We start from the raw sequence: 144179 nt of genomic DNA, 5'->3' as shown, positions 1-144179 counted from the left end.
TTACAGCAATAAGCACAGTTTTTTCTGAGACCCAGCCAGGGTAAGTGCTGGTTTTATTTATTTTATTATTACTTTTGAGACAAGATCTCTCTACACAGCCATGGCTGTCCTGAAACTCACCATGCAGACCAGGCTGTCCTTGAACTCACAGATGTGCCTACCTCTACCTCCTGAGTACTGGGATTAACAGTGTGTTCCACCATACTCAGTGGGTGCTGGGTTTAAATGATTATCCTCCACGCTCTACTGTCTACTGTGGTATAAAATAAAGTCTGGGAAAGTATACCCTGCTGGAATGAATGGCTGTTTTGTTCTTTCAGTTTCCCTCAAATGTTAACAAAGTTGTCTCTTTCTTTCTTTTTTAAAATTAATTAATTAATTTTACATCCTAGCCATATTTTTCCCCTTCCTCCTCTTCTACCATCCCTCCCTCACCTCTCCTGGCCCACCATTCACTTCTCCTTCATTTTTATTTTGAAAAGGTTAAGCCTCCCACTGATATCAACAAAACATGGCATACCAAGTTGCAGTAAGACTAAGTATCTTCCCTTGTATTAAGGTTAGGCAAGGCAACCCATTATGAGGAATAGAGTCCCAAAAGCCAGTAAAGGAGTCAGAGACAGTCCCTGTTCCTACTTCTAGGTCTCTCACAAGAGGACCAAGCTACACACCTGTAACATATGTGACAAAGTTCTAGGTCAGTTCCATGCAGGTTCCCATTAGTCCAGGTTATCTGATTCTGTGAGTTTTCTGTGGTGTCCTTGACTCCTCTGGCTCCTACAATCCTTTCTTCCTTTCTTCTGCAGGATTCTCTGACCTCCACCTAATGTTTGACTGTAGGTCAGTCTGCATCTGTTTTCATCAGTTGCTGGATGAAGCCTCTCTAATAACAATTGATCTAGGCACCAGTTTGGTCACAGCAGATGGTTATTTCAGGCTATTATTAGCAGTCTTAGCCAAAGTCAACCTTGGAGATTCGTAGGATTCCTTTGGCACTGACCCTGAAAGGCCCTTCCCCCCTTTCCAGTAACCTTTCAGTGCTCTCACCCTCTATTCCCATACTCCCAACCTGATCCCTCATGATCCCATCCCCACACTCCCTCAGTTCCCTCAAGAAATCCCTTGTAGGTACACTCATCCATTGCTGGTGGGAATGCACACTTGTGCAACCACTTTGGAAAGCAGTGTGGCGGTTTCTCAGGAAATTCGGGATCAACCTACACCAGGACCCAGCAATTCCACTATTGGGAATCTACCCAAGAGATGCCCAATCATACTACAAAAGCATTTGCTCATCTATGTTCATAGCAGCATTATTTGTAATAGCCAGATCCTGGAAACAACCTAGATGCCCTTCAGTGGAAGAATGGATGAAGAAACTGTGGAATATATACATGCTAGAATACTACTCAGCAGTAAAAAACAATGACATCTTGAATTTTGCAAGCAAATGGATGGAAATAGAAAACACTATTCTGAATGAGGTAACCCAGACCCAAAAAGATGAACATGGGATGTACTCACTCATAATCGGTTTCTAGCCATAATTAAAGGACATCGAGCCTATAAATTTGGGATCCTTGAGAAGATAATAAGAAGGTGAACTCCCAAAAAAAGATATAGTAATCCTCCTGGATATTGGAAGTAGACACGATCGCCAGGCAAAATTGGGAACTTGAGGGTTGGGCGAGACGCGGCCAAGGGACGATGGGGAGAGAAAAGCGTGAAGGGGAGAATGGGGGGAGCTCGGAGGAATGGGATGCTTGGGATACAGGAAGGGTGGATATGGGAGCAGGGAAGCATATATCTTAATTTAGGGAGCCACCTGAGGGTTGTCAAGAGACTTGACCCTAGAGGGGTTCCCAGGTTTCCAGGGAGACGCCCCCAGTTAGTTCCTTGGGCAGCTGAGGAGAGGGAGCCTGAAAAGGCCAGTTCCTATAGCCATACTGATGAATTTTTTGCATATCACCATAGAACCTCCACCTGACGATAGATGAAGAAAATGACAGAGCCCCACATTGGAGCACCGGACTGAGCTCCCAAGGTCCTGATGAGGAGCAGAAGGAGAGAGAACATGAGGGAGAAAGTCAGGAACGTGAGGGGTGCGTTCACTCATGGAGACGGTGGGACAGAACTAAAGGGAGATCACCAACTCCAGTTGGAATGGGACTGATGGATCATGCGACCAAACCCGTCTCTCTGAATGTGGCCAACAGCAGGGGCTGACTGAGAAGCAAAGGACAATGGCGCTGGGCTCTGATTCTTCTGCATGGACGGGCTCTGTGGGAGCCTTCTCAGCTTGGTCGATCACCTTCCTGGACCTGGGGGAGTTGGGAGGACCTTGGTCTTAGCATAGAGTAGGGAACCCTGATGGCTCCTTGGCCTTCAGAGGGAGGGAGGGGAGGTATGGCTGGAGGGGAGGGGAGGGAAGGGGGAGAAGAAGAGGAGGGAAGGGGGAGGAGGAGGGGAGGGAGGGGGGAGGAGGAGGGAGGGAGGGGGAGGAGGAGGGGAGGAGATGGAAATTTTTAAATATAAAAAAATAAAACATGAGAAAAAAGAAAAATCTATCAATGTAATCCATCATATAAATAAACTGAAAGAAAAACATGATCATTTCATTAGATGCTGAAAAAGCATTTGACAAAATTCAACACCCCTTTATGATAACGGTCTTGGAGAGATTAGGGATACAAAGTTCATACCTAAATATAATGAAAGCAATATACAGCAAGCCGACAGATAACACCAAATTAAATAAATGGAGAGAAACTCAAGGCGATTCCTCTAAAATCAGCAACAAGACAAGGCTGTCCACTCTTTCCATACCTCTTCAATATAGTGCTGGAAGTTCTAACAATAGCAATATAACAACATAAGGAGATAAAGGGGATTTGAATTGGAAATGTAGATTTGTGATACTTTTATATTTTTAAAATAAGATTACATTTTGAGGTAAATAATAAAATGATAGCTCCCTTCTTTGTAGCTGCAAAATTCAGTCTGCAAGTAAAAGAACTGGCTGAGAAGAAAACCTTGCTTGCTTACAATTTCTTAATGTAATAAGCTGCTTGGACATGAATGTATATTGTTTCTTTGGGATAATTTGTTTTTTACCTGTAACACATAAATGTATAATCATGTAAGAGAAATAAGGAGCATGATGTTTTGACTTGTCCTCATTGCAACAATTCACTTATAAATAGAATGTAACCACATTGTAGTTTTTAGATTGCTCAAAAGATTTTTCTGGGGTATGTAAACTGTAAGGGAAAAAATAAAGAAGTTAGAAGGAAGTCAATAGGAAAGAGGAAGAAGGGAGTCATCAGGGTAGAAGAACAGAACAGAAAAAACAGAGTAGAACAAGCAACAGAAAGAATACTAAAATGAAGACGCAGGTTTTATTCTTCGGAGGAGAAGTCTGTGTGTTTTTCTCGTCAACTCTGCATCTCGTTCCCAGTCTCTCTGACATGCAGAAGGCTGAACTGTCTGCAGGAATACATTTTAATGATGTCACTCATCTCTCTCTGCACCTCCTGCTCTTATGCTTTTATAGCCCAGTATGAGGAATTCTAAATTACATCACAAGCAAGATTCTTTTGCGAATTCATTTATTTATTTTACCTTCAATCTAGAACATCTGATAGATCTTTCTCCATGTTCACCTGTTGCTTCTCCATAGCTTACCAAAAGAGCATATTCATAGAAGAATGTGACATCTTCTGTCTCCTGGAATATCAAAACAGATGTTTTCTTTGTATCAGTAACTGTGCTGTCAACCCTTCTTCAATACGTTTCATCCATAAAGTTGCACCCTGAAATAGTAATCTGATGTTTTCTTCTGATGATTGCTTCATGGGGATTATCATTGCACTTTAGAAAGAGGCATAATCTTTAACATACACAAAGCCTTAAATTTTTATCCTGTTCTTCAGTAAAGGCTTTGTTGGAAGTTGTAGTATGTTGTATCCAGTTTTCGAAATCTGCTATTCATCATTACTTTGTTATCTGCGATTTCTTTACCTGGCATATCCTTCATGCATATTAGGACATAGCTTCTTAATCAAACCTTGGACACCCGGTGAGACTGGGAGAGGCCTGGTGCCATGTTTCTAAGCAGCCCATACTTTCCCTACTGCATCTGATGCCTCCAGTCACTGGTTTATAGCTGATTTCACTCCAGAATTGCAAACTCTGCAGAAAAAACTGTATCTGTCTTCATCTTGTAGCAGGGCCAATAGCTGGCATAAGGCTTGATTGAAACCAATGCTTTCTGAATATATCTTGGCTGTGCTTCAGCCTGAAACTATTGCATTTAATGTTAAAGGCATAAAGTTTTCATTTTAATTAAAATGTTTTAAATAATATTTTCAGGATATAAACCTCCTGTATAACAATTTTGCATAAAATTTGACGTCCTGTGATGAATTTCAGACAGGAAATTTTGTGTTTCTAAAATATTGAGCATAGGATGGGTGTATAATTTATTTCTGTAATGTTGGTGACTGAAAGTAAATTTTTACGCTTCTGTTCTGAGAGTGTCATGGAAGTTGGTGCAGAAATACTAAATTATGATTATTTTTATAAATTAATGAAAATTTAAAAGAAGGATGTACTTGTTTCAAAATTTTGGGGCATATCATCCCAAATCTATCCAATTATATCTGGTTTATTAGATGCATCAACTTTGTTCCTGATACTAGGTATTGAGAAATATCTGTTTTAAGGTTTCTCTGAAGTTTCATTTCAACCTTGTTAATATTTTAGTCAGCACACTTGAATAAAGATTGCCATTTATACGGCAATGAGACTTATACAACAAACTGAAGGTTATCAGAAGAAAGTGTACTCTCCTGAAGAATTTTGCTTCTAGACTGTTCTGGACTTACAACTTCAATTTCTGATATTTCAGAGACTCTGTTCTGTCAGTTGTCCCTGAACATACTGGATATAAACAACTAAGAATATTCTTGTTATAGTTTTTCTGGACAACCTTCTTTAATAATGCTCAATCTCTCTCAATTCTGACAAAGGAAGCAGAGGACGATTCTTCAGAGATGTGGGAGGGCTGGGAATGTAATTCAATGGCACAACTCTAGCCAGCATATGTCTAAAGTACTGCATTTGAAGTCTAATATCAAACAATCAAAGAAAGAAAACATCGCCAAGCACAAAAATGAAAGTGAGGATGGAGGCTGAGAGAGACAGAGACACAGACAGAGACAGAAAACAGACTAAATGAGTCAAAATCAAATGCTGGGATCTTTATCCTGTTGGTGATGTTCATGACATTCAATGTTTGCATATTTGTCACAAAAGGAAGAGACATTTAGGAAAGATCACACTGATTCTGAAATTCTGCTTGTTTTGTGAGTTATTGGAACCTGTGTCTTATGTAAGAGCATGTGGTGTAATCAGAAACCAAAGATCTCACCTGGAGTTTTTGCTGCTGCTGACCTAATGACTGTATCTTCTTCAGCTGTGAAGCTTACAATTTTAGATCTGGACAGCATATGAAAGTTTTAATGGAAGTGTTTCTAACATTAAATATGCAAGTAATTCTTCACTTAATAGCATAGACAAGGAAGGAATACCCAAGAGATTCTGAAACAAGTATATACTTCTTTTAATATTTATAATAATGTATAAAATAAATTATTCATCACATTTATTTTCCTGTATAAACTTTAATGATACTCACAGAACAGAGGCATGAGGAAATTATTTTTAGTCTCCAATATCACAGGATACTGTACACCTGATCTACTCGCATATTTTTCATAAATTCAAAATTTCCTATCTGAAATTAATCACAAACACCTATTATACCTCTGACGTGTAAAATGTTACAGAGCCAATGAGCCCACAGGTGATGTTAGTAGTACTGTAAGTGGACTGTACTTAGGAACAATTGCATCTATGACTATTAAACATGTAGATTTTTGAGCTCTGTCAGATAAGTTTAATTATGGTCTTGGATATTTCAACTTGTTCATAGTTTATTAAAGCTCCGTAGGTGAAGGTGTGTTAAAGAAGATTTAAGAACCACAGAAAGAACACTAAAATTGGTGTAAGAACCAGCAGGCTGGGTATAGCGACTTATAACTAATTACAGCAATTGAGAGGCTGAGGACATATGATCACCTTGAGTTTAAAGCACACTTAGTCTACAAAGTGAGTCCTTTTCTCAAAAACCCAAACAAATAGTTGTGCTGCAATGATATGACCTTCGAGAACTTTGCATAAGGAGTAATTGTAAAGAAGTACCCCATTACTAAATAGACTATGAATGATGTCCACAAGACAAAAATACTTCAACAATAGCAAAGTCTTCAGAGTAAAGAGATAGCAAATAATTTTAGCATACCTAAAACTTGTGCTGCATCACATCATACAGCGAATATCCTCATGCTAGAAGAACTGTAAGGAAGTAACTCATCCTTACCCAGGTTCCACAGGATGATGCCCAAGTCCTGATAAAAGATACTGCTCTCCTTTATTCACTGTAGACACAGGTTGTAACAAGTCCCATAGTCATCCCCTGTCTGCACCTACGCCTTTCTCATATCCTCTTCCAGTTATCCCTGGGCCTAAGAGGCTCTGTATCTCAGAGGAGTCCAGTAACTCATTAAAGACAGTACTTACCCAGGACCTCGGTAGGACAAGTTTTCCCAGAGACCTTCAGTGGTGACTGATTATCACCACCAATCATATATTACTATACTTAAGGGATGGTGAACTTGGAGAAATAGCCTGAATAGATGCTTTTTTGTTTACTTGTTTAAATGGCTAAAGCCTATTCTTTGTGGAGTGGAGAGGGGTCCGGAAGAAGAGAGTTTACAAAATCCCTAGAAGTAATAAGAGACCACTCTGATTGATAGAATGTACATTAGCAATCATAATTTACTAAAGAAGCCATGGTGGCTTTTAAAGACACACATCCCAGGTAGCATGTAGTTTGTCAGTATAACTTGGCCTCCTGTAAAGCTGGCTGGCTATATGAGGAATAGTCATGTTGCTAGGGTGGATCAGACTTCTGCAACCAATTTCCTCTATCTGCCAATATGTTAAAGACAGGAATAAGGCAAAAGCTGCTCTGGCCTACACCATGCTGAATTTATTCTCTAATTAAGATATAAGAGAAAAACCCAGTTACCCACTCCATTTGGTTACTTACCTTTTATCCTTCCCTCTTTAGAAAAATGTTGATAAAACTGTATCACCATTCTCCCAACCATTCTCTGTAGGCTTTGCTTTATGCCCTAATGCCATGTCTTAATATCTGTTAATGATTCTGAAGCCACAGATAACCTGCAGTTTCTTACTCCCGGACCAGCTCTGTGTACATGGCAATTATCAGCTAGATGAGGTTTTGTACATAGTGATACACTGTAGACGTTCCTCTGGGGGAATCTGAGTTCTTTCTCTCTGGTCTTGTATTTATTGGTTATTAGAGACGATAGTTATGGCTAATTTGGGTCATGCAAATCTACTTTCATGTAAAGAATCACACAGAACTTAAATTGACCTTAAGACTCTACCCCAAACTTTTTAGCTTTCAAAAACACTTCCCAAAATGTAGAAGAATGGAAAAAAATTCAAGGCACAAAACCAAATGGTTTTCCTGCTCCTGAACAATAAATTTATGGATCAGAAAAAAAAGAAATCCCTTGTATTCCCCCTTCCCAGGGATATTTGTGCATCTTCCCACGAACTCTCTTTATCACTTAGTCTCTCTGAGTCTGTGGATTGTAGCATAGTTATCTCTTTTTTTACGGCTAATAACCAATTATGAGTGAGTACATACTATGTTTATCTTTCTGGATCTTAGTTACCTGACTCAGAAAGATTTTTTTTTTCTAGTTCCATCCATTTACCTTATAATTTACTGATGTCCTTGTTTTTAATAGTCAAATGATAATTTATTTTGCAAATGTACCACATTTTCTACATCCATTCTTTATTTGAGGTACATCTAGTCTTTCCCCAGGTTCCAGCTATTACAAATAAAACTGCTATGATGAACATAGTTGTGCAAGTGTCCTTGTGACAGAATTGAGCATCCTTTGGGTGTATGTCCAAGAGAGGTATAGCTGAATCTTTTGGTAGATAGATTCCTAGTTTTCTGAGAAACTGCCATGCTGACTTCAAAAGTATTTCTACAAGTTTGTTCTCTCACCAGCAATGGAGGAGTGCTTCCTTCACTCAGCAACCTCTCCAGCATGAATTGTTGCTTGTGTTTTCGTTTTTAGCCATTCTGACAGGTGTAAGATGAAATTTCAGAGTTGTTTTGTATTTCATTTCCCTGATGGCTAAGGATATTGAACATTTTCTTAAGTGTTTCTTGGCCATTTGAGATTCTTCTGTTGAGAATTCTGTTTAGATTTGTACCTTATTTCTTAATTGGATTATTTGGCTTATTGATGTCTTGTTTCTTGAACTCTTTATATATTTTGGAAATCAGTCCTCTGTTAAATGTAGGGTTGGTGAATGCTATAGGTTGCCATTTTCTCTTATTGACAATATCCTTTGCCTTTAAAAAACATTTTGTTTCATGAAGTCCCATTTATGAATTATTGACCTTTGTAGTTGTGCTATTGGTATTCTATTCAGAAAGCTGTCTTCTGTACCAATGTGTATGAGATTATTCCCACTTTCTCTTCTAATAGGTTCAGTGTATCTGGATTTATGTTGAGGTCTTTTATCTGCTTGGACTTGAGTATTATGTAGGGTGATAGATACAGTTCTATTTGCATTATTCTACTTGCAAACATACAGTTAGACTAGCAACATTTGTTGAAGATGCTTTCTTTTTTCCATTGTATAATTTTGGCTTCTTTGTCAAAAATCAAGTCTTCATAGGTGTGTGGATTTATGTCTGGGTCTTCAACTCAACCCCATTAGTCAATGTGCCTACTTTTATGCCACACACTTTTTTTGTGTTATCCAAATCAACTTACTTACTTACTTACTTTATTTATTTATTTATTTATTTATTTATTTATTTAGTTTTTTAGGTGTTAATCTAGCTTTTTTTTGCTTTTTTATTTTTTTTCCCATTTTTTATTAAAAATTTCCATCTCCTCCCCTCCTCCTCCCCCTTCCCTCCCCTCCCTTCCACCCATACCCCTACTCCCTTCCTCTCCAGGCCAAAGAGCCATCAGGGTTCCCTTCACTATCTTCACTATGTTAAGTTCAAGGTCCTCCCAACTCCCCCTAAGTCCAGGAAGGTGAGCAACCAAACTGACAAGGCTCACAGTGAGCCCGTCCATGCTGTAGAGTTCAAGCTCATCGCCGTTGTCCTTGGTTTCTCAGTCCTCCTCCACCATTAGCCACATTAAGAGAGTCCGGTTTGGTCCCTTGTTCCATCAGTCCCATTCCAACTGGACTTGGTGGTCTCCCGTTAGATCTGTCCCACTGTCTCAATGGGTAAACGCACCCCTCATGGTCCTGACTTCCTTGCTCATGATCTCCCTCCTTTTGCTCCTCATCAGGACCTTGGGAGCTCAGTCCGGTGCTCCTATGTGGGGCTCTGTCATTTTCTCCATCAAACGCCAGGTTAAGGTTCTATGGTGATATGCAAGATATTCATGAGTATGGCAATAGAATCTGCACATTTCTGGCACCCTCTCCTCAGCTGCCCAAGGAACCTAGATGCCCTTTAGTGGAAGAATGGATGAAGAAAGTGTGGAATATATACATATTAGAGTACTACTCGGCGGTAAAAAACAATGACATTTTGAATTTTGCATGCAAATGGATGGAAATAGAAAACACCATCCTGAGTGAGGTAACCCAGGCCCAAAAAGATGAACATGGGATGTACTCATTCATAATTGGTTTCTAGCCTTAAATAAAGGACATCGAGCCTATAATTCGCAAAAAATCCTAGAGAAGCTAAATAAGAAGGTGAATCCAAAGAAAAACATATAGTTATCCTCCTGGATATTGGAAGTAGACAAGATTGCTGGACAAAAAATGGGAACTTGGGGGTGGGGTGGGATGGGGGATGGGGGGATGGGGAGAGAAAAGTGTGAAGTGGAGGATGGGAAGAGCTTGGGGGAATAGGATGGTTGGGATATAGGAAGGGTGGATATGGGAACAAGGAATTATATATCTTAATTAAGGGAGCCATTCTAGGGTTGACAGAGACTTGAATCTAGAGGGGTTCCCAGGTGTCCAGGAAGATGCCCCCAGCTAGTTCCTTGGGCAGCTAAGGTCACACTTTTTAATTAGTATAGTGCCGCAGTAGAGCTTGAGATCAAGGATGGCGATATCTATAGCAGTTCTTTTATTGTACAGGATTGTTCTAGATATCCTAGTGTTTTGTTTCTCCATATGAAGTTGAGTATTGTTCTTTCAAGGTCTATAAATAATTGTGTTGAAATTTTAATGGGGATTGCATGAATTTTCAGATTGCTTTTGGTAAAATGGCCATTTTTACCCTTAATCCTATCTATCTATGAACATTGGAGATCTTTCTGTCTTCTGAGATCTTCTCCAATTTCTTTCTTCAAAGACTTGAAGTTCTTGTCATACAAGTCTTTCATTTACTTGGTTAGAGTTACCCCAACATGTTTTTATAGTACTTGAGGATATTGTAAAGGGTGTTGATTCTCTGATTTCTTTCTCAGCCCATTTATCATTTGTATATAGGAGGGCTACTGATTTTTTTTTTTAGTTAATCTTATATTCAGTCACTTGACTAAAGCTGTTTGTCAGCTGTAGGAGTTCTCTGGTAAAATTTTTTGTTCATTTGTCATATAATCTGTGACTAATGATACTTTGATATCTTCCTTTCTAATTTGTATCCCTTTGATTTCTTTTAGTTGTCTTATTGCTTCTGCTAGAACTTCAAGTTCTATATTGAATAGGTATGGAAAGAGTGGACAAATTTGTCTTGTTTTTGATTTTAGAGGACTTGCCTTGGATAAAGTGGAATTCTTCTTCTGAAGTTGTAGACCAAGTTATGAAGGTGGGGTAGAATTGTTGGGCAGGCTTAGTGAGATTTTCTAGGCAGTAGGCAGCATCTTACCTGGGGTTGCTAGGACCAACCTTGCTTTTCATAAGGCTGTCATATCTGTTGGCCCTAGTATGGAGACCAGGGGGAGGGTATGAGCAGTCTTGCAAAGCTGTTTCTTGAATGAATAATTTCACATGGCATCCTGCTCCAGACACCGAATGGAGAGTGTACTCTTGTGAAACTGGAGGAGAAATCCTGGTATTCCAGGAAGTGGTGAGAGACCTTTTTCTAGGTGGCTTCACGGCAGAGTTGCTTTAGTCCTGTGTTCTGCGTTAGTTACTCAGGAGTGTGGAGGTCCCTTTCCTGTTGATTAGTCTTCTTAAATTAGCATGTAAAGTAATTGAGTTTTTGATGGAATTTCCATCCTCTTTTCATCTTTATCTTCCTTTTCTAGTCCTCTCTCCTCTTTCCCCTGTTGACTGCTTCCCTTTCTGTAATAGTCCTACTTAGATGGCACAGCCATCTAAGAGGTAAGTTGGAAGATCCTCCCTCTCTTACAAACACACCTTAGAGTTCCCCCATTTTCCTTAGCTGACTTCATTCATAGTGGAAGTATCTACTTATTTATTCCCATTTGTTTATTTCAAATAAATAGTACTGTATTTATTTTAAAGGAAATTTAAAGAAATAATATATCCTTGAGCTGTTTCATATGATAGAATATAAGAAGAGCCACCTAGTGGCAAAACTTAGTAAGCTTTTCTTTTCCTAAGTAAAAAATATAAGCTGCTCTAAAAGAAATCAACTGGGCAAGTATCCACAGCCAAGCACCAGGCCAAGCTCTAGTAGCCCTGTCAAAGAGAGGGAGGAGATATTATACAAGTGTGGGGGATGAGGGGGTCAAGATCATGTGGAGAAACCCACAGAGACAGCTGACCTGAGCGCCTGGAGCTCATGGACTCTAGATCGACAACTAAGGAACCTGCATGGGACTGACCTAGGCCCTCTGCATGTGGGTGACAGTTATGCAGGTTGGTCTGTTTGTGGGGCTCTAGCAGTGGGACCAGGATCTGTCCCTGGTGCATGAGCTGACTTTTGGAATCTATTCCCTATGGTGGAATGCCTAGCTCAGTCTTGATGCAGTGGGGAGGAACTTGATCCTGCCTCAACTTCATATGCCATGCTTTCACTCCTATGGGAGGCCTTACCCTCCCTGTGGAGTGGATGAGGGGAGGATAGAAAGGAGATGGGGGAAGGAACCAGAAAAGATTATGGAGAGGGAAACTGTGGTTGGTATGCAAAATAAAAAAAAAAAGAAACATAATTTTAATTTCAGAAAACAAAGATTTTCTGTATTTTCCTACATTTTCCAGCATGGAGTATCAAACTGGTATAAACTGTTCTCTTTTGATAATGGTACCTTAAATGTTTGACTTTTAAAATTGCTGTATAAGTTGTTGATTTGAATTTCTTCTAAAAATTTTGCTAAATTAATTTTGGTTTAAGAGTGAAAAAATCAACTGGACAATAAAGTAAAACGTATTAATATTGTAAAACAACCACACAGTATGATCACTGAACTCTATGATATTTATACATATATATACACATATATAAAAACATTATATTATTGTTGCTGTTGTTTCAATCTATACTTCTTAACAGTCTTCCAGTCTACAATTGCCCTGTCTTAGAGAGCACAGCCTGGGACTGAGGGAGGAGTGGCCACATGATTGGGTAATGCCTGCTTCCTTCTCCACCAGCATCTGGAATCAGCCAGAAGCGCTCACCGAGCACTCTGTGTCTGCCCTTTCCCTTGTACTTCTCGTTGTTTCATCTTGGCTCTCAAGTTGCACCTGTGGCAGCTGTTGCTGTTCCTGGGCTACCAGCTCCACTGATTCCAGATCTTGGCCTGCTAAACAAGGGCGTTAAGAAAAACTAAGCGTAGCTAGAATGATTCGAACACTCGCGAGAGTCTGGATCCTGTCAGTTGATGAGGTAGATTTCGTCCTGGGATCAGTTGTGGAGTAGAGCGGCGGTTACAGCTGGGCTGCATAGAGTAGCACAGCTGTGGTCCCAGTGAGGTGAGTTTAGGTGTCTCCAGTGAACGAATTGACAACGGCACCACATGTGCTCTGTGACTGCTATGGCCGTGGAAGCTTCCATACTGGAGCTCTTATGGACCCAGGAGAGAGTCACAGAAATAGTAAATCTTGTCCATTCGTCTGTAACATAGTCTCGTATTCTATGAGTTAATACAAAAGCCATGCTTACAAAAATCAAAATAAAACTAGCACTGTAAGATAGGAGAATCCCTTCCCTCCTTCCCTCCCTCCCTCGCGTCTTCTCTCCCTTCTTGCCTTCCTCTTCTCTTCTCTTCTTTCCCACTTCCTTGTTTCCCACCTTGTCTTTTTGTTGGGCCTATTTACAATACCAATGGAAGCACAGGAGGGTGTCCCTGGGCTCGCTCCCGTCTATCATTCTTTCCTTATTTATCATCTATTTGTATTTTAATAAAGCCACAGAAAAGAGATCGTGTCATTTTCAACATTCTGTTTTTTTTTTTTTTTTTTTGGTACTCTTACAGACACATCTTAGGGACCTTTCTATGAAACTGCACCGTGCTTTTTAATATGATGTGATGTGACACACTTTATTGTATTAGAACAGCTGCAGGTAGTTCTCATGTATTTTGATACAATCTTGAATAATATCCTATTGGGTCTATATGGGCCAATTTATGTCAGATGACAGTGCTGACATGGATATCCAGCATGGGCCCCATGAATAACAACATGACGATATGGATATCCATCATGAGCCCGATGAATAACAACATGACGATATGGATATCCATCATGGGCCCGATGAGTAATGCTGGACATCTGATAAAGGTGGAGGCTCTCAAAAAGCACAAAATGGCTGACACCAGATATCCAGGTAGTGATGAAATCTGTTACATAACTATTTCTGGTGGAATGTCACTTTTGTGTAGGTTCTGTATAGACATGACCTTGAGGTCAGAGGCCAGAGTCTTTGCCTGTATTATTGCTACTTTGTCTGTGTGTGTCTTTCTGTAGGCCTGTGTGATTAATTCCATGTGGTCTGTGTGCTAGTCTATATATGTGCCTTAGGTTATTTATGTGTGACCTCTGTGTGCCTGACAGTAACTGCCTGCCTAGCTGTCTGATTGGCATCCTTCATCTAGAATGATCTAAGTATGTCTTATCTGCCCGTGACTCCTTGCATCTTCTTTAGAATCATATGATCCACTTCCTTTCCCAGCTTTGGAGCTTACATGATCCAATGAAATAATTAAGCACAGTAAGAATTTTTTTAACATTCAAGCAAAACATAGGGAAAACACTTCAAAATATAGGTGTAGGCAAGAAGTACAATATAATGTATTGATTAGGACTCCTAATACAAAAACTAATCCCAAGAACCAACAAATGAAATTATATGAAATTAAAAAGTCACTGCACAGCAAAACAAACAATTGCCAGACTAAAGAGATACCCATATAATGAAAAAGAAAATCACTGTCAACCACATATCAGACAGGCAATTCATATGGAAGATATATAAAGAAATACAAAAGTTAAGCACCAAAAATTAAATCAACAAATTGGATAAATGGACAAGTCTTCAAAGAAAAAATTACAAATGGCCATAAATACTTGAAAAATAGTTCTGCACTTCAAGCCATGAGAGAAATGCAAAATAGAGCTGTTTTAAAATTCCATTTTACCCAATTAGAATGACTGCAGGCCCACACTTCCAGCAGAAATCCCTTGGTCCACCATGGGCCACCCAGGTACCCAGATCCCTAGCTTCTGATCCATAACAGGCCATACAAGCACCCAGAACTCCAGAGAACCCCCAGCTAGACCAGAGGCAATGTCAGCTGCATAACTCCAGCCTCCAACTCTGACAGAAAACCCCTGATTGACCAGAGGCCACCCCTGCCATCAGAAGTCCAACCATCAACACAGGCAAAGATGCTGTACTCAAGCACAGTGAACTCTGGCCAGAAGACCAGTGTGGAAACAGAAGCTGAGGAAGAAAACACCCATCCAATGAAGACAAACTCAGAAATGGACACCTAGACCTGTAATCATCCCAATCCAGAAGCCTAGGCAACAGCATAAGAACACAATCAACAACAGCCAGGGCAATATGTCACAACTAGAACCCAGCTAGCTATCCTACTGCAGCAAGCCATGAATATTCCAACACAGCTCAAGCACAAGAAAATGTAACTTAAAAACAACTTTATAAAGATGATAGAGTTCCTTAAGGAGGAAATGAATAAATCCCTTAAAGAAATTGAGGAAACAGCAAAGAAGTAATTGGAGAAAATGAGTAAATCTCTTGAGGAAAACCAAGAAAAACAAAAACAAAAACAAACAACAACAACAAAACAGAGGAAACAAATAAAACTCTTCAAGACCCCAAAATGAAAATAGAAGCAATAAAGAAAATACAAATGAAGGGAATTCTGGAAATGGAAAACCTGGGTAAGAGAACAGGAATTAAAGATGCAAATATCAACAAGAACACAAGAAATATAAGAGAGAAACTCAGATGTTGAAGATACCATAGAAGAAATAGGTACATGAGTCAAAGAAAATATTAAATCTAAAAAATTCTTGACATAAAACATCCAGAAAATGTGGGACACCATAAACAGACCAAACCTAATAATAATAGGTGTAGAAGGAAAAGAATCCCATTTGAAAGTTGTAGAAAATATTTTGAACAAAATCATAGAAGAAAAATTTTCTAACTTAAAGAAAAATATGCCTATACTGGTAGAAGAAGCTTACAGAACAAATAGATTGGACTCAAAAAGAAAGTCATCTCCCCCACATAATAATCAAAACATTAAACAGAAAACAAAGAAAGAATAGCAAAAAAAGAGAAATGCAAAAAAAAAAAACAACCAAAACAAAAAATACACTTAAAACCAAAGTTAATCAAAAGAGATGGAGACTCTTCATACCCACCAAAGGAAAAATCTGCCAATAAGATATGTCATTTATGCCCCAAATGCAAAGACACCCGTGTTTGTAAAGCTTAAATCACACATCAACCCTCTCATATTGATAGTGCAGGACTACAGGTCATCCAAATAAAAAGTAAAGAGAGAAATACTGGAGCTAACAGATGTTATGACTCAAATGGACCTAGCAGATATCTGCAGAACATTTTACCCAAACACAGAGGAATATAACTTCTTTTTAGCCCCTCACAGAATTTCCTCCAATATTGGCCATTTACTCTGTCACAAAGCAAGTCTCACCAGATACAAGAAAATTGAGATAAATCCCTGCATCCTATCAGACCACCATGGATTAAAGCTGGATATGATCAACAACAAAAAAACCTACAAATCCATGGAAACTGAACAACTCTCTATTGAATAAAAACTGTGTCAAGAAAGAAATACAGAAAGAAATTAAAGATTTCTCAGGATTCATTGAACATAAATGCACAACATACCCAATCTTATGGGACAGAATGAAGATAGTACTGGCAGGAAAGTTCATAGCACTAAGTGTTTTTATAAAACATTGGAGAAACCTTATACTATTAACAGAATACCTGAGAGCTCTAGAACATAAAAAAGCAAGCTCAGCTAAGAGGAATGGGTGGCAGGAAGAAATCAAACTGAGAGCTAAAATCAATAAAATAGAAACAAAGAGAACAATACAATGAAACAAGGAATTGTTTCTTTGAGAAATCAATAAAATAGGCAAACCCTATCCAAACTAAGTAAACACACAGAGAGAATATCCAAATTATCAAAATCAGAAATGAAAAGGGGGACATAACAACAGACACTGAGGAAATCCAAAAAATCATTAAGTTGTACTTAAAAACACCTGTACTCCACTGTGGTAGTTTGAATGCAATTGGTCCCCATAATCTCATAAGGAGTGGCACTATTAGGAGGTGTGGCCTTATTGAAGTAGGTATGGCCTTGTTAGAGAAAATGTGTCACTGTAGGGGAGGGTCTTATGCTCAAGATACCTTCTAGTGTTTCAGTTTACTTCCTGTTGCCTGCATATCAACATGTAACAGCTACCTCTCTAGCACCATGTCTGCCTCAATGATAATGGACTGAACCTTTGAATTGTAAGCGAGCCACCACAATGAAATGTTTTCCTTTGTAACAGTTGCATTGGTCATGGTGTCTCTTCACAGCAATAGAAACCCTAACTAAGACTTCCACAAAACTGGAAAATTATAAGAAACAGATGATTTTCTTGATGAAAACAACTTTCCAAAGTTAAATCAAGATCAGATAAACAACTTAAATAGACTATAATCCATACTGAAATTGAAGCAGTCATTAAAAATCTCCCAACCCGAGAAAGCCCAGGGCCCGACAGGTTTAGCACAGAATTCTACCAGACTTACAAAGAAGAATGAGTATCAGTACTCCTCAAATTACTCCACAAAATAGAAACAAAAAGAACATTGCCAAATTCTTTCTATGAGGCCATAGTCACACTGATATCCAAACTACATGAAGATTCAACAAAGACAAAGTATTACAGACCAATTTCTTTTATGAACATTGATGCAAAAAATGAACTCAATAAAATAGCCACAAACTGAATTCTAGAACACATCAAAAGATTATCTACCATGATCAAGTAGGCTTCATCGCAGAGCTGCAGAAATGGCTTAATGTAAGAGGGAATCACTTGTTTGTCCCAGCCTCCCAGCTAGCTTAGACCGAAAATAATGACACAGAAACTGTATTAGTGAAATCACTGCTTGTCCCATTAGCTCTAACTTCTTATTGGCTAACTTTTACATCTGAATAAAACCCATTTCTAGTAATCTGTGCATCACCACAAAGTCATGGCCTACCACCAAAGCTTCAGCACATTTATCTCCAGCAGTGGCTCCATGGCATGCCCTCGACTCCACCCTTCTTCCTCCCAGCATTCAGCCTAGCTTTCCTCACCTAAGTTTTGCCTTGCTATAGGTCCAAAGCAGTTTCTTTATTCATTAATTGTAATCACAGCACAGAGGTGACTCCCACATCAGTTTAATGTATAAAAATCTGTCAGTGTAATCTACCATATTGTAGAAGGAGTGGCAGGTCACCTCCCCCAACCTGGCTAGCTTTACCCAAAATAATTACACGGAAACTGTATTCTTTTAAACACTGCCTGGCCCATTTGTTTCAGCCTCTTATCTAATTCTCACATCTTGCTTTAACCCATATTTAGTAATCCGTGTAGCACCACGAGGTGATTGCTTACCAGGAGAGATCTTAACCTGCATCCATCTCGGAGAGGAGAGGCATGGCGACTGCTTATGGCAACTGCCTGAAGCGTCTCCCCAACTCTGCTTCCTTTCTCCCACAATTCTGTTCTGTCTACTCCGCCTAGCTAATTTTCTGTCCTCTTAAAGGACCAAGGCAGTTTCTTTATTAATCAATGAAAGTAACACATAGACACTCCTCCATCACCATATGAACAAACTGAGAGAAAAAAAACCAGATGATAGTCCCATTAAATGTTGAAAAAGCCTTTGGTAAAATCCAATATCCTTTCAGGATACACATCTTGGAGAGATGAGGGATACAAGGCACATACTTCAACATAATAAAGGCAATTTACAACATGCCTATAGCCAATATAAAATTTAATGGAGAAAACCCCAAAACAATTCCATTAAAATCAGGAACAAGACAAGGCTTTCCACTCTCTTCACATTGATTTTATATAGCACTTGAAGCTCCATCTAGGGATCAAGGTGATACAAGTTGGAAAGGAAGAAGTTCTCTCTATTTCCTTTTAAACACAGCAGAGCAGTTGCCCATATGAACTCACAGTGGCTGTGACTGCATGTGCAAGATTTACACAAGATCCAGGAAAATAAAATCCCAGAATACAAGGGTGAGGAAACCATAAAGTCCCATCCCTATCTGAGAGCTACTGGCAGTTGATGACTGTTGAGGGAGGGAGAGTCAGTCTTCTTCAGGAGTACTGAAAGGCTACCCATGCATGTACTAAGTGAACTCCTTGGCTTTGAAAAACCAACACACACAACTGAGAGGGAATAGTGGTTCTGGTGGACAAGGACAGGAGAGAATTTGGTAGGAGGCAATGGGGCTATTTGATCAACACACTTACATGAATAAAATTCTCAAAGCAATAAAAGAAAACAAGACGACAAAAGCTGACAAGGATGTAGAGAAAAAGAAACCTTTATTCATTGCTGGGAGGCATGTAAAATTGCCTAACTATTACAGAAAGAAGTATGGAGGTCTCTCAGAAATCTGAAGATAGAGTGACTAAAATGACTCATTCAGACCAATCTTGCTATACACACAGAATGGAGGTACTTGCACATCTGTGTTTGCTGCTGTGCTGATCACAACAATCAGGAACAGGAACTAGTCTAGACGTCTACCACAGATAAATGGACAGAGAACAGAGTACTTACATAATGAGATTTTATACAGGGACAAAGAAAAATGAAATCATGACATTTTCAGGAAAATGGGTGTAAATAGAAATTATGTTCAGTAAAGCTGGACTCAGAAAGACCATGTGTTTTTTGTTATATACAGAATATTGATTTTTAAAAGTATGTGTGTCTGTGTGTTATACAACCAGGAAGAGACTTACTACAAGGTAAGAAGAGATCTTAAGAGAGTAGAAAATCGGGTAATAAAAATTGTGTAATGAGAACACGGAAGATAGGGGTGATTGTAGGAGACAAGAAAAGGAGCTGGACTTGGGAGGGAGCTGAAGGGAGAGCTGTGGGAGAGGGAAAACATAGGAATAAGTACAATAACACAGGTGTTTGAAGATGCAATGGTAAAACCCATTACCTTGGATGAGAACCTAATACAATTAAGCAATCCTTTTTATAGCATTCCTAAAAGGGAAGATAATTTTTAACTAAGACAGGTTTCGGAGATATGCTCTCTAAAGCATTTAAGTCTATAATCCTTCTAGATTATAGCATTTATTGATATATTTGAGTCTTTTTTCCTACATCCTTGAGAAAGCTGACATTAATGTGATTGAGCAGAGGAAATTGTAGCACAGAAGGTAAAGAATTTCCATTTCAATGAAAGAAGGTTTGTTTATTGACATCTGGTTAAGCATTCTTATGCTTCCCATGACCTGTGGTATAATCTTGGGCAAATACTTGCCGTTTTCTGCCTCTGAGCCTTCATCTATAAAACACAGGCAGTGGTAACTTTTTGGATTGTTGAAAAGTTTAAAGAGTAAAAGAAGTAACTATATATATAAAATGTTGGATGAAATTCATAGAATTGAAAATTATTGTTGATTCAACTTTTGCTTTTCTTCATCAAATCTGTTTTTAAACAAATTATTTTAGAATATAAACTTTATTACAAAATTATTGACTAGTAAATTTCAAAATAAAAATATTTCAAATTTCTTCTGAAATTATAGTTTCAAATAGAAAAATATACCTGGAAGGATGAGCTTTGATTTAGGAGCCCTAACAAGCTATTTATTGGCAAGTAGTCATTTTAAGTGTCATTTTGCTTTTTTTATCCAGCTGTGGTGGTTTGAATAGGAATGGTTCCCATAGAATAATGTATTTGAATGCTTGGCGGCATTGTTAGGAATCTTGTTAGAATAGGCATGGCCTTGTTGGAGGCAGGTTTTGAAGTATCCTATATTCAAGCTATGCCCAGTGTGGCACACAGTCTCATTCCGTTACCTGTGTATCAAGATGTAGAAGTCTTAGTTCCTTCTCCAGCACCATTTCTACCTGCTGCTACCATGTTTCCTGACATGACAATCATGGACTAAACTTCTGAACTGTAAGCCAGACCCAATGAAATGTTTGCTTTATAAGAGTTGCTGTGGTCATAGTGTCTCTTCACAGCAATATAACGCTGACTAAGACATCAGCCATATGACAAAAACCATAGCATTTATTTATATGATTGAGTCTTATAAAAATATTTTGGCATGCTATATCATGTGAATGAAGATATTCTCTAAGAAAATATTTAGAAAAGCTGAGTATGTATCTGCTCATACAAACATTTCCCCAAACTTAGAAAACATTGCTGCATCACAATGACAGGGTAACTCTTAATGGCTTTTTTATAAAAGTTTCTTGTGCTAACTGATATTGTTCAGTTTGTAATGAGTTTGAGAAAACAATGAACAGAATGAAGGTGTTGGAAATGAAATATGTTTTTTAATTGAAAAGATACCATGATTGTTTTTTTCCCCCAATCTAAATCAAATTGTATGGTAGTGTTTTCAGGCAATTGGAAAGAGGAATTATTCTCTGGAAATAATGATCTCATTATACAGTCTAAAAATAATAAGTTAAAAACTCTTTAGTTGTCTTTATGCTGCAACAAATGATTTAAAAGTGAAAATATTTTTGGAACACATATGCAGAATTAACTTCTGTATAGGCAGTAGAAAAAACTTTTTACTGAGATTTCCATTCATGCTACAACAAAATATAAATTATAAACAAGACATGTGAGGTTCTTTTTATTGAATATATAAATACATGCTTATATTTTGATATATTTTCATAGAAATTTCAATAGATTATTTTTTAAAATATATAATTTAGTGTGTTTTATTTTCAATAACTAGAATGCCAATTTCTATATGATATGTCTGTAAATGGAGACAGTGATTTCTTTTGCTGGCCACCCAGACATGGATAATCACACAAAGCTATATTAATTACATCACTGGCCAATTCCTAGCTAGGTGTATTCCTAGCTAGCTCTTACATCTTAGACTAGCCCATTTCTATTATTTTGTGTTTTATCATGAGACTTGTGGTTTGCTACTTCACCTCTTGCTTTTTGGTGGCTACATCGTGTTTTCCTGACTCTTTTTCTTTTTCCATGCATTCAGTTTAGTTTTCCTGACTAGTGATATTCTGCCCTACCATAGGCCAAATTGGCTTCTTTATTAACCAATGGTAATAAAACATATTCATAGCATACACAGGGGAATCTCACATCAATTTGTCTTAGTTAGGTTTACTATTGCTATGATTAAAATACCACAATCAAAGCAATTTGGGGAGAAAAGAATTTATATGGCTTACACTTCTACATCACTGTTCATCATCAAAGCCAGTCAGGACAGGAACTTGAAAAGGACAGGAACCTGGAGACAGGAGCTAATGCAGAGGCTATGAGGGGGTGCTGCTTATGGGGTTGCTCTCCATGGCTTGCTCAACCTACTTCCTTCCTTCCTTCTTTCCTTCCTTCCTTCCTTCCTTCCTTCCTTCCTTCCTTCCTTCCTTCCTTCCTTCCTTCTTTCCTTCCTTCCTTCTTTCTTTCCTTCCTTCCTTTTCTCCCTCCATAACAATTTTATTGACTTTTTTTGGGAGTTTCATATCATGTACCCTGATCACAATCCCTACGCATTCCTTTAATGTCTGCCTCATCTGGTGACTGCTGCACTAAAAGATGTAAAAGATAAAATAGAGTATACTTTGCGTTATCTATGTACTTTCTGGAGTGTGGTCAAATTCTAAGTGGTCTGCCCCTTGAGAAAGAACTGAGTACTTCCTCTCCCACACCTCCACCTTCAGTCATGGAGAGCTACTCTTCAGCATCCCTGCCAAACTTGTCCTCTCCCACACCTCCACCAGAAGCCTTCACTCATAGAGAGCTGCTCCTCAGCATCCTGGCCACACTTTTTAAGGGTTTTCTTTGGTGGTTTCCTGTGTAGGCTGATACATTTTTTATGGGACTTGGTTGGAGTGGAGTTAGGGATTGTCTCATGGACCTTCCATGTCTCTCCTCAACTGTGTGTCTGCAGTCATTGGCATCATCATGGCAAAAGTCTCCTTGGCTTTTACAGTCAATGGGAGCTCTGATCATGGTTCTCCACTTGGTTTCTGGGGATAGCACAGACCACGAACATGAGCCTCTACTGAAGAAAGCTTGCAGACCCAGACAAGGTCCTTGAAGTCTGCATGGACTACAGATATCATCACGGCCTCAGTTGACAGCACAGGCCACCCACAGCAGCACAGCCTGCAGATATCAACATGACTTCAGGCTGCAGCACAGGCCACAGGCATCTGAATGTCCTGTGGTGTTGACAGAGGTTTCTGTCCTGCCTGGTTTCACAGCTGTTCAGTTTCAAAGAAACACATAAAGCTCTACATTAATTATAAACTGGTTGGCCTATTAGCTCAGGTATCTTACTAATTAACTCTTACATTTTACAATAATCCATAATTCTTGTTTGTGTTAACCATGTGGCTTGGTATCTTTTATCAGTGAGGCATTCTTATCTTGCATCCTCTGCATCTGGATGATGACTGCAGAGTGAGTCTTTCCTCTTCCCAGAATTGTCCTATTCTGGTCACCATGCCTATACTTTCTGCCTGGCTACTGGCCAATCAGTATTTTATTAAACCAATACAAGTGACAAATCTTTACAGGATACAAGACCATTGTCCCACAGCACTTCCCCCCTTTCTTTCTCTTCAAAACTAGAAGTCTGGATCAAATCTCTTTTAGAGATTAGCAATATTTTTTCCTGACCATTATCCATAACAACTTGTAACCAACACTCTAAACAAAGACAAACATCCATAATCCATCTTTTGAGAATATGAGTGTAGTTTTCTAGGCTACTTCCTGCTGATTGGGGAGTTGATAATCTTATGGGAACCTAAAGAAAATTTAGGATTATGGCCAAGTCCTGACTGGAATATTCTGTGAGACTTGATTATCTCAACCAGCCATCTTGAGGTTGTTCTGCATGTAGAACTCAGAGAAAACCTCAACAGAGGTCTTCTGAAATGTTGGATCATCTGGGCCATCTGATCCTATCAGGCAATTTTAAGGGGATCTGGTTCTATAAAACCACATTATTCTGGAAGGAATCCACAGGTTTTCATCATCTGTGGAAACAAAAGAATAACCTCTTTTTGAAAACAACATATCCTTAGGCCCAAATTTTGAAGATACCTTTAAAATATATATCTTGGTTTAGCTTAGTAGCCCACATAATGAAATATCTCTCTGAACTTAGCTCCTTCACAGTCAAAAAATTGAAAGAAAACACTATTATGTATGAATTATATATAATTCAGACACTCTGTTTATTTTCCATCTTTATGTGGCTTATTTTTCTGTACTCCTTTAATCCATGGTTTTCTTTATATATTCTTCAAAGACTGTTTTTTATAACCATTTACTTCCTTTTATAACTGTCTATATTCTTTTTCTTCTTTTTCCTAAACCCATGTACGTTTATCCAACACTGTGACCTATTTATAGGTCTTTTCCATCTGGATTAGTCTTTATTGCTTATGTATCTGTAATTATTTTTTGACCAGGAGTGCTTTTTTAATGCTAAGTGAGCAAGACTAGGACCAATTCCATGGTCTTGCTTGCTTGCTTCACTCAGTCCAAAATGGCAGAGGCATTTTTGTTGCCTCTGAGAGACATTCTCTTTACCCTGGATGCAGGGTTACAGTGGGTCTGTGTCACCATTAAGCAATTTGTAACATGCTGCTCAGAAACCCCATTTAAATGCTCCATAGCCAGACCTCCCGAAAGAGTCAGAGCCATTTATGCTGGTGAACTAAGAAGCTGCCATTTGTAAAGAAGCTGTGCAGTTTTAACTGCACCTCTTCTAGAGGAGCCCTGGTGTCCCCACTCACTGCCAACCTATCGGACAAAAAATTGTGTCTACTAAGAAACTGTGCTTTGCTCTCCTGTTTTTGTAGGTCTAGTAGCCCTCTTTTTAAAATGCTTTTTTAGGTCTTATGTGGATCTATAACCCAAACGGTGGGCATCATTCATTCCCTAATGATTGTTTATAAATGTCTGTTTACATTTAAAGGGTGATATGCTATAGAGATGGATATTTTGCCTTGGTATGGATCTTGCTTTATTGATATAAATTTTAGATCAATTTTGTCATATGTATATTTTTGCTCTTGATTAAGGTATTGTATTTGTGTAACTCATTTAAAAATGTAATGTATAATTAAGAAATACAGGTTAATAGATAATCATCTATAATAGTCAAGTTTATAGTCATGTTAGTTAGGTTTTCCAGATATACTCTGATATACTTCAGTTAGATAGATAATCTTCAAACATTTAAAAGACCTACAGAATAAAACATTTAAAATGTTTTAAGAACTTAGGACTTTTTATGATAGTGAGATGTATTTGTTCTTGGCAGCACCAATCTACTTCAAGAGGATGATGGGCATTGAAGAGGTTCCTTATGGAGTTTGTTAGCCATTTGGGCAAGAAACTGCTCTTGCCTGAACTGCTTGATGTTATACTATATATATTGGACGTGTACAACCCACAGAGAAATGAGTGCTGAACTTGCCTAAAGATGAGATGGTCCTTTGGGGTTCCTGCTTCATAAAAGAGTCTGCCAGACATTCTTCAGGATACAGAAAAAAATGACTGACAAACTGCCAATATAGGCGGAACTCTCTTTGAAATTTCTTGCATCATGGAAAAGTCTGCCAGATACTATGGGCCTGTAGGCTGAAGACGGATGCTCCAATGATACAGAAGAACTTTGGGTGACTGTCTCTGTCTCTCTCCTTTACAGAGTTTTGGAAGTTGCTTATAATGCACTTCCTGCTAACTTAGGTAATAGTATATCCTTCTGTGATCTTTGATGGAGTTGAAGAATAGATAGTTATAGGTTTTCTTAGTTAGGATAAAAGATAAAGTAGATATAAATATTATAACTGTAATTTTTGCTTGATTCCTGTCTTGTTGTATGTAATTTTACTATGTTAAAGTTAAAATCTTCCTTTTTATTTGAACAGAAAAGGGGAAATGGTGTGGGATGTCCTTTATATATTTGTCTTTTATTGGTTAATGGTTAAGAATTTGTTTTGGCCTGTGTTAGGGCAGAATAGAGCTAGGTGGGAAAATTAAACTGAATGCTGGCAGAAAGAACGTAGAGTCAGTGGGACACCACATAGATGCTGCAGGAGACAGATGTGCCAGAACCTTGTTGGTAAACAAGCCTCATGGCAAAATATAAAATAATAGAAATGGGTTAATTTAAAATATAAGAGTTAGCCAGAAATACACTCAAGCTATTGCCAAACAGTATTGCAATTAATATAGTTTCTGTGTGATTATTTCAAGTCTGGGTTGCTGGAAATGAACAAGAAGACTCTGCCAACACTTTGGTGGTAACTGTGGACCCTGGATATCAACACAGATGCTGGCAGCAGTAGGACCATGGACCCAGACATGGCCATGGAGATGGCTTGGGCTCAGATATAACAATGACCCTTGATAGTAGTGCTGACCACTCAGATCAATATGGCTTCCAGAAGCATCATCATCCTGCTTTCTTATAGAACCCAGGATCTCCTGTCTGAAGATGGCCACACATACAATGGACTGGGTCTCTTTTATCAATCACGAATTAACAAAATGCTTTACATGTTTGCTTACAACTCAAATGAGACATTTTCTTAATTGATTCTCTCTTACTATTGCTGTGTCAATTAAAGCTAACCAGTACACCATACCAGCACAAACATAACCCAAGTACATAAAACAAAAAGCAAAGGAAAATTCAATATATAGGATGGAGGCTGTTATAAATATCATTGCGAGTAAAGGAAGCACAGCTCAACAGTACTACCAGGAGAATGAACATGTCTGAATATTTACTTTCATCATTTAGGGATGCTGTGCCCCAAACTCCAGGTCTCACTAGACTTCTTTTTTTTTTCTCATGGTTTATTTTTTTTATATTTAAAAATTTCCATCTCCTTCCCTCCTCCTCCCCCCTCCCTCCCCTCCTCCTCCCCCTTCCCTCCCCTCCTTCTCCCCCTTCCCTCCCCTCCCCTCCACCCATACCTCCCCTCCCTCCCTCTCAAGGCCAAGGAGCCATCAGGGTTCCCCACTCTATGCTAAGACCAAGGTCCTCCCAACTCCCCCCAGGTCCAGGAAGGTGATCGACCAAGCTGAGAAGGCTCCCACAGAGCCCATCCATGCAGAAGAATCAGAGCCCAGAGCCATTGTCCTTTGATTCTCAGTCAGCCCCTGCTGTTGGCCACATTCAGAGAGACGGGTTTGGTCGCATGATCCATCAGTCCCATTCCAACTGGAGTTGGTGATCTCCCTTTAGTTCTGTCCCACCGTCTCCATGAGTGAACACACCCCTCACGTTCCTGACTTTCTCCCTCATGTTCTCGCTCCTTCTGCTCCTCATCAGGACCTTGGGAGCTCAGTCCAGTGCTCCAATGTGGGGCTCAGTCACCTTCCATATCTGTCGCCAGCTGGAGGTTCCCTCACGGTCCTGACTTTCTTTCTCATGTTCTCTCTCCTTCTGCTCCTCATCAGGACCTTGGGAGCTCAGTCCGGTGCTCCAATGTGGGGCTCTGTCATTTTCTTTATCTATCGTCAGGTGGAGGTTCTATGGTGATATGCAAGAAATTCATCAGTATGGCTATAGGAACTGGCCTTTTCAGGCTCCCTCTCCTCAGCTGTCCAAGGAACTAACTGGGGCGTCTCCCTGGAAACCTGGGAACCCCTCTAGGGTCAAGTCTCTTGACAACCCTCAGGTAGCTCCTTAAATTAAGATATATGCTTCCCTGCTCCCATATCCACCCTTCCTATATCCCAAGCACCCCATTCCTCCGAGCTCCCCCCGTTCTCCCCTTCACACTTTTCTCTCCCCATCTTCCCTTGGCCCAGTCTTGCCCAACCCTCAAGTTCCCAATTTTGCCTGGCGATCGTGTCTACTTCCAATATCCAGGAGGATTACTATATCTTTTTTTGGGAGTTCACTTTCTTATTATCTTCTCAAGGATCCCAAATTTATAGGCTCGATGTTCTTTAATTATGGCTAGAAACCGATTATGAGTGAGTACATCCCATGTTCATCTTTTTGGGTCTGGGTTACCTCACTCAGAATAGTGTTTTCTATTTCCATCCATTTGCCTGCAAAATTCAAGATGTCATTGTTTTTTACCACTGAGTAGTATTCTAGCATGTATATATTCCACAGTTTCTTCATCCATTCTTCCACTGAAGGGCATCTAGGTTGTTTCCAGGATCTGGCTATTACAAATAATGCTGCTATGAACATAGATGAGCAAATGCCTTTGTAGTATGATTGGGCATCTCTTGGGTAGATTCCCAATAGTGGAATTGCTGGGTCCTGGGGTAGGTTGATCCCGAATTTCCTGAGAAACCGCCACACTGCTTTCCAAAGTGGTTGCACAAGTGTGCATTCCCACCAGCAATGGATGAGTGTACCCCTTACCCCACAACCTCTCCAGCAAAGGTTATCATTGGTGTTTTGGATTTTAGCCAATCTGACAGGTGTAAGATGGTATCTCAAATTTGTTTTGATTTGCATTTCCCTGATAGCTAAGGAGGTTGAACATGACCTTAAGTGTCTTTTGGCCATTTGAACTTCTTCTGTTGAGAATTCTCTGTTCAGTTCAGCGCCCCATTTTTTAATTGGGTTAATTGGCATTTTACCATCTAGTCTCTTGAGTTCCTTATATATTTTAGAGATCAGACCTTTGTCAGTTGCAGGGTTGGTGAAGATCTTTTCCCAGTCAGTAGGCTGCCTTTGTGTCTTAGTGACAATGTCCTTTGCTTTACAGAAGCTGCTCAACTTCAGGAGGTCCCATTTATTCAATGTTGCCCTTAATGTCTGTGCAGCTGGGGTTATGCGTAGGAAACAGTTCCCTGTGCCCATTTGTTGTAGAGTATTTCCCACTTTCTCCTCTATCAAGCTCAATGTGTTCAAATTAATATTGAGGTCTTTAATCCATTTGGACTTGAGTTTTGTGCATGGTGATAGATATGGATCTACTTTCATTCTTCTACAGGTTGACATCCAGTTATGCCAGCACCATTTGTTGAAGATGCCCTCTTTCTTCCATTGTGTACTTTTGGCTCCTTTATCAAAAATCAGGTGTTCATAGGTTTGTGGTTTAAGATCCGGGTCTTCTATACGATTCCATTGGTCAACTTCTCTGTTTTTATGCCAATACCAAGCTGTTTTCAATACTGTAGTTTTGTAATAGAGTTTGAAGTCAGGGATGGTAATGCCTCCAGAAGAACCTTTATTGTATAAGATTTTTTTGGCTATCCTGGGTTTCTTGTTTTTCCATATAAAGTTGATTATTGTCCTCTCAATCTCTGTGAAGAATTTTAGTGGGACCTTGATTGGGATTGCATTGACTCTATAGATTGCTTTTGGTAGAATTGCCATTTTTACTATGTTGATCCTCCCAATCCACGAGCAGGGGAGATCCTTCCATTTTCTGGTATCCTCTTCAATTTCTTTCTTCAAAGACTTAAAGTTCTTGTCAAATAAATCCTTCACTTCCTTGGTTAGAGATACTCCCAGATATCTTATGCTATTTGTGGCTATTGTGAAAGGTGATACTTCTCTGATTTCCTTCTCTGCTTCCTTATCCAGTGTATAAAAGGGCGACTGATTTTTTGGAGTTGATCTTGTAACCTGCCACGTTACTGAAGGAGTTTATCAGCTGTAGGAGTTCTTTGGTGGAGTTTTTGGGGTCGCTTATGTATACTATCATATCATCTGCAAATAATGAATGTTTAACTTCTTCCTTTCCAAATTGAATCCCCTTGATTCCCTTATGTTGTCTTATTGCTATTGCTAGAACTTCAAGCACTATATTGAAGAGATAAGGAGAGAGTGGACAGCCTTGTTGTGTTCCTGAATTTAGTGAGATAGCCTTTTGAGTTTCTCTCCGTTTAATTTGATGTTAGCTGTCGGCTTGCTGTAAATAGCTTTTATTATATTTAGGAATGACCCTTGTATCCCTAATCTCTCCAAGACCTTTATCATAAAAGGGTGCTGAATTTTGTCAAATGCTTTTTCAGCATCTAATGAGATGACCATATGGTTTTTTTCCTTCAGTTTATTTATATGATGGATTACATTGATAGATTTTCGTATGTTGAACCAGCCCTGCATCTCTGGGATGAAGCCTACTTGATCATAATGGATAATTTTTCTAATGTGTTCTTGGATTCGGTTTGCCAGTATTTTATTGAGAATTTTTGCGTCAATGTTCATGAGTGAGATTGGCCTGTAATTCTCTTTCTTGGTTGAGTCTTTGTGTGGTTTAGGTATCAGGGTAACTGTAGCTTCATAGAAGGAATTTGGCAGTGACTCTTGTGTTTCTATATTATGAAATACCTTAAGGAGTATAGGTAATAGGTCTTCTTGGAAGTTCTGGTAGAATTCCTCATTGAAACCATCTGGTCCTGGGCTCTTTTTGGTAGGGAGGTTTCTGATAACAGTTTCTAATTCTTCGCGACTAACAGGACGATTTAGAGCATTTACCTGGTCCTGGTTTAACTTTGGTATATGGTATTTATCTAAAAAACTGTCCATTTCTTTTACATTTTCCAATTTTGTGGCATACAGGCTTTTGTAGTAAGATCTAATGATTCTCTGAATTTCCTCTGTGTCTGTGGTTATGTCCCCCTTTTCATTTCTGATCTTATTAATTTGCGTGTTCTCCCTCTGCCGTTTGATTAGTTTGGCTAAGGGTTTGTCAATCTTGTTGATTTTCTCCAAGAACCAGCTTCTTGTTTCATTGATTCTTTGGATTGTTTTCTGTGTTTCTATTTTGTTGATTTCTGCCCTCAATTTGATTATTTCCAGTCTTCTACTTCTCCTAGGTGAGTCTGCTTCTTTTTTTTCCAGAGCTTTCAGGTGTGCTCTTAAGTCACCAATGAGCGCTTTCTCCGTTTTCTTTAAGTGGGCACTTAGTGCTATGAACTTTCCTCTTAGCACTGCTTTCATAGTGTCCCATAGGTTTGAGTATGTTGTGTCTTTGTTTTCATTAAATTCAAGAAAGACTTTAATTTCTTTCTTTATTTCTTCCTTGACCCCCGTGTGGGTCAGTAGTTGGCTGTTCAGTTTCCATGAGTTTGTGGGCTTTCTGGGGGTAGCATTGTTGTTGAAATTTAATTTTAATCCTTGGTGATCCGATAAGACACAGGTGGTTACTAATATTTTTTTGTAACTGTGGAAGTTTGCTTTGTTACCAAGTATATGGTCAATTTTCGAAAAGGTTCCATGAGCCGCAGAGAAGAAGGTATATTCTTTCCTATTTGGGTGGAATGTTCTATAGATGTCTGTTAAGTCCATTTGGTTCATTACCTCCATTAAGTCTTTCAATTCTCTGTTAGGTTTCTGTCTGATTGACCTGTCCATTGGTGAGAGAGGAGTGTTGAAGTCTCCAACTATTAGCGTGTGTGGTTTGATGGCTGCCTTGAGTTCTAGAAGTGTTTCTTTTACATAAGTGGGAGCTTTTATATTAGGGGCATAGATATTCAGGATTGAGACTTCATTCTGAAAGATTTTTCCTGTTATGAGTATAAAGTGTCCCTTTCTATCTCTTCTGATTGATTTTAGTTTGAAGTCAACTTTGTTAGAAATTAGTATGGCCACACTGGCTTGTTTCTTAGGTCTATTTGCTTGATAAACCTTTTCCCAACCGTTTACTCTGAGTAGGTGTCTGTCTTTGTGGTTGAGGTGTGTTTCTTGTAAACAGCAGAATGTTGGATCCTGTTTTCGTATCCAATCTCTTAGCCTGTGCCTTTTTATAGGTGAATTGAGTCCATTGATATTAAATGATATTAATGACCAGTGGTTGTTAACTCCGGTCAATTTTTTTGTAGTAGAGTTTGTGTGTTTCCCTTCTTCTAGTTGTGCTGTTGAAGGGTCGCTAGATGCCTGAGTTATTGTGGGCGTTGTTGGACTCCTTGGTTTGTGATTTTCCTTCTATTACTTTCTGCAAGGCTGGATTTGTGGCTATGTATTGTTTAAATCTGTTTTTGTCCTGGAATATCTTGTTTTCTCCATCGATGGTGAATGCAAGCTTTGCTGGTTATAGTAGTCTAGGCTTGCATCCATGTTCCCTTAGTGTCTGTAGCACATCTATCCAAGCTCTTCTGGCTTTCATGGTTTCCATTGAGAAATCAGGTGTAATTCTGATAGGTTTCCCTTTATATGTTACTTGACCTTTTTCCTTTGCAGCTCTTAATATCTGTTCTTTATTCTGTATGTTTTGTGTTTTGATTATTATATGGCGTGGGGATGCTTTCTTTTGATCCAGTCTATTTGGTGTTCTGTAGGCTTCTTGTACCTTCATAGGAACATCCTTCTTTAGGTTGGGGAAGTTTTCTTCTATAATTTTGTTGAATATGTTTTCTGGGCCTTTGAGTTGTAATTCTTCTCCTTCTTCTACCCCAATTATTCTTAGGTTTGGTCTTTTCATGGTGTCCCAGATTTCCTGAATGTTTTGTGTTAAGAATTTGTTAGATTTGTTTAGTTCTTTAATCAGTGAGTTTATTTCCTCTATAGTATCTTCAGAGTCCGAGATTCTTTCTTCCATCTCTTGTATTCGGTTGGAAATACTTGTCTCTGAAGTTTCTGTTCGTTTACTCAGAGTTTCCATTTCCAGTCTTCCCTCAGATTGTGTTTTCTTCAATACCTCCATTTCATTTATCAGGTCTTGTACTGTTTCCCTTACCTGTTTGATTGCTTTTTCTTGTTTTTCTTGGGTATCTTTGAGAGATTTATTTATTTCGTCTACCTTTTTGTTTGTCATCTCCATTTCTTTATGGCAGTTTTTTACCTCCTGTTTAAGGTCCTCTATTATTTTCATAAAGTACTGTTTAAGGTCGGATTCTTCTATATCTTCTGGGGTAGGGTGTTCAATTCTTGTTGTTTCGGGATGTCTGGCTTGTGGTGATGTCATGTTGCCTTTCATGTTGTTGGAGGAGCTCCTGCATTGGCGCCTGCCCATCTCTTCCTTCAAAAGGAGCCCGGAAGCGTTTGGTGTCCTAGACCAATCTTTGCTGTGACTGAAACTGGTTGGATCTCCCCAGTGCCAGAGGAGGACCTATTCCTTGCGTCACAATCTGAAGAAGCCCGCACTCCCTTGCAGGAATCCTCAGACCTGCCTGGAGGCCAGAGTCTGACCCCTTTGGGTGGATGGCCTTAGAACAGGAGCAGGACACCTGAGAACACTAGGGAAAGCTTGGGAGACACAGGGTCGCCGAGAAACCGACACAAGCCTGCAGAGGGAAGTGGGGGTAGGGGGTCTGTGCTCTCTTCCAGGGCAGGTTGCCCCAGAGTCCGCATTCACTCACCAGTTCAGATGGAATGTCAGGGCACAGGATCAGGGTTTTCAGGCAGCCTAGGGTCGCAGCCCAATCAAAAGGGCCAAGGTGGGGGCAGGGCTGGATGGAATACCACACAGCGAACCTGGCAGCACCCTCACTAGACTTTTAATAATGTAAACATACCCCCAGTTTAAACCTCAAGAACCACTATTAATCATCCACACCCATATGTTAGAAACAATTACCAAGGCCTTCAGTCATTTTTCTTTTCCCATTTGCTGGTACATGGACCGTGTAAATTATACTGCGGAAGTAAGTTTTAACTCTTGGAATCTGATCACAACAGCAATTTCCACATTTTAGAAACTGGGAAATTGACTAGACATGCAATAAGATTTACTTGTCTGGCTATATGTTGATTATATCCAGTTACAACCAGTCAATCCATTCTGCCCATAGACACACTTATTTCTCACCAATCTACACAGAGTACTTACACTCCTCTTTTTGCTAAACTTTCATCACCACAGCCAAATATTTGAGAGAACAGCTTAAAGCAGGAAGGGTTTTCTTTGGTCCATGATTCCCAGGGTTTCTGTCCATGGACATCTGTCTCTATTGCTTTCAGGCAGGTAAACACATAGGAGGTAAAGAAATGATGGCATGGTGGAGGGAAGCTTTTCTTCTCTTGGCAGCCAAGAAACAAAGAGGAAAGACAAAAGTGGTCAGGGCATGATGTCATCCCTAACAAGTCCTGGGTCACATGTTCCCCCATTTATGTTACCACAAACTTTCAAGATGGCACCCCAGCTAGGGAATACCCTGCATCAGTACATGCTGGACTCAAGCCCCAACATACTTTTGCTTTCTGTATACATATGATATCAACTGTGCTTCTTTTTCAGTTTTTTTTAGAAAAAACTAGGTAGACTGAAATTTTTGAAGAAGGCAGCGCTAGGATTAAATACTCAAAATCAAACTATCAATTGCTTTTTGACTGTTTCAATTTTGAAATATTTGTGGCTGTTTTGAGCCCAAACTACATATTCTAGGCATGGGGGTGTGCATTTTCCTAATGAATATCAGACTTGTGTTTCCTGTAACGCTGAGCTCATTTCAGAGTCCACCATTTCCTCTACCTTCATCTTAGCAGTTTTCTCACACCCGATGTGGGATTTAAATATCAGTCTTTAAACAAACAGTCTTTGTGAGCATCTGGTGCACAGCTGCCCACCTTTCTGCCTCCTCCCTGCTCTGCATTCCTACTGTTAGCTTTATCTTTCACAGGTCTTAGTTACAAGCAGTGTCTAGAGCTGTCATTTACATGCGTGTTCTCATACATGCAGGGGCTATAAAATAAATTCGAGGTAATGACACAGTACTGGTAAATCAACCTCATCAGTTTAATTCAGATTCCTTCTGTATTCTTATGAAGAGAAGCCTAGTTCTAACCCATTTCTCAATCTCCACACTAATGAGTAAAGGGCAAATGCTGATGTAGGGCCAATACAGATCCTTTAATCCATCTTGTCCTTTTTATCTCCAACTCCTCTCTCCTCCAACACGTTATCCAAATAAGTTTGTTTATTATTCTCTGACAGTCAAGGGCATGGTACAAGGGAGAGGCTGCCTGTTTTATTTTTGCCCTGTCACATCTTGATGTGTTCCTCAGGTAAGTTAATTAATTTACTCAATCTCATCAATTGTTGCTACTGAAAAACAGCCAGTAATAGTCTCCTTCACAGTGCTCTTTTTTTTTTTTTTTTTTTTTTTTTTTTTTTTTTTTTTTTTTTTTTTTTGGTTTTTCGAGACAGGGTTTCTCTGCAGCTCTTTTAGAGCCTGTCCTGGACCTAGTTCTTGTAGACCAGGCTGGCCTCGAACTCACAGAGATCTGCCTGCCTCTGCCTCCCGAGTGCTGGGATTAAAGGCGTGCGCCACCACCGCCCGGCCTTCACAGTGCTCTTTGAGGAAATAATAGTGTTAGTCCATTTAAACTGTAGAGAGTTGTGTTGCCAAGTGGCCGAAAATTTAGTATACATGTATATATTTATACATATGTACATATTTATGATTATTTGCTTGTGCAAGTATGTATTTATATTTGTGTGTACATGCATAAATTTATGTGTTTAAATGCATTTATGTGAGTGCAAGTATAAAGTATATGTGCATACATGTGAACATTTATGCTTGTGTGTACATATCTGTATGTGTTTACATGTGTACTGCATGTTTGTGTGTGTGCATATTTATCTATGTTTATGTTGATAGGTACATGTGTATAGTTAGGTTTATGTGGTATGTGCTGTGTGGTGTGTGGTGTGGGTTGTGAGGCTTGTGGTCTGAGTGTGTTCTGTTGTGTGAGGTTTACTGTGAGTATAGAGTATGTCTTGATTGCTGTGTGCAATGTGTGAGGTGTGTGGTGTTTAGTGTGTACTGTGCAATGTACAGTATGCTTGTGTACTGTTGGTGTACATGCACATCTACCTCCCAGTGTTAACTGCAAATCACACATTGTACACCACACACACACTGCTTACAGCAAACACTATATACACTGCACAAGTATATAATACAGACATAATCACACAAAAATGCACATACACAATATATTAATGTATAAAGTTACATGCAAAACATGAACATACACATGTACACATAAATATACATTTACATAAATAAAGATACATAAATACACAACATAAACATTCACATGTATACAGACATAAATAGAAACATGCACAGACATAAATATGCTTATGTACACACATCAATATACATATGGAAATACATAACTATACACATAAACATATGCATGTACATACATAGATATACACATGTATACACATACATGTACACATGCACATACACAAATATAAACATCATATAAATACACACACATAAATATACATGTTTATGTACACATAAAAATGCACATGTATAAGAGCACAAATATACACATTAGAAACATAAATATATCCATGTACACACATAAATAAACATATGTTAATATATGAATATAAACATACTCATGTACACAGAAACATTTTTGTGTACTTGCACAGATAAACATACACAGGTAAACACACATAAACATCACATGTACATACACAAAAATAAATGTACACATGTATACACATATTTGTTAAAAAGTTATGATAGGTTAGCAGATAGAGTATTTCTTCAGGATGGTAATCTGCATGCTATCCAAATAATGTCCAAGGATGAGGTGTTATTTTTAAAGGAGAAACTTCAGACCTTGGAATCACATGTGCAGAATGAGGACCAGAGGTTAGGTGCCTCAATAAAATCACTAGAAATACATATTGGCCAGGAGATTCGGGATTTACAAATGATAATAGTAAAAAGATTTGAAATGATTAAGGAAATTATTCAAGCTGATGAACAGAGAAAGAAGGCACAAGGACAGGATTCAACATTGCCAGTAGCTGCCAGTGATGACTTACCCAGGGTTTTAGATTCCTACCCTGAAAATCTACTCTGACAAAGCATCAAGTTCTAAAGGCCCAAAATGATCCAAAGAAGGTAGATGGATACCTGTAGGAATGAATGAAAATAAGCAAGCTTATGGCTTGCATTTCACATTTGTTAAGAAGATGATCTTCTTCTAGCATCAAAGCAACACCAAATGACCAGCTTCAATTAGTTCCAATAGTTCTGGATGATGGACCCCAGTTGATGTTTAGATGTTATTTCAGAGAAGAAGCAAAAATTTTAAACAACAGGGAAAATCAAAAGGACTTGAGACTTCCCAAGATCAAATACTTGGTGAGGGCACTTATGCTGACTCACAGGTTCAAGCTCTTTACAATGAACAAATCTTGTCCATGTGCCACAAAGCAGCCTTAAATGCTTGGGACAGGATTCAAGAACTAGGAAAACTAACTGAATCATATACTAGGGTTAAATAGGGCCAGAGAGAACCCTTTATTGACTTTTTTACAAAATTAACTAAGGCTATACAAATAGGAGTAACAGACCCAGATGCTAGAAGAGTAGTTATCTGGCTTTTGAAAATGCCAACTTATAATGCAAAAAGATACTTGGGCCTTTAAAGGTTAGATCAGCACCTATGGATAAATGGATCTTGCATGCAATGAACATTGAGGCATTTGACTATAATACTGAATCTTAGGTAGGAGAAGCAATTTCCAAAGGAATGAGGAGACATCAAAATGCCAAATGTTTTAATTGTGGTATAATAGGACATCTGAGAAGGGATTGTTGGCAAGGAATTTCTAGGAATAATATCTCCTCTAGGAATGGCAAGAATAGGAGGACTTCAGGTATATGTAGAAGATATGACAAATGCTGACATTGGATGCAGATCAACAAAAGACAGACAATGCAACCTGATACCACTGTGAAACTTTTTGAAGGGCCTCTCACAGGCCCCCAAGCCAAAAGTTGTCCAGTCATTCCCAGTCACTGTGAAGGACATGTCTTACCAGGAAAATTAAAAAAATCTAGAGCCTTCTTTAAAAGACCAAACTGTTCTGGATGATGGAATAAACATGGAGGATAAATTAAAAATTCAAATAGAAAATAGGACATGTATATTCTGGCAGACTTCTATAAATGATCAAAGACCAAAACTAAGAGTGCATGTACATGGCATTGTAATTGTTGGTTTGATAGACACAGGTGTGAACATGAGTATCATTACTCCTGAATCTTGGCATCCAAATTGGCCTTTTCTTTTTATTATTATTTTTTTAAATTAAAATTTTCTGCCTCCTCCCCACCTCCCATTTCCCTACCCCTCCCCTCTTCCCCTTCCTCTCCAGTCTGAAGAGCAGTTAGGGTTCCCTGCCGTGTGGGAAGTTCAAGGTCTTCCCCCCTCCATCCTGGTCTAGGAAGGTGAGCATCCAAACAGGCTACCCCCCACCCAAAAGCCAGTATGTGCAGTAGGATCAAAATTCTTGGCTTCTCAGCAGCCCTCATTGTCTGCCATGTTCAGGGAGTCTGGTTTTATCCCATGATTTTCAGTCCCAGTCCAGCTGGCCTTGGTGAGCTCCCATTAGATCAGCCCCACCATCTCAGTGGGTGGGTACACCTATCATGGTCCTGACTTCCATGCTCATGTTCTCCCTCCTTCTGCTCCTCATTTGGACCTTGGGAGCTCAGTCCGGTGCTCCAATGTGGGGCTCTGTCTCTATCTCCATCCATCACCAGATGAAGGTTTTATGGTGATATGCAAGATATTCATCAGTGTGACTATAGGACAAGGCCAGTTCAGGCACCCTCTCCTCTACTGCCCAAGGAACAAGCTGGGGATATCTCCTTGGACACCTGGGAAGCCCTCTAGAGTCAAGTCTCTTGCCACCCCTAAAATGGCTTCCTTAATTAAGATATATACTTACCTGCTCCCATATCCACCCTTCCTCCATCCCAACTGTCCCATTCCCCCAAGCTCTCCCCATCCACCCCTTCACACTTTTCTCTCCTCATCTCCCATTACCCCCATCCCACCCCACCGCCATGTTCCAATTTTTGCCCAGCAATCTTGTCTACTTCCAATATCCAGGAGGATAACTATATGTTTTTCTTTGGGTTCACCTTCTTATTTAGCTTCTCTAGGATCACAAATTATAGGCTCAATGTCCTTTAATTATGGCTAGAAACAAATTATGAGTGAGTACATCCCATGTTCATCTTTTTGCATCTGAGCTACCTCACTCAGATAGTGTTTTCTATTTCCATCCATTTGCATGCAAAATTCAAGATGTCATTGTTTTTTACCACTGAGTAGTACTCTAATATGTATATATTCCACACTTTCTTCATCCATTCTTACAATGAAGGGCATCTAGGTTGTTTCCAGGTTCTGGCTATTACAAATAATGTTGCTATGAACATAGTTGAGCAAATGCTTTTGTAATATGATAGGGCATCTCTTGGGTAGATTCCCAAGAGTGGTATTGCTGGGTCCTGGGGTAGGTTGATTCCGAATTTCCTGAGAAACCACCACACTGCTTTCCAAAGTGGTTGCACAAGTGTGCATTCCCACCAGCAATGGATGAGTGTACCCCTTACCCCACAACCTCTCCAGCAAAGGCTATCATTGGTGTTTTGGAATTTAGCCATTCTGACAGGTGTAAGATGGTATCTCAAAGTTGTTTTGATTTGCATTTCCCTCATCGCTAACGAGGTTGAGCATGACCTTAAGTGTCTTTTGGCCATTTGAACTTCTTCTGTTGAGAATTCTCTGTTCAGTTCAGAGCCCCATTTTTTAACCGGGTTAAAACACTGGATAGCCAAAACAATCTTATACAATAAAGGAACTTCTGGAGGCATTACCATCCCTGACTTCAAACTCTATTACAGAGCTACCATATTGAAAACAGCTTAGCATTGGCATAAAAACAGAGAAGTCGACCAATGGAATCAAATAGAAAACCCAGATTTTAACCCACAAACCTATGAACACCTGATTTTTTAATAAAGGAGCTAAAATTACACAATGGAAGAAAGAAAGCATCTTCAACAAATGGAGCTGGCATAACTGGATGTCAACCTGTAGAAGAATGAAAATAGATCCATATCTATCACCATGCACAAAACTCAAGTCCAAATGGATTAAAGACCTCAATATCAATCTGAACACACTGAACCTGATAGAATAGAAAGTGGTAAGTACTCTACAACATATGGGCATAGGAGACTGCTTCCTATGTATAACCCCAGCAGCACAGACCTTAAGGGCAACATTGAATAAATGGGACCTCCTGAAACTGAGAAGCTTCTGTAAAGCAAAGGACACAGTCACTAAGACAAAAAGGCAACCTACTGACTGGCAAATTGACCTTTTCAAAAGGCAGATGTTCAATTACTCGGAATTGGAACCATATCTCAAGTTAAACAAAGCACTAGATGGGTTGACTGCATAGGGCCAGAAGGTCAGAGAGGGAAGCTGAGTCCATATGTGGCTAATATTGCAGTAAATTTTTGGTGTCATGACCTGTTGCAGCAATGGAATACCCAGATTAACATTCCTGCAGTCCCAGAAGCTTATAGTTCTGGCAAGCATTTTATAAGCTACTATATGCAAAGATCACCAACCATTCAGACTGTACAAGAACATAAAGCAATGGAAAAACCTTTAGAGGTACCAACAGCCCTACCTTTAAATGGTTAACCAAGAAACCAATATGGGTTAAACAATGGCCTCTAACTGAAGAAAATATGAAGGCTTTAGAACAGCTTGTATAAGAGCAACTACGAAATGCTCACCATATTGAAGAACCAACCAGCCCTTGGTTTTCCCCTGTATTTGTTGTTAAAAAGAAATCTGGTAAATGAAGAATGGTGATAGATCTAAGAACTGTCAATAAGGTAATTCTATTATGGGATCTCTACAATCTGGAATATTCTGCCTTCTTTATTATCAAAAGGATGGCCTATTATAGTTGTTGATTTGAAAGATTGTTTCTTCACCTGTAAAGACAAGAACAGGATAGAGAAATGTTTGCCCTCACAGTGCCTACTTATAATAATTCTCAGCCTACTAGGAGGTATCAATGGACTGTCTTCCCACAGGGAATGCTCAGTAGCCCCACTTTGTGCCATACTTTGTTAAGTCAGCCATTGGAAATAATACATAAGCAATTTCCTAAGTCTATAATTTACCATTATGTGGATGACATTTTTGCTTTCTGATTCACACATAGATACTTTAGAAGGAATGTTTGAAGAAGTAAAGAAAGTTTTGCCAATATAGGGATTACAAATTTTTCCTGAGAAAATACAGAGAGGAGATTCTCTCAGTTACCTAGGTTATAAAATAGATTTGCAGAAAATTAGAACACAAAAGGCTGAAATTAGGAGAGACCTGTTGCAGACTCTTAATGACTTTAAAAGATTGTTAGGAGCCGGGCGGTGGTGGCGCACGCCTTTAATCCCAGCACTCGGGAGGCAGAGGCAGGTGGATCTCTGTGAGTTCGAGGCCAGCCTGTTCTACAAGAGCTAGTTCCAGGACAGGCTCCAAAGCCACAGAGAAACCCTGTCTCGAAAAATCAAAAAAATATAAGATTGTTAGGAGACATTTCCAGTCTATGACTGGCTGTTAGGATAATACCTGTTCTAATAATTCATTTAAATGAAACCTTAGATGGTGATAAAGACTTGAATAGTCTCAGAGAGTTAACAGCTGAAGCAGAAAAGGAATTGACAATTGTTGAGAAGAAATTACAGTAGTCATTTATGAATGGGGTAAATCCAAATCTTAATTGTATTCTAGTCATATTACCTTCCAGAGTTTCTTCTACAGGAATTTTAATGAAGAAGGATGATATTATCTTAGAATGTACTTTTTATCGCATAAACAAACTAAAACATTAGAAACTTATGTAGAAAAAGTCTCCGAATTTATTATAAAAGGTAAATTGAGACTTCATCAATTAGCCAGTATAGACCCAGCAGAGATTATAGTGCCTTTTACTACTAATAAATTAAAAAACTTATGGGAAGACAATGAACCATGGCAAAGAGTTTGTGCTAATTTTTTGGGAGAAATTAATAGCAATTATCCCAAAAGTGATAGACTTAACTTCATAAAAAAAACTTCTTGGATTTTTCCCAGAATTGTATGTGATGCTCCGATAACTGGAGCCTGTACATTTTCTACTGATGCAAATAAATCAAGGAAGGTAGGTTACAAATCAGAAGAATTGAGTAAGGTGGAACAAAGCCCTTATAATTCTGTCCAGAAAGCAGAATTACATGCTATTTTTATGGTACTATGGGATAGTTACTGATTCACAATATGTAGAAAAAGTTGTCTTGCATATTAAAACAACTGAATTTATACCAGATGATACAGAATTGACTTTATTATTTATCCTAATCAGTCTTTGTCCTATATACATAACACACATCTGATCCCATATGGGTCTGCCGGGTCCTTTAGCACAAAATGATGTAGAAATTGATCAATTATTGATTAGAAACATGTTTCAGGCCTCATAATTTCATAAAAAATCATGTCAATAGAAAAGGTTTAAAGAAAGTTTTCTATTACATGGCAACAAGGTATGGAGATTATAAAGTGATGTCCTACTTTTTCTTTCTATAACCAAACACTACTACTTGCAGAGATTAACCCAAAGGATATGCCAAGGTATGAAGTCTGTCAGATAGATGCGTCCCACTTTGCAAAATTTGGAAAATTAAAATATGTACACCACATCATTGACACTTATTCAGGTTTTTAGAGGGCAATTGTTTTAAGCTCAGAAAAGGGTGATTCAGCAATCACTCATTTATTAGAAGTTATGGTCATCATGGGTATATCTTCACAAATAAAGACAGATAATGGTCCAGCATATGTCTCTAAGAAAATGAAATAGTTTTTTTGCTTATTATAATATTAAACATATTACAGGTGTATCATACAGTTCTATAGGTCAGGCAGTTATAGAAAGATCATATTGAACTATAAAGAATATATTAAACAAACAGAAAGGGATGGAAAATACCCCCAGAAATAGATCACATAATGCTTTATTAATCTTAAATTTTCCTAACAATATTTAGAATAGGACAACAGCATCAGAGACATTGGATAATAGAAAAGTCTTCTGAATTAAATTAGCTGGTGTATTTTAGGATGTGTTGATGTCACAATGGAAGCCAAGAGATGTGCTATGTTGGGGAAGGGGTTTTGCTCTTGTTTCCACAGGGGAAGAAAAACTATAGATACCATCAAAATTAATAAAGATTCGCTTTGAAATAAAGAAACCTCTTGAAAAAGAGAAATGCTAGCTCATCCACAATGGTGACAACTGTACAGGTGGTAAGGAAACCCCATAAGGGTTGGGGCAGGGTTCTGTTCTTGTCTTTGCAGGAAAATACTCACCTTCAAAAGGTCAAGAGACCCTGAACATTTAGATGGCTAAAGAAGAAAAGATAATTATACATAAAGAGAATTATGACTTATGAGGATATGTCATTTGAAGATAAGAATCTCAAAAAACATAAACTGAAATATTAATCATGATTCACTTAAAAATCAAAGCTGGCTTTGGAGTTGGACACTGGCTCTGACCTCTAAATCCAAAGATGTTGTTAAAATAAAAATTCAGAGTTTCTGTCTCATGTCAGGAGCCATGATATGGGACAGAAAGAAAAAAAGCATTTAGAAAAATATTTACTTTTCTTCATACTTCTTTTTGTCTCTATCGTATCTTTTATTGATTGTATATGTCTGCATATGTCTGTAGAAAAAATGTTTAAATTTTCCACAGTGAAAAATGAATTTTTCTGCAGTATTCTTTGAAGTTTCCAGGAAGAAGATGGGGCCCCACAACAACAACTCCACCTGGTTGATATGATGTTATGATGCTAATAGTGCTACTATAAGACCGGTTTTGGGTACCAGCTGCTCAAGATGGTTTCAACTTGGTTAGCTGAAATGGTGCACTTTGTTTTTAGAACGTTCTGGCCAGAAGTCCAAATAGGAACCTCTGACAACCATACTGAATACTCAGAGACTATTTGCAATTATACCAGACAGTAATCTTGGACCTTAACCATAATTTACTTTCACAGGATCCCATAGAAAGAATATCGCCTCCATGACAGCTGGAAGTAATTCTAGAAGACAATGTCCCCTCTCCCAACAAAGTTGGTCCTCAGGGTTAGGGACATCATTTAGAGGTTGATTATAATTGGTATAAGGTTGCGGGTTGGGGGAAATTATGTAGGTTCAAGGATCTCTTAAAAAAGGGGGGGAATTGGATGGGATAATAGATTAGTGTGAGCTTAGTCACACTAACAATAATAGTGAGTAATAGAGTTAATACTTGTGAGCTATTATTTATAGTCAGTTTACATTGGTATAGATTCTTGTATATTGATACAAACTTAAATTATATTGAATATGTTTTTATTTTCATCTATAATATTTTTATATCTAGGCAAAGTTATTTTATCATATTGTATGCATGCATGCTTCTACCTCTGTGTCAGACATTTTGTATATAGATACAATTTTAGGATATAGTTATCATATTGCATTATACATTTCTACCTGTGATCAAGATACTCATACATTGCTTACATTTTGAGGCATTGTCCACATTTGCTGTATTTTTGTTTAAAGATTATTTAATAGTCTAATATGAAGTCTTTGTCTTTATATATAGGTATTAAGAATTATTGATCCATAGTAATCTATGTTTGCCATACTTATATTAGACTAATCAAGTTCTTTAGATACACAGAGATTGTAGTCTGCATAGCTAGGTAGTCTTCAACTGCTTCAAGGAGCTGTAGAATATGGCATTTAAATAACATCAGATTCTTTTGACATGAGACACAATTGCTCATGGCTGCACCGATCTATTTCTAAAAGAATACTGTGTACTGAAGCCATTCCATTTGAAGCTTTTTTTCTTCTTGGAAAAACTGATCTTTGAGCAAGGAACTGCCCATGCATTGACCACTGACAAAATGCATGATGCCAGGACAGGACAAGCAGGATACATGAAAAAAATATTGTCAAATCTTGCCAAGACAGGGTAAGACGGTTTTGAAAAATTTTTTGCCTCTGAAAATGGTCTGTCAGTTACTCTAGGCCTTAGTCAAATTTAGTTGCTCCTACATTGCAAATAAGACTTTGGGTGATTACCCAGGTAGCCAGTTGTCTCTGTCATTTGTTTTACATTTTGGAAGTTGCTTGATTGCGCTTCCTGCTTATTCAACTAATATTATTTTCCCTTCTCAGATCTTCAATGGGTTTGAAGACTAGTTAGCTGTAACTACTTTTCTCTCTTGACTTGTCCAAGTTATTTATTATACAAGACTTAAACTCATTAGGATAGGATAATTATTGAAACATTTATCACGTTTCTTGCTTGATATATTTGCTCTTATTGTATATAATTTTGTATTAGGCTTAGAACTCTTTTATTTAGACAAAAGGGAGAGGTGCTGTAGGAATTCCTACCACCAGTAGCCTTTCAGTTACCCACTCACTTGGGCATGACCTCTTATAGTATTTATGCCAATGTAAAGTGCACATCAAACCTCTTTTCCGGCTATGGAATTCAATTGCTGTTCTCTGTTCCAGCAGAGGATTGTGATCTGTGAGTCTACACCTAAATAAATAAATAACCCTCTATTATTCTCAATTCTGAGCTAGTTTGGGATTTCTTTTGAGTGTCCTTCTTCATCTCCCCATTAGCACACACATCCTTCTTTTTTTTTCTCTAGGAAAAGAAATATCTTTGTACTATGCTGCTCCTTCCTAAAATGCATGCACCATTGGCTTTAAAATTATCTTTAATGCAGTTCAGACCAGGCATCATGGAAAGAGGTAGGATTTATATTAGAGGCTTCTTAAAAATTGTATTCCTAAACTATGGTGCTATCTGTGGTCACTTACTAGTTTATTCTTTATATTGATTTTTACTTGTCTATAACTAGAGTTTGTTCAAACGCCATTGTTTGAGAGACTCATACATCCCAGATAGCTTCAATTTAGAATGCTATTCCCTCAGAAAGATGCATTAGTCCTTTGTACCTAAGTTCTTCAATATCTTCTTGTGTAACCTTTCTCAGGATGATGGGAAATAAGAAATGACCCCTGTCTGGAGAAACCCTTCCATTTTTGCAAGGAAGTGGCACTTAAGTGCACTCCAATTGCAGCATCTCTTACCATGTTCTCTCTCTCCACCCCTCCCCATGGACCCTGATCTCTTCTCCTACCACATCTTCACCTGCCCCGAGTCCACACACAAAAACTATTCTATTTCTCTTTCACAGGCAGATCCATGGTTTTCCTCTTCCCCCACCCCAGACTCCTCTTTACCTAACCTCTCTGGGCCTTTGGATTGTAGCTTGATTATCATTTACTTTATAGTTAATATCCATTTATAAGTGAATACATGCTATATTTGTCTTCCTGGGTCTGCGTTACCTCACTCAGGATAACTTTTTCTAGTTTTATCCATTTGTCTGCAAATTTTATGATGTCACTTTTCAAACTGCTGAATAATATTAATTATGTAAATCTACCACATTTTCTTCATCCTTTCTAAAGTTGAGGGACATCTTGGTTGTTTCCAGTTTCTGATTATTATGAATAACCATAAACTGTAATAAACATAACTGATCAAGCATCCTGTGGTAGAATAGAGTTTATTTTGGGTATGTGCCCAAGAGGAGTATTACTGTTCCTTGAGGTAGATCAATTCCCAATTTCCTGGGAACCATCATAGTGATTTCCATAGTGACTGTACAAATTTGTACTCCCACCAGCAATGGAGGAGTGTTCTACTTGCTCCACATCCTCTCCCGCATGAGCTGTCATTTGTGTTTTTGGTAGGTGTAAGATGGAACCTCAGAGTTGGTTTCATTTACATTTCCCTGATGGCTAAGGATGTTGAACATTTCTTTATTTCTTATCCATTTGAGATTCATCTATTGAGAATTCTCTGTTTACATCTGCATTCAATTTTTAAATTGGATTATTTGGTCTGTTGATATCTAAATTCTTTTTTTTTTTTTTCGAGACAGGGTTTCTCTGTGGCTTTGGAGCCTGTCCTGGAACTAGCTCTTGTAGACCAGGCTGGTCTCGAACTCACAGAGATCCGCCTGCCTCTGCCTCCCGAGTGCTGGGATTAAAGGCGTGCGCCACCACCGCCCGGCTGATATCTAAATTCTTGAGTTCTTTGTATATTTTGGATATTAGCCTTCTGTCAGATGTGTGGTTGGTGTGACAGGCTGTCTCTTTGTTGAATTGATGGTGTCCTTTGCCTTACAGAAGTTTTTCAGTTTCATGAGGTCCCATTTACTAATTGTTGACTTAACTGCCTGTACTATTGATGTTCTGTTCATAAAGTTGTCTCCTGTGCCAATGCATTCATGGATGTTCCCTAATTTCTCTTTTATCAGGTTCAGTGTGCCAGGTTTTATGTTGAGGTTTTTTTTTTTTCATTTTTAATGCAACGTTTATTTCATGCTATGCCCTTGTGTTTTCATACAATCATTTTAAGAATTACAGTACAGATTTAATAAAGATAGCAAATCACTCTCACCAAATTTTAAAATAAAGCTATATATTAAGTATTTTTTTTTCCCATCATCAATATTTATTGAGCATTTACAGTGTACTAGGCACAACAGAACATACAGAAAACATTGTCCCTGCTCGAGGAGCTTACATTCTAAAAGAAAAAAAAAATACACCTCTTTTAAAATGGCATTTTTGTTTGGTGTTTTCTGTAAAGTAGTGAGGAAATACTCGGTAGGTGTGAGCTTTGGGTGTGACTTAGCCCCATCGTTACTGGAGGAGAGGAGGAGGGAGGGCTTTATGGGAGCCGGGACAGACCATTCAGGGTGGCGTTTCCAGGGAGATAAACACAAGCTCAACCAAGGAGAGCTGGGCTGTGGGAAAGAGGATGAGGGGAGGCTGTGGATGCAAGCAGAGGAAGCGGGGTATCTTAGACACTGAGTGGAGCCAGAGAGATCATGCGGCCTTTCCCCAAATACACGGCCAACAAGTCGGAATGGTGGGTGCCAAGACAGCCAACAGAAGTGATCCTGTGCACCTGACAGTAGAAATGAAGGGCTGGACACCAGAGGCAGCTGCAAGAGCATCAAGAAATTCTTAAAAACCAACAGCGATTTGGAAGCACAGAACTTAACAGTTAATGCTGCCCAGTGTCACAATGGGCCAAGAGCATTGTGGCTTCTTAAATTAGAAAACGCTGTAGACCAAAGTTTCAAATGGAACACATTACCTTTGCCAATCAATCTCCCCTCCCACCCCGCACCCAGAAAAATAAAAGGTCCACTTCAATTTTGAAAGGGAGTAAGAAGGGGGAAAGAGTACGGGAACATGGTCAAGAAAGGAAGTTACAGTAGCGTTTCTGTGGTTGTTGATAAATTTTGCATTCAAAATTGGTTAAAGCCCATTAGCTGCCAAGAGGGAACAAGGAGACAATTTCCTTTAGAGAAGTCTCAAAACCAAGACTAATTTACATGAAAAGCTGTAGAGAAAAGTAGTTGAAAAATCCATTCATAAAACTTTTATTCCACTTACATGAACTTTAATACATGTGTTCTTAACAATTATGCTTGGATTGTTCATGAGAATCTCAGACATGGAACAAAGCTGGCCGTCATCGAGTCTTCCCTGCTAGCTATCTTTACAGCACATGCATGTTAGGCAAGTATCAAAAAAAGAAAAAAATCACAAAAGCAAAAAACAAAACAAAAAACTAAAAAAAAGTTAAATACATGGGATCTGTCTACCGCTGTGCTTCTTAGCACGGAGCAGCCAACACGAGCAATTCATTACCACAGCTTCACTGTTACCTTTGTTCCTAGATTGCCTAAAACATTTAAATACAGAGGAAATGGGTAGCGAAAATGGAAGCAAACAGCAGGTAACTTTACAAATAATGGAATGTGAACCGTTTCTGCCCTTATCAGAGTAAGCTGGGTCACACCTCTGCCTGAGAGCCACTTCTGGAGCTGTGGTCAGAGTGCGCGCAGAGACACACGATTCCAAGGTGTATCCAAGGGATGTTTGTTTGTACCACAGCCTCACAAGGGCTCCAAACCTTAAAGTACCCACAACAACTACACTCATGACTGGAACCCATTATCCCTTTTATTCCCCACCAGTACAAACCAGTATGTAGGCAGTTTTCTTTGCTTAGACATGGAAGCAGTTTTAACACTGGCCCTTCTGAAGCCACAATGTACCAAAAGTACTATGCCAAACACGTATAACTCGTGTAAAAATTCCACATCCCCACATTGGCCACCTCAGGATGAAAACGAGTAACTCCCTAAAGCTAACTGGCTCTACTCCCCTAATATTAAAACATAAAAACCACATGGGAAATATAGAAATTCAAATAGAAGTAACATAAACCTGTCGTAAATCGTAAACAAAAAACTATTTGTGGGACAGCATGGATGACAAACGGTCTACTGTGTAAATTTCAGAACGAGGCAGACAAAGGGTGGAAGGCCGGTTAATTTTCCCCTCCTTCTCCTGCTTCTGCTTCGTCTCCTTGGGTGTCCGATGTCCACAATGTCAAGTTGTCTCTCAGTAACTGCATGATTAGCGTGCTGTCTTTGTAGGACTCTTCACTTAATGTATCAAGTTCAGCAATGGCTTCATCGAAAGCTGTTTTTGCAAGTGAGCAGGCTTTCTCTGGGGAGTTCAGGATCTCATAATAGAAGACAGAGAAGTTAAGGGCCAGACCCAGTCTGATAGGGTGTGTTGGCTGCATTTCCTTTTTGCTGATTTCAAACGCTTCTTGATACGCTTGCTGTGACTGGTCCACAATTCCTTTCTTGTCATCGCCAGCAGCCACCTCAGCCAGGTAACGGTAGTAGTCACCCTTCATCTTCAAATAGAAGACTTTGCTTTCTGCTTGTGAAGCATTGGGGATCAAGAACTTTTCCAAAAGAGACAGCACATCATTGCAGATGTCCCTCAGCTCCGTCTCGATCTTCTCTCTGTACTCCCGGGCCATCTGCTGCTTTTTCTCAGCACCTTCCGTCTTCTGCTCAATACTCGAGACGACCCTCCAAGATGACCTGCGGGCTCCTACAACATTTTTGTAGGCGACAGAGAGAAGATTCCTCTCCTCGTTGGACAGCTCGGCCCCCTGCTCAGTCACAGACTTCATGCAGGCTGCCATGTCATCGTACCGCTCGGCCTGCTCGGCCAGCTTGGCCTTCTGCACCAGCTCATTCTTATCCATAACTGGATAGTCTGTGTCCGGAGTGGGTGGCGGCACACGGACCCGGCTCGGCAGTCTCTGGGCGGCGGCGGTGGCGGTGGTGGCGGCGACGAGACTCTATATTAAGTATTTTTAAACTCATTTAACAATCCTATATGCAATCTTTGACAGTGAACTTCATTTTGGCACACAGCTCTTTTGTCCTTTGGGGACTGCAATTGAAGAAATCTACATTCCACCTGAAGCTCAGGTGACAGAAAAAAATCACGATTGATGGCAACAACCAATTTCACCCAGTCAGCCACATCAGAGTGCCCTGGGATTATTCTGCTCATTTATAGGCAAAGAAAAACAGACTTCTCAGCAGCCTGCAGAGAAGAGCCAGTACCGACAGTTTAAAGCAAGGCCTCGGGAGTGGATCATCTCCACTGGACCTTTGAAAGGAAAGTTTGGAAATTCAAGACTCCTGTTTGAATGGAAAGCAGAGATATTCTTAACCTTGGTGTCTGTCCTAAAAGAAGCCAGCTGTCACCAATGGTGTAAAAGTCCCTCACAGCACATTTAGGCGAAGATGGCTTGTCTTCCTCATCTCAACTACCATCTCTCGGTCTTAGCCTTAGTTATTATGTCTTTTGGGTATCACATGTAGTCCAGGCTGGCATTGGATATGGGGATCCTTATGTTGAGGTTTTTGATCCACTTGGATTTGAGTTTTGTGCAGCATGATAGATATGGGTCTATTTGCATTTCTCTGCATGCAGATATCGAGTTTGACCAGCACTGTTAGTTATAGTTACTATCTTTTTTTCAGTGTGTATTTCTTCTTACTTTATCAAAAAGAATTTGTCCATAGGTATGTGGATTTATGTTTCGGTAATCAAACTGTCTGTTTTCATACTATATCATGTATATTATAATACTCGAGCTCTGCAGTACAACTTGAATCAGGGATGGTGATGCTACCAGCAGTTCTTTTATTGTATAGGGTTGGTTTATCTGTCTTTTTATGTGTGTGTTTCCATTTGAGGTTGAGAATTGTCATTTTAAGATCTTTAAAAAATGCAATGGAATTATGATGAAGATTGCATTGAATCTATAGATTGCTCTTGGTAATTGTCCATTTTTCTGTGTTAATCACATTGATGCATGAACATTGGAGATCATTCCATCTTCTGATATCTTCTTCAATTTCTTTCTTCAAATCTTTGAAATTTTTATCATGCAAATATTTTATTTGCTTGGTTAGAGTTACTTCAAGTTATTTTAGATTGTTTGTGGTTATTGTGAAAATGGTTGTTTCTCTAATTTTTTCCCTTAATCTGCTTTCCATTTGTCATATAGGAGGGCTACTATTTACTTTTTGGGTTAATCTTGTATATAGCTACTTTGTTGAAAGTATTTATCAGCTGTAGGAGTTCCCTGAGAGAAAATTTAACACCACTTATGTATAATATATTATCTTCAAAATCAATATTTTAACTTCTTCCTTTCCAATTTGTATCCTTTTGATCTCCTTCAGTTGTCTCATTGTTCTAGCCAGAACTTCAAGTACTATATTGAATAGATATGGAGAATGTGGACAGCCTTGTCTTGTTACTGATTTCAGTGGAATTGCTTTGAACTTTTCTCCATTTAGTTTGATGTTTGTAATTGGCTTGTTGTAAATTTCCTTTATCATGTTTAGTTATGTGCTTTAAGCCCCTAATCTCCCCAAGACTTTTATCATAAAGGAGTATTGAATTTTATCAAAGGTTTTTTCAGTATCTAATGAGATGATCTTGTAGTTTTTTTCTTTATGTTTGTGAAGTTTTATATATTGAACTATAGCTACATCTCTGGGATGAAACCTACTTAATCATGGTGGATGATCTTTTTCATGTGTTATTGGATTTGGTTTCTGAGCATTTTTGCATCTTTGTATATAAGGGAAATTGGTTTGTAATTCTCTTTTCTGAGTTTTTGTGTGGTCTGGGTATTAGGGTAACTATGGTCTCATAAATGAATTTGGCAATGTTATTTGTGTTTCTGTTTTATGGAATAATTTGAGGAATAAGAAATATTAGTATTAATTTTTCTTTAAAAGTCTGGTATAATTTCTGTGCTAAAACTGACTGTCCCTAGACTTTACTTTTTTTTGGTAGACTTTTAGCGAGTGTGTCTGTTTCACTAGGGGATATTTGTCTGTTTGAATTGTTTTTCTTGCCTTTATTTAACTTTGGTAAGTGGTTTCTAATGATAAGATTATCTATTTCTTTTAGATTTTTCAATTTGGTGGAATACATGTTTTTAAAGTATGTCCTTATGTTATAGGGAACCGCTTGTGTACCCCGGCCACCCAGAAATGAAATAATCACACAGAAACTATATTATTTAAATCACAGGCCCAAGAGCTTTAGCTTCTTATTGGCTAACTCTTATATTAATTTAACCCATTTCTATTAATTTGTGTATCGTCACGTGGTAGTGGTTTATTGGCAAAGATTCTATCCAGTGTCTGTCTCAGGTGGAGGATCCACGGCATCTTCTTGACTCTTTCCTTCTCCCAGCATTCAGCTCTGTCTTCCCTGCCTACCTAAGTTTTGCCCTAGCAACAGGCCAAGGCAGTTTCTTTATTCATTAACCAATGAAAGCAACACATAGACAGAAGGACCTCCCACACCATTTCTTCTTTTCTGCTTAAACAAAAAGGCTTTAACATAGTAAAATTCTAGCAAGAATTACAGTTACAATGTTTATCTACTTTATCTCTTATTATAAGTAAAGAAAACTATAAATTCTTCAACTCCATCAATGCCTCCAGAAGGATATAATATTACCTAAGTAAGTAGGAACTGCATTGTAAGCAACTTCCAAAATTATAGAATTGACAGAGATATTTTGTTACCTGGACAGATACCCAAAGTTCTTCTATATCATTGGGGCATCCACCTTCAGTCTACAGACTCATAATATCCAGCAGCCCTTTCCATGAAGCTGGAAATTTTAAAGACAGTTCTGTCTATATTGGCAGTTTGCTAGTTACTTTCTTTGTATTCTACAGAATGTCTAGTAGAGTCTTTCATGAAGCAGGAACCCCAAAGGACCATTTCACCGTTAGGCAAGTTCAGCAGTCATTTCTCTGTGGGTTCTGCATGTCCAGTCAAGCAGTTCAGGCAAGAGCAGTTTCTTGTCCAAATGGCTAAGGAGCCTCTTCGGTGTTCTTCTTTCTCTTGAAATAATTGGTGTTGCCAGAAGCAGTCATGTCTCAATGTCATGAAAAGTCCTAAGTTATTAAAACATTTAAATGCCATATTCTGAATGTGTCTGAAAGATCTGAAGAATACCTAACTAATTGAAATATATCTCTCTATATAGAAAACCTAACTAATATTACTACAAGATTGACTATTATAGATGATTATCTATTAACTTACATTTCTTAATTATACATTTTTAAATGAACTACACAATCACAATACCTTAATCAAGAGCAGAAATATACATATAACAAGATTGACCTTAATTTTGTATCAATAAACAAAGATCCATACCAATTCAAATTATTCATATCTATATCATATCCCCCTTTAAATGTAAAAAAAACGACTTATAGACAATATTTGAAAATATGGGCATAGTTTTGTTCACACTGCTTCCTGCTGTTTGGGAGCACTGTTAATCAGGTCTTTCATGGTGTATCCTGTTCATCTCAGTCAGCAGTTAGACAAAGTAATTTTTTTATGGTTTATTTTTTATATTTAAAAATTTCCATCTCCTCCCATTCTCTTCCTCCTTCCCTCCCCTCCTCTCCACCCAAAACCAGCCTCCCTCCCTCTCCAGGCCAAGGAGCTATCGGGGATCCCTAATCTATGTTAAGGCCAAGGTCCTCCCAACTCCCCCCAGGTCCAGGAAGGTGATCAACCAAGCTGAGAAGGCTCCCACAGAGCCCGTCCATGCAGAAGAATCAAAGCCCAGCGCCTTTGTCCTTGGCTTCTCAGTCAGCCTCCACCATCGGCCACATTCAGAGAGTCCGGTTTGGTCTCATGTTCCATCAGTCCCATTCCAACTGGAGTTGGTGATCTCCCGTTAGTTCTGTCCCACCGTCTACATGGGTGAATGCACCCCTCACGGTCCTGACTTTCTTTCTCAGGTTCTCTCTCCTTCTGCTCCTCATCAGGACCTTGGGAGCTCAGTCCGGTACTCCAATGTGGGGCTCAGTTATTTTCTTCATCTATCGTCAGGTGGAGGTTCTATGGTGTTATGCAAGAAATTCATCAGTACGGCTATAGCAACTGGCGTTTTCAGGCTCCCTCTCCTCAGCTGCCCAAGGAACTAACTGGGGGCGTCTCCCTGGAAACCCGGGAACCCCTCTAGAGTCAAGTCTCTTGACAACCCTCAGATGGTTCCCTAAATTAAGATATATGCTTCCCTGCTCCCATATCCACCCTTCCTGAATCCCAAGTATCCCATTCCTCCGAGCTCCCCCCATTCTCCCCTTCACACTTTTCTCTCCCCATCTTCTCTTGGCCCCATCTCGCCCCACCTTCAAGTTCCCAATTTTTGTCCAGCTATCGTGTCTACTTCCAATATATAGGAGGAATACTACATGTTTTTCTTTGAGTTCACCTTCTTATTATCTTCTCAAGGATCCCGAATTATAGGCTTGATGTCCTTTAATTATGGCTAGAAACCGATTATGAGTGAGTACATCCCATGTTCATCTTTTTGGGTCTGGGTTACCTCACTCAGAATAGTGTTTTCTATTTCCATCCATTTGCCTGCAAAATTCAAGATGTAATTGTTTTTTACGCTGAGTAGTATTCTAACATGTATATATTCCACATTTTCTTCATCCATTCTTCCACTGAAGGGCATCTAGGTTGTTTCTAGGATCTGGCTATTACAAATAATGCTGCTATGAACATAGTTGAGCAAATGCTTTTGTAGTATGATTGGGCATCTCTTGGGTAGATTCCCAAGAGTGGAATTGCTGGGTCCTGGGGTAGGTTGATTCCGAATTTCGTGAGAAACCGCCACACTGCTTTCCAAAGTGGTTGCACAAGTGTGCATTCCCACCAGCAATGGATGAGTGTACCCCTTACCCCACAACCTCTCCAGCAAAGGTTATCATTGGTGTTTTGGATTTTAGCCAATCTGACAGGTGTAAGATGGTATCTCAAAGTTGTTTTGATTTGCATTTCCCTGATAGCTAAGGAGGTTGAGCATTACATTAAGTGTCTTTTGGCCATTTGAATTTCTTCTGTTGAGAATTCTCTGTTCAATTCAGCGCCCCATTTTTTAATTGGGTTAATTGGCTTTTTAAAGTCTAGTCTCTTGAGTTCCTTATATATTTTAGAGATCAGACCTTTGTCAGTTGCAGGGTTGGTGAAGATCTTTTCCCAATCAGTAGGCTGCCTTTGTGTCTTAGTGACAGTGTCCTTTGCTTTACAGAAGCTTCTAAGGTTCAGGAGGTCCATTTATTCAATGTTTCCCTTAATGTCTGTGCAGCTGGGGTTATATGTATGAAACAGTCTCCTGTGCTCATGTGTTGTAGAGTACTTACCACTTTCTCCTCTATCAAGCTCAGTGTGTTCAGATTAATGTTGAGGTCTTTAATGAATTTGGATTTGAGCTTTGTGCATGGTGATAGATATGGATTCTTCTACAGGTTAACATCCAGTTATGCCAGCACCATTTGTTGAAGATGCCCTCTTTCTTCCATTGTGTACTTTTGGCTCCTTTATCAAAAATCAGGTGTTCATAGGTTTGTGGTTTAAGATCCGGGTCTTCTATACGATTCCATTGGTCAACTTCTCTGTTTTTATGCCAATACCAAGCTGTTTTCAATACTGTAGCTCTGTAATAGAGTTTGAAGTCAGGGATGGTAATGCCTCCAGAAGTCCCTTTATTGTATAAGATTGTTTTGGCTATCCTGGGTTTCTTGTTCTTCCATATAAAGTTGATTATTGTCCTCTCAAGATCTGTGAAGAATTTTGATGGGACCTTGATGGGTATTGCACTGAATCTATAGATTGTTTTTGGTAGAATTGCCATTTTTACTATGTTGATCCTCCCAATCCATGAGCAATGGAGGTCCTTCCATTTTCTGGTATCCTCTTCAATTTCTTCTTCAAAGACTTAAAGTTCTTGTCAAATAAATCCTTCACTTCCTTGGTTAGAGTTACTCCCAGATATCTTATGCTATTTGTGGCTATAGTGAAAGGTGGTACTTCTCTGATTTCCCTCTCTGCTTCCTTATCCTTTGTGTATTAAAGGGCACCTGATTTTTTGGAGTTGATATTGTATCTTTCCACATTACTGAAGGAGTTTATCAGCTGTAGGAGTTCTTTGGTGGAGTTTTTGGGGTCGCTATGTACACTATCATATCATCTGCAACTAAAAAAAGTTTAACTTCTTCCTTTCCAAATCGAATCCCCTTGATTCCCTTATGTTGTCTATTTGCTGTTGCTAGAACTTCAAGCACTATATTGAAGAGATAAGGAGAGATTGGACAGCCTTGTCGTGTTCCTGAATTTGGTGGGATGGCCTTGAGTTTCTCTCCCTTTAATTTGATGTTAGCTGTCGGCTTGCTGTAAATAGCCTTTATTATATTTAGGAATGACCCTTGTATCCCTAATCTCTCCAAGACCTTTATCATAAAAGGGTGCTGAATTTTGCCAAATGCTTTTTCTGCATCTAATGAGATGACCATATGGTTTTTTTCCTTCAGTTTATTTATATGATGGATTACATTGATAGATTTTCGTATGTTGAACCAGCCCTGCATCTCTGGGATGAAGCCTACTTGATCGTAGTGGATAATTTTTCTAATGTGTTCTTGGATTCTGTTTGCCAGTATTTTATTGAGAATTTTTTGCGCCAAATGTTCATGAGTGAGATTGGCCTGTAATTCTCTTTCTTGGTTGAGTCTTTGTGTGGTTTTGGTATCAGGGTAACTGTAGCTTCATAGAAGGAATTTGGCAGTGACTCTTGTGTTTCTATATTATGAAATACCTTAAGGAGTATAGGTAATAGGTCTTCTTGGAAGTTCTGGTAGAATTCCTCATTGAAACCATCTGGTCCTGAGCTCTTTTTGGTAGGGAGGTTTCTGATAACAGTTTCTAATTCTTCACGACTAACAGGACGATTTAGAGCATTTACCTGGTCCAGGTTTAACTTTGGTATATGGTATTTATCTAAAAAAGTGTCCATTTCTTTTACATTTTCCAATTTTGTGGCATACAGGCTTTTGTAGTAAGATCTAATGATTCTCTGAATTTCCTCTGTGTCTGTGGTTATGTCCCCCTTTTCATTTCTGATCTTAATAATTTGCGTGTTCTCCCTCTGCCGTTTGATTAGTTTGGCTAAGGGTTTGTCAATCTTGTTGATTTTCTCCAAGAACCAGCTTTTTGTTTCATTGATTCTTTGGATTGTTTTCTGTGTTTCTATTTTGTTGATTTCTGCCTTCAGTTTGATAATTTCCAGTCTTCTACTTCTCCTAGGTGAGTCTCCTTCTTTTTTTTTTCCAGATCTTTCAGGTGTGCTGTTAAGTCACCAATGAGTGCTTTCTCCATTTTCTTTAAGTTGGCACTTAGTGCTATGAACTTTGCTCTTAGCACTGCTTTCTTTGTGTCCCATAGGTTTGAGTATGTTGTGTCTTTATTTTCATTAAATTCAAGAAAGACTTTAATTTCTTTCTTTATTTCTTCCTTGACCCAGGTGTGGGTCAGTAGTTGACAATTCAGTTTCCATGAGTTTGTGGGCTTTCTGAGCATAGCATTCTTGTTGATTTATAATTTTAATCCATGCTGATCCGATAAGACACAGGTGGTTACTAATATTTTTTTGTAACTGTGGATGTTTGCTTTTTCCCAAGTATATGGTCAATTTTCGAAAAGGTTCCATGAGCCGCAGAGAAGAAGGTATATACTTTACTATTTGGTTTGAATGTTCTATAGTTGTCTGTTAAGTCCATTTGGTTCATTACTTCCATTAAGTCTTTCAATTCTCTGTTAGGTTTCTGTCTGATTGATCTGTCCATTGGTGAGAGAGGAGTTTTGAAGTCTCCAAATATTAGTGTGTGGTTTGATGGTTGCCTTGAGTTCTAGAAGTGTTTCTTTTACATAAGTGGGAGCTTTTAAATTAGGGGCATAGATATTCAGGATTGAGACTTCATTCTGATAGATTTTTTCTGTAATGAGTATAAAGTATCCCTTTCCATCTCTTTTGATTGATTTTAGTTTGAAGTCAACCTTGTTAGAAATTAGTATGGCCACACCCGCTTGTTTCTTAGGTCCATTTGTTTGATAAACCTTTTCCCAACCGTTTACTCTGAATAGGTGTGTGTCTTTGTGGTTGAGGTGTGTTTCTTGTAAACAGCAGAATGTTGGATCCTGTTTTCATATCCAATCTCTTAGCCTATGCCTTTTTTCATCATTTTTTTTATTAAAGATTTCCATTTCCTTCCCTCCTCCTCCGCCTTCCCTCCCCTCCCATCCACACATACCCCCACTCCACCCCTCTCCAAGACAAAGAGCCATCAGGGTTCCCTTCACTATGTTAAGTCCAAGGTCCTCCCAGCTCCCCCTAAGTCCAGGAAGGTGAGCAACCAAACTGACAAGGATCACAGTGAGTCTGTCCATGTTGTAGAGTTCAAGATCATCACCGTTGTCCTTGGTTTCTCAGTCCTCCTCCACCGTCAGCCACATTCAGAGAGTCCAGTTTGGTCCCCTATTCCATCAGTCCCATTCCAACTGGACTTGGTGGTCTCCCGTTAGATCTGTCCCACCGTCTCAATGGGTAAACGCACTCCTCACGGTCCTGACTTCCTTGCTCATGATCTCCCTCCTTTTGCTCCTCATCGGGACCTTGGGAGCTCAGTCCGGTGCTCCTATGTGGGGCTCTGTCATTTTCTCCATCCAATGCCAGGTGAAGTTTCTATGGTGATATGCAAGATATTCATGAGTATGGCAATAGGATCTGTACATTTCTGTCACCCTCTCCTCAGCTGCCCAAGGACCTAGCTGGGGGTGTCTTCCTGGACACCTGGGAACCCCTCTAGAGTCAAGTCTCTGCCAACCCTAGAATGGCTCACTTAAGTAAGATATCTAATTCTTTGTTCCCATATCCACCCTTCCTATATCCTAACCGTCCGATTCCCCCAAGCTCTTCCCATCTTCCACTTCACACTTTTCTCTCCCCATCCCCCCTCCCCCCATCCCACTCCACCCCCATGTTCCAATTTTCTGTCCGGCAATCTTGTCTATTTCCAGTATCCAGGAGGATAACTATATGTTTTTCTTTGGGTTTACCTTCTTATACAGCTTCTCTAGGATATTTTACGAATTATATTCTTGATGTCCTTTATTTATGGCTAGAACCCAATTATGAATGAGTACATCCCATGTTCATCTTTTTGGGCCTGGGTTACCTCACTCAGGATGGTGTTTTCTATTTGCATCCATTTGCATGCAAAATTTAAGATGTCATTGTTTTTTACCGCCAAGTATTACTCTAATATGTATATATTCCACACTTTCTTCATCCATTCTTACAATGAAGGGCATCTAGGTTGTTTCCAGGTTCTGGCTATTACAAATAATGCTGCTATAAACATAGTTGAACAGATGCTTTTGTAATATGATTGGGCATCTCTTGGGTAAATTCCCAAGAGTAGGATTGCTGGGTCCTGGGGTAGGTTGATCCCAAATTTCCTGAGAAACCTCCACACTGCTTTCCAAAGCGGTTGCACAAGTTTGCATTCCCATCAGCAATAATGAGTGTACCCCTTACTCCACATCCTCTCCAGCAAAGGTTATCATTGGTGTCTTAGATTTTAGCCATTCTGACAGGTGTAAGATGGGATCTCAACATTGTTTTGATTTGCATTTCCCTGATTGCTAAGAAGGTTGAGCATGCCCTTAAGTGTCTTTCGGCCATTTGAACTTCTTCTGTTGAGAATTCTCTGTTCAGTTCAGTGCCCCATTTTTTAATTGGGTTCATTAGCATTTTAAGGTCTAGTCTCTTGAGTTCCTTAAATATTTTGGAGATCAGACCTTTGTCTGTTGCGGGGTTGGTGAAGATCTTTTCCCAGTCAGTAGGCTGCCTTTTTGTCTTAGTGACAGTGTCCTTTGCTTTACAGAAGCTGCTCAGCTTCAGAAGGTCCCATTTATTCAATGATGCCCTTAATGTCTGTTCTGCTAGGGCTATACGTAGGAAATGGTCTCCTGTGCCCAAATGTTGTAGAGTACTTCCCACTTTTTCTTCTAACAGGTTCAGTGTGTTCAGATTGATATTGAGGTCTTTAATCCATTTGGACTTGAGTTTTGTGCATGGTGATAAATATGGATCTACTTTCATTCTTGTACAGGTTGACATCCAGTTATGCCAGCACCATTTGTTGAAGATGCTTTCTTTCTTCCATTGTGTGCTTTTAGCTCCTTTATCAAAAATCAGGTGTTCATAGGTTTGTGGGTTAAGATCTGGGTCTTCTATTCGATTCCATTCTTCGACTTCTCTATTTTTATGCCAATACCAAGCTGTTTTCAATACTGTAGCTCTGTAATAGAGTTTGAAGTCAGGGATGGTAATGCCTCCAGAAGTACCTTTATTGTATAAGATTGTTTTGGCTATCCTGGGTTTCTTGTTCTTCCATATAAAGTTGATTGTCCTCTCAAGATCTGTGAAGAATTTTGATGGGATTTTTAAGGCGATTGCATTAAATCTATAGATTGTCTTTGGTAGTATTGCCATTTTTAGCCTGTGCCTTTTTTAGGTGAATTGAGTCCATTAATATTAATATTAATTATATTAATTATAATATTAAGTGATATTAATGACCAGTGGATTTTAACTCCAGTTGTCATTTTTTATTTGGTAGTAGAGATTGTGTGTTTCCTTTCTTTGAGATGTGCTGGTGAAGGGTCACTAGATGTCTGAGTTATTTTGGGCAATGCTGGACTCCTTTGTTTGTGAATTTCCTTCTATTACTTTCTGTAAGGCTGGATTTGGGGATATGTATTGTTTAAATTTGTTTTTATCCTGGAATATTTTGTTTTCTCCATTCATAGTGAATGAAAGCTTGGCTGGGTATAGTAATCTGGGCTTACATCCATGGTCTCTTAGTTTCTGCAAAACAACTATCCAGGACCTTCTGGCTTTCATGGTTTCCATAGAGAAGTCAGGTGTTAGTCTGATAGGTTTACCTTTATATGTTACTTGACCTTTTTCCTTTGCAGTTCTTAATATTCTTTCTTTATTCTGTATATTTTGTATTTTGATTATAATATGGCGAGGGGATTTTTTTTTTGATCCAGTCTATTTGGTGTTCTGTAAGCTTTTTGAACCTTAATAGGAATATCTTTTTTTAGGTTTGGGAAGTTTTCTTCTATAATTTTATTAAATATATTTTCTGGACCATTGTGCTGTATTTCTTCTCCTTCTTTTACGCCTATTATTCTTAGGTTTGGTTTTTTTATTGTGTCCCAGATTTCCTGAATGTTTTGTGATGAGAATTTGTTGGATTTGCTGTTGTCTTTGATTAGTGCATTTATTTTGTCTATGGTATCTTCAGAATCTGAGATTCTTTCTTCTATCTCTTGTATTCTGTTGGTTATGCTTGTTTCTGTAGTCTCTGTTCGTTTACATAGATTTTCCATATCCAGCTGGCCCTCGGGTTGTGTTTTCTTCCTTGCCTCCATTTCAGTTTTCAAGTCTTGCACTGTTTCCATTATCTGTTTGATTGTTTTTTCTTGGTTTCCTAGGATATCATACGGATTTACTCAATTCTTCAAACTTTTTGTTATTCTTCTCGTCCATTTCCTTAAGGGAGTTTTTCACCTCCTGTTTAAGGGATTCCATTACTTTCATAAAGTCAATTTTTTCTACTTCTTCTTGATTAGTGTGTTCAAGTCCTCCTGTTATAAGTTCGCTGGGTCCTGGTGCTTTCATGTTGTTTTTCAAATTGTTGGAGGAATTCTTGCATTGGCGCCTGCCCATTTGTTCCTCTGAATAATCCCCTTTGGGTCTTCTTTTAGAAGTTCAATTCACCCCAATGAATTCAATTCACTCACCCCAATGAATGACGGATCCTCTGTCAGACTGTCAGGTCTCCTTGCAGGCCAAGCAGCTCACTGACAAAGGGCCTACCTTGCTGCAGGCAGGCTAATGAAAGAGGGGACGTCCCACTGGCCTGGGTACACTCAATTCCAGGTCCCTGGAGCCCAAACAGGCTTAGCTGTGGGATTTTATGGCCCCAAAGATGGGAGGATGAGGCGGGGGGGGGGGGCGGTTCTGGTTGCCAGCTGGGAAGGGACAGGAAGAGAGAGGAACCTTTGCCTTTTTATAGGTGAATTGAGTCCATTGATATTAAGTGATATTAATGACCAATGGTTGTTAACTCCGGACTTTTTTTTTTTTTTGGTGTAGAGTTTGTGTGTTTCCCTTCTTCTAGTTGTGCTGTTGAAGGTCGCTAGATGCCTGAGTTATTGTGGGCTTTGTTCGACTCCTTGGTTTGTGATTTTCCTCTATTACTTTCTGCAAGGCTGGATTTGTGGCTACGTATTTTTTAAATCTGTTTTTGTCCTGGAATATCTTGTTTTCTCCATCGATGGTGAATGCAAGCTTTGCTGGGTATAGTAGTCTAGGCTTGCATCCATGTTCCCTTACTGTCTGTAGCACATCTATCCAAGCTCTTCTGGCTTTCATGGTTTCCATTGAGAAATCAGGTGTAATTCTGATAGGTTTCCCTTTATATGTTTCTTGACCTTTTTCCTTTGCAGCTCTTAATATCTGTTCTTTGTTCTGTATGTTTTGTGTTTTGATTATTATATGGCGTGGGGATGCTTTCTTTTGATCCAGTCTATTTGGTGTTCTGTAGGCTTCTTGTACGTTCATAGGAACACCCTTCTTTTGGTTGGGGAAGATTCCTTTTATAATTTTGTTGAATATGTTTTCTGGGCCTTTGAGTTGTAATTCTTCTCCTTCTTCTACCCCAATTATTCTTAGGTTTGGTCTTTTCATGGTGTCCCAGATTTCCTGGAAGTTTTGTGTTAAGAATTTGTTGGATTTGTTTTGTTCTTTAATCTGTGAATTTGTTTCCTCTATAGTATCTTCAGAGCCCGAGATTCTTTCTTCCATCTCTTGTATTCGGTTGGAAATACTTCTCTCTGAAGTTTCTGTTCGTTTACTCAGAGTTTCCTTTTCTAGTCTTCCCTCAGATTGCGTTTTCTTCATTACCTCCATTTCATTTATCAGGTCTTGTACTGTTTCCCTTACCTGTTTGATCGCTTTTTCTTGTTTTTTCTTGGGTATCTTTGAGAGATATATTTATTTCTTCTACCTTTTTGTTTGTCATCTCCATTTCTTTATGGCAGTTTTTTACCTCCTGTTTCAGGTCTCTATTATTTTCTCAAAGTACTGTTTAAGGTCGGTTTCTTCTATATCTTCTGGAGTAAGTTGTTCAATTCTTGTTGTTTCAGGTTGTCTGGATTCTGGTGACGTCATGTTGCCTTTTATGTTGTTGGAGGAGTTCTTGCATTGGCGCCTGCCCATCTCTTCCTTCAAATGGATCCGGGAGGTGCTTGGTGTCTTAGACCAATCTTTGCTGTGACTGAATCTGGTTGGATCTCCTCAGTGCCAGAGCAGGAGCTATTCCTTGAGGCACAATCTGAAGATGCCCACACTCCCTTGCAGGAATCTCAGACCTGCCTGGAGGCCAGAGTCTGACCCCTTTGGGTGGATGGCCTTAGTACAGGAGCAGGACACCTGAAAATACTAGGGAAGGCTTGGGAGAGGCAGGGACATGAGAAACAAAGACCAGCCTCCAGAGGGAGCTGGGGGAGGGCCTCTGTGCTCTCTTCCAGGGCAGGTTGCCCCAGGGTCGCACTCACTCACCAGTCAAGATGGAACTCCACTGCACAGGATCAGGGATTCCAGGCAGCCCAGGGAAGCCACCCAGACAAAAGGGCCAAGTTGGGGGCAGGGCGGGATGGAATATCACACAGCAAACCTGGCAGCACAATCTGAAGAAACCCGCACTCCCTTGCAGGAATCCTCAGACCTGCCTGGAGGCCAGAGACTGACCCCTTTGGGTGGATGGCCTTAGTACGGGAGCAGGACACTTGAAAACACTAGGGAAGGCTAGTTTTGAGGGTTTTCACAGTAACCTTTCAGGATGCTAGCCAAGACTACTATACTCAGCAAAACTCTCAATCACCATAGACAGAGACAGCAAGACATTCCATGCAAAACCAGATTTAAACAAACCTATCCACAAATTTACCACTACAGAAAGTACTAGAAGAAAAACTCCAACCTAAGGAAGTTGGTTGAACCTATGAAAATACAGGCAATAGACAACCTCACATGGGTAAACCCCAAACAAGAGAAACATACAAACACTACCACCACCTCTAACAACAAAAACAAATATAACAGGAATTAACCATTACTGGTCATTAATGTCTCTTAATACCAATGGTCTCAATTCACCTATAAAAAGACAAAGGATATCAGAGTAAATATGAAAACAGGACCCATCTCTCTGCTGCATAATTTAAACATACCTTAATCTCAAAGACAGACATTACCTCAGAGTAAAGGGTAGGGAAAGGATTTTTCAAGTAGATGGACAAAATATTGGAATAATCCTGTGTCTTATCAGATCACTATGGCTTAAAGTTAGAATTCTACAACAACACTAATTGAAGAAAGCCTACAAACTCATGGAAATTGAACAATGTTCAAATGAATCATTACTGGCTGAAGGAAAAAATAAAGAAAGAAATTAAGAACTTCTGAGAACTCAACAAAATGAAAATACAACATACCCAACTTATTGGACACTATGAAAATGGTGCTAAAAATAGTGCCTAGCACTGAATGCCTACATAAAGAATGTGGAGAAGTCTCACACTGGTGACTTAATGACATACCTCAAAGCTCTAGAACAAAAAGCAACAAACTTACCCAAGAGTAGTAGATGACAGAAAAGAATTAAATTGAGGTCTGAAATCAATAAAATAGAAACAAGGAGAACAATACAAAGAATCAATGAAATAAAGAGTTGATTCTTCAAGAAAATCAATAAGATAGACAAATGCTTATCCAAACAAACCAAAATGCAGTGCAGAGAGAGAATATCCAAATTAACAGAATCAGAAGTGAAAAGGGTGACATAATGATGGACACCAAAGAAATTCAAAGAAGCATTGGGTCATACTTCAAAAACTTATATTCCACAAAACTGGAAAATTTAAAAGAAATAGACAATTTTTTGGTAGGTCCCATATACCAAGATAAAATCAAGACCAGATAAATGATTTAAATAAACCTATAAACCCCAAGGAAATAGAAGCTGTCATCAAAAATCTCCTAAACAAACAAACAAACAAACAAACAAACAAGGCCAGGATCAGATTGTTTCAGTGAAGAATTCTACCAGAATTTCTAAGAAAATCTAATACTGATACTTCTCAAATTGTTCCAAATAATAGAATCAGGAGCAACATTGTCAAACTTCTTTTAATAGGTTACAGTTATCCAAACTACACAAAGGTACCACAAAGAAAAATTACAGACCAATCTCCCTCATGAACATTGATGCAAAAATACTCAACACAATACCGGCAAACCAAATTCAAGAATACACCAGAAAAATCATCCACACAATTAAGTAGGTTTCTTCCCAGAGATGGAGGGATGGTTCATGATACAAATATTTGTCAATGTAATCCAGCATATAAATAAACTGAAAAAAAAACCAACATGATCATCTCATTAGATGCTGCAAAAGTCTTTAACACAATTCAACACCCCTTCATGATAAAGGTCTCAGAGAGATCAAGGATATAAGGCACACAACCAAGCATAATAAAAGCAATATACAGCAAGCCAACAGTTAACATCAAACTAAATGGAGAGAAAATCAAAGTAGTCCTGCTAAAATGTGGATCAAGACAAGTTTATCTACTCTTTCCATATCTATTCAACATGGTTTTAAAGTTCTAGCTAGAGCAATAAAAAAACCAAAGGATATCAAGGAAATAGAAATTGGAAGGGAAAAGTCAAACTTTCACTATTTGCAGATGATAGGATAGTATACATAAGTGACCCCCAAATAATACTAGGAAACTACTACAGTTAATAAACACCTTCAGTAATGTGGTAGGATATAAGATTAACTAAAAAAAATCAGTAGCCGTCCTATATACAAATGATAAATGGGCTTAGAAAGAAATCAGAGAAACATCACTCTTTACAATAGCCACAAATAACAGAAAATATCTTGAGGTAACTCTAACCAAACAAGTGAAAGACCTGTATTGCAAGAACTTTAAGTACATTAAAAAATTGAAGAAGATATCAAAAAATGGGAAGTTCTTACATGATATTGGGTAGTTAGGATTAACACAGAAAAAATGGCAATCTTATCAAAAGCAATCTACAGATTCAATCCATTAAAATCCTAACACAATTCTTCACAGATATTGAAAGAACAATATTCAACTTCCATTTTTTCTAAAATGAAACAAGCAAACAAACAAACAAACAAAAAACCCCCAGGATAGCTAAATCAAACTCTGTACAATAAAGAAACTTTCAGAGGTATCACCATCCCTGACTTGAAGCTCTACTATAGAGCTGCAATAATAAAAATAGCTTGATATTGGCATAGAAACAGACTCGTTGATCAATGAAATCAAACTGAAGATACGGATACTAATCCATACATTCATGAACACCTGATTTTTGAAAAAGAAGCCAGAATTGTACAATGGAAAAAAGAAAGCATTTTCAACAAATGGTGTGTATATATCTAGATGTCGACATGTAGAAGAATGCAAATCGATCCATATCTATTCTCATGTCCAAAACTCAAATTCAAGTGGATCAAAGACCTCAACATAAATCCAGTTACACTGAACCTGATCAAGAGAAAGTAGGAAGTAGCCTTGAATGAATTTTCACAGGAGACCACTTCCTAATTATAACTCCAGTAACACAGACTCTGACTTCCTGAAACTGAGAAGCCTTTGTAAGTCAAAGGATATGATCAATAAGAAAAAATGACAGCCTACAGAATGGGAAAATATCTTCACCAACCCCACATCTGACAGGTCTGATCTCCAATATATATACAGAACTCAAGAAACTATATACCAAAATATCAAACAATACAATTAAAATAGTGTACAAATATAAATAGAAAATTCTCAATACTATCCTGTTTGGATGCTCACCTTCCTAGACCTGGATGGAGGGGGAAGGACCTTGGACTTCCCACAGGGCAGGGAACCCTGACTGCTCTTTGAACTGGAGAGGGAAGGGAAGGGGGTGGGGGGAGGGGGAGGGAAATGGGAGGAGGTGAAATTTGTAATAATAATAATAACAATAATAATAATAAAGGAAAAACACAAACAGTGACAAACGTTGGCAAAAATGTAGGGAAATAAGACTTATTAACTGTTTGTAGGAATATAAATTAGTGCAACTACTATGGAAATCAGTATGGAGGTTCCTCAAAAAGTCAGAAATAGACTTATTACAAGATCCAGATATACTACTCCCAGTTATATTCCCAAGAGGCTCTCTATCCTACTACAGAGATACTTGCTCATCCATGTTCATGACTATTCCCAGGGAATGGACACAGCGTAGATGTCCACTAACTGATGAGTATATAATAAAAATGCAGTACAAATACACAACATAATATTATTCAGCCTTAAAAAATAACATTCAAAGGTAAATGGTTGGAACTGGAAATAACTGTTCTGAGTGAGATAACCCAAACCCCCAACGAGAAATGCTACATGTTCTCTCTTATATATGGATTCTGGTTTTGAATCTTTAAATGAGTGTTTAAATTGTAAAAGCCATAGAATGCAGGAAGATTTCAGTGGAAGGAAACTAAAACACAGGTGTGATGAAGGGGGAGAGGGAATAATGGATCTGAAAAGGTCAAAATGGGTGATAAATGGGAGGGCTAAGTAGAGGAGGGAGTGAGAACTAAGACTAAAGAGCTTTGGGGAAGCCATATGGAAACCTATTACTGTAGAAGCTTGCTAACACACACACACACACACACCCACACACACCCCACACCCACACACCCACACACACACACACACACACACACACACACACACGGAGTTTAAAAGGAATTACCCTATGATGGAGAGACCCCCTCACCCAGACACCACAGGCTATCAAATAAAAACCCAGTGCCAGGTAATGGTTACCTCTTTTCAAGTTGCTAGTCAGTGGGGGGGGGGGGGGGGTTGGTGTGGTATCCCATAGACCTCACCTCAAGCACTACCAATGCTCTTGATTGTACTCCAGAAATTAATGGTTGGGTCCTGTTGTTAAAGATACCACTTGAGTCTTAGAGTATGAAGAAATCAAGTTGGTATGAAACTGGAAGTTTCATCTCTACTAGCTAGGTTTTATAGTGCTGAAGGGTTCTGTGTATGCTGCCAGAGGGATAAAAGTAAGCAACAGCCTTACCCACTTGTGCCCGGTGAGCTGCAGTAATAACTGCCTTGGTAAATATGTCCAAACTGGTGCAATAGTGGCAAAGAGTGGTATGGGAGTAAGTAACTACTTTCTGATTGGATTTAAAGCCTGCTGCACAAGGCAGAACTTATCATACCTATTATTGTTGACTGGGCCAACATGCCTGGCTAGGACATGGGCCCGGCAAGAGAGTTTAATGTTATTATTCTGCTAAATGAATAAAGAAATAAACTGTCCCTTAAAAAAATTCTCAATAGAAGAAACTCAAATGGCTGAAAAACATTTAAGGAATTGCTCAACATTCTTAGCCATCAGGGAAATGCAAATCAAAATGATTCTGCGATACCATCTTATACCTATCAGAATGGCTAAGTTCAAAAACACTGATGACAACTTATGCTGGAGAGGATGTGGAGTAAGGGGAATACTCCTTTATTTTTGATGGTAGTTCAAATCTGTACAGCTACTTTGGAAATCAGTGTAGTGGTTTCTCAGAAAATGACTTGATATATCTCAAGACATGGCATATGACCAAAGAAAGCACAATCATACCATAAGGACTTTTGTTCAACTATGTCTATAGAAGCATTATTTGTAATAGCCAGAACCTTAAAACAATCTAGGTGTCCATCAACTGAAGAATGGAAAAAGATAATATGGTGCATTTACATAATGTAGTATTACTAAGTGGTAAAGAAACAAAGACATCTTGAAATTTGCCAGTAAGTGGATGAAACAAAAAAAATCCCACCCTGAGTGAGGTAAGCCAGGCCCAGAAAGTCAAACATGGAAAGTATTAACTCATTAGTGGAAATTACTTGTAAAGTAAAGGATAAACAAGCTACAATCCACAATCCCAGAGAAGCTAGCTAAAAAGTGGGACCCTAAGAGGGACACACATGGAGGACTCCAGGAAGGAAAATAGTTAAGACTGCCTGGGTAAACTGGGAGGGTGGTAGAATGTAGGGGATGGGGAATTGGAGCATGAGGGATCAAGTAGACAGAGTTGGAGAAGGAAGGATGGAGGGGAACAATGAAGGAGACATTTTTTTTGTTGTTGTTTTTTGAGACAAGGTTTCCCTTTAGTTTCTAGAGCCTGTCCTGGAACTAGCTCTTGTAGACCAGGCTGGCCTCAAACTCAGAGATCCGCCTGCCTCTGCCTCCTGAGTGCTGGGATTAAAGGTGTGCATCACGCCCGGCTGAAGGAGACATCTTGGTAGAAGCAACCATTATGGGGCCATGGAGAAACTTAGTGCTAGAGAAACTCTTAAGAATCCACAAAGATGACCCCAGGAAATACTCCTGGTAACATTGGAGCAGGTGCCTGAACTGGCCTTCCCCTATAATCAGATTATTGACTACCTTAATTGTCACCTAGAGCCTACAGTGAAGCAGATATAGTGACCCACAGCCAATCACTGTACTAAGCTCCTGGAGTTCAGTTGAAGAGAGGGAGGAGGGATCACATGAGCAAGGGGGTGGCCAAGATCTTGATGGGAAAGACCACAGAGACAGCTCATGGACTCTAGACTGACAGCTGGGGAACTTACATGGCACTGAACTAGACTGTGTGAATGTGGATGACAGGTATGTGTTCTGATTTGTTGGTGGGGGGGCTGACAGTCATACCAGGACCTATCCCAGGTGTGTGAACTGACTTGGTAGAGCCAATTTCCTATAGTGGGATACCTTTCCTCCACTTCTTTGAGATGGTTCCATGAGCTGCAGAGAAGAAGGTATATTCTTTCTTATTTGGGTGGAATGTTCTATAGATATCCGTTAAGTCCATTTGATTCATTACCTCCATTAATTCTCCTATTTCTCTGTTAGGTTTCCATCTGATTGACCTGTCCATTGGTGAGAGAGGAGTGTTGAGATCTCCTACTATTAATGTGTGTGGTTTGATGTCTGTCTTGAGTTCTAGTAATGTTTCTTTCACATAAGTGGGAGCTTTTATATTAGGGGCATAGATATTCAGGACTGAGACTTCATTCTGATGAATTGTTCCTGTTATGTGTATAAAATGTCCCTTTCCATCTCTTCTGATTGATTTTAGTTTGAAGTCAACTTGTTTCTTAGGTCCATTTGCTTGATAAATCTTTTCCTAACGCTTTACTCCAAGTAGATGTCTGTCTTTGTGGTTGAGGTGTGTGTTGTAAACAGCAGAATGTTGGATCCTGTTTTCATATTCAGTCTCTTAGCTTTTGCATTTTTATAGGTGAATTGAGTCCATTGATATTAAGTGATATTAATGACCAATGGTTGTTAACTCCGGTCATTTTTTTGTGTAGTAGAGTTTGTGTGTTTCCTTTCTTCGAGTTGTGCTGGTGAAGGGTTGCTAAATGTCTGAGTTATTGTGGCCATTGTTGGACTCCTTGGTTTGTGATTTTCCTTCTAGCATTTTTTGTAAGGCTAGTTTTGTGGCTAGGTATTGTTTAAATCTGGTTTTGTCCTGGAATATCTTGTTTTCTCCATCGATGGTGAATGCAAGATTTGCTGGGTATAGTAGTCTGGGCTTGCATCCATGCTCTCTTAGTGTCTGTAGCACATCTATCTAAGACCTTCTGGCTTTCATGGTTTCAATTGAGAAATCAGGTGTAATTCTGATAGGAAACCTTTATATGTTACTTGACCTTTTTCCTTTGCAGCTCTTAGTATCTGTTCTTTATTCTGTATGTTTCATGTTTTGATTATTATATGGCGCAGAGATGCTTTCTATTGATCCAGTCTATTTGGTGTTCTGTAGGCTTCTTGTACCTTCATAGGAATATCCTACTTCAGGTTCGGAAAGTTTTCTTCTATAATTTTGTTGAATACATTTTCTGGGCCTTTGAGCTGTAATTCTTCTCCTTCTTCTACCCCTGCTATTCTTAGGTTTTGTCTTTTCATGGTGTCCCAGATTTCCTGGATGATTTGTGTTAAGAATTTGTTGGATTTGTTTTGTTCTTTAATCAGTGAGTTTATTTCCTCTATAGTATCTTCAGAGTCTGAGATTCTTTCTTCTATCTCTTGTATTCTGTTGGTAATACTTGTCTCTGTAGTTCCTGTTCATTTACCCAGAATTTCCATTTCCAGACTTTCCTTGGATTGTGTTTTCTTCATTACCTCCATTTCATTTTTCAAGTCTTGAACTGTTTCCCTTACCTGTTTGATTGCTTTTTCTTGGGTATCTTTGAGAGGTTTATTTATTTTGTCTACCTTTTTGTTTGTCATCTCCATTCCTTTATGGCAGTTTTTCACCTCCTGTTTAAGGTCTTCTATTATTTTCATAAAGTAAAAAAAAGTATATTATTTTTATAGTCGATTTCTTCTATTTCTTCTGGAGTAGGGTATTCAATTCTTGTTGTTCTGTGATCCCTGGATTCTGGTGATGTCATGTTGCCTTCCAGGTTGTTGGAGGAATTCTTGCATTGGAGCCTGCCCATCTCTTCCTTCAGATGGAGCCAGGAGAGACTTAGTGTCTTGGTCCAATCTTTGCTGTGACTGACTCTGGGTGGATCTCCTCTGTGCAGGAGCAGGAACTGTTCCTGACTGGATGGAACTCCTCAGCACTGAAACAGGGATGCCCAGTAGAGCAAGGATACCACGGACAAAAGGGCAAACCTGGGGGCAGGATGAGGTTGAGTAGAACACAGCAGACCCTGCAGCACAAGCTGAAGGCGCCTGCACACCCTTGCGGTGATCTTCAGGCCTGCCTGGTAGGCAGACTTTCACACCTCTGGGTTGATGGCCTTGGTGCAGGAGATGGAAACTGTTCCTGAGCCAACGTCCTTGCAGACAATAGGGCAGGCTTGGCAGAGGCAGGGACGTGTGTAACAAAGACACCCCTGCAGCAGGAGCTGGGGGAGGAGGGCTGTGCTCTCTTCTGGGACAGGCCACCCTGGGATAGCACACACTCACCCTTCTGGATGGAACTCCTCAGCAGTGAATCAGGGATGCCTGATAGCCCAAGGACACTGGGAACAAAAAGGCACCTCATCACTTTTCTACAGTGATCAAGCATACACTTCAAACTTCAGCATATAAATTAAGTACTTTTATATATTTTAGGCAACTGAAGCCAGTTTTTATATTACTACTCACTGGGGGCAAAAGTAATATGTTGAAACAGAATGTCTAAATATTTTTGATAAAAGAATCTACATTTTATAAAACAATATACCAACACTAAAGCTGTACCTCAAATGTCTCAAAAATAATTTGATCAAATATTCTTCATATATTCAGGGGTTCCATTAGTGGTTCTTTATCATTTTAATGGTGTGCCCTTTTGCAAATCTTGACCTTCACTTGGCTGGAAAAACTTTTACTAATGGACTCCTGAGTTCAGTTAGTGTTGTGCATACATGAGTGGGGTGTGTTCATCTGCCGGGGCATGAACAATTTACCAACAACCATGTTCCCAGAGGACAGGGATACTTTCAATAGAGAAACGTCACTGACATTTTGAAAGAAAAGTTCACCTGACCTACTTTTCCTTCTATTTTTATTGCCTCTGTGGATGAATCCAGAGGGACCAGGGAAAGGCATCACGCAGTATCTTGGCAGGCTGAGAGCTGGTCTGGTGGAAGAAGCAGGGAGGAACTGGCTTACACACAGGCTTAATGAGAGGTGGGAAGAAAGAAAAGTCCACAGTCAAATCCTCTTGCTCTTGTGGTAGAACATGCTAAAAAAATGGAAATCAATTTTTAAACTTAATATTCTGTTCAGTGACAACTAGAGGGGTTCTGAGTGCTTGGTAGGATTGGTTTGGAAGTTGTAGCATGGCTGTTCTCTTCCCGAATGGGTGTAGATCCTTAGGTGTATTAATCTAATGCCAAATAATTTGTGTGCTATAATTTTTTTTTAAAGAGTTCCAGTGATGAACTGGGCATATCAGCTGACTGTAGCTCTGGTTCTAACTCATTTTGAAATCAGTCTGTTCTAGGAGTTCTAGAAGAGAAAAAATCTGGAGGCCAGAACCAGGATCAAGTCAAATCAAATATTGCTTCCAAAGAGTACAATGTGGACTCAGTGGTCCAAATGAGGTCTAAATGATCTACTGAATGTGTACTCTTGGCTTAGCTCTTTTTCTTTGTTTTGTTTTGCTTTGTTTTGTTTTTCAAGACAGGGTTTCTCTGTGTTAAAGCTTTTGCTGTCCTGGAACTAGCTCTCCTAGACCAAGCTGGCCTCAAACACACAGAGATTCTCATGCTTCTGCCTCCCGAGTGCTGGGATTAAAGCTGTTTGCCACTACTGCCTGGTTAGCTTTTAAAATGCTCAGCTTATGCCAGTTGTCCTGAACTCATAAACTCAGTGGGAGCAAACAGTAAAAGGTTAATTTTAACAATGAGCACTGTGAGGGAGATGGCCTCTTTTCCAGCTTTGTGGCATTTGAAACACTGCTGGAAAGTTCAGAAGCTGTTTGTGGTTGGTGGAAGCTTCAGGAAGCAGACTTCATTTAAGAAGGCCCTTTGGCACGCCATATTCAAAGTCATTTGCTTTTGCTTCTCTCCCTTGTACCATTTGTCAATGCCTGATACTGTCAGGTAAGACCAAAGCTTGAAAGAGCAGTGTTGCAGACAGAAATGGCTGCAAGGTCCTTAACACAGTAACAGCACAATGCCTGATAGGCCTCCATGTTAAAGCATTGCTAACTACCCTTGGGCCTTTGTCTCAGCCACATCTGATTAGGGAACTGTGCCTGATGAGCTCAAGTTCAGAAGCAAAGGCCTGCACCCCAGGCCTGCTCTAGCAAGCTTTAGACCAAGACTTTGGTGACTCTCACAACCTTGTATTTCTTATGGCTGGCATAAGAATTTGAACATAGTCCAAAGAATTCTCATAGTCCCAGTGTATGTACATGACGCTGTCTACAGTGAAAGCTGCTGTCATTTATGGCCACCACCATGAAAGAAAAATACCAGGAAGTTTTCAAAGTAGATCAGTGGAACCAAACAAAAGCAACACTGTTGCAAATTTCTTGAGAGCAAGATGAAAATTTCTATGCATGGATAAAATAAAAAAAACAAACTGAATCTGTGTATCATACATGCCCAGAAAGCCTCAGTTTCTACATATGTATGCCAGTGTCTTAATTTGTACTTCTAGTCTCTGCTTGAAGGTCTTTACTGCTATGTACATTATTAGACATGCTGTGTATTTTCTCTTTTAAAAATAATATTGACTCAATCCCAGCTCATCCCTGGCTCTGCTACTGCTGGACCTTCAGTGGCAGTGGACATCCATCATTGAGGCACAGAGCCACAACTGGTGAAAGACCATTCTATCCTGTAGCCTATTCCTCTTCCATCTCAGTACCAGGACCACTGTTGGACCTTTCCCCCTTCATATGAATGCCACTGCTCTACTACAGCTCTTTCCAGGTGACAAGCAGATGAGTGACCTGTCTGCCTTTGGAATGCTGCTAGCCCCTGCATTCTACTTCACCAAGACCTATGCCACCATGCATTCCACCTCATCATCCTCCCTGTGGTCAACCCTTACTTAGAATTCCAGCAGACTCCATAGGCCCAGACATAGTTCATACCAGTTGTAAGAACATATGTCATAGGTACCATACAGTACAAATCAATTGGAAGAATAGCCCTAGCAGTTCCACCAGAGGCCAGGTAGTCTTAGGTACCCCCAAAAGAAAACTCAGGCTTTGCTGGAAGCAAGATTGACTCAAGGGACCCAAGGCTTTAAAAACCTCAGCAGAGACACCCTTCTGTACCTAAAGACTCACCAGCTGTATGAGTTCTTTGGTGGAGTTTTTGGGGTTGCTTATGTACACTATCATATCATCTGCAAATAACGAAAGTTTAACTTCTTCTTTTCTAATTCAAATTTCCTTGATCCCCTTATGTTGTCTTATTGCTATTGCTAGAACTTCAAGCACTATATTGAAGCGATAAGGAGAGAGTGGACAGCCGTGTCGTGTTCCTGAATTTAGTGGGAAGGCCTTGAGTTTCTTTCCATTTAATTTGATGTTAGCTGTCAGCTTGCTGTAAATAGCCTTTATTACATGGGATGTACTCACTCATAATTGATTTCTAGCCATAAATAAAGGACATCAAGCCTATAATTCATGATCCTAGAGAAGATAATAAGAAGGTGAACCCAAAGAAAAACATATAGTTATCCTCCTGGATATTGGAAGTAGACAAGATTGCCAGGCAAAAATTGGGAACTTGGGGGTGGGGTGGGATGGGGGTAAGGGGAGATGGGGAGAGAAAAGTGAGAAGGGGAGGATGGGGAGAGCTTGGAGGAATGGGATGGTTGGGGTAAAGGAAGGGTGGATATGGGAGCAGGGAAGTATATATCTTAATTAAGGGAGCCATTTTAGGGTTGACAAGAGACTTGACTCTAGAGGTGTTCCCAGGTATCCAGGGAGATGCTCCCAGCTACTTTCTTGGGCAGCTGAGGAGAGGGAGCCTGAAATGGTCCTTTCCTATAGCCATACTGATGAATATCTTGCATATCACCATAGAACCTTCATCTGGTGATGGATGGAGATAGAGGCAGAGCCCCACATTGGAGCACTGGACTGAGCTCCCAAGGTCCAAATGAGGAGCAGAAGGAGGCAGAACATGAGCAACAAAGTCAGGACCATGATGGGTGCACCCACCCACTGAAATGGTGGGGCTGATCTAATGGGAGCTCACCAAGGCCAGATGGACTGGGACTGAAAAAGCACGGGATAAAACTGGACTCCCTGAACATGGCGGACAACGAGGGCTCCTGAGAAGCCAAGGACAATGGCACTGGATTTTGATCCTACTACACATACTGGCTTTGGGGGGGGGGGTAAGCCTGTTTGGATGCTCACCTTTCTAAACCTGGATGGAAAGGGGAGGAAATTAGACTTTCCCACAGGGCAGGGAACCCTTACCGCTCTTCGGGTACAAGAGGGAGGGGGAGTGGAGGGGGAAGGGGGAGGTAAATGGGAGGCGGGGAGGAGGCAGAAATTTTTAATAACAATATAAAAATAAATAAATAAAAAGGAAAACATAACTTTATCTCTAACCATCTAAATTATCTCAAAGACTCACTTCCCAGATTTCCAAGCAACTATAAAATAAATTTCTTATCCCATAATACTAAAAAAGAGACTCACCAGTCACCAGAAACCTTGGTCACTTAGACCAGAAGACCAGAGAAGAAACAGAAACCAAGAAACAAACCACTCATCCAACAAAGACCAACACAGGAATCAACACCTAGACTTATCCGTTAATATTTATGTTATGACTGAATATATGGTCATAACGTAAATATTAACAGATAAAAATTATAATAAACCCCTGTATCTTATCAAATTACCATGGAATAAAGTTGGAGCTCAACAACAACACAAACTGCAGAAAGTCTACAAACAGGGAAACTGAACAACTCTCAACCGAATTACCACTGATTCAAGGAAGAAATAAAGAAATAAATTAAAGATTTTCTAGAATTCAATGAAGTTGAATGGGCAGCATACACAAACTTCAGGGACACAATGAAAGTGGTGCTAAGAAAAAAATTCACAGTAATAAGTGTCTTCATAAAGAATTTGGAGAAATATCATATTAGCTGCTTAGCAGAACACCTAAGTCTTTAGAGCAAAAAGAAGCAACTATGACTGAGAGGAGTAAGTGCCAGAATATAATCAAACTGAGGGATGAAGTCAATAAAATAGAAACAAAAAACAATGCAAGGAATCAATGAAACAAAGAATTGTTTTTTTGAGAAAAGTAAATAAAATAGGCAAGCAGAATATTCAAATTAACAAAATCAGAAATGAAAAGGAGGGCAAAACAATAGACACTGAAGAAATCTACAGAATAAACAGGTCATACTTCAGAAGACTGTATACCATAAAATTGGAAAATCTAAAAGAACCATGCAAATTTCTTGATAGATACCACATACCAAAATTAAACCCAGATCAGATGTATAATTTAAACAGACCTGTAAGAAAATAGAAGTAGTCATTAAAAGTCTCCCAAACAAGAAAAGCCTAGTGTCAGATGGTTTATTTGAGGAATTCTAAGACACTTTCAAAGAAGAGCTAATCCAGTACTCTTCAAGTTTTTACAAACAAAAAGAGAAGGAACTTCTACCAAATTCTTTTTACGAGTCCAAAGTTACTCTGATACCCAGACCACACAAAAATTTAACAAAGAAATAAAATTTCCATCATGAACATTAATGCAAATAGTGGCAAACCAAATTCAGGAACACATAAAAAAGATCATCAACAATTTTCAAAAAAATCAGTAGTCCTCTTGTACACAGATAATAAAAGGCCTGGGAAAGAAATCAGAGAAACATCACCCTTTACAATAGCCACAAGTAGCATAAAATATCTCAGAGTAACTCTAACCAAACAAGTGGAAGACTTGTATGACAAGAACTTTAAATCTTTGAAGAAAAAAATTGAAGAAGACACCAGAAAGTGGAAAGATCTCCCATGCTCTTGGGTAGGCAGATTTAATATAGTAAAAATGGCAATCTTACCAAAAGCAATCTAGATTCAACACAATGCCCATCAAAATCCCAGCAAAAATCTTCACAGATCTTGAAAGAATAGTACTCAACTTCATATGGAAAAGCAAAAAACCCAAGATAGCCAAAACAATTCTGTACAATAAAAGAACTTCTGAAGGCATCACAATCCCTGACTTCAAACTCTACTACAGAGCTACAGTAATGAAAACAGCCTAGTATTGACATAAGAACAGACAGGAGGACCAATGGAACCAAATTGAAGACCCGGATATTAATCCACACATCTTTGAACACCTGATTTTTGACAATGAAGCAAAAAATATCAAATGGAAAAAGAAAGCATATCTAACAAGTGGTGCTGGCATAACTGGATATCAACATGTAGAAGAATGAAAATAGACCAATATCTATCACCATGCACAAAACTCAAGTCCAAATGGATCAAAGGCCTCAACATAGAGCCAGCCACACTGAACCTTATAGAACAGGAAATGGAAAATACACTTGAATGCATTGGCACAGGAGACCACTTCCTAAATATAACCCCAGCAGCCCAGACCCTGAGAGAAACAATTAATAAATAGGAACTCCTGAAATTGAAAAGCTTCTGTAAAGCAAAGGACATGGTCAACAAGATAAAATGACAACCTGCAGAATGGAAAAAGATCTTCACTAGCCCCACATCAGACAGAGTTCTGATCTCCAAAATATACAAAGAACTCAAGAAATTGGTTGCCAAAAGAACAAATAATCCAATAGAAAAATGAAGTACAGACCTAAACAGAGGAATCTAAAATGGCTGAAAGACATTTAAGGAAATGTTCAACATTCCTAATCATCAGAGAAATGCAAATCAAAACAACTCTGAGATTTCATCTTATACCTGTAAGAATGGCCAAGACCAAAAACATTGATGACAACTTATACTGGAGAGGTTGTGGGGTAAAGGGAGCACTTCTGCATTGCTGGTGGAAATGCAAGCTGGTACAGCCCCTTTGGATGTCAGTGACATGAGACTGTCAGAGTAGGAAGCTCAGTGTGGCTCCATTTCTGTGTGTTTAGAACTTTTTAAAAAACACCTTCTCAGGACCTATGGAAATTCAAGAGCCCCACATTGGGTGTCATTTATAACTGGAGGGTTCTCTATATCTGCCAGTTCCTGAAAAACCACTCTGAAATTTAATATTAATTATAAACTGTTTGGCCGTTTAGCTAAAGCTTATTATTAACTAGCTCACACTTAAATTAACAAATATCTATTATTCCATATTTTATCACTAGGCTCCTTGTTTGTTACTGCATATCTTGCTTCTCTTGCAGTTGCTGGTTTCTCTTCAACTCTGTCTTCTTTCTCCCTGTCCTTCAGCTTGGATTTCCTACCTATCAATATTCTGTCCTTACATATACCAAAGCAGCTTCTTTATTAACCAAAGGTAATAAAACATATTCATTACATACAGAGGGGCATCCCATAACATGATGGTTCTTCAGAAAACTGAGAATTGATTTACCTCAGGACTCAGCTATACCACTCTTGGACATATATCCAAAGGATGCTCAGTCATATAATAACGACACTATGTTCATAGCAGCTTGATGCCCCTCAGCCAGAAGACTGGATACAGAATATATAGTATATTTATGAAATGTAATATTGCACAACTATTAAAAATAAGGGCACCTGGAAATTTGAAGTGGATGGAACTAGACAAAGCCATCCTGGATGAGATAAACCAAGATCCAGAAAGACAAGCATAGTATTTACTCACTCATAGGTGGGATATGTTTTATTACCTTTGATTAATAAAGAAGCTGCTTTGACCTATGTTAGAACAGAATATGCCTCTGAAAATGGTCTGTCAGTCACTCTAGGCCTTAGACAAAGTTGGTGGCTCCAACATTGCAAATGAGTCTTTGGGTGATTGCCTATAGGTAGCCTGTTCTTTCTGCCATCTATAGCACATTTTGGAAGTTGTTGGTTGTACTTCCTGCCTACTCATGTAATATTGTCTCCCTTCTCAGGTGTTTGATTGGGTTGGAGACTAGATAGTAGTAGTTACTTTCCTTTCCTCTCATGAGTTAGCCAAACAATTTCCAATACAAGACTTAGACTTCTTAGGATAGAATGATTATCAAAACATTTGGCATATGTTTCTTGCTTAATATTGTGTATGCTGGTTGTAATTCTAATTTTTATACTTGGTATCTATTCTTGTTGTATATAGTTTTGTATTGGGCATTGAACTCTTATATTTAGAAAAAAGGGGGAAGTACTGGAGAAACTCTTTTAGCAAATGACATTTGAGATTTTGGACCAGGTTGGGCATGGTCTTGGGTACTAGAAATGTTCATGCTTGTTCATGCACTCTTAGCTGTTAGATTTGGTTACTCTTCCCCACTCATTGAGAAGACTGTGAAATGTGAGTCTACCCCTAAAAAAGATTTTATTATTCTCACTTCTGAACTGGCATGGGATTACTTTATAGCATCCATCTACACTCTGGTTAACTTTACCTACATATTCATTATATATATTTGTAAAATTGTCAGTAATTGAATGCTGTGTAGGCCTTGATATGGTCTCAAAATATTTAGTCATAAGAAAACACATCTGAGTGAATAGTCAGTGGAACAAAATGATATCAGTTATTGATGTTTTTAAATTTTAAATGATTGTTGTTGTATTTTAGAAATGCTATGACCTCACAATTATTGATTTTAGTTCATTTATAGTACTTTATTAAAAATTGTCAGAATCCATGCAGTCACTGAGCTTATCAAGTCTGATTTATTCCTTTGGGTCATGGCCCATAGTTAGTCATTCGATCTGAAAGAATGCCCTCCACAGAGATATCTAGTGTCTCTGAACTTCATCCCATCTCTTCTGATGCTGTTCTTGTCGTCTTATTTGACCTAGTTCAGACATCTCAGCCTCAAGGCTTTTCTTCATTCCTTCTCTTTATCATTTCAATTGAACCATTTTATGATTTATAAATCAAATTATATTATACTATTTCTCAGAAACTGCTTCCCATTATCTATCTGTAAAATGAGTGAAAACTATCATGATACAGAAGGACTTCCATAATGTGAACCTAACCTCTTTTGGACTCATACTCACAAGCTCTCTTTAAGTAGCGTCCTGTGTCCTAAGCACACTGTGTCAAGGAACAAGCAAGATGCTTATTACTTGTTTTTTTTCCTTAGTAGATTTGTGGCTATTTACCATCAGATTTTGGGTTTTATTTCCCCCTTTTATTTTCTTCCCACTTCTATATTCTCTCAAGTCTGGCTCAATTTAATATCCTCTCAATGAGCTTCCAAAATTTTCTCAGGAAGAATTAATCATTCTAATATTTACTCTTAAAATATTGCACATGTAAATCTACTATAGCACTCTTAGATTATTCTTAATCTCTTCCATGTGCCTCTCTTCCTATTGTGAACATCAATGAGCATAAGCAATTTTATATTGGCACACAAGTATTTAGGCAAAAATTCTAAAATTTTATTGTCAACATTTTGTAAGTTATCAATATCTGATCCCCTTCTTTATTCACTAAACCATTTCCCTAGCTCTACAATTTAAAATTCAATAAGAGGTTATTACCTGACTTTTCTCTGGAGACCTATAATTTGCTCAAATACCTCAATTACATGATCATGCATAAGAGTCTCCTACATCACAACAACAAAGAAAAACTTTAGCATGGGATTGTATTAAAATCATAATTTCAAAATTGATTGAATACCTTTTATGAATTGCATTTAGTTGTTTCTTCTTTGTTTTACAGAAATACCCTTGATATTGTCCAGTGTGCCCCCAAACATCATAGAGAGAATATTAAACACAAATATATAGCTGATTAACATATGTGCATGCCTGTTTGTACATTATAAATGAATCACTGATACTGGGTACAGATTCATTTTAATAGCCTTTTAATTGTTTTTACTGAGTGAAGGGCAAAGACATTACCTTTCTGGAGCATGGTTTTTTCAGCTGAGAAATAAAAGTTTGGAGTAGGTTTCTTCACTTATGTGAGAAATGCTGCATGCTAGACGCTTGCTCTTGAAATACAAAGATGAGACACAGACAGAGTCTCTGTCATCTAGTGACTTACCAGATATAAGCAAAATTTAAGTTATTTTTTACTTTAAGATCTCATATGCTTGACATGACAGTATAAATTAAATAAGATAAAAGGGATGCATTCATGTTTACTTTTGAATTTGTTCAAAAGCTCTTATTAATGAAGTTCATAATATTAAAAATTCTCTCTGGAAGACTAATTTTGTGATAAAAATATTGCTATTGTTTTTCTAGTAACTGTTTCTTCACAGGGGGAAGTGAGCTCATGTCTGGGGCTCGACTAATCGCGAAGTATGCAGTTTTTGCTGTTAAGTGCTAACCTAGGCCTGATAAGTTGAGTACCTATTTATGGCCTGCTTTTCAGAACACAGAAGTCTCAGGAGAGCTATACTAGATGGTCTCACAATAGTGATCTCTCTCAATAGCTATGCTTGATATAGTAACTCAGTATTTTTTTTTTTTCACATTTAAAAATTTCCATCTCCTTCCCTCCTCCTCCCCCTTCCCTCCCCTCCTCCTCCCCCTTCCCTCCCCCCTTCTCCCCCTTCCCTCCCCTCCCCTCCCCTCCACCCACACCTCCCCTCCCTCCCCCTCAAGGCCAAGGAGCCATCAGAGTTCCCCACTCCATGCCAAGACCAAGGTCCTCCCAACTCCCCCCCGGTCCAGGAAGGTGATCGACCAAGCTGAGAAGGCTCCCACAGAGCCCGTCCATGCAGAAGAACCAGAGCCCAGCACCATTGTCTTTTGCTTCTCAGTCAGCCCCCTTTGTTGGCCACATTCAGAGAGACGGGTTTGGTCGCATGATCCATCAGTCCCATTCCAACTGGGGTTGGTGATCTCCCATTAGTTCTGTCCCACCGTCTCCATGAGTGAACGCACCCCTCTAGTTCCTGACTTTCTCCTTCATGTTCTCGCTCCTTCTGATGCTCATCAGGTCCTTGGGAGCTCAGTCCAGTGCTCCAATGTGGGGCTCAGTCACCTTCCCCATCTGTCGCCAGATGGAGGTTCCCTCACGGTCCTGACTTTCTTTCTCATGTTCTCTCTCCTTCTGCTCCTCAACAGGACCCCGGGAGCTCAATCCGGTGCTCCAATGTGGGGCTCCGTCATTTTCTTCATCTATCGTCAGGTGGAGGTTCTATGGTGATATGCAAGAAACTCATCAGTATGGCTATAGGAACTGGCCTTTTCAGGCTCCCTCTCCTCAGCTGCCCAAGGAACTAACTGGGGGCGTCTCCCTGAAAACCTGGGAACCCCTCTAGGGTCAAGTCTCTTGACAACCCTCAGGTAGCTCCTTAAATTAAGATATATGCTTCCCTGCTCCCATATCCACCCTTCCTATATCCCAAGCACCCCATTCTTCCGAGCTCCCCCCATTCTCCCCTTCACACTTTTCTCTCCCCGTCTTCCCTTGGCCCAGTCTTGCCCAACCCTCAAGTTCCCAATTTTGCCTGGCGATCGTGTCTACTTCCAATATCCAGGAGGATTACTATATCTTTTTTTGGGTGTTCACCTTCTTATTATCTTCTCAAGGATCCCAAATTTATAGGTTCGATGTTCTTTAATTATGGCTAGAAACCGATTATGAGTGAGTACATCCCATGTTCATCTTTTTGGGTCTGGGTTATCTCACTCAGAATAGTGTTTTCTATTTCCATCCATTTGCCTGCAAAATTCAAGATGTCATTGTTTTTTACCGCTGAGTAGTATTCTAGCATGTATATATTCCACAGTTTCTTCATCCATTCTTCCACTGAAGGGCATCTAGGTTGTTTCCAGGATCTGGCTATTACAAATAATGCTGCTATGAACATAGATGAGCATATGCTTTTGTTGTATGATTGGGCATCTCTTGGGTAGATTCCCAATAGTGGAATTGCTGGATCCTGGGGTAGGTTGATCCCGAATTTCCTGAGAAACCGCCACACTGCTTTCCAAAGTGGTTGCACAAGTGTGCATTCCCACCAGCAATGGATGAGTGTACCCCTTACCCCACAACCTCTCCAGCAAAGGTTATTATTGGTGTTTTGGATTTTAGCCAATCTGACAGGTGTAAGATGATATCTCAAAGTTGTTTTGATTTGCATTTCCCTGATAGCTAGGGAGGTTGAGCATGACCTTAAGTGTCTTTTGGCCATTCGAACTTCTTCTGTTGAGAATTCTCTGTTCAGTTCAGCGCCCCGTTTTTTAATTGGGTTAATTGGCATTTTACCGTCTAGTCTTTTGAGTTCCTTATATATTTTAGAGATCAGACCTTTGTCAGTTGCAGGGTTGGTAAAGATCTTTTCCCAGTCATTAGGCTGCCTTTGTGTCTTAGTGACAGTGTCCTTTGCTTTACAGAAGCTGCTCAACTTCAGGAGGTCCCATTTATTCAATGTTGCCCTTAATGTCTGTGCAGCTGGGGTTATGCGCAGGAAACGGTTCCCTGTGCCCATTTGTTGTAGAGTACTTCCCACTTTCTCCTCTATCAACCTCAATGTATTCAAATTAATATTGAGGTCTTTAATCCATTTGGACTTGAGTTTTGTGCATGGTGATAGATATGGATCCACTTTCATTCTTCTACAGGTTGACATCCAGTTATGCCAGCACCATTTGTTGAAGATGCCCTCTTTCTTCCATTGTGTACTTTTGGCTCCTTTATCAAAGATCAGGTGTTCATAGGTTTGTGGTTTAAGATCCGGGTCTTCTATACGATTCCATTGGTCAACTTCTCTGTTTTTATGCCAGTACCAAGCTGTTTTCAATACTGTAGCTTTGTAATAGAGTTTGAAGTCAGGGATGGTAATGCCTCCAGAAGAACCTTTATTGTATAAGATTTTTTTTGGCTATCCTGGGTTTCTTGTTTTTCCATATAAAGTTGATTATTGTCCTCTCAATCTCTGTGAAGAATTTTAAGGGGACCTTGATTGGGATTGCATTGAATCTATAGATTGCTTTTGGTAGAATTGCCATTTTTACTATGTTGATCCTCCCAATCCACGAGCAGGGGAGATCCTTCCATTTTCTGGTATCCTCTTCAATTTCTTTCTTCAAAGACTTAAAGTTCTTGTCAAATAAATCCTTCACTTCCTTGGTTAGAGATATTCCCAGATATCTTATGCTATTTGTGGCTATTGTGAAAGGTGATACTTCTCTGATTTCCCTCTCTGCTTCCTTATCCTTTGTGTATAGGAGGGCAACTGATTTTTTGGAGTTGATCTTGTAACCTGCCACGTTACTGAAGGAGTTTATCAGCTGTAGGAGTTCTTTGGTGGAGTTTTTGGGGTCGCTTATGTATACTATCATATCATCTGCAAATAATGAAAGTTTAACTTCTTCCTTTCCAAATTGTATCCCCTTGATTCCCTTATGTTGTCTTATTGCTATTGCTAGAACTTCAGTCACTATATTGAAGAGATAAGGAGAGATTGGACAGCCTTGTTGTGTTCCTGAATTTAGTGGGATAGCCTTGAGTTTCTCTCCGTTTAATTTGATGTTAGCTGTCGGCTTGCTGTAAATAGCTTTTATTATATTTAGGAATGACCCTTGTATCCCTAATCTCTCCAAGACCTTTATCATAAAAGGGTGCTGAATTTTGTCAAATGCTTTTTCAGCATCTAATGAGATGACCATATGGTTTTTTTCCTTCAGTTTATTTATATGATGGATTACATTGATAGATTTTCGTATGTTGAACCAGCCCTGCATCTCTGGGATGAAGCCTACTATCGTAATGGATAATTTTTCTAATGTGTTCTTGGATTCGGTTTGCCAGTATTTTATTGAGAATTTTTGCGTCAATGTTCATGAGTGAGATTGGCCTGTAATTCTCTTTCTTGGTTGAGTCTTTGTGCGGTTTAGGTATCAGGGTAACTGTAGCTTCATAGAAGGAATTTGGCAGTGACTCTTGTGTTTCTATATTATGAAGTACCTTAAGTAGTATAGGTATTAGGTCTTCTTGGAAGTTCTGGTAGAATTCCGCATTGAAACCATCTGGTCCTGGGCTCTTTTTGGTAGGGAGGTTTTTGATAACAGTTTCTAATTCTTCGCGACTAACAGGACGATTTAGAGCATTTACCTGGTCCTGGTTTAACTTTGGTATATGGTATTTATCTAAAAAACTGTCCATTTCTTTTACATTTTCCAATTTTGTGGCATACAGGCTTTTGTAGTAAGATCTAATGATTCTCTGAATTTCCTCTGTGTCTGTGGTTATGTCCCCCTTTTCATTTCTGATCCTATTAATTTGCATGTTCTCCCTCTGCCGTTTGATTAGTTTGGCTAAGGGTTTGTCAATCTTGTTGATTTTCTCCAAGAACCAGCTTCTTGTTTCATTGATTCTTTGGATTGTTTTCTGTGTTTCTATTTTGTTGATTTCTGCCCTCAGTTTGATTATTTCCAGTCTTCTGCTTCTCCTAGGTGAGTCTGCTTCTTTTTTTTCCAGAGCTTTCAGGTGTGCTGTTAAGTCACCAATGAGCGCTTTCTCCGTTTTCTTTAAGTGGGCACTTAGTGCTATGAACTTTCCTCTTAGCACTGCTTTCATTGTGTCCCATAGGTTTGAGTATGTTGTGTCTTTGTTTTCATTAAATTCAAGAAAGACTTTAATTTCTTTCTTTATTTCTTCCTTGACCCAGGTGTGGGTCAGTAGTTGACTGTTCAGTTTCCATGAGTTTGTGGGCTTTCTGGGGGTAGCATTGTTGTTGAATTCTAATTTTAATCCATGATGATCCGATAAGACACAGGTGGTTACTAATATTTTTTTGTAACTGTGGAAGTTTGCTTTGTTACCAAGTATATGGTCAATTTTCGAAAAGGTTCCATGAGCCGCAGAGAAGAAGGTATATTCTTTCCTGTTTGGGTGGAATGTTCTATAGATGTCTGTAAAGTCCATTTGGTTCATTACCTCCAATAAGTCTTTCAATTCTCTGTTAGGTTTCTGTCTGATTGACCTGTCCATTGGTGAGAGAGGAGTGTTGAAGTCTCCAACTATTAGTGTGTGTGGTTTGATGGCTGCCTTGAGTTCTAGAAGTGTTTCTTTTACATAAGTGGGAGCTTTTATATTAGGGGCATAGATATTCAGGATTGAGACTTCATTCTGATGGATTTTCCCTGTTATGAGTATAAAGTGTCCCTTTCCATCTCTTCTGATTGATTTTAGTTTGAAGTCAACTTTGTTGGAAATTAGTATGGCCACACCCGCTTGTTTCTTAGGGCCATTTGCTTGATAAACCTTTTCCCAACCCTTTACTCTGAGTAGGTGTCTGTCTTTGTGGTTGAGGTGTGTTTCTTGTAAACAGCAAAATGTTGGATTCTGTTTTCGTATCCAGTCTCTTAGCCTGTGCCTTTTTATAGGTGAATTGAGTCCATTGATATTAAGTGATATTAATGACCAGTGCTTGTTAACTTCAGTCATTTTTAGTAGTAGAGTTTGTGTGTTTCCCTTCTTCTAGTTGTGCTGGTGAAGGGTCGCTAGATGCCTGAGTTATTGTGGGCGTTGTTGGACTCCTTGGTTTGTGATTTTCCTTCTATTACTTTCTGCAAGGCTGGATTTGTGGCTGCGTATTGTTTAAATCTGTTTTTGTCCTGGAATATCTTGTTTTCTCCATCAATGGTGAACGCAAGCTTTGCTGGGTATAATAGTCTAGGCTTGCATCCATGTTCCCTTAGTGTCTGTAGCACATCTATCCAAGCTCTTCTGGCTTTCATGGTTTCCATTGAGAAATCAGGTGTAATTCTGATAGGTTTCCCTTTATAAGTTACTTGACCTTTTTCCTTTGCAGCTCTTAATATCTGTTCTTTATTCTGTATGTTTTGTGTTTTGATTATTATATGGCGTGGGGATGCTTTCTTTTGATCCAGTCTATTTGGTGTTCTGTAGGCTTCTTGTACCTTCATAGGAACATCCTTCTTTAGGTTGGGGAAGTTTTCTTCTATAATTTTGTTGAATATGTTTTCTGGGCCTTTGAGATGTAATTCTTCTCCTTCTTCTACCCCAATTATTCTTAGGTTTGGTCTTTTCATGGTGTCCCAGATTTCCTGAATGTTTTGTGTTAAGAATTTGTTAGATTTGTTTAGTTCTTTAATCTGTGAGTTTATTTCCTCTATAGTATCTTCAGAGTCCGAGATTCTTTCTTCCATCTCTTGTATTCGGTTGGAAATACTTGTCTCTGAAGTTTCTGTTCGTTTACTCAGAGTTTCCATTTCCAGTCGTACCTCAGATTGTGTTTTCTTCAATACCTCCATTTCATTTATCAGGTCTTGTACTGTTTCCCTTACCTGTTTGATTGCTTTTTCTTGTTTTTCTTGTTTTTCTTGAGTGTCTTTGAGTGATTTATTTATTTCGTCTACCTTTTTGTTTGTTATCTCCATTTCTTTATGGCAGTTTTTTACCTCCTGTTTAAGGTCCTCTATTATTTTCATAAAGTATTGTTTAAGGTCGGTTTCTTCTATATCTTCTGGGGTAGGGTGTTCAAATCTTGTTGTTTCGGGATGTCTGGCTTGTGGTGATGTCATGTTGCCTTTCATGTTGTTGGAGGAGCTCCTGCATTGACGCCTGCCCATCTCTTCCTTCAAAAGGAGCCCGGAGGCGTTTGGTGTCCTAGACCAATCTTTGCTGTGACTGAAACTGGTTGGATCTCCCCAGTGCCAGAGGAGGACCTATTCTTTGCGTCACAATCTGAAGGAGCCTGCACTCCCTTTGGGTGGGTGGCCTTAGAACAGGAGCAGGACACCTGAGAACACTAGGGAAAACTTGGGAGAGACAGGAGTGGGAGAAGCAGAAGCAAGCCTGCAGAGGGAGCTGGGGGGAGGGGGTCTGTGCTCTCTTCCAGGGCAGGTTGCCTCAGGGTCCGCATTCACTCACCAGTTCAGATGGAATGTCAGGGCACAGGATCAGGGATTCCAGGCAGCCCAGGGTCGCAGCCCAGACAAAAGGGCCAAGGTGGGGTCAGGGCGGGATGGAATACCACACAGCGAACCTGGCAGCACAATCTGAAGGAGCCTGCACCCCTCCGCAGGGATCCTCAGACCTGCCTGGAGGCCAGAGTCTGACCCCTTTGCGTGGGTGGCCTTAGAACAGGAGCAGGACACCTGAGAACACTAGGGAAAACTTGGGAGAGACAGGAGTGGGAGAAGCAGAAGCAAGCCTGCAGAGGGAGCTGGGGGGAGGGGGTCTGTGCTCTCTTCCAGGGCAGGTTGCCCCAGGAAAAGAACTTTAAATCTTTGAAGAAAGAAATTGAAGAGGATACAAGAAAATGGAAGGGCCGGGCGGTGGTGGCGCACGCCTTTAATCCCAGCACTCGGGAGGCAGAGGCAGGCGGATCTCTGTGAGTTCGAGACCAGCCTGGTCTACAAGAGCTAGTTCCAGGACAGGCTCCAAAAAGCCACAGAGAAACCCTGTCTCAAAAAACCAAAAAAAAAAAAAAAAAAAAAAAAAAAAAAAAAAAAATGGAAGGATCTCCCTTGCTCTTGAGTTGAGAGGATCAACATAGTAAAAATGGCAATTCTACCAAAAGCAATCTATAGATTCAATGCAATCCCAATCAAAATCCCAACAAAATTCTTCACAGACCTTGAGAGAACAATAATCAGCTTTATATGGAAAATCAAAAAACCGAGGATAGCCAAAATAATCCTATACAATAAAGGTACTTCCAGAGGCATTACTATCCCTGACTTCAAACCCTATTATAGAGCTACAGTAATGAAAACAGCTTGGTATTGCCACAAAAACAGAGATGTTGACCAATGGAATCGAATAGAAGACCCATATTTTAACCCACAAACCTATGAACATCTGATTTTTGAAAAAGGAGCTAAAAGTATACAATGGAAGAAAGAAAGCATCTTCAACAAATGGTGCTGGCATAACTGGATGTCAACCTGTAGAAGAATGAAAATGGATCCATATATATCTCTATGCACAAAACTCAAGTCCAAATGGATTAAAGACCTCATTATCAATCTGAACACACTGAACCTGATAGAAGAGAAAGTGGGAAGTACTCTACAACACATGAGCACAGGAGACCACTTCCTATGTATAACCCCAGTAGCACAGACAATAAGGGCAACATTGAATAAATGGGACCTCCTAAAACTGAGAAGCTTTTGTAAAGCAAAGGACACTGTCTTTAAGACAAAAAGCAACCTACTGACTGGGAGATCTTCACCAACCCCACAACAGACAAAGGTCTGATTTCCAAAATAAATAAAAAACTCAAGAAACTAGACTTTAAAATGCTAGTTGACCCAATTAAAAAATGGGGAAATGAACTGAACAGAGAATTCTCAACAAAAGAAGTTCAAATGGTCAAAAGACACTTAAGGTCATGCTCAACCTCCTTTGATCAGTGAAATGCAAATCAAAACAACTTTGAGATACCATCTTACACCTGTCAGAATGGCTAAAATCAAAAACACCAATGATAGCCTTTGCTGGAGAGCTTGTGGAGTAAGGAGAACACTCATCCATTGCTGGTGGGAATGCAAACTTGTGCAACCGCTTTGAAAATCAGTGTGGTGGTTTCTCAGGAAATTCAGGATCAACCTATCCCAAGATCCAGCAATACCACTCTTGGGAATATACCCAAGAGATGCCCAATCATACTACAAAAGCATTTGTTCAACCATGTTCATAGCAGCATTATTTGTAATAGCCAGATCCTGGAAACAACCTAGATGCCCTTCAGTGGAAGAATGGATGAAGAAACTGTGGAATATATACATGTTGGAATACTACTCAGCGGTAAAAAACAATGACATCTTGAATTTTGCATGCAAATTGATGGAAATAGAAAACACTATTCTGAGTGAGGTAACTCAGATGCAAAAAGATGAACATGGGATTTACTCACTCATAAGTGGATTCTAGCCATAAATAAAGGACATTGAGTCTATAATTTGTAACCCTGGAGAAGGTAAATAAGAAGCTGGACCCAAAGAAAAACATATAGTTATCCTCCTGGATATTGGAAGGAGACAAGATTGCCAGGCAAAAATTGGAAACTGGGAGGTGGGGATGGGTTAGGGGTAAAGGCAAATGGGGAGAAAAAAGTGAGAAGGGGAGGATGGGGAGAGCTTGGGGGAATGGGATGCTTGGAATGGAGGAAGGGTGGATATGGGAGCAGGTAAGTATATATCTTAATTAAGGGAGCCATTTTTGGGTTGGCAAGAGTCTTGACTCTAGACGGGTTCCCAGGTGTTCATGGAGATGTCCCCAGCTAGATCCTTGAGCAGCTGAGGAGAGGGAGTCTGAAATGTCTCTATCCTATAGCCATACTGATGAATATCTGGCATATCACCATAGAACCTTCATCTGGCGATGGACGAAGCTAGAGACAGAGACCAACATTGAAGCACTAGACTGAGCTCCCAATGTCCAAATGAGGAGCAGAAGAGGGAGAACATTAGCAAGGAAGTCAGGACCGCGAGGGGTGCGCCCACCCACTGAGACAATGGGGCTGTTCTACTGGGAGCTCACCAAGGCCAGCTAAACTGGGACTGATATAGCATGTGATCAATTCGGTCTCACTGAATATGGCTGACAAGGAGGGCTGACTGAGAAGCCAAGGTCAATGGCACTGGGTTTTGATCCTACTGCATGTACTGGCTTTGTGGGAGCCTAGCCTGTTTCGGTGCTCACCTTCCTAGACCTGGATGGAGGGGGGATGACCTTGGAATTCCCACAGGGCAGGGAACCTTGACTGCTCTTTGGAGTAAAGACGGAGGGGGCAGGGGAGGGGGGAGAAAGAGGGAAATGGGAGGAAGGGAGGAGCGGGAAATTTTTAATTAAAAAACAGGACAGGCTCTAGAAACTACAGGGAAACCCTGTCTCGAAAAACCAAAAAAAAAAAAAAATAAATAAAATAAATAAATAAATAGAGAAATAAAAGAGTTATCAGCCTTGCTAATTTTAATATTCTGAAGAGTTGAGTAAATGGTGGGGATGGAGTACAATGAACATTATTACAGACACATTGGAAAGTGATCAGAATAAACTCTTCATTATATTTTGAAATCTGTTCTCCTTAAGAAGAGATAATTGTTTTTAAAATTTTTTCATTTGGTTTGGTACAATTGATTCCAGGAGAACAATGGTCACTTAAAGCTTACATACTGATGCTTGTGGGAATCTGCCCCAATCTTTGTGCTCAGTAACCACTATGGTTAAGAGCAGGACTTCCATCTGACTACCATTCTAAATCTTGTATGAAGTCAGTTACTTAAGGGCATTTTAGAGAACAAGTTAATGGGAAGCCTTGCCATATTATATTATATGTAGTAATAATGCTCTATGAGATGATTATATCAGAGAGAAATTTAAAAAAATGAGCCAACTTAGGGAATAGGATAGTCAATTAAGGTATGACTTTTACATGTTTAGGTTACCAACCATGAAATATTCCACAGATATGGAGTATTAGATTTGACCTATATGTTAGCCAAAGAATTGAATTTATTGATAAAATCTCAAATATATATATATATATATATATATATATATATATATATATATATATATTCTGGGGAGTGTTTTGGGTTTAATTCATTCATTTTATTAAATTAAAGTTTTGATAGCATGTCTATGTTGCATATTCTTAAGTTATCAAAAAAGGAAATATATGTTTTATCTATCTGGCTGATGTGACCTATTTTTTATTGTTTTTATTGTGGTATACATTTTTCATCACTCCCATTCCTTCCTCCCTCTCTCTTTCTACCATCTCCCATGACCCCCACACTTCATTTTACTCAGGAGATCTGTCTTTTTCTCCTTCCTATTTATATCCATGTATCTCTCTCTTAGGGTCCTCTTTGTTGTCTAGATTCTCTGGGGTTGGAGATTTTAGGCTGATTTTTCTTTGTTTTATGTCTAAAAGCCACTTATAAGTAAGTACATATTAGATTTGTCTTTTTGGGTCTGGGTTACCTTACTAAATATTGTTTTGTCTAGATCCATCCATTTGCCTGCAATTTCAAGATGTCATTATTTTTTACTGCTGAGTAGTAATCCATTATGTTAATGTACTACATTTTCTTAATTCATTCTTCAGTTGAGGGACATCTAGGCTTTTTCTAGATTCTGGCTATTACAAATAATATTGCTATTTAAACACATCTCCTTGTGGTACTATAAGACTGGTTTTGGATACCAGCTGTTCAAGATGGTTCCAACTTGGTTAGTTGAAATGGTTCACCTTCTTACAACATTCTGGCTAGAACTCCAAATAAGCACTTCAGAAAACCCCTATTGACTACTCAGAGTCTATTTGCAATTATACCAGATAGTAATCTTGAAACTTAAATATCATTTTAATTTTACAGGATCCCATAGAAAGAATATTGCCTTCATGGCAACTGGAAGTATTTCTAGAAGATGACAGCCCTTCTCACAACAAAGTTTGTCCTCAGGATTAGTGACATCAATTAGTGGTTGATTAAAACTGGTATAGTGTCAGAGGTTGGGGAGGAAATTTTGGAGGTTCAGGGATTGGTGTAGGGGGTCCTTCTCTTTATGGCTTGCTTTTATTGGTTACTAAATAAAGAAACTGCTTTTGCCTATACCAGGTAGAACTTAGCTAGGTGGGGAAAAACTAAACTAAATGCTGGGAGAATGAAGACAGAGTCAGAGAGAAGCCATGTAGTCCCACCAGAGATAGACACTGGAACTTTACCCAGTAAGCCACAGCCTCATGGCAATATACAGATTAATGGAGATGGGTTAATTTAAGATATGAGTTAGCCAGAAATATACTTAATTTATTGGCCAAACAATATTGCAAATAATTTGGTTTCTGTGTGATTATTTCAGGGTTAAGCAGGCAAGAACAAACAAGCAGCCTCCTATAACAAATTGGTGCCCAACATGGGGCTCAAACCCAAGACCCTGAGATTATGAGTCTCATGCTTTACCGACTGAGAAGTCAGAAAAAACAAGTTGCCTCCTATAACAAATTGGTGCACCAACATGGTTGACTATATCCATGTAAAACCCAAGAAAGCTTAAAAAGTAATTCTAGAGCAAAAGAACAGAGCTAAGCATGGCTATTTGGTTGCCAACATTTCTCTGGCTGCTTGCAGCACGTTGCAGCTCCTTTAAGAGAGGTTTTCCTGATTCAGCAGGGGCAGATAAGAAGCTGCATGGTTTTAAAATGGCAGCATTTTGGGCTATGCTGCCAGCATGAACTCTGGTTCTTTCAGGAGTTGAGCATTTAAATGGGTTTTGTGGGCAGTGTGGTGCAAGTTACTTGGTGGCAGCATGGGCCAAATGGTTACCAGAGTTGATGTGGTGAGCATGACTCCCACCTGGCAGCCTCAGAAGTAGTGAACTGACTTCTGCCATGTTGGACTGGAAAGAGGCCAAAGGTAAAGCAACTTTTTTACTAGTGAAGCCATTTTACAATTTAAGAAGCTGTTCTGGTTAGAAAAGTATTACAGATGTACAATAAAGACAGATTCAGATGAAAAATACCTCTAAATGGGTCACAGTGTTGGAGAAAAGCATGAAGGCTTGGGAGAGAGGAGAAAAAGAGTATAGAGAGTCAGAAAAGAGGTAAATCACTTAAAAATAACAAAGTCTTTAAAGAGACAGAGTATAGACATTCATAGATTAATAAAGAAAAATAAGCCACATAAAGATGAAAAATTCAGAGAGTCTGTATTATGTATATTAATGTGTTTTCTTTGAATTTTTTGATTGCAGAGAGATATTTGATTCAGTGGGTTGCTAATATAAACCAACATAAAGGCATTTTTACTTTAAAATTTGAGTCTAAGGAGTTGTTGTTTTGGAAAAGAGGTCCTGCATTTGTTTCCACAGAAAATGAGGACCTGTAGATTCCTTCAATACTAATGTGGTTTTATGGACCAAGACCCCCTGAAAGGTCACCATGAACATCCTCAAACTTACTTCACCCAATAAACAGAAGGAAGCAGTTTAGAGAGAACTATGCTTAATCCCCAAATATTGTTTGTACCTTTAAAGACGAATATCCTATAGAGATGGATACTTTGCATCTTGCTTTATTGATACAAATTTAAGGTTAATTTTGTTATATGTATATTTCTGCTCTTGATTAATTTATTGTGTTTGTGCAGCTCATTTAAAAACAATTAATAGATTTGGGTTAATAGATAATCATGTATAATAGTCAAGCTTGTAGTCATATTAGTTAGGATTTCTAGATATATAATTATTTCAGTTAGGTAGGTATTCTTCAAATCTTTCAGAGACCTTCAGAATATGGCATTTAAAATGTTTTAAGAACTTAGGACTTTTCATGACAATGAGACACATCTGCTCTTGGCAGTGTTAATAACTTCAAAAGGAAAATGGGCACTGAAGGGGCTCATAATGAAGTTTGTTAGCCATTTGGGCAAGAAACTACTCTTGCCTGGACTGCTTGATGTTATGCTGTATGAACTGGACATGCAGGAACCACAGAAAAATGACTACTGAACTTGCCTAAAGGTGAGAAAATCCTTCGAGGTTCCTGCTTTATGAAAGATTCTACCAGACATTCTACAGGACACAGAAGAAAGTGATTGACAAACTGTCAATATAGGCAGAACTGTTTTTGAAATTTCTTGCTTCATGGAAAAGTCTGCTGGATACTATGGGCCTGTAGGCTGAAGATGGATGCCCCAACAGTACAGAATAACTTTGGGTGACTGTCCAGGCAACAAGATGTTTGGAAGTTGCTTACGAAGTACTTCCTGTTTACTTAGGTAATATGATATCATTCTTGGATCTTTGATGGAGTTGAAGAATGGATAGTTATAGTTTTCTTTATTATAATAAAAGATAAAGTATTATAACTGTATATTGCTTAATGCCTGTTTTGTTATATGTAATTTTTTGATGTTAAAGTTAAATCCTTTCTTTTTATTTAAACAGAAAAGGGGAAATGGTGTGGGGGGTCCTTCTAAGTGTTTCTTCTATTGATTAATGAGTGAAGAAACTGCTTTAGTCTATAGCAGGCAGAACTTATCTAGGCAGGGAAAACTAAACTGAATGCTGGGAGAAAAATGGCGAAGTTAAGGAGAAGCCATGTAGCCCCACTGGAGAGAGAAGCTGGAACATTTCTTGGCAAGCCACAGCCTTGTGGCAATACTCAGGATAACAGAAATAGATTGATTTAAGATATGAGTTAGCCAGAAATACGCTTGAGCTATTGGCCAAACAATATTGTAAATAATATGGTTTCTGTGTGATTATTTCAGGGCTGAGCAGCAGGTAACAAAACAAGCAGCTTTCTACAATACAGAAATCTCACTTAAAAAAGGGAAATTGAATGAGATAATAGGTAGATTAGTGTGAACTTAGTATCTTGGTATAGATTCTTGTATACTGATAAAATTTCAAACTATATTATAATAATATGCTTCCATTTCTTTTTAGAACCATTTTTAAATGATTTTATTGAGTTATTCATTTTTCTCTGCTCCCCTCCCTGCCTCTCCCATCCTTTTCAATTCTCTCCCATGGTAATCATGCTCCCAATTTTCTCAGTAGATCTTGTCTTTTTCTACTTCCCATGTAGATAAGATCCATGTATGTCTCTCTTAGGGTCTTCATTGTTGTCTAGGTTCTTTGGGATTGTGAATTATAGTCTTTTTTTTTGCTTTATGTCTAAAATCCACTTATGAGTGAGTACATATGGTATTTTTCTTTCTGGGTCTGGGTTACCTCACTCCATATGATGTTTTCTAGATCCTTCCATTTGCCTGCAAATTTCAAGATGTCATTATTTTTTTCTGCTGTGTAGTAGTACTCCATTGTATAAATGTACCATATTTCCCTTATCCATTCCTCAGTCAAGAGGCATCTTACACAAAAGTGGTATTGCTGGGTCTTAAGAAAGATTGTTTCCTAATTTTCTGAGAAATCACCATACTGATATCCAAAAGGGCTGTACCAGCTTGCACTCCCACCAGCAATGCAGAAGTGTTCCCTTTACCTCACAACTTCTCCAGCATAAGTTGTCATCAGTGTTTTTTGATCTTGGCCATTTTTACAGGTGTAAGATGGAATCTCAGAGTTGTTTTGATTTGTATTTTTTCTGATGGCAAAGAATGTTTAGCATTTCCTTAAGTTCCTTTCAGCCATTTTAGATTCCTTTGTTGAGAGTTCTCTGTTTACGTCTGTACTCCATTTTTTAAACTGAAGTTTTTTTTGATGACCAATTTCTTGATTTCTTTTTTTTTATTTTGGTAATCATACCTCTGTCTAATGTGGGATTGGTCAAGATCTTTTCCTATTCTGTAGACTGCTGTTTTATCCTGTTGACTGTGTCCTTTGCTTTACAGAAGCTTTTCAGTTTCAGGAGGTTTTATTTATTAATTGTTTCTTTCAGTGTCTGTGCTGCTGGCGTTATATTTAGGAAGTGGTCTCCGGTGCCAATGTGTTCAAGTGTACTTCCCACTTTCTCTTCTATAAGGGTCACTGTGGGCACTGGGACTGGGTAGTGAGTGCAACCGGGTGGGAGTTTCTTTGTTTCAATAGCCTGCCTGTAGCAAGGTAGGCCCTTTTTCTGCAAACTCCCTGGCCAGCAAGGACACTGGATCTTGGTACCAGAAGATCCATCAGGGAGGTGAGTGAGTTCCTGACCCCACGGCAGCAGCCTGGGTAACGGAGCACAGACACTCCTCAATCCCCTGGTCTTCTGGCTGGGGCTATTCTCCCTGGATACTGCCTCTCTCTTCCTACTCCACCCAGCTTGCATCCAGAAAAACCCTCCCTTCTTCCTCCCCTCTTTTGGCTCATAACATCCCCATCTCAGCCTGATCCCGGCACTGGGACTGGTTAGTGAGTGCAACTGGACAGGCGGGAGTTTCTTTGTTTCATTAGCCTGCTTGCAGCAAGGTAGGCCCTTTGTCTGCGAACTCCCTGGCCAGCAAGGACACCAGATCTTGGTACCAGAAAACCCATCAGTGAGTGCTGCCTGCAGCAAGGTAGGCCTTTTGTCTGTGATATCCCTGGCAAGCAAGGACACCTGATCCTGTAAAAGAAGATCCATAGGGGAGCATTTGGAAGAAGAGATGGGCAGGCTCCAATGCAAGAATTCCTCCAACAATCTGATGTAGTGTGGAGCTGTGCGGGCGGCTTCCCTGCCCTGCTCTCGGCCACCTGCTAGTTTAAAACCCAAAATAACAGCATACCAATTGTATTCTTTTAAACACTGCCTGGCCCATTATTTTCAGCCTCTTACTCACATCTTGACTAACCCATATCTAATAATCTATGTAACACCACGAGCCATGTCTTACCGGGAAATATTCAGCATGTCTGACCTGGTGGCTAGCTTCATCACATCTGGCTGAGGAGAGGCACGGCAGTCTGACTAACTTAGGAGAGGCATGGCATCTGACTGAGCCTTCTACCTCACTTCCGTTTTCCTGTTCTGTCTACTCCACCCACCTAAGGGCTGGCCAAGGCAGTTTCTTTATTAAAAAGAAGACCTTCCCACATCAATCTGAAAAACAACATGAAATCACCAGAACCCAGCAATCTTACAACAGGAGGATTCGAACACCTCAATCAAGAAGAAGTAGAAGAAATTGACTTAATGAAAGTGATAGAGGCTCCTAAACAGGAGGTGAAAAACTCCCTTAAAGAAATGGACGAGAAGAATAACAAAAAGTTTGAAGAATTGTGTAAATCCTTAAATGATATTCTATGAAACAACGGAAAAACAATCAAACAGATAATGGAAACAGTGCAAGACTTGAAAACTGAAATGGAGGCAAGGAAGAAAACACAAACCGAAGGCCGGTTGGATATGGAAAATCTAGGTAAACGAATAGAGACTACAGTAACAAGCGTAACCAACAGAATACAAGAGATAGAAGAAAGAATCTCAGATTCTGAAGCTACCATAGAGAAAATAAATGCACTGGTCAAAGAAAACAGCAAATCCAACAAATTCTCATCACAAAACATTCAGGAAATCTGGGGCACAATAAAAAGACCAAACCTAAGAATAATATGGGTAGAAGAAGGAGAAATACAGCTCAACAGTACAGAAAATATATTTAATAAAATTATAGAAGAAAACTTTCCCAATCTAAAGAAAGTTATTCCTATGAAGGTTCAAGAAGCATACAGAACACCGAATAGACTGGATAAAAAAATCCCCTTGCCATATAATAATCAAAACACAAAACACACAGAATAAAGAAAGAATATTAAGAGCTGCAAAGGGAAAAGGTCAAGTAACTTATAAAGGTAAACCTATCAGAATTACACCTGACTTCTCTATAGAAACCATGAAAACCAGAATGTCCTGGATAGATGTGCTGAAGAAACTAAGAGACCATGTATGCAAGCCCAGACTACTATACCCAGCCAAGCTTTCATTCATTATAAATGGAGAAAATGGGGAGAGAAAAGTGAGAAAGGGAGGATTGGGAGAGCTTGGGGGAATGAGATGGTTGGGATAAAGGAAGGGTGGATATGGGAGCAGGGAAGTTTATATCTTAATTAAGGGAGCCATTTTAGGGTTGGCAGGAAACCTGACCCTAGATGGATTCCCAGGTGTCCAGGGAGATGTCCCCAGCTAGTTCCTTGGGCAGCTGAGGAGAGGGAACCTGAAATGGCCCGATCCAATAGCCAAACTGATGAATATCTTGCATATCACCATAGAAACTTCATCTGGTGTTGGATGGAAATAGAGACAGATACCCACATTGGAGCACTGGACTGAGCTCCCAAGGTCCTAATTAGGAGCAAAAAGAGGGAGAACATGAGCAAGGAAGTCAGGACTGTGAGTGGTGCACCCACACACTGAGACGGTGGGGCTGATCTAATGGGAGCTCACCAAGGCCTGTTGGACAGTGTCTGAAAAAGCATGGGATAAAACCAGACTCCTTGAACATGGCAGACAATGAGGGCTGCTGAGAAGCCAAGGACAATGGCACTAGGTTTTGATTCTACTGCATGTACTGGCTTTGTGGAAGCCTAGCCTGTTTGGATGCTCATCTTCCTAGACCTGGATGGAGGGAGGAGGACCTTGGACTCCCAAAAGGGCAGGGAACCCTGACTGCTCTTTGAACTCTAGAGGGAGGGGAAGGGGAGTGGAGGGAGGGTGAGGGAAATGGGAGTCAGGGAGGATGGGGAAATTTTTTAATTAACAAAATCACTAATCTGAATACAGTAAAGCTAATAAATTAACAGAAAGAAAGCAAAGAATACAGATCCAGAGACATTCATTTTCACAAATATTAAATAAAAAATGTAAAATAAAAAAAAGGTTCACTGTGGTTGGCTTTATGTTGAGGTCTTTGATCCATTTGGACTTGAGTTTTGTGTATGATGATAGACATGGGTCTATTTTCATTCTTCTACATGTTGAAAACCAGTTATGCCAACACCATTTGTTAAATATGATTTCTTTTTTCCATTATATATTTTTTGCTTCTTTGTCAAAAATCAGGTGTTTGTAGGTATGTATGTATATATATATATATATATATATATATATATATATATATATATATATATGTGTGTGTTTGTGTGTGTGTGTGTGTGTGTGTGTGTGTGTCATTACTGAAGATTTTATGAGTTGTTAATGTTCCTTGGTAGAATTTTTTGGGTTACAAATGTAAACTATCATATAATCAGCAAATAGTGAGCATTTGACTTCTTTCCTGATTTGTATCCTTTTCATCTCCTTTTGTTGTCTTATTCCTTAGCTAGAATTTCAAGAGCTATATTGAATAGATAAGGAGAGAATGGAAAACCTTGTCTTATTTGCAGTTTCAGTGGGATCACTGTGAGTTTCTCTTCTTTTAGTTTGATTTTGGCTGTTGGCTTGCTGAATATTGACTTTATTATGTTTAAGAATCTTCCTTTTTTTCCTCTGCTCTCTTCAAGACCTTTGTCTTGAAGGGATGCTATATTTTATTGAAGTTTTTTTTAGCATCTAATGTGGTTTTTATTTTTCAGTTTGTTTATATGGTGGATTACACTGACAGATTTTTCACATATTGAACCATCTCTGCATTGCAGGGATGAAGCTGAGTTGATCATGGTGGATGATATTTCTTAAGTGTTTTTGGATTAAATTTGCCTGTATTTTATTGATTATTTTTGCATCAATGTTCATGAGTGAGATTGGTCTGTAATTATTTTTCTTAGTAATATCTTTGTGTGGTTTGGGTATCAGGATAATTGTAGTCTCTTAAAAAAGACTTTGGCAATGCTCCTTTTATTTCCATTACGTGGAGCACTTTGTGGAGAATTGGTAGTAGTCCTTTTTGAAAATCTTGGAGATTTCTGTGCCAAAACTATCTGTTCTTTTTTTTTTTTTTTTTGCTTTGGAGACTTTTGATGACTGTTTCTATTTCTTTAGCAGTTATTGGTACTTTTAATTTGTTTATCTGGTCTTTATTTAATTTTAGCAAGTGGTATTTATCCAGAAAGTTGTCCATTTCCTTTAAGTTTTCCAATTTTGTGAAGTACAGGTTTTTAAAGTATGATCTAATGATTCTCTAGATTTCCTCAATGTCTGTTTTATGTCCCCCTTTTCATTTCTGATTTTGTTATTTTGGATATTATCTCTCTGATTTTGTTTAGTTTGTCTATTTTGTTGATTTTCTCAAAGAATCAACTCTTTGTCCCATTGATTCTTTGTATTGTTTTCTTTGTTTCTATTGTGTTGATTTCAGCTTTCTATTTGATTACTTCCTGCTTTCTGGTTCTCCTGGGTGAGCTTGCTTCTTTTTGGTCTAGAGTTTCTGGTGTTCTGTTAACTCACTAGTGTGGGATTTTTCCAGGTTCTTTATGTAGGCATTTATTGCTATGAACTTTCCTCTTAACACTTCTTTTATTGTGTCCCATAAATTTGGTTATGTTTTATGGTCATTTTCAATAAATTTTATTAAGTCTTTAATTTCTTCCTTTATTTCTTACTTGGTCAATTGATGATTTTGGTGAGAATTGTTTAATTTTTATGTGTTTGTGGGCTTTCTGAAATTAATGTTGCTGTTAAATTCTAATTTTAAGCAATTGCGATCCAATAAAATATACAGGGTTATGCTAATTTCTTTGAGTTTCTTGAGGTTTGTTTTGTTACCTAGCATGTGGTCAGTTTTTGAGAAGGTTCCATAAGGTGTTGATAAGGTATATTTGTTTATGTTTTGATGGATTATTCTATAGATGTCTGTTAAGTCTATCTGAGTCATGACATCTGCTAGTTCCCTTATTTCTCTGTTAAATTTCTGTCTTGCAGAACTTTCCAGTGGTGAGAGTGGGGTGTTGAAGCCTTCCACTATAATGTGTGTGGGTTAATGTGTGATTTAAACTTTAGAAGTGTTTCTTTAGAAGTGTTTTATATGAGGGTGCCCTTGTGTATGGGGTATTGATGTTTAGTATTGAGGTTTCCTCTTGATGTATTTTCCTGTAGTAGAAGGAGAGGGACTGCTTTTTGTTCCAGCTGTCCGGCTTCTGGCCTCCCAGCTCCATGGTGCCTGCTAGCTTACACTCAAAATAACCACACAGAAATTGTATTAATTAAATTACTGCCTGGCCATTAACTCTAGCCTCTTAATTGTCTAACTCTCACATCTTGATTAACTCATTTCCATTAATGTGTATCACCACTTGACTGTGGCTTACTGGCATGGGTCTAACGAGAGTCCGTCTTGGGCAGGAGAATCATGACATCTGCCACACTTCTCTTCTTCCCAGCACTCTGTTCTGTCTACTCTGCCAATGTAAGGGCTGCCCTATCAAAAGGCCAAGGCTGTCTCGTTATTCAACCAATGAAAGCAACACACAAACATAAGAACCTCCTACATTTTCCTGTGACAAATTTGAAATGTCTTTGTCTCCTTTGATTGATTTTAGTTTGAAGTCTATTTTGTTAGATATTAGAATAGCTACATCAGATCGTTTCCTACGTTCATTTGATTACAATTTTTTCAACCCTTTACTCTGAGGTGAAATCTGTCTTTGAAGTTGAGGTGTGTTTCTTGTATGTAGCAGAAGGATGGATTTTGTTTTCATATTCAGTCTGTTAGCTTATATCTATAGGTGAGTTGAGTCCATTTATATTGAGAGATATTAATGACCAGTAATTTCTACTTCTTGTTATTTTAGTTTTCATTGTTGTTGATGATATTGTATGTGTTTTCCCATTCTTTTGGATTTGCTTCTGTGAGATCATCTATTGTCTTTGATTTTGTGGATGTAACCAAAATCTTTTGTTTGGAGTTTTTTTTTTCCTAGTACTTTATATAAGGCTGGGTTTGTGATTAGGTATTTGTTAAATCTGGTTCTGTCATGGAATATATTGTTTTCTCCATCTATAGTGATTGAAAGTTTTGACAGAGTGCAAGTGGATGCACTGTTTGCCAACTGCTGCAACCTCTCGATGTGATTCTTTGTCGCATATGCAGCTTCTGGGTTTCTGTTCTCTGATCCTGGATTCTGGGTTTCTTGCTCTGTGTATGGAGTTGATTTAATTACATTTAATTTGTCAAGCAGCACATATTTCTCAGTCTTTATCAAATACCGAGGTAGAAACCAAAGCAGCCCAGGACCATTCCTGTTGCCATAGCAATTTTATAGTCATGACTCTGCAACCATGCCATCTGCTGATTAACAGGTAATATAGCAGATTTTGTTACCAATGGGACTTTTAGTACTTTTTTTTTTTTGCTAATACTATGGATTGTATTATGTGAGGCTTATATGACTATGGGGATACCTCAATTTATTGGTTACTAGGTTTCAGTTTTCTTCTCCATATTTTATTATTAAGGAAGAATATGGCACTCGTAGGAATGATACAATCTTTATGGACTAATGATGAATAGCTAGTTGACAGGATTAATATCATTGAAAATCAGAGATTATTTGAACAAGTTAACACTATGATAGACATAACTGAATCCATATCTAAGGGTACTAGGAAGTTATCTGAAAGGATTCATACTGTTGAATTGACAATCAAAAGTTGTCAAAAAGTTATGATAAATTAGCAGAAAGAATGTATCTCCAGGATGACAATCTAAACAATATTCAAGTAAAGTCCAAAAAGGAGATGTTATCTTTAATGGAGAAAATTCAAATCTTGGAATCACAGGTGCAGAATGAGGACCAGAGACTAAGTAACTTCATGAAATAACTAGAAATATATACAGGCCAGGAGATTCAGGCTTTCCAAAAGACAATAATTAAAAGATTTGAAATGATTGAGGAAATTATTAGAGCTGATGAACAGGGAAAGAAGGCACAAGGACAAGATGCAATATTGCCAGTGGCTGTCAGAAATGGCTTACCCAGGGTGTTAGCATTCTACCCTGTAGTTTACACTGACAAAGCATCAGCTTCTAAAGGCTCAAAAGGAGTCACAGAAGGTAGATGGATATATATAGGAATGAATGATCTAAAAGAAATTAAGCAAGCTGCCTTAACTTATGGCTTGCATCCTGCATTTGTTAAGGAGATGATAAAAACTTGGGCTTCTAACATCAAGGCAAACCCTCATGACTTTTTTCAGTTAGTTTTAGTAGTCCTGGATGATGACCCTTCCTTGATGTTTGTTTATTTCAGGGGGGAATAAAAAATATGGAACAACAGGGAAAAGCAAAAGGTCTTGAGTTTTCCCAAGATCAAATTCTTGATAAAGGCTCTTATGCTGACCCATAGGTTCAAGCTCTTTATGACAAAGAAATCTTGTCCCTATGCCACAAAGTAGCCTTGAATGCTTGGGACAGCATTCAAGAACTAGGAAAAAATATTGAATCATATACTAGGGTTACATAGGGATAGAGAGAACTCTTTACTGACTTTTTACAAAGATTAAGTAAGGCTATAGAAATAGGAATAAGAGACCCAGAAGCTAGAAGAATAATTCTTGATTCTCTGGCTTGTGAAAATGCAAACTTTAATGCAAAAAGATAATTGGGCCTTTAAAGGTTAGATCAGCACCCATGGAGGAATGGATTCTGCATACAATGAATGTTGAGACATTTGACTATAATGCTGAATCTTGGGTAGGAGAAGTAATTTCCAAAGTAGTGAAGAGACACCAAACTGCCAAATGTTTTAATTGTGGTAAAATAGGACATCTGAGAAGGGATTGTTGGTAAGGAATTTTTAGGAATAATATCTCCTCTGGGAATGGCAAAAATTGGAGACCTCAGCCTTCAGGTATATGTAGAAGGTGTGGAAAAGGCTAACATTGGACCAATGAATGCAGATCAACAACAGACAGATAAGGCAATCTGATACCATTGGGAAATTCCTTGAGGAGCCTCTCACAGGCCCTCAAGCCAAAAGTGGCCCAGTTGTTCCCATTAACTGTGGAGAACATGACACAGCAGGAAAATTAAAAAATCCAGAACCTTCCATGCAAGACCATACTGTTCTAAATAATGGCATAAATTTGGAGGATAAGCAAAAAATTCCAATAGGAAATAAGAAATGTATATTCTGGCAAACTTCTATAAATGATTAGAGACCAAAGCTAAGAGTACATATAAATGGAAAGTGATTCTTGGCTTGATAGACACAGGTGCAGATGTGAATATAATCACTCCAGAATATTGGCATCCAAATTGGCCTCTTCAAGAGGCAGATGTTCAATTACTAGGAATTGGAGACATATCTTGAGTTAAACAATGCACGAGATGGGTTGACTGTATGGGGCAGAAGGTCAAAGAGGGAATCTGAGGCCATATGCAGCTGACATTGCAATAAGTATGGGGCCATGACCTGCTACAACAATGGAATGCCCAGATTAACATTCCTGCAGTCCCAAGAACTCAAAATTCTGGGAAGGATATAATAAGGTACTATAAACAAAGGTCACTATTCATTCAGGCTGTAGAAGAATATAAAACAATTAGCAAACTTTTAGAGGTACCAACAGCCCTACCTTTGAGATGGTTAAGTAAGAAGCCTATATGAATTAAGCAGTGGACTCTAGCTGAAGATAAGTTGCAGGCTTTAGAACAGCTAGTACAAGAGCAATTAGATGCTCACCATATTGAAGAATCAATCAATGTGGGGCTCTGTCTCTATCTCCATCCATCGCCAGGTGAAGGTTAAGGCTCACAGTGAGCCCGTCCATGATGTAGAGTTCACGTTCATTGCCGTTGTCCTTGGTTTCTCAGTACTCCTCCACCGTCAGCCACATTCAGAGAGCCCGGTTTGGTCCCCTGTTCCATCAGTTCCATTCCAACTGGACTTGGTGGTCTCCCGTTAGATCTGTCCCACCGTCTCAATGGGTAAACGCACTCCTCACGGTCCTGACTTCCTTGCTCATGATCTCCCTCCTTTTGCTCCTCATCAGGACCTTGGGAGCTCAGTCCGGTGCTCCTATGTGGGGCTCTGTCATTTCCTCCATCCAATGCCAGGTGAAGGTTCTATGGTGATATGCAAGATATTCATGAGTATGGCAATAGGATCTGCACATTTCTGGCACCCTCTTCTCAGCTGCCCAAGGAACTAGCTAGGGGCGTCTTCCTGGACACCTGGGAACCCCTCTAGAGTCAAGTCTCTGCCAACCCTAGAATGGCTCCCTTAATTAAGATATATAATTCCTTGTTCCCATATCCACCCTTCCTATGTCCCAACCATCCTATTCCCCCAAACTCTTCCCATCCTCCACTTCACACTTTTCTCTCCCCATTCCCCCATCCCCCCATCCCCCCATCCCACCCCACGCCCAAGTTCCCATTTTTTGTCTGGCAATCTTGTCTACTTCCAATATCCAGAAGGATAACTATATGTTTTTCTTTGGATTCACCTTCTTATATATCTCCTCTAGGATTTTTTTTTACAAATTATAGGCCCGATGTCCTTTATTTATGGCTAGAAACCAATTATGAGTGAGTACATCCCATGTTCATCTTTTTGGGCCTGGGTTACCTCATTTCCATCCATTTGCATTCAAAATTCAAGATGTCATTGTTTTTTACAGCCGAGTAGTACTCTAATATGTATATATTCCACACTTTCTTCATCCATTGTTCCACTGAAGGGCATCTAGGTTGTTTCCAGGTTCTGGCTATTACAAATAATGCTGCTATAAACATAGTTGAACAAATGCTTTTGTAATATGATTGGGCATCTCTTGGGTAAATTCCCAACAGTGGGATTGCTGGGTCCTGGGGTAGGTTGATCCCAAATTTCCTGAGAAACCTCCACACTGCTTTCCAAAGCGGTTGCACAAGTTTGCATTCCCACCAGCAATGGATGAGTGTACCCCTTACTCCACATCCTCTCCAGCAAAGGCTATCATTGGTGTTTTTGATTTTAGCCATTCTGACAGGTGTAAGATGGGATCTCAAATATGTTTTGATTTGCATTTCCCTGATCGATAAGGAGGTTTAGCATGCCCTTAAGTGTCTTTTGGCTATTTGAAGTTCTTCAGATGAGAATTCTCTGTTCAGTTCAGTGCCCTATTTTTAATTGGGTAAATTAGCATTTTAAAGTCTAGTTTCTTGAGTTCCTTATATATTTTGGAGATCAGACCTTTGTCTGTTGCGGGATTGGTGAAGATCTTTTCCCAGTCAGTAGGCTGCCTTTTTGTCTTAGTGACAGTGTCCTTTGCTTTACAGAAGCTGCTCAGCTTCAGGAGGTCCCATTTATTCAATGTTGCCCTTAATGTCTGTGCTACTGAAGCTATACGTAGGAAATGGTCTCCTGTGCCCAAATGTTGTAGAGTACTTCCCACTTTCTCCTCTAACAGGTTCAGTGTGTTCAGATTGATATTGAGGTCTTAATCCATTTGGACTTGAGTTTTGTGCATGGTGATAGACACGGATCTACTTTCATTCTTCTACAGGTTGACATCCAGTTATGCCAGCACCATTTGTTGAAGATGCTTTCTTTCTTCCATTGTGTGCTTTTAGCTCCTTTATCAAAAATCAGGTGTTCATAGGTTTGTGGGTTAAGATCTGGGTCTTCTATTTGATTCCATTCGTCGACTTCTCTATTTTTATGCCAATACCAAGCTGTTTTCAATACTGTAGCTCTGTAATAGAGTTTGAAGTCAGGAATGGCAATGCCTCCAGAAGTTCCTTTATTGTATAAGATTGTTTTGGCTATCCTGGGTTTCTTGTTCTTCCATATAAAGTTATTATTGTCCTCTCAAGGTCTGTGAAGAATTTTGATGGGATCTTTAAGGGAATTGCATTAAATCTATAGATTGCCTTTGGTAGTATTGCCATTTTTACTATGTTGATCCTCCCAATCCAAGAGCAAGGGAGATCCTTCCATTTTCTGGTATCCTCTTCAATTTCTTTCTTCAAAGACTTAAAGTTCTTGTCAAATAAGTCTTTCACTTCCTTGGTTAGAGTTACCCCAAGATATTTTATGCTATTTGTGGCTATCGTGAAAGGTGACGCTTCTCTGATTTCTTTCTCTGCTTCCTTATCCTTTGTATATAGGAGGGCGAATGATTTTTTTGGAGTTGATCTTGTATCCTGCCACGATACTAAAAAAGTTTATCAGCTATAGGAGTTCTTTGGTGGAGTTTTTGGGGTCGCTTATGTACACTATCATATCATCTGCAAATAACGAAAGTTAAACTTCTTCCTTTCCAATTCGAATCCCCTTGATCCCCTTGTTTTGTCTTATTGCTATTGCTAGAACTTCAAGCACTATATTGAAGAGATAAGGAGAGAGTGGACAGCCTTGTTGCGTTCCTGAATTTAGTGGGATGGCCTTGACTTTCACTACATTTAATTTGATGTTAGCTGTCGGCTTGCTGTAAATAGCCTTTATTATATTTAGGAATGACCCCTGTATCCCTAATCTCTCCAAGACCTTTATCATAAAGGGGTGCTGAATTTTGTCAAATGCTTTTTCTGCATCTAATGAGATGATCATATGGTTTTTATCCTTCAGTTTATTTATATGATGGATTACATTGATAGATTTTCATATGTTGAACCAGCCCTGCATCTCTGGGATGAAGCCTACTTGATCATAGTGGATAATTTTTCTAATGTGTTCTTGGATTCTGTTGGCCAGTATTTTATTGAGAATTTTTGCATCGATGTTCATGAGTAAGATTGGCCTGTAATTTTCTTTCTTGGTTGCGTCTTTGTGTGGTTTAGGTATCAGGGTAATTGTAGCTTCATAAAAGGAATTTGGCAATGACTGTTTTGTTTCTATATTATGAAATACCTTAAGGAGTATAGGTATTAGGTCTTCTTGGAAGTTCTGGTAGAATTCTGCATTGAACCCATCAGGTCCTGGGCTTTTTTTGGTAGGGAGGTTTCTGATAACAGTTTCTAATTCTTCGCGACTATTTAGAGCATTTACCTGGTCCTGGTTTAACTTTGGTATATGGTACTTATCTAAAAAAGTGTCCATTTCTTTTACATTTTCCAATATTGTGGCATACAGGCTTTTGTAGTAAGATCTAATGATTCTCTGAATTTCCTCTGTGTCTGTGGTTATGTCCCCTTTTTCATTTCTGATCTTAATTATTTGTGTGTTCTCTCTCTGTCGTTTGATTAGTTTGGCTAGGGGCTTGTCAATCTTTTTTATTTTCTTCAAGAACCAGCTTTTTGTTTCATTGATTCTTTGGATTGTCTTCTGTGTTTCTATTTTGTTGATTTCTGCCCTCAGTTTGATAATTTCCAGTCATCTACTCCTCCTAGGTGAGTCTGCTTCTTTCTTTTCTAAAGCTTTCGGGTGTGCTGTTAATCCAATGTGTGCTTTCTCAGTTTTTTTAAGTGGGCACTTAGTGCTATGAATTTTCCTCTTAGCACTACTTTCATAGTGTCTCATAAGTTTGAGTATGTTGTGTCTTTATTTTCATTAAATTCAAGAAAGACTTTAATTTCTTTCTTTATTTCTTCCTTGACCCAGCTGTGGTTCAGTAGTTGACTGTTCAGTTTCCATGAGTTTGTAGGCTTTCTGGGGGTAGCATTGTTGTTGAATTCTAATTTTAATCCATGGTGATCTGATAAGATGCAAGTGGTTACTAATATGTTTTTGTAACTGTGGAAGTTTGCTTTGTTACCGAGTATGTGGTCAATTTTCGAAAAGGTTCCATGAGCCGCAGAGAAGAAGGTATATTCTTTCCTGTTTGGGTGGAATGCTCTATAGTTGTCTGTTAAGTCCATTTGGTTCATTACCTCTATTAAGTCTCTTAATTCTCTGTTAGGTTTCTGCCGAATTGACCTGTCCATTGGTGAAAGAGGAGTGTTGAAGTCTCCCACTATCAGTGTGTTTGGTCTGATGGCTGTCTTGAGTTCTATTAATGTTTCTTTTACAAAAGTGGGTGCTTTTGTATTAGGGGCATAGATATTCAGGATTGAGACTTCATTCTGACAGATTTTTTTCTGTAATGAGTATAAAGTGTCCCTTCCCATCTCTTCTGATTGATTTTAGTTTGAAGTCAACTTTATTAGAATTTAGTATGGCCACACCGGCTTGTTTCTTAGGTCCATTTGCTTGATTAAGTTTTTCCCAGCCCTTTACTCTGAGTAGATGTCTGTCTTTGTGGTTGAGGTGTGTTTCTTGTAAACAGCAGAATGTTGGATCCTGTTTTCGTATCCAATCTCTTAGCCTGTGCCTTTTTATAGGTGAACTGAGTCCATTGATATGAAGTGATATTAATGACCAGTGGATGTTAACTCCGGTTGTCATTTTTTATTTGGTAGTAGAGATTGTGTGTTTCCTACTTTGCGATGTGCTGGTAAAGGGTCGCTAGATGTCTGAGTTATTTTGGGCAATGCTGGACTCCTTTGTTTTGAATTTCCTTCTATTACTTTCTGTAAGGCTGGATTTGTGGCTATGTATTGTTTAAATTTGTTTTTATCCTGGAATATTTTGTTTTCTCCATTTATAGTGAATGAAAGCTTGGCTGGGTATAGTAATCTGGGCTTGCATCCATGGTCTCTTAGTTTTTGCAAAACATCTATCCAGGACCTTCTGGCTTTCATGGTTTCCATAGAGAAGTCAGGTGTTAGTCTGATAGGTTTACCTTTATATGTTACTTGACGTTTTTCCTTTGCAGTTCTTAATATTCTTTCTTTATTCTGTATGTTTTGTGTTTTGATTATAATATGGCAAGGGGATTTTTTTTTTGATCCAGTCTATTTGGTGTTCTGTAAGCTTCTTGAACCTTAATAGGAATATGTTTTTTTTAGGTTTGGCAGGTTTTCTTCTATAATTTTATTAAATATATTTTCTGGACCATTGAGCTGTATTTCTTCTCCTTCTTCTATGCCTATTATTCTTAGGTTTGGTCTTTTTATTATGTCCCAGATTTCCTGAATGTTTTGTGATGAGAATTTTTTGGATTTGCTGTTTTCTTTGATCAGTGCATTTATTTTCTCTATGGTATCTTCAGAATCTGAGATTCTTTCTTCTATCTCTTGTATTCTGTTGGTTATGCTTGTTTCTGTAGTCTCTGTTCGTTTACATAGATTTTCCATATCCAGCTGGCCCTCGGGTTGTGTTTTCTTCCTTGCCTCCATTTCAGTTTTCAAGTCTTGCACTGTTTCCATTATATGTTTGATTGTTTTTTCTTGGTTTCCTAGGATATCATTTACGGATTTACTCAATTCTTCAAACTTTTTGTTATTTTTCTCGTCCATTTCCTTAAGGGAGTTTTTCACCTCCTGTTTAAGGGACTCTATTACTTTCATAAAGTCAATTTTTTCTACTTCTTCTGGATTAGTGTGTTCAGGTCCTCCTGTTATAAGTTCGCTGGGTTCTGGTGCTTTCATGTTGTTTTTCAAATTGTTGGAGGAATTCTTGCATTGGCGCCTGCCCATTTGTTCCTCTGAATAATCCCCTTTGGGTCTTCTTTTAGAAGTTCAATTCACCCCAATGAATTCAATTCACTCACCCCAATGAATAATGGATCCTCTGGCATACTGTCAGGTCCCCTTGCAGGCCAAGCAGCTCACTGACAAAGGTCCTACCTTGCTGCAGGCAGGCTAATGAAGGAGGGGACCTCCCACCTGCCTGGGTGCACTCAATTCCAGGTCCCTGGCACCCAAACAGGCTGAGCTGTGGGATTTTGTGGCCCCAAAGACAGGAGGATGAGGCGGGGCGAGGTGGGGGGTTCTGGGTGCAAGCTGGGAAGGGACAGGAAGAGAGAGGCAGTATCTGGGGAGAATAACCCCCCAATGAATGATGGATCCTCTGGCCGACTATCAGGTCCCCTTGTAGGCCAAGCAGCTCTCTGAGAAAGGGCCTAACTTGCCGCATGCAGGCTAACGAAAGAGGGGACCTCCCACCTGCCTGGGTGAACTCAATTCCAGGTCCCCTGCGCCCAAAAAGGCTGAGCTGTGGGATTTTTTGGCCCCAAAGATGGGAGGATGAGGCAGGGGTGGGGTGGGGTGGGGGGTTCTGGTTGCAAGGTGGGAAGGGAAAGGAAGGGAGAGGCAGTATCCCGGGAGAATAACCCCTGCAGGAAGAGCAGGAAGTGTGCGGGTGGCAGGTCGTGGGGGGGGGGGGGAGTTGGGGAATGTTGGTGGTCCCTCTCCAGGCAGCTGCTGCGGTTCAGGCACTCACTCCTCACTCACCCCAATGAATGATGGATCTTCTGGTAGATAGTCAGGTCTCCTTGCTGGCCAAGCGGCTCACTGACAAAGGGCCTACCTTGCTGCAGGCAGGCTATTGAAACAGGGGACCTCCCACTGGCCTGGGTGCACTCAATTCCAGGTCCCCGGTGCCCAAACAGGCTGAGCTGTGGGATTTTGTGGCCCCAAAGATGGGAGGATGAGGTGAGGGGGTGGTGCTGGGTGCAAGTTGGGAAGGGACAGGAAGAGAGAGGCAGTATCCCGGGAGAATAAACCCTGCAGGAAGAGCAGGAAGTCTCTTCTTAGGTTTTCAAGATCTGCAGTGACTATTATTCTTTCAATGTTAATATCAGTAAATGCCTTTTATCATTTTAAAATTTCTGATTAAATATAATAACTAGCCTGCCTTTTTGCCTGTGAGTCCATTGAAAGCCTGTAACACAGCTTGCTCCAGTGCTGAGTGTCCTAAGAGGTGAGTCAGCAGCTACAGGGCTGGACAGCTAGACACCCCACTATCTGGGACCTCATCAGTGGGACAAAACCCAGAGGCCCTTCCATAATGCTCTCAGCTTTTCTAGCCAGCCAGCAGGGAGTTTTCCTGGTGCTGGGATATCCCCACTCCACCCTGCCCCCAAACTTGCCTTTTCACCTGTGAGCTCTGTGGAACCCTGCAACACAGCTTGCTCCAATTCTGAGGGAACCTAAGAGAGGGTATACCAAGAAAAACTCCCAAATACTCAGACATACACAGCAAGAATTGGACCAAGACACTACTGGCCTCAGTTGAAGGAAGAGATTAGTAGGTACCAATGCAAGAATTTCTCCAACATCCTAAAAAGCAACATGGTAAAACCAGAACCCAGCAGACACACAACAGGAAGACTTGATCATCCTAACCCATGAGAAGTAGAAGAAAGTGACTTTAAACATAATTTTATGAAAATGATAGAGACCTTTAGATAGGAAGTGAAAAACTCCTTTAAAGAATTGGAAGAGAAGACAAACAAAAAGTTGCAAGAAATTAATAAATCACTCCAAGAAACCCAAGAAAACCAAGAAAAAGCAATCAAACAGGTGAAGGAAACAGTTCAATACTTGAAGACTGAAATAGAGGTAAAAGAAAACAGAAATTGAGGGAATTCTGGATATGAAAAATCTGGGTAAATGAACAGGAACTACAGAGACAAATATAACCAACAGAATACAAGAGATAGAAGAAAGAATCTCAAGTGCTGAAGATACTATAGAGAAAATAGGCTTATTGGTCAAAGAAAATATTAAATCTAACAAATTCTTAGCACAAAACATTCAGAAAATCTGGGACACCATGAGAAGACCAAACCTAAAAATAATAGGTGTAGAAGAAGGAGAAGAACTCCAACTCAAAGGCACAAAAATATATTCAACAAAATTATGGAAGAAAACTTTTCCAACCTAAAGAAGGATATACCTATAAAGGTACAAGAAGCTTATAGAACACCAAATAGACTGGATCAAAAAAATCTCCTTGCCATATAATAATCAAAACACAAAACATACAGAATAAAGAAAGAATATTAAGAGCTGCAAAGGAAAAAGGTCAAGTAACATACAAAGATAAACTTATCAGAATTACACCCAACTTCTCAATGGAAACCATGAAAGCCAGAAGGTCCTGGATAGATGTGCTTCAGACACTAAGAGATCATGGAGGCAAACCCAGATTACGATACCCAGCAAAGCTTTCTTTCACCATAAATGGAGAAAACAAGGTATTCCATGACAAAAACAGATTGAAACAATATGCATCCACAAACCCAGCCTTACAGAAAGTACTAGAAGGAAATCCTCAACCAAAGGAAGCTAACTATACCTACAATAAAAAGACATCTGATAACCCCCAACCATCATAACCCAAAGAAGGGAAACACATAAAAACTACTACCAAAAAATAATCAAAGTAAACAACCACTTGTCATTAATATTGCATAATATAAATGGACTCAATTTGAAGGAGTCTTAAAAGAAATCCCACACTAGCTCAGAATTGAGAAATAGATGGTTATTTATTTAGGCATAGACTCACAAATCAGAATCCTCTGCTTGAACGGAGATCAGAAACGAAAATCCGCAACTGGAACAGAGAGGCTGGAAAGAGGCCAGATGCATGCTCTACATCAGCATATATAGTATAAGAGGCCATACCCCAGTGGGCGGGTAACCACTGGCTATAAGGCTTCCTACAGCACCTCCCCCTTTTGTTTAAATAAGAGAGTTATAAGCCTAATATAAAATTATATACAATAAGAACAAATATATTCAATAATTATCCTATCCTAACTAGTTTAAGTCTTGTTTAATAAATAACTTGGCCAAGTCATGAGAGGAAAGCATTAGCATATATAGTATAGGAGACCATACCCCAGTGGGTGGGTTACCACTAGGTGTGAGACTTTCTACAGCAAGATAATAGTGTACATAAGTGACCTCAAAAACTCTACCAGAGAACTCCTACAGCTGATAAATACCTTCAGAACGTGGTAGGATTCAAGATCAACTCAAAAAAGTTAGTAGCTAGCCGGGCGGTGGTGGCGCACGCCTTTAATCCTAGCACTCGGGAGGCAGAGGCAGGCGGATCTCTGTGAGTTCGAGGCCAGCCTGGTCTACAAGAGCTAGCTCCAGGACAGGCTCTAAAAAAGCTGCAGAGAAACCCTGTCTCGAAAAACAAAAAAAAAAAAAAAAAAAAAAAAAGTTAGTAGCTCTCCTATACACAAAAGATAAAGAAGATGAGAGGGAAATCAGAGAAATATCACCTTTCACAATAGCCACAAATAACATAAAATATCTTGGGGTAACACTAAACAACGAAGTGAGAGAGTTATTTGCCAAGAACTTTCAGTCTTTGAAGAAAGAAATTGAAGAAGATACCAGAAAATGGAAAGATCTCCCATGCTCTTCGATAGGAAAGATCAACATAGTAAAAATGGCAATCCTACCAAAAGCAGAAGAGGAGGACCCACTTAAAATAAATAAAAACATGCCTTCTTTTTTGTTTCTTTCAGAAAAGTAGAGTTGAAATTATGTTTTAAACATATTCATTTGTTTTACAAAGTTTACAGGTATGTTATTGTACATAAATTCCAAGATTTGAAGTGGTGACTCTCAGCACATACTTTATTATTTTTATTTATTTTAATAATAATAATTATTATTTTATTATATTATTAAGATTTATTTTCCAATCTTCTTCACCCATTTTTTCAGTTGGTCTAGTCTCTTTTCCTGATGTCTTCTGACTATCTGCATGTTTGTTAAAACCCATTTTAAAAAGTGCCTACTGAAATTGTAACCACATCTTTCTGTTTTACTTTCAGGTGCCTGCTGTTGCAATTACAGTACATAGTTACCTATGATACTATATTTAAAATTGGTGTTTTGCTACTTCACATACAGTGTGAGATATAAATGTTTCCTATGTTAGGAAACATGCTTTAAACAGGAATCTCACAAACCTTAAAAAAGCTTTTTCTAGAAACACCAGGATGTTTTAAGAACACAGGCCCATAGCAGTTTTACAGGCCACTCTATGGGAGATGGCTTTAATCTGACTAGGTTTTTAGATATCTTTTGTCTCATAGAGCAAACCACCTAGTATGTTTAAGAGACTGCACTAATGGAGGAAGAATAAAAAATTGTATTAGAAGTATTGGAGTGACTTGAAAACAGAATAAAATGAAATTGAAAGGCCTTTGGAAATCGAAGTATATTGAGTAGAAAATAGTCTAAGGTATATAATATGCTCATTGCTTCCTGTTACTTCTGGCAATGGCAATGGAATTACCCTTTAATTGATTCTAGGCACATCTCATAATTACTTGATGAACTCTTTAATTTAAAGTATGTCTTTAAACCCTAATATTTTTGAAATTTATAGCAGACCACACAGTGTAATATATTGATGAATTTATTTCACAAGAGGAATTAAATTATCTTAATAGATGTTTTCCTGGGTCTTTACTAATGATATCTATAAATAAGTAATGCTAAACATGTTAGCCCTGATTACCAGTATCACAGCATGCATTTAAAAGTTTCAGAATTGTCTATTAACATTTACTAATTTTAGTTGTTTAGAAGTCTATTTTTATAGATCCTGTTAATGAGATACTTATCGAACAGCAAAGTTATCTTATATTCTCTTGTGAAGATTAGAAATATCCATCAGTTCATTAAATGTTGGAGAATAGTTTCACATGGAATACTAATTATAAATTCTTGATTCTGCTGAAAAATTTCACAAGCTTTATGAGATACATCTGAAATGTTTGCTAAAATTATTCCCTAACCTCGGCTGCAACTGCCAGACTGTTTTAGTTTTGCCATCTAATTTTCTAGACATTCATGTTAGTTTGATCAATAATGTTATTTGAATGTCATCCAAGCTGTGTACAGATGCTGATATCCCACTAATGCTCAATGAGAAATAAGAAACCTCTTGAAAATGTCCTTTTACAATTCACATTTCTGAACGACTGTCAATTATCTAGATGGAATGATAATACCCTACACTAGTATGATTTAAAAATTACCCTTGGGTGCTGTTTCATTGTTTGCAGACTTACCTAACGAACTAAGGCCATTTGTATGAGTAATTCAGACTAAATATTATCTCAACTTGAAGAAATATGCATTAAGTTAGTTTGAATTATGGTGGTTTGCCTCAGACTTTTCTTTTTACATAGAACTTATATGGTAGACTCTATAGGGTGAATTTGCACACTTTTCAGCATAGGGATCACGTACATCGAAGCTTGAAGGAAATTTAAAAGAATAATTCTTGGGGTTTGATGTCATCATCACACTCCCTGTTTTATTACCAGTTTAAGAGACTGTTTCAGGCTTTCTCAGTCTTAGACCAGTTCGACGATGCTGTGTTGACATATGCAGTCTAAGTTACTTAGCAACATTCTTGTCCTTCAGCCATGAGATTCTAAACATGAGAGTGTCTCTACAGCTGAAATCCCATATCCCATGTCTTCAGATATAGCCAAATGTCATCTTTCTGTGATTAAAAGGACATCAAAACTGTATGTCACTGAGAACCACTGGTCTATATATAACCTAAATGTTCTGGGAAAGTGTACAGGACAGCTGAACATGAAAATAATTCTGGTAATGTCAAGTTCTGATATTAATTCTGGTAAGTTACACATATAGTCTCACATATCAGTGACTTGAATACCTAAATGATGGATTAACAAGAAATAATCAACTATCATGCTTATGTGGACAAGAGAAGGCTCTGGAGGCCTCAACCACATACAGAGAACCATAGGTAACTAAGTAACATAGAGAGTGGGAGAAATAGTGTTTCCCCAGGTAAAGCACAACCAATTGGTTACCTAATGGCAAATGAAAATGGCCTTGAAAAACCTACATATACAAGTACCATTGCAGACTGAACAGGTGGTATATTTACTGGTGTCTTACTATAGATTTATTTACAATATATACAATATAAATTGTTTCCTTTTGCTCCCATGAAATCATTTTAGGGCACAATGAGTTAGTTTTAGTGGATGTTTGTAAAAGCATTTTAGCATTCTAGAAACTGGAAACCCTTTTCTTCATCCACAGCAAAAGAAATATGCTGCTCTTTTATTTTGTTATTATTGAGAGAAAGTCTAACACAGCTCGATCTAAATTTGATTGACTCTCCTTGTAGTGAGGAGCTGAGGGCCACATCCCACCACCCAGCTCCTGGCCGTCTGGCTAGATTATGTCCCAAAATAACAACACACAAATTGTATTCTTTTAAGCACTGCCTGGCCCATTATTTTCAGACTCTTATTCACATCTTGACTAACCCATATCTAATAATATATGTAACACCATGAGCGGTGTCTTACCGGGAAGTTTCTAGCGTACGTCCATCTTGGGCTGGAGCTTCATCGCATCTGGTTGTAGAGGCAGGGCAATTGTCTGAGCCATCTACCTCACTTCCTTCTTCCTGTTCTGTCTACTCCACCCACCTATGTTCTAACCTATTAGGCCAAGCAGTTTTCTTTATTAATTAACCAATGAAATCAACAGATTGATAGAAGACCCGCCTCCATCACTCTCCTTGTATTGTGTGTATAATTTTATGCTGACTAAATGATTTTCTGTTAAGAATAAGGATGGGGCCGGGCGGTGGTGGCACACGCCTTTAATCCCAGCACTCGGGAGGCAGAGGCAGGCGGATCTCTGTGAGTTCGAGGCCAGCCTGGTCTACAAGAGCTAGTTCCAGGACAGGCTCTAAAAAAGCTGCAGAGAAACCCTGTCTTGAAAACCCAAAAAAAAAAAAAAAAAAAAAAAGAAAAAAAAAGAATAAGGATGGGAAAATATAATATAAATGAAAGAGTAATACCCTTGAGTAATTATAATTAAAAGTAGCTAAAATTTTTGTAGGATAAACCAGAGGTCACCCAAAGTCCCTGATACGATGCCTGTGAATGCCAATGACTCCAACGACAAGAGTGACACACTAGACTAAGGCTGCAGTAGTGTGCACACAGCTTGGCAGACAGGAACTCATGCCTGGAAATCTAACCACCTGTCCAGGGATGCTGTGATCTTGGAGGGGAACCTACCGCTGACACATTATTAACCAGCAAATTCCTTACCATGTCCACAGTATTTGGTGTTTCACCACAGGTAAGTGCAGGTCTCACCCCTCAGCAAGGAGACTTTTTTTTTGCAACTGACAAGAACAAGAAAAGCAAAACCAATCAAAATGCATAGTTGTGGAACCCAGTCCAAAGAAGTCAGTTTACAGCTCACTTCCTGCACCTAAGTTTCATGGAAATAGTGTGAGAGATAGAGAAACAGAGAGGTGGCTGTGAGATTGTGTTTCTTATGAGTGTAGGAAGCTACCCATGGTCCCATGGTCTCACCAACATGAATGACTGCCTAAACAGATGAACAGATATGAACCAGTTCATAAGTTGTGTGGACAAGAAACACTCAGAAAGCCTCAACACTGTCCAAAGAACCACAGGCAGCTAAGGAATGATGAAAGCAGGAGACATTTTCTCCTGAGGAGAGCACACCAATTAGTTATACAGTGGCAAACAGCCAGCCCTGTAAACACACACACACACCCCACACACACACACACACACACACACACACACACACACACACACACACACACACACGTACTCACAATGAAAAGAGCGGCCATGAAAATGAAAGAGATTAAGGAGGAGCATATGGGAAGGCTGTGAGGGAGCAATGGGAAGAAGAAACGATATAACTTTATTTCAATACAAAATAAAAATAGGATTTAAAAATTCCTTCATGATTTGCTATGCATGATAGCTATGTAAATGTGTAGCCAAAAGAGATACTGAAAGGACATAAATAAATAGGGGTGGTTTTGCACTAAAATGCTCATTTGGTAAGCTACTGGACTGGCCTGCACAGCACGCTTTGCAGCGCCTGGTCTGAAGGAGCAACAGTAGTGTTCCTCCCTCATCCCACAGCCCTGCCTCTCCTGAAGATGGTCCCGACTCAGACTTCTAGTTCTTACTCAATGATTAACTGCAAATCACTCAGTAATATTTAATTACTTTGAAAACATAAATATATGCAATATTTTTATGATAAACAATATATCGTGTAACCTTGACTTTGAGCTTTTGGAAATTATAAGGATTACTTTGAAACCAAGAAAATCATAACAGGAATTTTAGGAGTTGCTCCTCTTTCTCTCACAAGTTAATTAGTAGTGACTATTTCCTTGCATCTTTATATCGCTTCTTCTTTTACTTTTCATTTTGGTGTAGTTTGAGTTAGTCAAGACAGATTAAGTATATACATATTATTCTTTACACTTTTGTACTTTTTTCTACAGAAATTTGTTCAATTATTTTATGATGGAAAGTAATCTTAAGAAATATATAGAAATAGGCTATTTTCTTTAACATTTTGTGTGTTAACTTACATTTTAATTTTTTGTGTGTATGTCTATGTGTATGTATGGTGTGTGTATGTGTGTACACATACACATGTAAACACATGGAGTGCACACATGGATATCAGAGAAAAACTTCAGGACACAGCTGTTTTCTTCTGCTGAGGCCTCTGAGAATGGAACTCAGGTTGTCAAGCTTGTGTGATAAATCTGATGAGGCATTTTGCCTTCCCTTGAATATATTTCAAAATATTTTAATGAGCATGTTGACAGGAGCAATTATCACAAAATATCTAGAAAAGGTTCAAGCTTTCCCTCTCTACTTCTCTTCTGCTCATACACATACACAGAATACCTCCTTTTTAAACCCAATCTAGCTCATGCAGGTAGTAGTTGATGTCATTGAAGGTGAATATGACTATTGAGGAACAATGAAAAATTCAACACAAGAGCATAAAATTACTCCATGCATTTATTGTCAACATATAAAGTGAAATTTCTGTTTAAATATAACTACAAAATGTTTAATTATCAATGGCCAAATTTTGAGCATTACAGAAGTGAAAATGTGTAAATCAAGTGTTATTGATGTGGAAAACATGAGACCACAGAGTATTAACACTCCCTGAGTGACAACTTTAAATAACTCTCTAAATTGGCCTGTTGCCACTGGGTTAATAACAGCTCCATAACTATGGATGGGTAATTTTACAGCCTTGCCACGTTCTGTCTGTAGCATTTAATGTGATTTCTGTTTTAGGGCTCTGATCTCCTGGCTGTGAATATGTAATGTGAATGCATAAAGAGATTTTAACAAAAGTGTAAAATAGTATGTGGCAAATTGGAAGATTCATTGGGGAGGGTTGGGAGTCATGCAGATTGTTAATTGTTCTAAAAATAGTTTCCATTCAACTAATTTATTCCTTGACTTATTTTTCAAGACAGCTTAATGTGTAATCATTTCTCAAGGTCTGTTTTTCTAAAATATTAATGTTAAAAATATGATAGATAATTTCTCTTTTTGGTTCCAACATGGAAACATTTTCAGGCTAAATAGATGATAAACATAGATTATGCTAGAAAAGGGCATTAGGAGAAGTCTTCCTTCCTTTCTTTTTTCCTTCCTTCCCTTTTCCTTCCTTCCCTTTTCCTTCCTTCCCTTTTCTTTCCTTCCCTTTTCCTTTCTTCCCTTTTCCTTCTTTCCTTCCTTCTTTTCCTCCCTCCCTCCCTCCCTCCCTCCCTCCCTCCCTCCCTCCCTCCCTCCCTCCTTCCCTCCATTTCTTCCTTCCTTTCCTTCTGTTTGGTGTGAATAATCAGACACACCTCTCAGGACAGGTAGAAAGCACTCTGCAGATAGTCTTCTTTGTTGGCTGAACTTTTGTAGTTATAGATTCGTTGTTTCAGTTTTAGATTTCTAGTGCCCCAAATACAAATTTGTATTAATTTGTACCAACAAGACATTAGTTTAATTATATTATCCAAGGCAGGTTTTCTATGTGTATGTGTGCATCGATGTATGTGAGTGCTCATGTGTGTCAATGCTTAAGAAATCAAAAGAAGTCATTGCATTACTTGGACATGCAGTCACAGGAGGTCGTGAGCCACCCCATGTGAATGCTGGCAATCAAACTCCTGGTCCCTGGAAAACCACTAAGTGCTCTTAACCATGTCTCTATCCCTCTGAGTTTTAAGCAACAATTGTGCTTAATATATACCAAGTTTTTGAATATTGCCCATAGTTCATCTTATTCCTTTATAATTTTATATCATAAATGTGATGTTATTCTCATTTTTTTGGAAAATGGAAAAAATGAAGCTAAATATGGTAGATAATGCACAGTCACAAAATTAACAAGAAACAAAGGCAAGGTTTCATTTCGAGTCTATTCCTTCAGGGCTATTGCTCATACGCACACTGTGATTAAGTAGTCAGGAAATCAATTTAAGGAATTGAGTTGTGTGGGAGCAGGGGCTGTTATGGCATTAGAATCTTTGCTTAAGATATGTATAACCCGTACCATGGGAGCCAAACAATGATAAAGAATAATGCTCAGAACTTGATTCCCTGGAGTATTAGCTCACAAGTGTGTGGGAACGTAGTGGGGATCGGGCTAGTCTCCATATCCACTCTGTTACTCCTCCACTGTAAAGCAATTCACAATTTGAGGGACTTAGTAAAGTTCCAGGGGTAGAAGCTGATTTATTTGAGCACTTTTTCGTAATTCTCCCTAGAATTACAAGTATAATTGTTTTAGGCTCCAAAGCCTAAGTCAAAAGTCTTGAAGATTCCCTACAGGGAAGGGTTATGTAGCCATCATACTAATAAAATCAAATAGAAAATATTGACAGTCCAGCACAGGGCAGAGCTCCATAGTGAGACTGGGACATGCTAGGGCTCATTCTGGGGCCAGTTGATGTTTGTATGTTTGTATGTGAGAAATGAGTGCGAGAAGTGTTCAATGACAATATCTTAGATGAAAGAACTTTTATCGATTCCTCACTCATGGCTTTCTGAATTTCAAACACATCTTAATAATGGCAAACTAAAGATTATAAGGTTTTGGCTCTGTGCTAAGAATCATCCTAAGAGATTTACATTAATCATTCACAGTAAGTTATAACTTAAAGATTCTTCTTAGTTCCATTTTACAGATGAAGAGATGGGTTGAGCCATGTGTCCAGAGTTCACAGGAAGCATGAGGAGAATTGAGGCTTAACAGCAAGTTGTGTGGATCTACAATATCCGCTCACAGATCCTCACACGAGTGTAGTGGCAATGCTATATGTTAGATTTACATCAGCACACTGACATTTCTTTTGTAGACCAAGCTATAAGTTAGATGTAATAAGGCAGACCCACGTCCCAACTTCTTGTTTGGGGCTACTTTTTGTCTTACTCTCCTGAACAGCATCCTGACTGGCCTATGAGGATCCCAAGACCGACAGCAGTCTCAAAGTTTAGGATAGACATCTATACTATGTCCCTTAAACATATAACTTTTCCCTTTAACATAACCTCAGTTCTGTGTCAGTCAAGATTTTCTTGACACTAACTGCTCCCATCCTGATATTTGAAATGAACAAGCTTGTGTTATTTACCCTTCATCTATCCTTGTTTTGTTAGTAAAACCATTATTTAAAGGAAATCTTAATCGCAGTGCCAAATGTTGTTTCTCTTAATCTTAGTAGTAATTTTCAAGTAAACCTGAACTCTTTGCCAAATATCTATATGCATGCCAATATCAGATTATAGAGGCAGAAGGTATGCCAGCAGGAGTTGGAAGGGTGGGGCTCTCGTCCCTCTGCACAAAAGGGCAAGCTTGTGGTAGATGGGCAGTAAGGTGTACCAGGTGCCAGCTGCCTTACGCTGGTTTCCAATATAGGATAAAAGGAAACCCAGGAAGAAAGGCAGAAACACAGGCAAGGAAAGGGAAGAAGTGAGAAAGGGAAGGGATAGAAATATGTAAAGGAACGAGGTCAACATATCTTTATTATTTTCTAAATACTCATCCCTGTTCCACTCCCTCCTTAGCAAATACCAGTCAGAACCACACAAGAGAGGAATTCTAAGACACTTAGCTCAAATTTGTTAAATTTGTAGAGGTATCACTATCTTCAGCACTTACCTTTGGTTTCTTTTAAGACTTGTCTCCAAGATTGCTTTAATGGAAGTGCAAATATAATTTTATTGGCATCTAAAATCAAATGAGATGAAAAATCCCATGTGTTACCATCATGCTTTCCCTTTAAATATTAAAACTTTAAAAGATGCTTAATTTTACACTCTGTTAAACTTACTCTTCTTTTCAAGAAAAGAAGTATTAAAATTTTAAATTGTGTTTTAGTTTATTTTATGTTTCAACAAATGAGCTATAGCTCAAGGAACAAGAGAGGCAGTAGTTATAGCACACGAGTCTCCTAAGTTAGTGGTACAAATTGTCCATTCTTATGTTGGTTTAATGTTGTGTGTTTTCTTGAAGTGTAGAAAATGGAACCTAGTGTTGCACATATTGGTCAAATGCTCTCCCCCTGAGCCATACTGTACTTCTTCACAGTAATGCTAATGAGAGTCCACACAAAGAAAATTAGAGACATTCCGTATCTTGTCTTGACGTCAAGCTTATTACTACTTTTGAAAGAGAGTTGAAAGATTAAGAAAATCATTTAAGTGGGCACTTAGTGCTATGAATTTTCCTCTTAGCAATGCTTTCATAGTGTCCCATAAGTTTGAGTATGTTGTGTCTTTATTTTCATTAAATTCAAGGAAGACTTTAATTTCTTTCTTTATTTCTTCCTTGACCCAGGTGTGGTTCAGTAGTTGACTGTTCAGTTTCCATGAGTTTGTAGGCTTTCTGGGGGTAGCATTGTTGTTGAATTCTATTTTTAATCCATGGTGATCCGATAAGATGCAGGTGGTTACTAATATGTTTTTGTAACTGTGGAAGTTTGCTTTGTTACCCAGTATGTGGTCAATTTTCGAAAAGGTTCCATAAGCCGCAGAGAAGAAGATATATTCTTTCCTGTTTGGGTGGAATGTTCTATAGATGTCTGTTAAGTCCATTTGGTTCATTACCTCTATTAAGTCTCTTAATTCTCTGTTAGGTTTCTGTCTGATTGACCTGTCCATTGGTGAGAAAGGAGTGTTGAAGTCTCCCACTATCAGTGTGTTTGGTTTGATGGCTGTCTTGAGTTCTAGTAATGTTTCTTTTATATAAGTGGGTGCTTTTGTATTAGGGGCATAGATATTCAGGATTGAGACTTCATTCTGATGGATTTTTCCTGTAATGAGTATAAAGTGTCCCTTTCCATCTCTTCTGATTGATTTTTGCTGGAGAGGTTGTGGAGTAAGGGGTACACTCATCCATTGCTGGTGGGAAGGCAAACTTGTGCAACCACTTTGGAAAGCAGTGTGGAGGTTTCTCAGGAAATTTGGGATCAACCTACCCCAGGACCCAGCAGTCCCACTGTTGGGAATTTACCCAAGAGATGCCCAATCATATTACAAAAGCATTTGTTCAACTATGTTTATAGCGGCATTATTTGTAATAGCCAGATCCTGGAAACAACCTAGATGCCCTTCAGTGGAACAATGGATGAAGAAAGTGTGGAATATATACATATTAGAGTACTACTCGGCTGTAAAAAACAATGACATCTTGAATTTTGCATGCAAATGGATGGAAATAGAAAACACCATCCTGAGTGAGGTAACCCAGGCCCAAAAAGATGAACATGGGATGTACTCACTCATAATTGGTTTCTAGCCATAAATAAAGGACATCGAGCCTATAATTCATAAAAAAAATCCTAGAGAAGCTAAATAAGAAGGTGAATCCAAAGAAAAACATATAGTTATCCTCCTGGATACTGGAAGTAGAAAAGATTGCCGGACAAAAAATGGGAACTTGGTCGTGGGGTGGGTTGGGGTTATGGGGGAATGGGGAGAGAAAAGTGTGAAGCGGAGGATGGGAAGAGCTTGGAGGAGATGGTTGGGATATAGGAAGAGTGGATATGGGAACAAGGAATTATATATCTTAATTAAGGGAGCCATTCTAGGGTTGGCAGAGACTTGACTCTAGAGGGGTTCCCAGGTGTCTAGGAAGACGCCCCCAGCTAGTTCCTTGGGCAGCTGAGAAGAGGGTGCCAGAAATGTGCAGATCCTATTGCCATACTCATGAATATCTTGCATATCACCATAGAACCTTCACCTGGCGTTGGATAGAAAAAATGGCAGAGCCTCACATAGGAGCACCGGACTGAGTTCCCAAGGTCCTGATGAGGAGCAAAAGAAGGGAGATCATGAGCAAGGAAGTCAGGACCATGAAGGGTACGTTCATCCATTGAGACGGTTGGACAGATCTAACGGGAGATCACCAAGTCCAGTTGGAATGGGACTGATGGAACAGGGGACCAAACCGGACTCTCTGAATGTGGCTGACGGTGGAGGAGGACTGAGAAACCAAGGACAACGGTGAGGAGCTTGAGCTCTACAGCATGGACGTGCTCACTGTGAGTCTTCTCAGTTTGGTTGCTTACCTTCCCGGACTTAAGAGGAGTTGGGAGGACTTTGGACTTAACATAGTGAAGGGAACCCTGATGGCTCTTTGCCTTGGAGAGGGAGGGAGTGGGGGTATGGGTGGAAGGGAGGGGAGAAAATGGGGAGGAGGAGGGCAGGAGATGGAACTTTTTAATAAAAAAGCGAGAAAAAAATCATTTAGATAAAAACTACATTTGACCTTCAAATTCTTTTATAACTTTTTAAGTATGCAGGTCCCTCTTCTCTGGGCTCACAACTCTATCTGCTTTACTGGAGGTTAGGCTGGTTCTAGGTACCCAAGGTTAGACACTGCCCACTGCCCGCTGATGCTTCCTAAAGCTGGCCCAATGGCCCCCAAATGCACCCTCTCCCCTGACTTCCATATCTCCGCCAAGACTTTGGTAGAAAACTTCTGCTTTCCTCGAGTGGCCATGTGATACTAGGAATTCCAGAGACCAAGCAGGTATGCAGTACCCCAGTGGCCACAGGCATATTTGGAACTTTAGAGGCAAAGTTGGCATCCAAATTTCTGGAGGTCTTGCAGGTCATAAAAATCCAAGAGATGACATCCTACTGGACCTGAAGACTCCATAGTTACCAGTGCCCCAGGCCACTTAGGCCAGAAAACCAGAAAGAAAACAGAAACCAAAAAAACAAAACACCCATTCAACAAAGACAAACTCAGGAATCAATACCTTGATCCAAAATCATCTCAAATCCAGACAACTAAACACTAGTCTAAGAACACAGTCAATAGCAGAAAGATATGGCACTAGCCGAACCCAGCTATCCTACAACAGCAAGGCCTGAACATTCCAATACAGCTGAAGCTCAAGGAAACAATCTTAAAAATGATTTTATGAAAATGATAGAGGTCCTTAAAGAGGAAATGAAAAAATTCCCTTAAAAAATGAGGAAAAGATACACAAGAAAATGGAAGAAATCAACAAATCCAATAAAGAATGCTAGGAAAGCTAGGAAAAAACAAACAGGTGAAGGAGACTGGTCAAGACCTGAAAATGGAAACAGAAACAATAAAGAAAACAAATTGAGGGAATTCTGGAAATGAAAAATTTGGGTAATTGAATAGGAACTACAGATACAAGCATCATCCAATAGAGAACCAGAGATGGAAGAAAGAATCTCAGACATTAAAGATAAAATAGAAAAAATAGATTCATCAGTGAAAGAAAATGTTAAATCTAAAAAATTTGGGACATGAACTATCCAGGAAATCTGGGACACTGTGAAAAATAAAAACAAACCTAAGAATATAAGAATAGAAGGAGAAGAATCCTAACTCAAAGGCACAGAAAATATATTCAACAAAATCATAGGAGAAAATTTTCCTAAACTAAACAAGGACATGCCTACAAAGGGACATGAAGCTTACAGAACATCAAATAGATTTGACCAGAAAAATGTCACATCACCACATAACAGTCAAAACCCTAAACATACAGAACAAAGAAAGAACATTTAAAGTTGCAAAGGAAAAAGGCCAAATAACATATAAAGGCAGAGCTATTAGAGTTATACCCAAATTCTCAATGGAAACTCTAAAAGACAGAAGGGCCTGGGAAGATGTCCAGGAGACTCTAAGAGACTATAGATGCCAGCCAAGACTTTCAGTCCCCATGGATGGAGAAAACAAGGTGTTTCATGCTTGTGTTAATGCAGAAATTCACGTTACCTTTGAAAGTTTGTGTGTTTCGAGAGCAAGGGGCCCAGACACTTATGAAAACAAGTGGTCCAGGTGATCTAGCCTCTCACAGTGCCTCTGTTGCAGCTTCCTCAGAGTTCTACATCCAGAACACCTTCAAGGCTGCTGGCTGGGATGGTTCAGCCTCACAGACTATTCCAGTCATGACTACAGATAAGCTTTGTGCTTTCTCATTGCTCAGAATCTGGGAAACAAACGTTATGGCAGTTCCCGAGGACTTGACCATTATCTCAATTTTCTCAGGTTTGCTGAGAAATTATATTACCCACAGACAACAGCAAGAAGTCTATAGAATATGGCACTCACATTCCCAAGAGGTGGGATGGGTTGTTTATGGTTATTTGATAGGTCATGGGAGTTTTAGGGGGGTTGATTACAAGTTGTTATTGGTAATGGTCAGGGAAAAAGCCAAACAAAGGAAATTAGATTTGGGGATTTCTTTCTTAAGGGGAAAAAAGGGGAGTATAGAATAGAAATGATGCGATAAAAGGGTAGATTGTTGAGTCTTCTATTGAATAACCACTAGTCTCAAATATCTTACATTGGTATGGAATTTTGTATATTGATACAAATTTAAAGTTATTTTTGTTATACTGTATATATGAGTCTATTCATGCTTAATGAATTGTACTTATGCAGATCATTTAAAATGTAATATAAAGTTTTAGTCCTTGAAATCAAACACAGTCATATTAAGTATGTTTTTGTTAAGGTTTTATAGAGATACATAGTAGACATATAGATAATCTTCAAACACTTCAAAGTCCCACAGAATAGGGCATTTAAATTGTTTAGCACAAGGCTTTTCTTTACTTTTTAAAAAATTGTTTAAAAAATTATCTTCTATTATTTTACATGCCAAATACAGTTTCCAATTCCTCCCCTCCTCCTGCTCCCTTCACCTTTTCCCCTATCCAACCTCCCAATCCATTCCCATCCACCCCTCAGAGAGGGTAAGGCTTCCCATGAGGAGTCAACAAAGCCTATCACATTGCTTTGAGGCAGAACCAAGGCCCTCCACATTACTTCTATGCTGAGCAAGGTATCCCTCCAGAGAGAATGTGTTCCAAAAAGTCAGAACAATCAGTGGGGATAAATCTTGGTCTCACTGTCCCAGTCATACAACTGTTACCCACATTCAGAGGGCCTAGTTTGGTCTTCTAAATGGTGTAGCTGGTGCTGTCTGTGACCCTGGTGATCAATATTCTAGGTGCCAGTGGATCCAAGGCTTAGATGGTTGCTCCTCATGGTGCAGTCAGTGCCATGGTTCCCATCATTCCGTTGATCACTCCATGTTCTTGGAGGTTGCTCAGTGCTTCTGGGATTTGCTCCACTCCTGTGGAGTTGTGTCAGGCCTACTCTGGCTTAGGTTTCTGGCTCAGACCTGTTTCTATGAATATCCCTGATCTGAATCCATTCCTGCAGAGGTCCCTGGCTTGGGGTTGGTCCTGAAAAGGTCTCTGGGTCAGATCTATTCCCTCGGAAGTCCCAGACTCAGGTGTGCCAGGAACTTTAGAGGTACTGGCTTAGGCCTACTCCCTCAGAGGTCCCAGTCTCATGCCTGGATCTGCAGAGGTCTTTGGTTCCTGCTTACTCCCTTGGAGGTCCCAGACCCATGCCTGGATCCACAGGGGTCCTGGCTCATGTCTACTGTCTCGAAGGTCCTAGACTCACAACTGGACACATAGAGGTCTATTTTTCCTTCCTACACCCTTGTAAGTCCCAGACTCATGCCTGGACCAGAAGAGGTCTCTGGCTCTGGTCTACTCCCTCAGCAGTTGCTCTACTGTCGAGTTCACTGTCTCAGATCTGCTCTGGCCTAGATCATTGGCTCTAAAGAAACAATCTCAAATGTTTGTTTGTACTAGAAATTGTATGTTGCATCGTAATAAATTTAATAAAAGTGTGTTTGTTACTTGCTGTTTGTTACTTGGTTATATACTTATTTTGCCATTTGCAGTTAGGGTAATACTTATTTTAGGGGCTTTTATTTCACATATGGAATGTGTACACATGTATGTACTTATTTTTTCTTATTGCTGTGACATAATGCCTGGCAGTAGCCACTAAGGAAAGATAAGGTTTGTTTTGACTCACAGTTGGGAGGTCTCTTGAGCTGTGGTGACAGGGCTGTATGGTAGCCGGTCACATAGTATCCACAGTAGGAGAGTAGAGGCAGAGCAGTGCTGGTGCTCAGAGTCCCAATCTAGGCAATGGTGGTGTCTACATTGGGTCGGTCTTCCCTCCTAAATTAAACCTCTCTGAAATCATCCTCACAGACAAGCTCTCAGGTGTAATTCTTAAGAGAGTATAAATCCTTTCACTTTGAAAATGAGTTCTATCAGTCCTTTAAAAATAACTTACATTGTGTATATGGAGGATGACAAACACATCAATGAAGCACAATATATCAGCATTACAAGCAGAATGCGCATGGAGTAGAAACAAGGAAGAGAGGCATAAAAATACATAGTGAATTGGCTGTGGCTAAATTAAGATTCATATAGACATGGATGAAATAGTGGAACAATGAAGAGTGGGAGAGGGTCTTTGGGACTTGCTCAGGACCAAGGTTGGAAATTACAACTGAATGCAGTTCACAACATCAAGAACCTTTGGCTGTACCAGGCAGTTCAATTCTCCCATTCAGACCAGAAGCCATGTGTACTGAGGAGGTAGCCAGATACTGTGTTAAACAAAACTGGTGGTTTCTGGGGGAGATAGCAAAGCTTTATTATTCTGCTTGCTCTACTTCATCCCACAGATTAAGGCTCGTAAAATCAGTATGAAAAAAATGTGTTGCATCTTTCAGACTGCTCTGTATTACAGAATGTGAAAGGAAGAAGACTGGGTGGGAAGGTCCATCAATACCCTCATCCAGGGATGCTTGTTCTTTATGAAGAGTTTACCTAATACACATAGTAAAGGAAAATAAAGAATGTGAATTAATCTATTCTTAGTGTACTTGTTTGGTGATGTTGTAAAAGAAAATATTTCTAAATATTTGCTTTCTGAGCACAATTCTATTCCAAAATATCTATTCCAAAAATATGTGTTATGGAACTTATCTTAATAAAGATTCTATTATAGTCTGGTCACTGAAACTAAAAAGTACGTTTGTCACGATGGAACAATTTCTATGTTAACCATCAGTTCCCACTTAGGATGAGTTACATGACCACTCTATGTTGGGCCCAGTGTGTGCATTATCTTGTTACACATTGTGACACATCACAATGGATGCTATTAACCTCATCCTACCATGAGAAAATCTAAGTGTTGGGGAGATAAGAGTTACTTTGACACTCTGGGCCTTACTGGGTTGGCAAGATCAGGATTTGAACTCATGTTCTTAACTATCATGATCTACAATGATGAATAAAGAAAGTGTGCAGAAATATCTTTTCACTCACGTGACCATTGAATTCTAGTTGAAGGAATAGCTAAACAGTTACTTACTTGGTGAGCAAAGTGAAATATCATCAGATAGAATTTATGTTGTAATACACTCTTCAGCTATGTCCATGAAACCTCTAAGACACAGCATCATTGGTTCCTTATTTTGTTTCAAGGAGGATATAGCCAAGGTACAAGTGTATGCCTCTTCTGATGAACTGATGTATATGTGTATACATATAGAAATGTATACATATATATGAAGTAATAAAATTTATTTTAAGAAAATCTGCTAAATGTCTTTAGCAATTGTATTTACTAAAATTCAAAGGATTTCAAACATTATAGTTTAGTAAAAGAGTGATCATATTTTAATTGGAGGCTGTGGTTATAAAATAGAGAAATAGTCTAATAAATAGACAATATTCTGATATATAGCAGAACAAATGACATTAGTCTCATTTGCAACCTGCAGTAGAAATGATGGAGAAAGTGTTGCAGCTCTTTTGCAGAATTGACACATAGATCTTATAAATGATTTATAGGTAGAGCTAGAATGCTGTAGCAATGTGAGTTTGACTGTAGGTATCTGCTATTTAAAGAACGCCATCTGATTGCAGTAAAAAAGTCATGTGGTAATAAATCAGACAGTAAATTGTTTGTTGGACAGGATTAGGCGTGGTTACAGCTTTCTGATGTCATGCCTTTTAATCAATATCATCAGACTGTTGAGCAGTGTGGGCCTTTGCTGGTGGTATAAATAAAGAGTATTGTAGAATATTATTTTAAGGTGTGTTACTTTTGTTTATGTTGTGGGACATTTGTTTAATGATGTAAAGATACGTTGCTTTTGTTTATGCTGTATTTGTTTAACTCTGTGAAGATGTCATTCTTTATCCGCCTAAAACAGCTGAAGGCCCTAATAAAGAGCTAAATGACCAATAGTGAGGCAGGTGCAAGGATAGGTGGGGCTGGCAGGCAGAAAGTATAAATAGAAGGAAACACATGGAAGAAGAGGAGCAAGAGAATAAGGAGATGAGGATGCTAGGGGCCAGCCACTAAGCCCCCTGTCCCTACTAGCCATGGAATAAGAGTGAACGTAAGATACACAGAAGAAAGAAAAGGCAAAAGGTAGATGGGGTAACTTAAGTTAAGAAAAGCTGGCTAGAAACAAGCCAAGCTAATATCTGAAAATTCATAACTAAGAATAAGTCTCCATGTGTGATTTGTTTGGCAGCTGGGTGGTGGGCCCCCCTAAAAGCCAAAAGAGTACAACATCACACAACAGAATATGGGTTTATAATGATTTTCTTTTTGTGTGAGCTTTGCTTCTAACAGCAAATGCTATACCCAGTAGTCAGAAGCATCATATCTGGTGAAGAATACATAGGATTGGCCAACATAATAGAGAAATGGAAATTAGAAAGATAAACAGCACAACCATATTCTCATCCTTAGGGATGGATTCCAATGCTGTAGTTGGTACCCAAAATTGTGGTTAGAAGTGATCCTTGGACACAAGGTACCTTTTCCTGTGTGCCCACTGTGTTGGCATACACTTACAATTTATTTATCTTTCCATGATTTATGTCTTATTGTCTGCACTGGCTCTTTATGGTCACTTTTAGGTAAAACAGGTGTGAATTGAACCCTGCATTGGCAGACTTTGACAACTGATTTAATAAACACCATGGCTACTCTAGTGGGTTGGTGAGTACAACTGTGGATAGTTGGGGTCTCAGTCCCTCTGTCTCTCAGTGACACCCACCAGCATTTATCTCATTCCTTAGGACGATGAGAGAGTAACCCTGTACTGAGTGTCTTCTGGGGTTGAGAGTCTGTTATAGGACCAGGCTTTGCAGGGATGAGGTGTGGCTCAGTGGCATACTTACCCAGCATCTCCAAGGCCCCAGGTTTGATTCCCAAGAGCACTTGAAAGTCTTAACAGTTGAGTCAAAGAATTATTTTTGTAGTATTAAGCAAGTATGGTTGTGGTGTTTGCTTGATGTTCTTGCCCATTGTGACTGTGAAGTCAAGGTACCTGTTGCTTTTATTCTTTTGTTAAATTACAAGCTCCTATATGTCTTAAGGAGCTATATGTCTTATTAAGTTGTATCAGTGATTTTATTATAATTCATAATAGTGCATCATTCAGCTCAAAGGCCTCATATTTATGATAAATGGGAAAATTAAGCAAGGATTCTTGGTTAAACAAGTAAGAAAGCCATGGAGAGAAAAAAATATTGAAATGTATTAGCTACCCTGCTCCATTAAATTGAATTCCTTTTCAAAAGGTTTGTGGAATTAATCTCTGATCCATTATTTATAGAGATGCATTTTACTGAAACACTAAAGAAATCCCAAATTTGTCTTTAGAACTAAAAGAAAGATGCTTATTTCATTGTGTAACTCTCTCCATTGAGATGGGCTCTCTCTCTCTCTCTCTCTCTCTCTCTCTCTCTCCCTCTCTTTCACACACTCTCTCTCTCTCTCTCTCTCTCTATATATATATATATATATATATACATATATATAAATATATCTGCCACTAATTATATATAACTATATAATTTGTGACAGCCCTTTATTCTTTAGGGCAGTAACATTAACTTTGATAAAGTACTTCATTAGAACCTGACACTTCAAGATAGAGAAACTCTGTTGTTTCCCTCCTGGCCACCTGTGCCCACCACAGGTTTCAGGTTATGGTTTGTCAATGAGCTCTGAGAATCAGTTAGTCTTCTCATCTTGCTGGAATTCATGAGACTGACTGGAAAAATTCTAGCAATGGTTTTAGCTGGCACCAAGTGAGACAATGAGCAGTTCTCATCTTCACTCTGAAATAGTTTCTGTGGCTAATGGGGCAGAATCTTCATTTGCCCACTCTAATTTCCTTGCAAATTTCTTGACACCTGCTATTTCCTTCTAACTACCTGAGGTTTGTTTTCATTATTCTCATAAAAGTGTTTATTGTAGAGTTATCTTTTAAATTCACCTTGTAACATTTAAGTCCTACTTAATGTTTTCTTGAAGCTACATAAAATAGGAAAAGATTTCATGAAAAAGATAGGAAAAAACACATATTCCAGCAACTATAATAAATGACTTTTATCAATATTTCAATTAGATGCTATACTATACATTAGATATCCTGTGGCTTAAAATACTTTTATATTTTTAAATTATATTAATTTGACATAGTACTCCCTATTCCCTTTTGTATATTTTACAGAAAATACTTTATTTTATTAAAATTGGATACACCTTTCCTTTTGCTCCTCCAGGTCAAATTCCCACCATCCTCACACCCAGCTTGATAGCAGAAACCTGCTGTGTTCTTTCTTTTCTTTCTGACTCCATCCCCCAACTTTACTTCTCCTAACTCATCCTAATATCCCAGCCTCCAATACCAACAGGCATTCACTGGGAACACAGCCATTTAGCAGGCCAGAGAAACAGATTCACAAAAAAATTCCTACTAGGCAGCACACAGGTACAACACTTTCCTAAAGTCCTGAGAGGAAGCAGAGACCAAAGAATAAAATACCCACCCAACAGAGACAAAACCAGATATCATCACTCAGAACTATAATCATCCCAATCTCAGATGGCCAGATGTCAGTGTAAAAATACAACTAATATCAGCAAAGACAATATGTCTCTACTGGAGTTCAGCAATCTGATCACAGAAGGCACTGAATATTCAAACATAGCTAAAGCCAAAGAAAAAGAACTTAAAATAATCTTTATGAAGATGACAGAGTTCTTTAAGAGGAAATAAATAAAACCTGTTAAGGAAACAACAACAATAGCAATAAAAACCTAAACAAAACCACAAACAAACAGTGCAAGAAAATAAATAAAGCTGTCCAACTCCTGGAAATGGAAATATAATCGATGAAAAAAAACACAAACTGAGAGAATTCTGGAAATAAACAATTTGGGAATTCAAACAGAAATTACAGAGGCAAGCTTCATCAATAGAATATAAGAGATGGAATAAAGAATCTCAGGCATTGAAAATGCGATAGAAAAATGGGTATATCAGTAAAAAATTGTTACATCTAAAATGTCTTGACAAAAACATCCAGGAAATCTGGGACACTATAAAAAGACCAACCCTAGGAATAATAAATAAGAAGACAGGAAGGAGAAGAAACCCAGATGAAAGGCCAAAAAAGTTTTTTCAACAAAATTGTAAAAGAAAAATTTTCTAACATAAAGAAGGAAATACCTACTAGGTACAAAATGCTTATAGAACACTAAAAAAAAATTAGAAAAGAAAGTCTCCTAGGCAGTCAATAATCAAAACATTACATGTACAGAATAAAGAAAGAATATTAAAGTTGTAAGGACAAAATAGCAAATACCATATAAAAGTAGACCTATTAGAATTACACCTGACTTCTTAGTGGACACTCTAGGGCCTGGAAAGATGTCCTACAGAGTCTAAGAGACCACAGATGCCATCCCAGACTACTAAACCTAGCAAACCTTTCAACCAGCATAGATGAAAAAAAAAAGACATTCCATGGTAAAATCAAATTTAAGCAATATTTATCTATAAATTTATCCAGATAGAGGATATTAGAAGGAAAACTCCAACTAAGAAGGTTAAGTATACCCAGTAAACACAGGGAATAAATAACCCCAGACCACCAAAATTAAAGGAAGGAAAATACACACACACACACACACACACACACCCTCACCACCATCACTACCCACCACCACTGCCACCACCACCAAAAATAACAGGAATGAACAATACCTTGGTCATTGATAGCTCTCAATTTCAAAGGTCTCAATTCCAGAATAAAAAGAAAGAGACCAAGAAAATGGATGCAGAAACAGAATCCATCCTTTGTTGCATACAACAAACACATCAACATCAAGAATAGACATTACCTCAGAGCAAAGGGTTGGAAAAGGCTATTCTACATAAATGAATCAAAGAAGTAAGCTGGTGTAGTCATTTTAATATCTTAAAATGTAGACTTCAAACAAAACTGTTCAGAAAAGATAGGGAAGCATATTTCATATTCCTCAAAGGAAAAATCCAACAAAAAACCAATGTAGTACTCAACATCTATTTCCCCAAAGACAAAGGCACCACATTTGCAAATGAAACAGTACCACAGCCTAAATCCTGTTTAACCCTAACACACTGGTAGTGGTAGACTTCATTATACCGCCTTCACCAATGGACAGGTCATCCACACAAACACGAAAAAGAGAAATAAATGCTAGAGCTAACAGACATTATAAAGCAAATGAACCTAACAGATATTTACAGAACACTTCACCCAAGCACAAAAGAATATACCCTCTTCTTAGCACCTCATAGAACTTTATCCAAAATTGATCACATACTTAGACACAAAACAAGCTTCAACAGAAAATACTGAAATAAATAAAAGACTGAAATAACTCCCTGCATCTTAACAGAGCACCATGGATTATCAATGACAACAGAAACACTAGAAAGCTTACAAACTCATGGAAACTGAACAACTCTTGACTGAATGATAAATGGATCAAGACAGAAATAAAGTAATCAAAATCTTTTAAAATTTAAGTGAAAAGAGTATACAGTGTACCCAAAGTTATGCAACACAATGAAAGTGGCTCTAAAATTCAAGTTCATAGAACTAAGTGCCTACATAAAACAAAGCAAAACTGGAGATATCTCATACTAGCAACTTGACAGTACACCTGAAAGCTCTAAAACAAAAGAAAAAGTCACACCCAAAAGGAACAGATAGCAAGAAATAACAAAACTAGGGCTGAAATTAAAAAAGAGAGAAAAAAATTGATAACACAAAGAATCAATAAAACAAAGAGTTTGTTCTTTGAGAAAATCAATAAACTAAACTTTTAAAAACTTTTAAAATAAAATAAACTTTTATCCAAACTCTATTTAGTTTTGCAGAGAGAATATATAAATTGACGAAGTAAGAAATAAAAAGGAGGACATAATAACAGACACTGAGGAATTCAGAGACATAAAAAATACCATAAAAACCTGTATTCCCCCAAATTGGAAAACCTAAAAAAAATTGGGCAATTTTCATCATAGATACAACTTGCCAAAGTTAAATCAAGATCAGATAAGCTATTTAAACAAACATAACTTCTATTGAAATAGAAGCAGTCAATAGAAGTCTGCCAACTAAAAAGAGACTAGGGCCAAATAGTTTTAGCTCAGAATTCTACCAGACTTTCAAGAAAAAGTTAATGTCAAAACTCCTCAAATTATTTCACAAAATAGAAACAGGAAAAACATTTAGCAATCATTTTATGAGACCACAGGTATACTGATATGCAAAGCACATAAAGACCCCAAAGAGAGAGAAAATTAAACACCAGTTTCCTGTATGAACATAAATGCAAAAATACTCAACAAAATTCTTTCAAACTGAATCCAAGAACACATAAAAAAGTGTTTATTCACTTTGATTAAGTAGGCTTCATTCCAGAGATGTAGAAATAATTCAATATGTAAAAATCAATAGTTGTAATCCACTATCTAAACAAACTGAAAGAAAAATAAACACATGATCTTCTAATTAGATGAAACAAAGGCCTTTGACAACACCCAGCATCTCTTCGTGATGGATGTCTGTAGAGATTAGGGATATAGGGGACAAAGTTTAAAATAATAAGGTCAATTTATAGTCAGCATCAATGTAAATGGAGAGAAACTCAAAGTAATTCCACTAAAATCAGAAGAAACACAAGGGTGTTCACTCTCTTTATATTTATTCAATACAGTACTTGAAGTCTTATCTAGAGCAAGATAGCAACTGAAGGAGATCAAGGGGATGCAAATTGGAAAGGGAGAAGTTAGGGTTTCTTTATTTGTAAATGATATGATAGTATTCATAAGTGACCCTAAATATTCCATGGGGAAACTCCTATAGCTGATAAATACTTTAAACAAGGTAGATGAATGCAAAATTAACTAAAAAAAAAAATCAGTAACCTTATCTAAACATGAAAAAAGGACTGAGAAAGAAATCAGAGAAATAGCATCTTTCATAATAGCCTCAAATAATATAGGACATCTTGGGGGTAACTCTTGCTGTAATCTACTGGCCTAGTCTGTCACCTGGGTACCCTGTCCCTTTAAAAGATAAACGCTGCCCACTCCCAGCCTCCCCCTTCAACCACAAGCAGATTTTTCACCTCCTTTCCAGCTCTCTTCATCTCTCCTTCTTTTTCTTTCTTTCTCTCCTTCCTCCTCTCTTTCTGTTCATCCTTCCTCTGGAGAGGCAGCTTCTGGCTCTCTCTTCTACCCTCTTCCATTTCCACTCCCTCTCCCATTATCCCCTTCTCCCCTTCTGTTCCCCCTCCACGACCCACTAAATAAACTCTATACCACTGCTTTCTCTGAATAGCATACTTGTCTGTTTCTAACCCTGGCCTCAGGTTGTCCCATTTTACAAATGATAACAATGCTAACCAAGTAACTCAAAGAGTTGTATGATAAATCTTTAAGTTTTTGAAAAAAGAAAGTGAAGATGATATCAGGAGATGGAAAGATCTCCCATGCTCATGGATCAGTAGAATTCACATAGTGAAAATGGCCATCCTACTAAAAACAATCTACAGATTCAATGTAATCCCTGTGAAATTTCCAACACAATTTTTATAGACCTTGAAAGAGCAATTCTCAACTTCATATGGATAGCTAAAATATCCTGAACATTAAAAGAACTCCCAGAGATATCATCAGTCCTGATCTAAGGTTATACTACAAATCTATAATAATGAAAACAGAATGGCATTGGCTTAAAACAGACATGATGATCAATGGAATCAAACTGAATTACCCAGACATAAACCCACTCACTTACAGACACCTGTTTTTTTTATTTTAAAAAAGCCAGAAATATGCACTGCAAGAAGTATAGCATCTTGAACTACTGGTGTTAGTCAAAGTGGATATCTGCATGTAGAAGAATGTAAATAGATCTAGAAATATCACACAGCATAAAACACAACTCCAAATGGATCAAGGACCTCTATATAAAGCCAGGTACACTGAACTTGATAGAAGGGAAAGTTGAGAGAAGTCTTAAACTCATTAACATAGGAGAAAACTTTCTGAATAGAACACCATTAACACAGACACTAAGATCAACCATTAATAAATGGGACTTCATGAAACTGAAAAGCTTCTGCATAGCAAGAGACATCATCATTTGAACAAAGTGGAAACCTATAAAAGAGAAAAAGATTATTTTTTTTACCAACTCCACATCCAATAGAGGGCTAATATCCAAAATATATAAAGAACTCAAGAAACTGGACATCAACAAACCATGTAATTCAATTACAAAATGGGGTGTAGATCTAAACATTGAATTCTTGGTAGAGGAAACCAAAGAGACTAAGAAACAATTAAAGAAATGTTCAACATCCTTAGCCATGAGAGATATGTAAACCAAAACTTTGATATTCTATTTATATTTTCAAAAGAGGTAAGATCAAAAACACAAGTGACAGCTCATGCTACTGAGGATGTGAAGAAGGGGATCATCTATTGCTGGTGGAGGTGCAAACTTATACAGCCTCTATGGAAATCAATATGGTGCATCTTCAGAAAGTTGGGAATTTATGTACCTCAAGATCCAGTTACATCTCTCTTGAGCATATATCCAAAGATTGCTTTATCATATCACAAGGCAACCATGTTCCTTGCTGTTCTTTTCACAATAGTCAGAATTTAGAAACAACATAGATGTACCTAACAGAAGAATGAAGAAACTGTCGTATATTTACACAATGGAGTTATACTCAGCTGTTTAAAAAATGGCATCATGAAATTTGAAAGTAAATGGATGGAACTAAACATATCATCTTGAGTGATGTAAATGTAGACCCACAAAGACAAATATGGTATGTTTTCACTTATAAGTGAATATCAGCTGTTAAGTAAATGCAGATCCAGAGATGTTAGGCATAGAGAGCGGAACATATGACTCTCCACATAAGGGAGTAGAGTAGATTTTATGGGTGGACTACAGTGGGGAGGCAGGATGAGAACAGGAGGATCAGATGCAAAGGAGGAGGGAGAGAGGATTGAGGTAGGGGATGAAAATCAGTTTTTCCTCTGTGAGTGGTTGTTGTATGGGAGTCCCCTCTGTGTGTGGCTTGTACTGGTTAATGAATAAAGAAACTGCCTAGGCCTAATAGAGCAAAACTTAGGTAGGTGGAGAAGACAGAACTGAATTCTGGGAGGAAGAAAGCAGAGTCAGAAAGATGCCATAGATCCACCAGAGACAGATGCTGGGAATTTTACCCGGCAATCCACTGCCACATGGTGATATACAGATGAATAGAAATGGGTTAAATCAAGATGTGAGAGTTAGCCAATAAGAGGCTAGAGCTAATGTGCTAAGCAGTGTTTTAATTAATATAGTTTCTGTGTGATTATTTTGGGGGTCTGGGTGGCTGGGACAAACAAGCAGCCCTCTCGTTGCAACAGGTTGTTAATTGGAGATTGTTTCTGGGATAGGGATGGGGGCATGAGTTCACTCCCCCTCTAAGTGCTGTAATCCCATCTGGTGCAGACCCATGCAGGCCCTGTGTATGCTGCCACAGTCTTTGTGGGTTCATTTGTGCCTCAGTTCTGTATTTAAAAGACCTTGGTTCCTTGGTGTTCTCCATCCCCTCTGACTCTTATAATCTTTTCCTATTCTCTTCTGCAGGGTTCCCTTAGCCATGAGGAGAGGGAATTGATGGAAGCTTCCCATTTAGCACCAAGTATTCCAAGGTCTTTCACTCTCTGCCCATTGACCAGTTAAGGGTTCCTGTATTCCATTTATTCCATTGTGTGCAAAAGCTTCTCTGATGATGGTTGAGCAAGACACCGATCTTTGACCATAGCAAAAATGTCATTAGGATTCATTTTATTGCTATACTACCTTTACCAGAACAGCATTATTTGTTTTTCTTCTAGGTTCCAGACCTATCTAGTCTCACATTCTTGGTCATCTGAACAGTGTTAGGGATGGTTCCATCTCATGGAACGAACCTTAAATCAAATCTGTTGTTGGTTGGATCCTAGGAAATATTTTAAATAGTAAAAGGGATTGGTAAGCCATTTAGTTTTTCCAAATTATTTGTTTCATATTTGCTGGGGAAACTCCTTCAGCCAATGGTTTCTAAGATGCTGGACCAGGTTGGATACCAAAAATGCATGTGTTTGCTCCCTTGCTCTCTCTTGGCTGCTGGATTTGGTTCCTGTTCCCTTTCATGCAGAGGACTGTGATCTGTGAGTCTGCCCCCCAAATAAAGAACCCTTTAGTATACCCAATTCTGAGCTAGTGTGGGACTACTCAATTCGGGTTCACCTACACATATTATTTTATTTGATTTAGGTGTTTTTTTTTGTACCTTTGACCATCAACTTTTGTCATTAATCTATTTATTCAAACCCCCTTTCTGACACCTGTTTCAAACCATGTAGGAATGCACAAATGCATGTCTTGATCTGCAAAGAGACCGGAACATCTAGCTGTAAATCAATGTGTATGCTTGTTCGGAAGAGGTGAGCCTGGAGTACTGATAACTCTGTCATGGAAGCCTAAATAAGTAACTTGAGTGAGCAGTCTGGGCTAAAGGGAAGAGTAAATCAGATGAATAGAATAGATGTGGGCCTGGTATGTATGTGTGGGGGGGCAGGGGAACTAGGGGAAAGAAGGAGATGGGAAAAGTAAGTTGATTTTTATAAAGAGGAATAGTGAGATTATATTACAGGGTTGTAGGTTAGAAAAGTATAAAAAGTGAAGGAGTTCTTGTTTGCTGTGCCAGCTAGGTGTGGCAACAATGGGCCAAGAAATCAAAATGTAATGAGAACAAACAATGGTTTATTAAAATCATTTTCTGAAGGAGGAATGTAAGAGGATTGAGATAACAGATTCAGTTGTTTGAATAGAATGAGGTTGCAGGCATCAGAAATGAAAATGAAGAAATAAGCTCCAGTGAGACAAATATTCATAATAAATGTGACAGGCTAATCATCTCTGTGCTTAGAGAGTTCATTCAGCCCGAGAACAACAGCAGAAGAGGAACCTCACTGATAACAGAATGAGATGCTAAGAGACAACTAGGAAACAAAATAGGCAAACAAACTTGTCAGTGTGCAAATTAAACAATGGCAGTTTCCAGGATTTTGCTTGTCAAATTAGGAGATTTTTTTTTTTCTACATGAGAATTACAGACTATGCAACACTAGCAAAAGTAAAATGTAGAAGAAATTTTTGTATATTCAGATGGGACCAAAACCCAGCATAATATTTAAGGATACAGCTGTCTACTGAATTTGCAGATTGTTCTTAATGATCAATCAATCAAAAACATTGGAATTTGAGTGAAGGAAACAATTTTATGTTTAAAATTTTATTTCTGTATGTATTTTTTTAGGTATGAGTGCTCTGTGTGCATGTATGCCTGCATGCCAGAAGAGGGCATCAGATCCCATTATAGATGGCTGTGAGCTACCATGTGGTTGGTGAGAATTGAACTCAGGTCCTCTAGAAGAGCAGCCAGTGCTCTTAAACTGCTGAGCTGTCTCTCCAGTCAGAATAAGTAATTCTTCCTTGGAACATTTTGGTAATTAAATAAGGTAATTTGTGTGAACACATATACCAGAAAATATTATAGTTTAAACACACATGCACACACGTGGAGAAAGCAAAGATGGTTATTGTGATACAATTATGAGCTATGAAATATATTCAAAGTCACTTCCAATAGCAGCCATTTAGAATATTGCTCTCTAGTGACTATCAAACTTCATTCAGCGAATTATATGATCATAAAATAATCTTTCAGGCAATAATTTGACAATTATTCCAAAAAGATACATAATTTGAAATGTTTTTGTACATAGACACATCCTTTTATTACAGGAACAAAGCTGCAGTTGACTATTAATGAAGAATGACAAAATTCTGAAGAGAAACTTGAAGTAAAAAGAGCTCTATCTAGAATTTAATAAGAAAAAAATAAGAATGGTCCAGTAGGCTCTTGAAAAAATATGTGCTGTTAGCTGAAATTATCTTTAAATGGAAGAATTAAGGTGAGACTTGAAGCAATTTTCCCTGTGGTCAGGAGGTTGTAACCTAGCTGGTAGCAAAGGAGGAGAAAGCAAAATTATAACCGAATGATGGGTAATGGCTTAAACTGCATTTTTAGAAACCGCATGTAGTCCAAGATTTGGGACAAGCCGTTTTAGATTTTTTTTCAAATTGAAATAACTTTCTCATTCTTAGAGCCGCATAATGAACCAGACTAACTCAAATTACCCAGCAAATGACGATTGACATTTGGTAAAATATACACAGTTGCAAGTTTCAATGTTCAAGACTAATTTTCATTTTGAAATGCATTTGTCTTAAGGATCTGTGACATGCCCAGCATGGCACGTCCGGTAAAGCGGTGGCGAGATTGAACTGTCAGATTGGCTCCCTGGAACAGAGCATACCTGCCTTAGTTGTTAGAACTTAATCACTGCCACCTTGAAGTTACTTTGAACTTGAAATGCATCAAGGGTAGGTAGAAGAAGGGAGAAAGAGAGAAACTACTGGTCATCAGAGGCCGCATTTCACTCCCTCTCTCCACTGCCCTCCCAATCTTTTCCCCTCCTTTTTCTCTATTGTTCTCTTTATTTCAACATTTTCAACTTTG

The 144179-nt window shown here is 38.8% G+C and overlaps 1 protein-coding gene across 1 annotated transcript; it reads right to left on the bottom strand.

Moving 5' to 3' along the window:
- Positions 1 to 48154: 48154 nt before the first annotated feature.
- On the bottom strand, positions 48155 to 49954 carry LOC119826292 (14-3-3 protein zeta/delta). Its single transcript, XM_038347494.2, has one exon. The coding sequence runs from the start codon at positions 49862 to 49864 to the stop codon at positions 49127 to 49129; it is 738 nt and encodes a 245-aa protein (XP_038203422.1). The 5' UTR covers positions 49865 to 49954; the 3' UTR covers positions 48155 to 49126.
- Positions 49955 to 144179: the final 94225 nt, after the last annotated feature.

Source organism: Arvicola amphibius, chromosome 11 (genome assembly GCF_903992535.2).
Source record: "Arvicola amphibius chromosome 11, mArvAmp1.2, whole genome shotgun sequence".
NCBI lineage: Eukaryota > Metazoa > Chordata > Mammalia > Rodentia > Cricetidae > Arvicola > Arvicola amphibius.
The sequence above is the reverse complement of the archived record's forward strand: the minus strand, read 5'-3'. Positions and strand labels throughout refer to the sequence as shown.

Coding starts and splice junctions, on each gene's coding strand:
- LOC119826292 (XM_038347494.2), bottom strand. CDS start 49,864: ATGGATAAGAATGAGCTGGTGCAGAAGGCCAAGCTGGCCGAGCAGGCC.